Raw genomic sequence first — 144,179 nt, forward strand, 5'->3', positions numbered from 1 at the left:
TATATGACCTCCCCATTTGGACTCTTTTCTTTCATAAAGAATAATAGTTATAGTTAGAAATACATATTCTCTAAAGTCTCTTTAAGCCTCCAAATTATATGATTTGTTGTTTAAAAAGTAACTTTAAGGCCTCAGATGCTTTAATGAGCAATTGGGACAACTGGTTCGGGGGTTGCTTTATTGACTTGGCTTTAAACACAGGACATGGCCCTCATTTTCTGATGGCCTAAACATTTGCTGCTTATGTTCTGAAGTACACAGATTGGCTTGTAGTAAATCACAGTCACCTCGAAAATGACCTCTTCCTCTTATGTTTTCATAGCAATCAACATTTACTAGGGTCTTCCTATTAGAGTCATCTGTGTTACATTTGATTTCAAGAGTCAGGTAAGGGGCATACATTCCTGATGAAGAGCCTGAGAGTCCTTGGATAAATTGTCCCCCAAAATATAAGATTACATACCTTCAGATCAGGCCATGCTCATCAGCCTCTAATAGGTTGGAGGGACTCACAGTCTTAATTTCCTATGTGAATCTATAATTGTCCGCAGGGGTCAATTTCAGTGGATGCCTCATATAAATCAGAATTGAAGATAATGATGCCTATTCACTTGATCAACTAAAATGACCAGCTGGGTTTAATGGGAGGAAAACAGAAACCCCTGTGAAACTGGAATAGCTGCAAAGGTGATAGAATGTAATTATTTTTCTGCAAAGTTTCTTCTCTAAAGGTGACTGGCCGTTGTGCTATGGGCACCTGGGCTGCCATGTTATGAGGGTGGATGTGGCATTCGGAGCTACTGACCGTATCCGAAGGTGTAAGTCAAGAGTCCGCTTTCTGCCAAGGGAATGGGGGAAAGCAGGATTTCTTCTCCTTTCTTATTTTAGTCATTTCCTTTACAGTTGGAGAGGAGCTTTGGGGACTTGCCTAATTGATTCCCGAGAGACAGATTCTAATTTAGATTGCTACAAAAGTGTTTTCTCTTTATAGCCATAAAACATTTTCTAGAATTTGTTGTAATCATCCTTAGGGTAATATAATTTTAGGTCTGAAAGGACCTTGATAGTACCTGCCCAACCCCTCTCTTCTACAGATGAAGCAGCTGAGGTCCAGAGATGTGAACTGACTGGACCAAGGTCATAGGGCTAGAATGAGGGAGAGGCTGGCTACCATCCCACAATCAGAAGGTGAAACCAAAATGGATGCCCAGGCTGCGGTCTCCTGCTTAGAAGTAGCTGGAGACTCACTCCACAAAAATCCCCTTAAAAAAAAAAGAAAGAAAGAAAGAAAGAAAACGTGAGTTCTATCATGCAGGAAAGGGGCTAGCTAGCAAAAATGGCAGACAGGGAAAACTGGGAGGGACAGGGAGTCAAGGAACAAGTAGCCCACAAAGCAGATGACCCTTCCTCAGAGCCGACAGTGAGCTCTGATGATGAGCCTGTGTGTGCTGAGGAACAGTGGATCCCCCCTCGGGTGACTGTACACACTCGGGAGCCAGAATGTCAGCCTGGGCTTGATTCTTAACTCTGCTGTTCCTGAGCTCTGTGATCTTTGACCAGTTGCTTCAACTCTCTGTGCCTCAGTCCCTCGTCTGTATAAAAAGGGCGATAACATCAACACTGTCACAAGGATTAAATAAGGATTAAATACATTGATCTATGCAAAGAGCTTAGCATGTGTTAAGTGCCATATTACTGTTCGCTATTTTTGCCCCTATTCACTATGCCAGAAAATCTTAAAAGTTTCAAGATACAGTTGTATTCATTAATAGTGTTATTGAAGTGCCTTTTGATTTAAATACACAGACTCTATTAGACAGATTCAGAAAGACATTGCTAAAATCTCTATGTTTAATGGATTCATTTTTTAGTAGGTATTGTTACAATTCAAAGTGGTTTTTTTTTTTTTTTCAAAAAAATAAACTACAGGGATTTTTTTTTTTAAAGATTTTATTTATTTATTTGTCAGGGACAGAGGGAGAGAGAGCGAGCGAGCACAGGCAGACAGAGAGGCAGGCAGAGGCAGAGGGAGAAGCAGGCTGCTTGCCGAGCAAGGAGCCCGATGTGGGACTCGATCCCAGGACGCTGGGATCATGACCTGAGCCGAGAGCAGCCGCTTAACCAACTGAGCCATCCAGGCGTCCCCTACAGGGATTTTTTATTTTAAAAATGCAATAGCCATAATATCATGAAACGATGACAGAGGTTTCATTAGCAAAACAATTAATCAAAGAGTGTATCTGTTGCAAAAATCAAAAGACAGATTTTCTTGGCAGGAAATTAGTGCCAAGTCAGTGACTTCTGAAGTCATTCGAGTACGGCCAGCAGCTCAGGATGCTGCATTTTCTTTCAATAAGGCACGTTTCTTGGGCAGTTTAACATTTTTTTTCTCCTTGGAATTTAATGTTGTCAAAGCTATCATTAATATTTTACTCCAAATTTTTAAGAGAAAATCTTCACAAAATTAACAATACAGATCTTCAAGTAATTAGGACTACTTCAGTGTTGCCTGAAAAGAATATCATATACAGATTAGTTGTTGTTTTTTTCTTTCACTCTTTGAATTAAATTCAGTGAAAGTTTTAAGGGAAAAAAAGTCAGTTACCTATCCATTCCCTCACATTTTAATCAAACAATTTTCGCAATTACATAGAAAAACACATTTTAAACATTGCTATAAAGAACTCTCCTGGAACTGGTCACTGACTTAAGACATCGGAAGATCATGATAGGCCGCATATCTTCCAGTCACGTGATGGTAAATCTGTGAGGAAAATCAGAGTTTGGCTAATTAATAATTATCATGCATCATATATATCAATTAATAACTATACTATTAAATAATAATAATTGTAAATCATGTTTCATTATAAAGCCCCATATTATTTTGCATTTCAGCAGATTCTCCATTCAACCTGCTTCAGGTGGAAGTTTGCTTGGACGAAAGCAGAAGTTTGGGTGCAATGAGGTAAATCAGATGAGTTGCTTTCTCTGGTTCTCATAGCCCAACAGGGAATGTTTCATTTCTTTCTCAAAAACACACTTGTCGATCTGTCATAAGGACAATGGATTACTACACACCTGTCTCTCAATGTCCGAAAGCAGCGTACTGGCGCCTATTCGGAAGAGTTCTGGCGTCAGCCATTCATCGCCCAGCTCCTCCTTCACGAGAGAGAGCCAAGCAAGGGAATCCTTGGCATTGCGGATGCCTCCTGCTGGTTTAAAGCCTACCTACAAGGGAAGGTGGGAAAGAGAACAAGGTTTATTATCACTGGAAATCTTTAAAAAATGGTACTGCAGGGGCACCTGGGTGGCTCAGTGGGTTAAAGCCTCTGCTTTTGGTTCAGGTCACAATCTCAGGGTCCTGGGATCGAGCCCCACATCGGGCTCTCTCCTTAGCGGGGAGCCTGCTTCCTCCTCTCTCTCTGCCTGCCTCTCTGCCTACTTGTGATCTCTGTCAACTAAATAAATAAAATCTTTAAAAAAAAAAAAAAAGGTACTGCATGGGTGCACCTGGGTGGCTTAGTTGGTTGAGCTTCCAACTCTTGGTTTTGGCTCAGGTCAGGATCTCAGGGTTCCAGGATCCATACCCTCGTCAGGCTCCACACTCTGCATAGAGTCTGCAGGAGAGTCTCTCCCTCTGCTCCTCCCCCTGCTCATGCACACTCTTGCTTTCACTCCCTATCAAAACTGAATCAAATCCTTAACAACAAAAAAATGGTACTGTGTTAATATAGGATCTCAATTCCCTCTCTCTCTTTTCAAAGATTTTATTTATTTGACAAAGAGAGAGAGACACAGCAAGAGGGGGATCACAAGCAGGGGGAGTGGGAGAAGGAGAAGCAGGTTTCCCACGGAGCAGGGAGCCCGATGAGGGGCTCGATCCCAGGACCGTGGGATCATGACCTGAGCCAAAGGCAGATGCTTAAAAAGTAGTCACCCAGGCATCCCAACTCTCCCTTTTTTTTAAAGTCTATTTCACTTCACCCAGCACAAGAGCTTAGATCACTGACTCATGCCCATTCACACTACAAAATGACTTTTCCAAGATTAATGGAAAGAATGTCACTGCTTCTAAGGAGACACTAATGAGCATTAATAACCCTCATTAACATTGCACTTATTGGAAAGTCATAAACTTCAACCATCTAGACTATAGCTGTGAACTGGGGATAAACAAGAGAGGTGTCAATAAATAGGGAAAACAGAGATCACAAAAGCCCATTCGTCCTACATTTCTACAAGTAAGCCTGTCTAGTCACCTCTCAGCCCTTCATCCTGAGATGCAAAAGGCACACTCATGTACTGAAAATAAGAGAAGAGAATCAGGGAGACCACACGAACCAAACTGGCAGCAATCAGGGAGGAGAGTTGACAGTTATTTTCACCAACTTTAGTGTAAGGACTTTTTTCCAAGTTGTAAGTGGAAAGAGTTCTATGAAGCAGCCGAAAAAGCCTACCTACAAGGGAAGGTGGGAAAGAGAACAAGGTTTATTATCACTGGAAATCTTTAAAAAATGGTACTGCAGGGGCACCTGGGTGGCTCAGTGGGTTAAAGCCTCTGCTTTTGGTTCAGGTCACAATCTCAGGGTCCTGGGATCGAGCCCCACATCGGGCTCTCTCCTTAGCGGGGAGCCTGCTTCCTCCTCTCTCTCGAAAAAGCACAGCAGAAAAAGACAGCGTAGGAGTTCTTCACAGTTCAGTAGTCTTTGAAGGTGAACATAAAACAGCACGACTCAGCCAATATCTGATGTTTACAAATGATGTCCCTGAGTCCATTAGAAATGGATAAATGTGTTCTATAAACAGTAAAACCTGCTTATCTGGATTTACTTGTCTCAAGAACTTGAATCCAGTAGAGGAGAGAATCTACAGACAGGAACAATCGAGAAAACATAGCACAGCCCAAGAACTAAAACTCAGGCGTTTGAACCCTGAGAGCCATTGATTCAATAGGTAGCCCCAACATGGGGTTAATGGCTTTAAGAATGCTAAACAAGAGAGACAATAAATGAATGGTCCCATACATGCTTGAAAACTCAGGGTTAACCTGGACGCCGCCATTTTCCCCACTACACCACACACAATCAATCAACGGTCAAGTCGTCCCAATCTTCCAACCTTAACTTCTGTAGGTGGCCCCACCCCCACACGCTTCCTTCATCCTCTCACTTCTGCTGGTTTAGTTTAGACCCTCATTGGTTCTCCCTAACATCGGTCAGTCTCTTGTTTGGTCTCCCTGCCTCAGTCACTCATCGCCACACAGCTAAGCAGCAGCCGTCCATTGATCCTAACCCTACCTGCCTATTACCCAGGAGCTCAGGAGGCTCTGAAAGACTGTAGGGACATGGGGTGAGTATGGGAGATACATAGGATGAGACTAGTATGAATAGGCCCCCCAAATCAATTAGCTGGTATTAGCATACATGTTAATCATAAGCGCATTTCTGTCAATTAGGCTGTGCTGCATATAGATTTTTCCATACAGTTCAGTTGTGTCAGCAAGTCTGTTTGGCAACATTTCTAAAGAGAGGTTCTAGCATAAGTTTATCCTTTTTTTTTTTTAAGGGAGAGAATATGGAAAACATAAATCTGCAATGAAATCAGTTATGAAATATTAAACCTCTGCTGCTCAGAGTGACACTAATCATGGTCTGGAAGACGGCCCATCAGATTTTAAAACACCCCTTAAATCAATGATGTAGAAAGTTTACAGTGTGAGGGCTGCCCAGGCAACTTGTCAACAACCTGAGAGGATGCTCCTGATTTGCAGATACATACACAGGTCCTCACTGTGTGAAATCAAACGTGACTCAAATGAATGGGATTTGACTTGCATCTGTCTGTTTCCTAATAAAACTGGGATGAACTTTGTTTATTACCTGAGGAAGAGGCCCATACAATTAAAAACAAGCACTGAGAGGCAGCAAAGAGTCCCTTCTTACTACACTCTGGCCTAGAACATGGAGCACTTAAAACTTTTATTGAAATTCTTTGCTTGTTGTCATGAGCTCTCCTGGGAAGGGCCTTGCTCATTTTGCATCCTTGTTAACAGAGGGTAACATGGCACACAGTTAACTACTCGGAACATGTTTGTTGAGAACACAGCAGGACGGTGTCTCCAATGGTGAGTTTTAACCCTGACTACAGAGCTTCCGAAACATATAGATGCCTGAGGATTACTTCTCCTCTGGAAGTGCAAGGGATGAGGGGCCCAGGCATCTACAAACATAAAAAGCTTCACATTTATTTCGTTGTACTTTTGCAGAAAATAAGAACCAGCGGTCTAAACGAATGGTGGTGGTCTCAGCTGAGGGGACCCAAGATAGAGTCTCTTTTTTAACAGCTAAATATTTTTTTAACTGGGTCAGTGCAGAAAGGCAAAACTGAAAGAAGAGGTTACTCAAATGGAGTCAACTGTCATATGTAAGGTCACAGTAGCTATTTTTCCTATTTGTGCTTTTTTAAGACAGGAACTTTTTCTGAAGGAGAAAATTCTGGAAGGAGTTCACCTCCTCTCAAACCCAGTACATTCTAAAAACGGTCTCCAGTTCCAAAATGAACCGAAGATACAGTCACATATGAAGTCATCACATCTAGTTGGCAAAAGGTTAGAGAGGTCTTTTTCGGGTTTCCATTTGGCAGAAATCCAGAGATTGGTTTTAAAAGATGCCTTCTGAGGAGGGGCAGTCTCATTAAACAAAACAAAACAAAACAAAAACAAAAACAAAAGAAAACCAAACTACCTTTCTCACCAGTGATGTTTAAAAAAAAAAAAAAAATCCTTTCAGATAATTTGCAGCTAAACAAGCAACTGGAAGTGAAAAAGAAAATCCAAACTCATTTAAAAAAAAACCTCATACGCATTTTTCTTTTTAACTTCATATGTTTCAAAAAAAATATGTATTATTTTTCGAAAAGCTGACAAAAGCTAGCACATACCCTCCTCAGCTTAACAGTCTTCCAAAGAGCACATCCAACTGCCATAAAACGCAAAAATGGATATTTAATTCAAGAGCTATATAACGTCTAGCTACCTTTTCCCTGCTGTTTCACAGCATTTCATTATTTTGTTTAATAAGTTCATCTCCTCGAGAATTTTCTCTTCACCTCATATTATTAAAAGTAATAAGTTTTTCTGGACCGGGGGTTTCCCAACAGAAAAACCAATTTATGTGTGTCCTTCAATAATGACAGGAAAAGATTATTTCCCATTATATTGCATACTTTTCATATCACCACCACAGCTTATCATTCAATAAATGTTACTCTGCAATTCTTTCCATTCCTCAAGGAAGTTTAATTTCTGCATTAACCTGTTTTCGCTGGCCAACGCCTTACCAGAAAGCCTCTGTGTTGTAGCAGAATTAGTTCGTTAAAGAACCCATTTAGGAATCTCTTGTCAGTGATAAAATTGTCTTCAGTTAATAAAAGCACATAAAGTGAGTTTACATCTTGATCACACATACTTACTCCCACACTCACACTCACTTTCTGTTAATCGCACATTTTTCTCCATGAATGTGTTCTTTTGTAATGAAAGGTAAATTAAACATTTATCTTCATAAAGGTAACTCATTCACACCTTCTGCATATAAAGACAGTTTTTGTGGCTGTAACTAGTATTATAAATAACATTCTCTTTACTCTAAAGAAAGATTTGCTGGCAATAATATACCTTGTTTCCAGTTTTCCAGAAGAAATCTCTAATGGCCCGTAGCATTACTATAGCTACCGGGAAAGTGGCATTTACTGTTTCTTTTCCAGTAGAGGTCTTAATAAAATCTGATCCTAAAACAAAAGGGAAAAAGAAAAAAACCCTCCATGTTAATTAAAAACTTATTTTTACACTTTTTAGTCAGTGAAAGAAATGAGCTAGTAATTTTTTTTTTTCCTGAGGAGCACAACTTTATTTTTTGTTAGTTATTTGAAAAAGGAAAAACAAAATTTCTCTTTGAAGTAATTCTGCCCATACTTCCCGCCCTCCACCCCAATTACTAGAAAATGAATGAAATTAAGTATCAATTGGGTTCTCACAGATTCTTGGGGCCCCTGCCTCCATATTTCCACATCATCAATGAAAATCAAGGTGGTTTATTTAAGGCATAATTGAGATGAATAGAACGATGTTATGCTATGTGCTTAATATCATATATCACGACACTTTACTGTAAAACTGCAGTGCTCACGCATTTTCCCCTCATTTTCTTGTGCTTGATGGGAAGTAAGAATCCAGCTGTGACAACACCAGAAGAATGATTTGTACTGTGCTGTTCCTTAAGGAAAGCACTGTCTTCCAATGAGATTAGGAGTTTCACGAAAGATGTCATGCTATTTCATAACCTACAAACACCTTAAACAACTTTCTGCCTCTTGTTTCTCACATGTGTCCTAAACCTATTGATGTAGTTTAACAGAATAGCACAAGGAGACAAAGAAATGATGATAACCGTGTGCTATACTCTGTTCTAGGTGCTTAACAAGTAATAACTCAGCCACTTCTCACAACAACTGCATAAGGTAAGTACTAATATCCCCATTTTAAAAGATGAAATGGAGATACAGAGAGGTTAAATAACCTTCTTGGGGTAACAGTTAAGTGAGGGAGGTAGAATTCTAACCAAAGTAACACAGCTGAATCAACAGGCTATAGTGTCTCCAAGAAACTTACCTAGGGTGGCAAAGTCAGGTAGCCAAACAGTCCTAGACTGTTGTTGATACTGAGAAGAGAGCACTAAACAAAATAATAAAGCTCCCACCCTTGTAAGCTGATTTTCTAGAAGAGAAAGACAATGAGCAAATATATAATAAATGTCAGGAGAGAAGTGTTATGAAAAAAAGCAATGCAATGAGTTAGAGAGTGATGGAGTTGGGGAAAGGTAGCTATAGTTAAACAGTTACCAAAAAGGCATCTCTCAAGACTGAAATTCAAATACAGACTGAATGAAAGGCATCTATGAAAAGAACCATCTATGAAAAGCAGGGAAATGCCAAGTACAAAAGCCCTGAAGTAGGCATGCACTAAACTGATTGATGAATGAGTGAATGAATGAATGAGACCACAGAAGCAAGGCCTGTTCCCCACAGCACCAGAAATAAGACAGTCAAGGGGATGAGAGCAAAGCCTCCAAACAGATCTTAAGAGGGAGGGGAACATCCCCAAAGAATTCACAATGAGACCAAGATGTGCTTTCCTAAGGTGTGACACTGTCTTCTGAATCATTAGAACGCTTTTGGGTACAGCACCAGCTACCATCTAAATTCTTCCACGCATCTTAGAAGAGAAGATTATTACAAGACCAAGGCTACATTTGGAGGCCCAAGAAAAATGTACGGTCACTTAAAAAACCACACAATTTAAAGGTAACCAAAAGAGCCAACTCCTTTGAAAGAGTCCAGAGTTAGGGTAAGGGAGGAGACTCTCCTAACATATTTGGGAAGAGCAAAGCAGAACCCCTATCATGAGAGCAACAAGAGCCCAGGTATATTAACAACAGCCTGCACATCATGTGTTTGTCCCCCTTTCTTACTGTATTTTAAGAACATTTGAGGGCAGGTTCTTTCTAGGAACCAGTTATCTTTCTAGGAGCTCTGAATCCCCAGAGCATGACATACATTCAAGGCTCAATACATGAATTCTGGATGGATGCATGGATGGATGGATCAAGTTGGTTGATAGATGGATGGCCACAGCTACCAAGAAAAAGCAAACTACAATATTTCCCATCTTTAACTGACTAATGATAAAGGGAAGGCGGTTTTGAGTTTCATTCCAGTTCAGGTAACAAAACTGGACAGGTGGCTCAGAAGAATATATCATCTTACTCATTTTTAAATAAACTGTAAATTTTAGAACAGATGTAAAGCTACAGAAACATCAAACTAGTACAGTTTCCACATGCCCTACACCCAGTTTCCCCTATTATTAACAACATTTGTACATTTGTTATAATTAATGAGCCATGATAGATATATCACTATTAACCCAAATCCATACTTTATTTAGATTTCCTTAGTTTTACTTAGAAGCCAATCACATCCAGAATATTCTGATATGTACATTTATAATACTGCCATGGGTTCCTCTTAGTTGTCTCAGTTTCTTGGACTTGCCTTATTTTTATGACCTTGACAGTTTGAGGAATACCGGTCAAGTATTTTGTAAAAGCTCCCTCAGTTGGGACTTGTCTGACATTTCTCTCAGGATTAAACTGGGGTTTTGGGTTTCTGGGGAGGAAGACCATAGAGGGAAAGTGCCATTCTCACCATATCATATCAAGTGTACCTTCCATCAACATGATCTACCACTAGTGATGTTGACTGTACGCACGTGGGAGGTCGTGTTTGCTGGGTTTCTCTATTGCAAAGTCACTCTCTTTTCCCCACTTTCCATACTGTCTGCCTTGGGAAGAAGCCCTTATGTGTATCCCACACTTACGGAATGAGGAATTATAATTTACCACCTTTCGGGGGAATAATCATAAATTATGTGGGCTTTTTTGCATGGGAGATTTGTCTCCTCTCATTTGCTTATTTACAATTATTTATATCAGTACAGACTCAGAGATATTTATTTTATACTTGGCTTTATAATCCAATATTACTTGATTTCATTGCTCAAATGGTTCTAGCTTTGACCACTGGGGGCTCTTTCAGTTCCTTCCTATATCCCTTTGACACACCTCTATCACGTAGAATTTTTGTTTTTTAAAGCACTTCCTTTGGTATTGCCAAATGCTCCAGGTTTATCTTTTATGCTTTCTGCCCTAGTCCTAGAATAAGCCATTTCTCTAAGGAGCCCTAGTTTCTCTTCTTAGAGGATGGTATTAGAACCCAAAATCTTGGTGCTAGGTGTACTCACTGCTACAGTGGGGTCTTGTTTCCAGCTCTCTCTGCTGCCTAGCAAGGAAATCCATGTACATACACTAATCCATTTATACACACACATCTTTTAATAATTCCACATTTAGCAATCTATATTTTTATTAAACTAAACACACGTAGTACTGTTGACTCCAACTCTAACCCATTACCGCATGGATCATTCCAGCCCCCTCCTCCTTCTTTACCTGTAAACTTCCACTTCAACAGTGAGAAACCAAGCATCGACATGTGTCACCCATTTCATTGTTCACATTCAGTCTCCACTCATAGCGATCTCAGAACTGTTACCTACACCATGGGAAACAACTTTATCAACACCTCTACAGTGCTCATGTGCATTTTCCTGTATCTTTAGCTTTACAGCCCACACTCACTTACAGATTTTTTTTTTTTTTTGAGAAAGAGAGAGAGGGAGCAAGAGCAAGGTGAGGAGCAGAGGAGAGGGAGAAGCAGACTCCCCACTGAGCAGGGAGCCTGACTCGGGGATCAATCCCCAGACCCTGGGATCATGACCTCAATGGAAGGCAGACAGACGCTTAACCGACTGAGACACCCAGGCACCCAGCCGACCCTCATTTATAATGTTATTCAGGTCAGCACCTTTCTTACTACCTCCTTCAGGGAGGCCGTTTCATATATTTGTAATACAGTTAAAGATTCTTTGCTCACAGTCCACATTCTATCTTGGAATCCCCTGATCATGTAAATGATTTTTTATTTGCATACATTACAGTTCAGTCTTCATGGAGGTTCTAATAGTTCGACAAATGTATAGTGTCGCATATGCATCATTACAGGCTTGCACAGAACACTCTCCCCACGCTAAAAATCCCCCATGTGCCACATTTGTGTCTTCCCCCACCGTGCCAACAACCATTGATCACTTTACCATGGCAACCATTTTGCCTTTTCCAGAATGTCATGTGTAGGAATCATACAGCCTTTTAGGCTGCCTTTTAACTTAGCAATATGCATATAAGGTTTAATACTCATGTCTTTTCATGCCTTGACAGTTCATTTCTTTTTATTGATAAATAATATTCCATTGTATGGATGTACCATAATTTGTTTAACTATTCACCTATTATAGGATATCTTGGTTGCTTCAGTTTGGGGCAATTACGAATAAAGATGGTACAAACATTCATAGGCAGGATTTTGTGTGGACATAAATTTTCAAATCAGTTGGGCACATACTGAGTGGGGCAAATGCTAGAATATATGGTAAGACCATATTTTGCTTTGAAAGAAACTGCCAAATTATCTTCCAAAGATTCTGCATTCCCAACAGCAGGAATGAGAGTTCCTGATGCTCTATATCCTCACTAGTAATTGGTGTTAACAGTTTTCGGATTTTATCCAATCTAATTGGTAGATATATAGATTACGCACATATTTTTGTTGGCTCATACCCAAATAATCAATTTATGGATTGCTATTATGAATGATAGTAGTTCTGAATTTCAAATTCCCATGGTTTACACTGCTAGTAGATGCAAAGGCAAGAGACTTTCTATATTAATATTATATCATGCAACCTTGGTAAACTCACTCAGTAGTTTTCAAGAGCCTGTTGTTCTAGAGGGTGGATTTTTTGCTCTGTGAACAAAGACAGTTTTATATGGTTCCTCCTGTATTAATTTCTTGGGGTGGTTGTAACAAATTGTGATAAACTTGGTATCTTAAAGCAACAGCAATTTATTTTCTCACAGTTCTGTAGGGCAGAAGTCCAAAATCAAGTTGTCAGCAGGGATGCACATCTTGTGGAGGCTCGAGGGAGAAATCCGTTCCCTAAGTCGCCCAGCCTCTTAGAGCTGCCAGTGTTCCTTAGCTGCATCACTCAGACCTCTGCCTCCATCTTTACATCACCTTCTCTTCTGGGCAGAAACTGTCTCTTCCTCTGCCTCTCTCTGATAATAACGTTTGGGATGGCATTTAGGTCCCACTTGGATAATCTGGAATAATCACTTCATCTCAAAGAGCCTTCATTTAATCACAACTGCAAAGACCCTTTTTCCCAGATGAGGTAATAGTCACAGGTTTGCGGAGGAGGGGGGGTTAGGACGTGGTCATATCTCTGGGACCCATTATTGGCCTGCCCCACTTCCCAATCCGTACTTATGTAATTTCCTTCTTCTGACTTCCTGCACTAGCTAGGACTCTCCAGTACAGTGTCGAATAGGAACATTCTTGGTGTATTCTTAGGGCAACTTTTGCGGAATGGTGTCTAGTTTCTCAGAGTATGTTAGTTAAAGGTTGTTTGTAGATGTTCTTTCTAGTATTCCTAGCCTTCTGAGAGCTTTTATGATAAATGCATATTAAAATCTGTCAAATGACTCATCTGTGTAATTTGATATGACCATATGATTTTTCCCCTGAAATGTACTGATATGGTGGATTACATTACATCAAACCAGTCTTGCGTACCTGGAGTATATCCACCTTGGTCATCGGATACAATTCTTTTTATTCATTGTTGAGCTCATTTTGCTAATATGTTGTTGAGGATTTTTTTTGCATTTATGTTCATAAGTAATACTGATCTATACTTTTCCTTTCTTGCAATATCTTTATGTGGCTTTGCTATTGGGGTAATGATGGCCTCACAAAGTGAGTACTCTCTCTTCTTCAATTTTCTGGAAGAGATAGGGAATTGGTAATATTTCATGCTTAAATGTTTGGTAGAATTCATCAGTGACACCATTTTTGACCAGTGCTTTCCTTAATTTCCTTTTAATTTTTCAGTAATTTAATAAATTATTAAATACTAAAGAAAATTATTTTATAATACTCTGGAATTAAAATATAGTTTTATAAAAGGTTATAACATAGTTTATGTAAATAAATACATGCTTGTATATTTATTATTATATATAATATTTACAAACTAAATAAAATTAAAATAATTTCTTTAATAGATAAGGGCTCATGTGGACCATTTCTCCTTGCAGATATTAATCCAATTTGAAAATCAATAATCAGTTTAAATGTTAGTGGTCTAAATAAAATCATAGATTAACAAAAAACAAGGCCCTTCTATATGTTGTTTATGAGAAATCCACTTTAAAAATAAAGATTTAGAAGATTAAAAATAAAGGGAGGGTAAAAGATACATTAATCAAAGTAAAGCAGAGTACCCATATTAATTTTGGACAAAGCAGACTTCAGAAAAAGGAATATTATCAGGGATAAAAAAGGGTCTTACATTATGATAAAGGGGTCATTTCTCCAAGGAGACACAATAATCCTAAACATGTAAGCAACTAATAATAGAGAATCAAAATATGTGAGGCAAAATTTGATAGAACTGAAAAACAGACAAATCTATCACTATATCTAGAGACTTCAAAACCCCTCTCAGTAATTATCTGATAAACAGGGAGAACATGAGCAAAGATGTATTTAACTTTAAGAGAATTATCAGTTATCAAGATCAAACTGGTATTTATAGAAAGTTTTAAAAACAAAAACAACAGCAAACTACATATTTTCAAGTTCACATTCATCAAGATAGGGCTTTTTGTCTTATTTTTCTTTCTTAATATTTATACCTCTTTTTCTGCTTTCCCTGGATTTAAGGTTTTATTTTATCTCCTCTCAGCATATCAATTATACTTTCTTCTTTATATTTTCTTTACTGGTTGTCCTAGAGTTTTCAAAATACATTTTTAACAAATTTAAGTATACCTTCAAATAATAGTCTACCACAACACAGTTACTGCAGGTACCTTGAACAAAGTATTCCCAATTCTTCCCTCCTATCCCATTCATGTGGTATTAATTACCCACTACACTATTGCTATTATTTTAAACAGTTAACTTTTAGGTCAATTGAAAAAAAAAAGTAATTTATTTTTATTCTTCATGTATTCCTTCTCTGATATTCTTCCTTTTTTAATGGAGATGAGAGTTTCTGATATATGTCATTTTCCTGCTTCTTACAGAACTTTTTTTAACATTTCTTAGAGGGCAGGTCTGCTGGCAACATATTCCCTGAGTTACGTAAATCCGAGTGCTTTCACTTTTGAAGGAAAATTTCACTGGATATAGATTTTTTTGTTTGGGATTTTGTTTTTCTTTGAACATTTAAGTACTTCATTCTACTCACTCCTTGCTGATGTGGTTTCCAGTGAGAAGTCTACTGTAATTACTTCCTTTGTTTTCTATAGGTATGGTGTTTTCTTTCTCTGGCTTTTTTCAAGATTTTCTATTTGTCTTTGGTTTCCTTCAGGTTGATTTTATATATTTAGGTGTAGTTTTTTTTTGTTTGGCTTGGTTTTTTCCATATTTATCCTGTGGTGTTCTCTGAGCTTCCTGGATCCATGGTTTGGTTTTCTGTCATTAAGTTTGGAAAATTCTCAGCCATTAATTCAAACATGTTGGCTGTTCCATTTTCTTTCTTTCTTTTTTTTTTTTTTATTAAATTGATTTATTTATTTTCAGAAAAACAGTATTCATTATTTTTTCACCACACCCAGTGCTCCATGCAATCTGTGCCCTCTATAATACCCACCACCTAGTACCTAAACCTCCCACCCCCCAGCCACTTCAAACCCCTCAGATTGTTTTTCAGAGTCCATAGTTTCTCATGATTCACCTTCCCTTCCAATTTACCCCAACTCCCTTCTCCTAACACCCCTTGTCCTCCACGATATTTGTTATGCTCCACAAATAAGTGAAACCATATGATAATTGACTCTCTCTGCTTGACTTATTTCACTCAGCATAATCTCTTCCAGTCCCGTCCATGTTGCTACAAAAGTGGAGTATTCGTCCTTTCTGATGAAGGCATAATACTCCATAGTGTATATGGACCACATCTTCCTTATCCATTCGTCCGTTGAAGGGCATCTTGGTTCTTACCACAGTTTGGAGACTGTGGCCATTGCTGCTATAAACATTGGGGTACAGATGGCCCTTCTTTTCACGACATCTGTATCTTTGGGGTAAATACCCAGGAGGGCAATGGCAGGGTCATAGGGAAGTGCTATTTTTAATTTCTTGAGGAATCTCCACACTGTTCTCCAAAGAGGCTTCACCAACTTGCATTCCCACCAACAGTGTAAGAGGGTTCCCCTTTCTCCATATCCTCTCCAACACATGTTGTTTCCTGTTTTGTTAATTTTGGCCATTCTACGGGTGTAAGTTGATACCTCAATGTGGTTTTAATTTGAATCTCCCTGAGGGCTAGTGATGATGAATTAGGCAAACATATCAAAAAATGGGCAGTAGATATGAACAGATACTTCTCCAATCAAGACATACAAATGGCTGTTCCATTTTCTCTTTCTTCTGCTGCTATTTCAATTATCCATGTGTTACACCTTTTGAAATTGTCCCTCAGTTTTTGTTCCGTTTTTCTCATCCTTTTATCTCTTTATTTATGTTTCAGATTCAGAGGTTTCTTTGGATTTATCTTCATGGTCACTGATTCTATCCAGTCTTCTAAGGAGTCTGTCAAGGCAATCTTCATTCTGCTGCAGTGTTTTTGATTTCTAGCTTTTCCTTTTGTGTATTTCTTAGAATTTCTACCTCTCTACTTACCTGGCCTATCATCCCTTCATGTTGTCTATTTCTTCCATTAGAATTATTAACATATTAGTCACAATTATTTTAATTTTATCTTTCTGATAATACCAACATCTATGTCATGTCTGAATCTGGTTCTGATGCTTGTTTTGTCTCCACAGACTGTTTTTTCTTGCCTTTTAACATCTCTTGTAACTTGTTGTTGGGAGCCAGACATGACATATTAGGAACAGAGATAAACAGGCCTTTCGTGTGACATTTTATGCTAATCTGGCCAGAAGCTTGGCTGTGTTTTATATTTGCTGTAGTCACCAGTGCCAAAGTCTTCAATGCTATAGTATCCTTATTTTTTGTCTGCCCTGTTTACTCTAGGCTTCCTACGTCTTCTTTCTCAGAAAGAGTCCCTGTGTTTAAGCTCTGTTAGCTGTAATCCATTAGATTACTGGAGTCCTGTTGATGTGATATTAACAAAGAGGGGAGAACAAGCATTTCATAATTCTATGATTAAACTTCAGTCTTTCAGTGGACTTTAGGTTATAACCTTCCCAAATGTGTCTTAGCTTTTCTATTCCACTTTGATGAGGCAGGAAGAGTGAAAGGGAAATGTTCTCCCAGGTGAGATATGATTCTAGCAAGTTCTTTTGCTTTGGAGAGCAGGCCTTTGTTAAGGAGAATGCTTTGTACATATTTTGCAAAGATTATCTCCCCCCCCACCCCTGCCGCCAGAGCCAAGAGAAGATCTTTCTCGGCTCTTCACTGTGAGAACCTGGGGTTCCTGGAGGTAAGATCGGCAAAAGTGTTGGCATCACACTCAGCTTCCAACAAGTTGCTACAATTATCACTTAAGTATTTTTACCAGTTTATGGCTCTAGTAGATCTTGGTTGACTCTCAGGAGTCACCATCTCTCCAGACTTTGAAGTAGCAGCTTACCCTGAGACCTAAGTTCTTGAGGAAGCATAAGGTCTGACCACTTGATATTAGTGTTTAAGGACAGTAAATTTGGTGTGTTTTGGATGGGCTGAGGATAACTAAGAGCCAGAGACCACACAAGAGATTAAAACAGCAGTTCAGTCATACAGCTATTTCTTTATGTCCAGGAATAAGACTTAGCTTTAATTACACAAAATACTTCAGAAAGTACATTAGTATTTTACTACTGTCAAAAGAACAATGGATTTTCCAGTAGGACTAAGTGGGCACACACTTTTGTTTTACTTCTTATTTTAATATTGCTTCCCTTGCCCCTCTGCTAAAACAAAATTACCTTAGAGAAATAAATGCTAGATTTCAAATACCAATATCACAGAGCACCATAAACTCTCCTCAGGGGTCATGTAAATCCAACACTGACCAAATTCACCTCTGCTCAGCTTCAGGAAAAAAACCTTCTGAGAATATATCTCACAATTAAAACAGCTATCCATATAAATGTTCCTCCATCAGTGCCCACAATTTCAAGGAAATGACTAAACTAGGAGATAAAAGGCCTGAAAAGTCCAAAGTAACACATTAAATGGAACTGAATTCAAATGTGGTTAGTTGAAATTAACATTAATAATAAATTTATAGTATTATATTCAATTGTATGTTTTTAATTTTCTTAATCTGAAATCTCTAGCACAATACTTTTTTTGTGGTCTAAAGCAACTCAAAGCTTTTCTAAGGTCTGTAATTACAAGTCTCCATGGTACAGTTTCATTAAAAACTTTCATTAAACAACAGCTGCCCTTGTATATGGTCTTCTAATCAATTTGGTCAAACAGAATGACTTCTAATCAGCTGTTGATAAAAATAGAAGATGAAATTTTAATTCTAATAGATTAACCACAAACTCAAGACAGTCTTCAAAATCCATCTAGCTCTATTCTCCAGTGGATTTAATGACTATTCAGCAACTCATTACTAAATAGAACAAGATGAACATTTTCCAGTTCATTAAAGAAATGTACTATGTATTTTTGCATTGTCCTCATGATTCGTTACAGGGAGTCTTAATTACAAGATAATGGATAATGGTTATTAAATGCAGACTGCAGTAATGAAGCTCTATTCATTTGCGAACCTCAGAGACTGCAAAGAGAGGAAAATAAAATTACTAGCTTCAAAAGATTAACGGATCAAATTATTATTCAATTTTGAAAATCTCATTCAGACTTCATAGAAACAAGAAGAGATTAAAAACTAGTATTAAGACCACAGTAGTACATTAAAAAAAATAATATCTTAAGGCTATTACTGCATAATAAGCTTCAGATGTGATTATTAGAAAAACATATAGCTAACAATGGGAAAACATACATTTTTATTTCCCGAACAAATCTTATTTATGAGATAGGAAGTTACTAGCAGGATCTTAAAGACAGTTGTGGCGAACACGGAAGATCCATGTGCCTCTGGTACAAAAGAACAGCACAATGGAAGGTATTATTAACATTTTATACTTTGCTAATGAAAAATAGGATTTAAAATCAACTGCTGCTTAAGAAAGCTTGTCATTAAGCGGAATTCATGCCAACCCTATAATAAGAGCTTCTGGGCACATTATTCATTAGCACCATGTTTTCTATCGCTCTCTAAGAAATTACCGATTAAAGTTAGCAAGAGAGTTTTGCATGGTGATTCTGATACTAATTTGAACTTGCAATCTGCAATGGGCCACTTTTTTTTTTTAAACAAATATAACGCGCAGAAATATGAAGCCCCAGATGAAAACATTTTCTTTGAAACTATGGTCTTTCATTCAACATAGACTTGACAATAATTTGGGGTGAGATAGAAAGATCCAGTGTTACGGCTGAAGAACTGGCCAGGCTAAAGACAGAAGCAGAGGGCCCTGGGGGAGGTACTGGTATGGTGCTAATACTCAATCTGGAGACCATTAAACCACAATGACATCCTTACATGGTCCAGGGATAAAAACTAACCTTGTGAAAGGGGAAGTTTTTTAAAAGAGAGAGGAAAAGCTTAAGAAGGAAAGAAAAAACCGAAAACACCTGCTTTCTCCGTTCTTTCCTTCAATCTAGAGAGTGAGCTCTGAAAATACTCCTCAGTTGGTCTAGTCCGTCATGTGAGCCAGGCAACAGAGCATCACAATTAAGCAGCAAGGCATGTTCAAGCAGAATGGCAATCAGAAAGCAATCACAATCTTGGAGTTAGAAAATATCTCAAATACCCCAAGGGTAAGATTAGTTCATGATAACCACATTCCTCGCAGTTGCCTTCCCCTCAATAAAAATAAAAACGTAGCCATTTAAAATAATGCAGAGCAGTATGATTCAAATGGAAAACAAGGTGGGGACTCTGACTATATAATCCTTGGTAATTGACAGTAATGTCCCTGGGAGAAAATTCTAAACCATTACGCTAACCATACAAAGATATGTGTTAGAACTGCTTGACGCAAACAAGAGTCCCTGAGTTATGTCTAATGTGACAAGTTTCCTTTCACTTCTAAAACTTAGGTGATTTGAAATGAGTTTCAGAACTGTAATAATGCTAGAGATGGAGTTTCCAGTCAATGCAAACAACATCTCTTCTAGAGGAGAGGTAAATTATTCACTCTTTCAAACAACTCTAAATGTTTTGTTTTTCATTTTTTTTTAACAAATTTGGAAAAAGAAAAGGATTATTGAACTTAACTGTTTACAACGCCATACTGTCAGCAAACTGAGAAACGACAGAATGTTTCCTAAACCTCGCTCGTCTCTTCCTCTAATTTTTCTTTATTTTAAAGAGAGAGAGGAAAAGAGAGTAAGAGCACGTGTGAGAGCAGGAGAGGCTAAAGGGGAGGGAGAAGGACAAGCAGACTCCATGCTGAGCACGGAACCCCACCAAGGGCTCCATCCCATGACCCTGGGCTAATAACCTGAGACAAAAGTAAGAGTCCAAACACAAGCAGAGGAAATAGGGAAGGGAGAAGCAGGCTCCCCACTGAGCTGGGAGCCTGATGTGGGGCTCGATCCTAGGACCCTAGGATCATGACCTAAGCCAAAGGGAGACACTTAAGGACTGAGCCACCCAGGAGCCCCAAGATGGGATCAGCGCAAACTGAAGGTTGCTGGGGGATGGAGGGGGGTAGGGAGAGGTTGGTGGGGTTATGGATCCTGGGGAGAGTATGTGGTATGGTGAGTGCTGTGAAGTGTGGAAGACTGACGAGTCACAAACCTGTACCCCTGGGGCAAATAATATATTATATGTTATAATAATAATAATCATAATAAAGCAGCAAGAGTTGGAAGCCCAACCGAGTCACCCAGGTGCCCCTAATTTTTAATATTGTATTAGTGCTCCTGAGGATGTTTGTGAATATCAGTTCAGAAATGAGCTCCCAAAATTAGGCTGCACTTCTGAGTTTTTGGGTTTTTTAAAAAGACTTCATTTTTTTGAGAGAGAGAGCATGAGAGGAGTAAGGGTCAGAGGGAGAAGCAGGCTCCCTACTGAGCAGAGGGCCCAGATGTGGGACTTGATCCTTGGACTCCAGAATCACAACCTGAGCAGAAATGCAGACACTTAACCGAGTCACCCAGGTACCCTGAACTTCTGAGTTTTTACCTCCCTTCTTCTTCCTCCCTCTTTTGAGTAAGGCTTTCAGGAAGGGAAGTTGAGATAAATGAGCCCTAGAAGATTTACAATTATAACAAAGGTTCTGGGGTGCCTGAGTGGCTCAGCAAGTTAGGCCTCTGCCTTCAGCTCGGGTCATGATCTCAGGGTCCTGGGATTGAGCCCCACATTGGGCTCTCTGCTTAGCAGGGAGCCTGCTTCCCCCTCTCCTTTTCTCTGCCTCTCTGCCTACTTGTGATCTCTGTCTGTCAAATAAATAAATAAATAAACAAAATCTTAAAAACAACAACAACAACAAAAACACAAAGGTTCTGGAATTAAGATAATGGGGATGGTTGCAAAACTTTGTGAATATACTAAAACTCCCTGAACTGCACACTTTCAAAGTGAATTTTATCTTATGGGAATTACATCTCAACTTAAAATAAAAAAGCAAAAGAGAATGTATTCATGAGAAAAAGGGAGGGAAAAAAACTATCCAATAAAATTAACTCTAGAGGCACCTGGGTGGCTCAGTTGTTAAGAGTCTGCCTTCAGCTTGCACCACGATCCCAGGGATCCTGGGATAGAGCCCCACATTGGGCTCCCTGCTCAGCAGGAAGCCTGCTTCTCCCTCTTTCTCTGTCCTGGCTTGTGTTCTCTCTCTCTCGCTGTCTCTGTTGAATAAATAAATAAAATCTGTAAAAAATAAAATAAAATAATAAAACTAACTCTAAAATTATCAGTAAGTTGACAAATCAAGTATGTATAATCAACTGTACCCTCACCCCTTTCTTGAACTCGTGTATTTTGTTTGTTTGTTTTTTGTTTTTAAAGATTTTATTTATTTATTTGACAGACAAGAGATCACAAGTAGGCAGAGAGGTAGGCGGAGAGAGGGGAGGAAGCAGTCTTCCTGCTGAGCAGAGAGCATGATGTGGGGCTCGATCCCAGGACCCTGGGATCATGACCTGAGCCGAAGGCAGAGGCTTAACCCACTGAGCCACCCAGGCACACCTGAACTCATGTTTAAAGGCAACGCCTAGTGCTCTCTATAAGTGGTTCCCCCCAGCTCCCAAGTAGGACATCCACAATCCAGGCTTCCTCTCTAATTGTCATCAACTATTATAACATAACATTTAGCTGTCATTGCTTGAAATAGATATGTTACCTGTTGACAATGTTTTGCTCAGTAGATGGAAGTTAACAAATGAACAGCACTCATATTCAAAGCACTAACCAACTTGAAGCACTACTTTTGAAGAAAAAATACTTCAACACACTTAACTTTCCTTGAAAAGATTCTGGAAGAGTGGCACCAACACTGATAATTTCATGCTGGTCAGAGAGAGAATTTTAATGAAAGGACCTTTGAGGACCAGCTCAATGATGCCTCTGGGATTCAGAGAGCACCCTGTGCACAGTCTGGGTCCACACTGTCCAAGATGGCAGTCACTCACCGATACAGCTACTGAGTGTTGTTGATCCCAACTGGGATGTGCCAGAAGAGCAAAAGGCACAAAGGGATTTAAAGATTTAGTATAAAAAATGTAATGTCAAATGTTTCAGGGGCGCCTGGGTGGCTCAGTGGGTTAAAGCCTCTGCTGTCGGCTCGGGTCATGAGCCCAGGGTCCTGGAATTGGGCCCCGCGTAGGGCTCTCTGCTCAGCAGGGAGCCTGCTCCCACCTCTCTCTCTGCCTGCGTGTGATCTCTGTCAAATAAATAAATAAAATCTTTTAAAAATGTTTCATAAATAAGTTTAAATTGATTACACACTGAAATGATACATACTGGGTTAAATAACATACATTATTATAATTACTTCCACCTGTTTCTTTTTACTTTACTAATGTAGTTATTACAATTTTTAAAATTATATATCTCTATTAGACGGCACTAGTCTAGAGCTTCAATGAGACACCAAAGTCTGTAATCACTCTGTGTAGGCTACAATTTGATGTCCTTTTAAATTAACATCCTTTACATGTTTGTTTAAATTTATTTAGGAAAAAAAGGTTTAATTTTGCCTTAGAGGGAGAGTAAGAAGATCCCTGGTGATAGCACTTAACTATTCTCTTATCCAAGCAATTCAGCTCTGCCCCCAAATCTGAATCCTTCACTCAGCCAAACAAAAGTTCTGTAATTAACCAGACCCACCTTTCTTGAAAAGTGTAGACTATCCATCTGGAGAACTAAGAGCATGTCCCTGGAATGTCTCATACCCAATCCCATTCATATACTGTAGAGGAATTCTAGTAACTGCAAAATTCTAGTAACTGCAGAGAAAACCACCATTTTCAATGGTTTCAATATGTTTTATGGGTTAGCACCCTAGGAAATTGGCCAGCTGACCATCCCTTAATCCTGTCTAGAACTGGCCTTGCTTTCAGTTTTCAAACAGACAGGACTAAGCCTAAAACTGCATTGACCATATATGCCTCGTGCTTATAGCTCTGTGCTCAACCCAACCACTCTCCTTCTCAATCCATAGCCACTCAACTAATACTTACTGACCATCTACTAAGTACCAGCACCATTGTCCAGATGTAGACACAGCAGCATGTATAAGCCAAGGCTTTCCTTTACAGGACTCTGTACCAATAAAGGCAACAATGACTTAGGTATAGATGTTATATTCACTTTCTCTTAGTCTGGCTACTTAAATTAAAAAAAAAAAAAAAAATCTTTATCTGTCTCCATCACATTACCCTCAGTTTTTCAGAAAGCACTGTGGCAGTGCTGAGAAGAAAAAAATGAGATTCTTGAGATTAGGCTAGTACCCTATGATCAAACAAAAATGCCAGAAATACCCACAGGCATTGTTATTGTATAGGTGTAATGGTTTGGATAAAGTAGTAAAGTGTTTCAGATGCAATATAAAGTGAAAACATCAATCTGTAAATCAAGTTACTGATGCCAAATGCCTCAAAATCAAGATGCTTTCCTTTTTAGCCAGCCCCTGCAGCCGAACCTCCTGATGTAGGGATTTACTATGTTAAGCAAATGTCCTCTATTGATATGGTAGTTTTAAAGTCATCTTATCTTAAAATGACACAAGCATATCTAACATATTCTTTTTTTCCTCTGCATTTGATGGGAGGAAAAAGGGAGATGGAACCTCAGTACAAGGTAAAATGTGATTTGGTATCACTAAACTTTGGCAAAGAAGAGTAAAATAAAGCAGCATTTTAACAAAATAACAAGCTAGATATGCTTCAAACAACTGAATTTCATTTTGATTGTGCTTTCTATTGTCACTAGCAAGTTTGGAATGTATAGTATATATTAACATTAAAAGTCAGGTATGCTTGTGTGGAATCTATTAACTTGAGAGAAAATTACTCAAATTGAAGAAATAGCTGCTTAAAATGGATTTAGAAATACATTTTACTGAACAAAGCAAGCTAGAAAATTAGGCTACTTTATCAGGATTAGAAAGTGCTATGAATTTTAAACACAAAGCTTTTAAAAACAATGCAGAGCATATTTGAGATTATCATACCTCAATGTCATCATAAATCTTTTTTTTTCCAACAATGGATGCTAAGTGTGTAGAGTTACTTTCAACAGTGACCTGTCTTTCATAAAAGAAGTTGTGTTAGTTTTTCTGTGGGGAGTTTTATCTCTAGGTGATTGTTTCACTGTACCTGGAGACTCCTATCGTATGCTTCTCATTAGCGGATCTACAGATGGGTACACCTTGAAAAGGCTCAGAACAGAAAGTATTTGCCATGTGGAGCCTTGGAGTTGGCCCCTGGGGTCATCACAGTTAGCACTTGCCAACCCCTTCCAAAGACAATGCTGCCTCTCTCATACTGTACACCATTTTCACATTAGAATTCTGTCTCTATTTCTCAAGGAGGCATGCCTTCATTTTTAGCTTTCTTCCTCTTTTTCACTCCACCAACACCAGAGGCCTGGAGTCCTCCACCAAAAGAGGTATGTGCTGGCAAAGGAGAAAGTGCTAGAACCCCACACAGCTCCTCTATGGGGGTAGGGGGGAGCGTCTCTAATCAGAAAGTGTCACCACCACTGCTGCCACGTCATGTGCCTCACTGGGATATCAGAATCCCTCATGAATTCCTGAAACACAGGAGGCAAGGAGAAAGGAGGGAAGGGGAAGTCTGTGAACTAGGTAGGGAGAACGGTCCTGACCTAGACTCTGCAAAAGTCACGGACCAATACAACAGGCTTGCGAGCTGGATCCATTTTGCATAGTCACTCAAACTCATCTAGGATCTCCCTGGATGTCACACATTTTTTTTTTAAAGCACTGCCTTGCCAATGAATATATATGCCTGAATTTCCCTCATAGCAGAAAGGCTATGGGTTCCTTTCCCGGAACTAAATAGAAATAGAAATAACATATAACCATACGGTAATGATGTATATTTCAGACAAATAGCTTACACTACACACTTAATATGGAGGTTTTATCTGTCTCTCACAGAACTTCCTATTACAAAACTAATAGATTTGATTAAATGGCTATTCATTTTTAGGAGATTCCCCCCCACCAGAAAACAGAATATAAATAGTTTCTTAACATGTATAAGTTAGGTCTTTACCTACCTCCCTTTTAAACCTACATTTAAAATTCTCGATACATATTTAATGTTTTTAATATTACCTATATAATTGCTTTGAGTGTGGCATTTACTTCCTTCCTCGGAAGTACATGTTATATCACAGATATAATTTCTCCCAGGTATTTCAGGGAGCCATTAAATGTCAAAATCCAAAGTGAACACAGAGGTAACTCAAAATGTAAAACCTCGGTGAAGAAAAAATTTCAGCTGTTAAGTTTATTACCAAAAATAGGAAATGGGATTCACAACGATAACCTATAAGGTAAAATGGCATTTAAAAAACTGGGTTAGAGACAGTTCACAGTGTCAACTTAAGTTGGAGATCCATTTACTTGTGTTTCTGTCAGAAATACCATAAATTTACTCTTGAGAAAGAAGATTTTCTGAGTTGACCTGGCCCACTTTTTTTTTTTTTTAATATCTTACACATGGAAACTAAAGAGCACAACATTTTTTAAGTATGAGGAGCTAAAAAGTGTTGTAATATGGAAAGGACAGATAAGACAGGTTTGATCATGGCATTTTTTTTCATCTCCAACCTTCAACTGTTTAAAGAATAGCACTTTAGGATTTCCACTTGCTAGGATCTGAATCTAATCTAGTATTCCACTGTTCTCCTGCTACTCACTCACAAGCGTCTCAGACTCCAGGCAACTCTGATGCCGATGATGCCACAGCAGTAATAGTGGTAGGAGTAAAGGAGTAGGTCCCCCTTTCTGAGAACTCACCAGGTGCTTGGCTCCAGCTAAACCCTTCATACATCTACCCTCATTTAATCTTTAGGGTAACTTCAAAGACAGGTAATCTTAGGATCTCCACTGACTAATGAAAAAAACAGGGATTACAGATATTGACCTATGACCACAGTTTTTAAATGTCATGAATGGAATGTAACACAGCTTTTTCTAAGTCCAGCCTCTTAACCACTACACACCCCTGCCTCCTAACCTAGACTAGTTACTGTTTGGCAAAACATCCTCTGCCTTATCAACTTTGTACTCTCTATTCTTTCTCTCTCAGTCAAAATCTTGTCTGGCCGAGTTGAAATGTTTCCTTCAATAGGATGTGGCACCATCATTGCTTTCTTCCTGTTTTGAATGTAATGTGATGACTGGAGCTTGGCAGCCATTTTTCAACCATGAGGGAAATGCCAAGAGAATAACAGGCATCAATCCTGGTCCAATGATGAGCTAATAGCAGTGACTGGTTACACCTCCAGACCTTTTGTTATGTAAGGAAAATAATTCCATATTTATTTAAGTCACTATTGTCAAGTTCCATGTAATTTGCAGCTATATATGCAAACCTAATTGATGCAGTCTCTGATTATTCCCTTTCTGCTGATCTAGAAATCCAATGGTACATGACATCTGTTAATTTCCCAGGGCATCCCTCTCTATAACCATGACACAAAGTATCATCCTCCCCACACCCTCCCACACACATGCTGTGCTCTACCCAGCTGAGACCCCTACAATACTACCAACTACGCTTATCCAGGCCTCTAACTCCCCACTCCACCCACGTTCATTAATCAGACAGGAGTCTGAGTCCAGCTAAATAAAATGTAGATGGAAAAGTAGCAAAGGAAAGGGGATTCAAGAAAGCTGTCAGGAGTTATTAGGAAAAGCTAAAAGTGAAAAGCCACAGAATAACAGATTTCTGCTAGAGAAGCAACCATCTGAGCGACAGTCAATGAAGCATCTACATACCAGTTGTATGAACAAGTTACGGAAGAAACTGAGAGGAAGTAACTGTCTTATCAACGAACAGAGAATATGGAGAGCTCTAGCAATAGTAGAAAATGCAGGAATAAACGAGATACAAGTCTTTAAAAAAAAAAAAAAGCAAATTGGCAAAGGTATGGGGCCTGAATAAGTTGAGAAATTTCTCTGTATATCTGCCCTCACTCCTCAGCCAGTGAAGACATACTCTTTTTTTTTTTTAAGATTTTATTTATTTATTTGACAGAGAGAGATCACAAGTAGGCACAGACGCAGGCAGAGAGAGAGAGAGAGGAGGAAGCAGGCTCCCTGCTGAGCAGAGAGCCTGATGTGGGACTCGATCCCAGGACCCTGGGATCATGACCAGAGCTGAAGGCAGAGGCTTTAACCCACTGAGCCACCCAGGCACCCCCTGCTCTCCTTTTCTAAGTTACTTAATTATAACATGAACATAAAATATCTTGATTGGCAAGGCTGCTTTCAGCCTAGAGAGAAATTTTTCTCTTCTTTTGGAAGAGTTTCTGATTGGGGTTGGGCAAATGTCCTGACTTCAGCAGTGGGGAGGGAGGACAGGGTGAGGAAGGGTTTGTAACCTATCGTTTCAGCTCAATGGATTTTCTTTAATCAAATATTTTCAAGAAGTCCACACCTAATTCTTGTCACCTATCAACTAGTTTTATACAAGTAATGTCACAAAGTTACTGAAGGTACTACTTTCACAGGGATTTAAATTTTAAAAGGCTTAAACTAAAGAATGAGGATCTAACAGTGGAATTTCATATAGTATTTTTTTTAACATTTTATTTATTCATTTGACAGAGATCACAAGTAGGCAGAGAGACAAGTGGGGGTGGGGGGGAAGCAGGCTCCCCACTGAGCAGAGAGCCCCATGCGGGCTCGATCCCAGGACCCCGAATTCATGACTAAGCCGAAGGCAGAAGCCCCAACACACAGCCACCCAGATGCCCCTGGAATTTCAGATATGAGCCACAGGAACAGGAACGTGGGGGCAGTGTTAACAGAGATCACAAGGGAGGTTTTCTGCAAATGGCCTCTTATAATGAATGGCATGCTTATGCCTCTGTAGCTGCTGTGTTGACTGTAATCTTGTCTGATTGAAAAGTTACATTTCCACAGACCACAATCCTCTATGTCTACAGGACCTGACAGAAGCTAATGAGTACTCTTTTACTCTATTCTTTGGTTCAATATTAATAATGGTACCTGAGAAAAACTTGGCCTTACTTTGAAATGTTTGCTATGATGGACTTAAACAAAAATACACAATTTTCCTTTCTGTAAGCCTTCAGGGTCTTTTCTAAATACATGTGCACTAGGAGTGTCTTCCTGGAGTATATATGACATAGTATCCTCAAAGCTGTATGACCAGGAGACCCTTTTGTCAGAGAAGTTTTCACTGAAACACTGTTTCACAGAACATAATTTTGAAATCATGGTTGTAGCTGAAAATCTGTCCCCCAATACACAACCTTCCTTTATTCATTTGGTGGGAGGCAAGCCGGTCTTTAGAATAACCTTTCAGTTCTGACTCTACTTTTCCAGTATTCCAAATCATCCAAGGCCATGTGTTGTCAAGTTCATTATCTGCTTAGCTAATGAAAATGTGTTTTGAAGTAGACGGCATGAAAAGAAAGAAAATAATCTTTCAAACTTCTAAAACTCCTTTTTTTTTTAGCAAAATTTTATTTGAGCTCTATAGGACATGAAACCAATTCATCATTGCTGTTTCTTCTTTATCTAGTTATTCATAGACTAATTCTTAAAACAGGTTCCTAAATCCCCTTAAATTACCAAAAGGTTTCTAAACTGTAGCACTAAGTCACACACATACGCAGATGATCTTTATAAATCAGTGGTTCCTAACTTTGATTTGAAAACTCCCAAGGGGGGCGCCTGGGTGGCTCAGTGGGTTAAAGCCTCTGCCTTCGGCTCAGGTCATGATCTCAGGGTCCTGAGGGCTCCTCAGGGTCCTGGGATCGAGCCCCACATCGGGCTCTCTGTTCAGCAGGGAGCCTGCTTCCTCCTCTCTCTCTGCCTGCCTCTCTGCCTATTTGTGATCTCTGTCTGTCAAATAAATAAATTAAATCTTAAAAAAAAAAAAAAGAAAGAAAGAAAATTCCCAAGATACCGCCATCTTAATTTATAGTAGGATTTTCTTTAATTCCTAAAAAACATTTTTCATAAATATAATCCATGTTAATTTGGGGGGGGGGGAGGTGAAGAATGCAACAAAGAATCAAACTCCCACTAAGTGATTTGTTGCCATTGTATAAAGACTATATTTACAAACACCTTTTCTTTTTTTTTAAGAAGACAGCATACAATTTCATAAGTTACAATGATTGCTAATAAAAATTTAGGAAGGTGGCTAGTTCTCTTCTTATGTCAAAAAATTATGCTCCCCCTCTTCCTCATTAACTTCATTTTTTTTTTTCATTTCATTAACAAAACTTGAGAACTGTTGCACTTAAAAGTTATCTTTTATTATTCTAGATTGATACATTAAAGAAAAGAAACAAGATTTGGTGGGGGGGACAGCTGTCAGGGAAGGGGTAAAGCTTTTTTAGTTTAGTTTTGCCTCATGTAAGGTCTCTGGAGGAAGTATGTGTGTTTTTAATTTTTTTCTCTGTATTTGTATTGTGAAGATTTAAATGACTGGTTTTAGATTTAAATGGTTTTAGATTTAAATGGCTGGTTTCAGATTTAAATGCATATATTAAAACCTTAATTGACTACACTGATAAACCAGTTATATTTTTCTACCTTTAATTAGTAAATTGAAAAGTTTCATGCATAATTCTTCAATCTAGATATGAATTACATTCCAAAAGTTTGTAAATTCATGGCTGCCTGGAAATAAATCCATGCTTCTCCATATAAACAATGTTTCCCCTGATAGTAAGTCCCAGGTCAGCCCCCAAAAGCATGAACCTGAGTTTTACTAACCCCTCCTAAGCATTCTGCAGAGCAATTCCTCTAAGAAGGAAAGGTTTGGGTACCTCTGACTGTCCATCTCTATAATCCAACCCGTATATCATCGGCCAGCTGGGGATGAGCCACTCAAAGCTTTAAATTACCAACAGGGTTTGCATTTTCACAAGGAATCTCAAGATGACAAGGCAGTGAGGGCAGCTCTGAGGAGCAGGGGCATTCCCAAGTTCTCTGCCAATGTTCTTCCTAGTCCCTGGTCATAAAGAAGAGCCACATTTAAGTCAAGGTTTTAACATTGGGTCCTACCTGGTACTTCTTTCTGCATCTGCAATTTCTCTAGCAAACAGTTTATGGAGTTTATAATCTTGCTATTTAAAGTGCCTAGTAAGCCATCCTAATTTTATTTAATTGGACCTATTTGGGGCACTAAGGAAAGGGATGTTTGGGCTGAAAAGTCCACATTGAGATCTCCTTTGTAAGCTCCCAGAACACCTACAGTCTCTCAATAACTTTGTAGCCGAATGCCTGCCCCTCCACTGTCCCAGCCATGACCTTCTCTGGGGCCTAGAGGCAGAGCGGTCAGTCTTATGTTCTCTCATGACCCTGCCCTCTTGGGAAATTCTTCCTCTAATACCATTGCATTCCTTGCTGCATTCTCCTCTTCTTTGCATTCCCCACCCAACAGACAGAAACTCAGGCAGAGCCTCCAGTGATCGCATGTCTGTCTGGATTACTTGAACACAGCATCCCTTAGGAGCAGCAAATACAACACCACACAAGACCGTGAGTCTGTGGTTTCACAAGCGCCTGTCACTCTCTTTGTTTCTGAGCATGACTCTCGTTCCCATCCCTATGGGAGTCATTCTTTTCTCTGAGCCAATTGTCTGGAATTAAAACTTTTCCAGTCTAGCCCTGAAAGAACAAACAAAAAAAAAACAGTTAGTGGAAAGGGATGGGTTTAACTGAAAATTGTATTGTGTTATAAGGAGTACCTAAATCACTTCACGGGAGTCTGGTTAAAAAGCCAGCAGGAAGAAATCCAGCATCAGCCATGGCTGGGCGTGTGCTTATGGACAGCAGATGAAAATGAGAAACGTACTTCAAAAATACTTTCAGTAGGAGGATATACTTAATAACCACTCAATTTAGAGAATACCATCTATAATGAAAATGTCTCAGCTGTTTTAAGGATTTTTTTGGTTTATGTTTTTGAAAGGCCTTATAATACTGAATGCTCTAAAATGAGAACACCAAGAAAGGCAGAGGAAAATCTGCTTTTTAATTGCCTAAATTACCTAATCTACAATCCTGGGCAGAAACCGCAAAGTCTGCGAATGCAACTAGAGGTAACACTATAAACTCTGAGGTAATTTATATGCTTTTTCTTTTTATTAAAAAATAAACAGGAATATTTTAATTATTCACTAGAATGTTAATATCAAACCAGTGTGAAAGCAGCTAACATTCTACCAACAGCCTTTTGCAGGCTTTGTGTGACATGGATGATCTAAATTCTTTCCAATTTCATTGACTATTCAGTGCCTCTTCTGTTGTCCCTGCCCAATTTAGCAGTTTTGTAGCACAGGAAACTTCCTTTCGATGCCCCAGTTGATGATAAATTTTTTACAAAAAGCATACTAGAACACTCATTCTTGCGCCACTAGCAAAACAAAGTATCACCCCAATAATTCAAGTAAAAGCATGAATTTCCTTTTTTCTCCTCTCCGTTTCGCTTTATATGTCCTGCCTTGTTTGTGTGTTCTCAATAGAAAAATAGCCTCTGTCTTTTTTACCGCCACAACCTTAATCAGATTTCCTTAAAAACACTAAATATTTTTCTCCTTGTTACAAGAACAGAAAAGTAGAGGAAGAGGGGTAAGACTTTTGTGCATTCTGCAGTAAGCCAGCAAAGCCATGAACCGGTGGAGGTCTTAGCAAAGGGCAGCAAAGATGGGTTCCAGGGCTGGGAAGAAGCCTCATGTGTCTAGAACTCCCTGCCCTGGGGAAATGGCACACCATTATGAGCGACTACAGTGAGGGTGTGGACAAATGGAACCATTATGAGTTGGTTTGTCCTGTCCCTCCCCTGCTCAGCCCAGAATCATTCACCAAATCCTTTTCGTGCTGTCCCCTCAACGTCTCCCCCAGCTCCTCTTCATCCTTACCCCACTCCCTTAAGTCAGCCCCACATGACGTCAGCTAGCCTGTAATAACAGCTTCCCAACAGGTTCCCTGTTTTCCAGTCTAAACACATGGCCCAAAGGCCATGTTCCTAAAATGAAAACCGGGGTGCTGCTCCACTACTACGAAGTATCTAGAGTAATGGTATCTTACTGATCTTTACCCTGGGGATGGGGGGAGGGAGGCTAACCTGGAAAGACTTCAATAAACCCCAGTGATGAAGAGCTGGATGCATGAGTTTCTCAGGCTAGACACTTTCAAGGGCTGAAAAACTTTCCCTACCTGCAAACGGGAAACCCAAATTCTTGGTGGGGCGCTAAGCCACCAGCAACTTAGCAACTTCCCCTCCGCCTCTCCTGACATTTCTCCATTGACCCTCCATCCCAACCATAGCTTCCTCTACATCTATGTGCACCCAAGGACACCTCCATAAATGTCACTTGCTTTGCGAACCCTTCTGTGCCTCTCCAGAGGGTAGCCCTGCTGATGCAGCACTTGGCCAAAGTGTCCCTGTGGCTCCTAACATGTTGCCAATGAGGCAATCATAAATCTGACCTTTCACTCTCTCATCAAAGAGGTACAGTCAGTGTTTTAAAGGGAGGGGTTCTGTCTGATTTTTCTCTCCCCTTTCTCTCCTCTTATGCCTCTGCCATGTGTAGAAGAGCATCTGATAAACATTAGATGCTCACTAAATACTTGCCTATAGCATAAGCATATTCAAAAGAAAGGAATGGGGGCGCCTGGGTGGCTCAGTGGGTTAAGCCGCTGCCTTTGGCTCAGGTCATGATCTCAAGGTCCTGGGATCAAGTCCCGCATTGGGCTCTCTGCTCAGCAGGGAGCCTGCTTCCTTCTCTCTCTCTCTCTGCCTGCCTCTCCATCTACTTGTGATCTCTCTCTGTCAAATAAATAAATAAAATTAAAAAAAGAAAGAAAGAAAGAAAGAAAGGAATATCCCCTGGCATCAAGATGGCAGAACACCTTGGCCCTTCTTGACTAGCCTCCTTCCCTCTCCTCTGGCTCCTCAGTCCTCACTGCAGCCTCATCACCACCCCCCGCCCCAGACCCCTTTTTCCTTCCTGGCACAGCCTGGAACTGGGGGAGTCCCCACTCAAACCCTACACCTAATATGTTAAAGGCAGAAGAAGGAGAAACCAAGGTATTTCTATAAAGGAGATAAAAGGGTTAAACATCTTTAATCCTTAAGTTCTTGGAGACTTAATTAAAAATATAAATTCACGTCCTTCCAAAACCACTATTTCATGTGTTGGTTAGGACCTACAGGAACTACTGATGTACAGCTGACCATTTATGATCTTGTTTCTATGGGCGCGCAGGCTTAGTGTTCCAAACAAGCAATCTGGAAAGGAACCAACCACCAGGACAGTCAGATTTGTTAACTGTGAGCGAACGAACACACGAACCTTTGGAAACCCCTAGAATTTGAAATTCTCTCTCTAAATAATTTCGAAACTACCAGGGTGAGTGGGAAGAACTCTTGTCTCAACCTCAGGAAACCTGGATCCCAAACCTCCTGCCTAGACAGTAGGAATACTCAAGAAGTTTTTAAAAGTACCAACTCTCTTGGCTCCAGTTAGTACCAATTAAAATCAGGATCTCTGGTGGTGGGATCTTTTAAACAGATTATTTAAAAAGCTCTTCAGGGGCGCCTGGGTGGTTCAGTTGGTTGAGCAACTGTCTTCGGCTCAGGTCATGATCCCGGACGTCCAGGATCGAGTTCCGCATCGGGCTCCCAGCTCCTTGGGGAGTCTGCTTCTCCCTCTGACCTTCTCCTCTCTCATGTTCTCTCTCACTCATTCTCTCTCAAATAAATAAATCTTAAGAAAATAAAAAAATAAAAATAAAAAGCTCTTCAGGAAATCCTAACATGCAGCCTGGGCTGAGAACCTCTTTCTAGACTGTTTTGACTTTAGAATATTTGTCCCTAGGTAAATTCCTTGTGAATTTGACCCTTCTGGATCTTGGTTTTCTCACCTGTAAAATGAAAGCTTTGAAGTTAATGAGGATTCTTTATACCTTATAATTCTTTCTGGTTTTCAAAGCATTTGCAACTTTTACAAGTTAACTTTTAAATGTTTAGTGGCTCCTCTGACAATGTACAAATCAAGAAAAAAACAGAGATGAATTTGTAAAGACCTTTTCATGACTGAGACAAAAGGAGCTGCAAGCAAAATTCCAATTTTACAAGTGTATTTTCCACCTACTTAACTAGTTCCTGGGAGGAACCTACACAAGTTACCTACACAATCACTGAATTTTATGGATTGTTTCAAGCCATTATGTTAAAATTTTTTAAATGGAAATGAAGAGAGAAAAGTTCCATACTAGAATATTTCACTGCCTCAGATACATAGCTTCTCAACATCCTAACAATGACTTTTTTGTATATGCTTCCATTAAAGTCATGACTGCAGAATAAGCTGATGATTTCCAGAACGCCCCCTCACTCCTTAAGTCTTTTTACTGAATAGCTTGCTGAGCAATTTAACACACAGGGTCCCTAATTTCTTTTACTAGTGATGGCAATATAACCTTTGTCTTGCTTCAACCAATTTTTCTCTCAGCTAGCACATCTTCCCAAGTTTAAAAAATATATTTTTTTTCATTGATTTGGCTTATAAAGTAAACCTAGAAATCTGCAAATACTTTTTAAAGAGCAAATAAAGAAATATTCACCCATGCAGAAGAAAACAGAACACAGGAGAATCGCTTGTTCCATTTTATAATATTATGGTACATTGTGTAGTCTTGTGTCAGTATTTATTATCAGTCATTTAGTTTATGATAGAGAATAACTTTTGATTACTGATGCTTGTAGTATTACTCACTCTGTCTTGGACTGTTTGAAGATCTGTATTTTTATTACAAAGTCCAATAAAAATAAAGTGAAAAACCCATAGGTCCCAAAACTGATTCCTGGCTTGTGCTGTATGTCACTCCTTTCCAATCTAAAAAGTATTTCCTTCTACTGTTAGTCTCTGTCTCTTGCTCATAAGCAAATTTATCTCCTAATGCCTCATTCTTTATTTTAGCCATTAATCTCCCATTGAGAACCTTACCAAATGCTTTTTGCAGATAAAAATATTTAATATCTACTAGATTTCCCCTATCCACAAAACCATCCAACATTGCTTAGAGGGAAAAATCAATCTTTTGTACCTGAATTTAAGTTTGCTGGTTTGACTCAAAGTATTTTTTCTAACATCTTCAGGTCTTTACAGGAAACAACAGAAACATAGCAGCACAAGAACCCTATTTCTCTTTGTTATGGGTTGAATCTTGCCCCCTGAAAAGGTATGTTGAAATTCCAATCCCCAGTGCCTTAGAAAGTGACCTGTATGGAAATAGGGTCATTGCAGACATAATTAGTTGAATAAAGACAAGGTCTTGCTGAGTAAAGTGGGGCCATTAAGTGATTGGTGTCCTTGTAAAGAAGGAAGAGACACAGACAGAAATGCACAGGACCACGTGTTGAAACAGAGAATGGAGTGTTACATCTACAAACCAAGGATTGCCAGCAAACACAAGAAGCTAGAAAAGGCAGGCAAGGATTCTAACCTACAGATTACAGTAGGAGAGTGGCCCTGCAGGTACATGGATTTCAGGCTTCTACCCTCCAGAACCATAATACATTTCTGTTGTTTCAAGTCACCCAACTTGAGGTGGAAACTGAGGAAACCAAGACATCCCTCTTTTCTCATTATTTCCATATTTGGGGCCCTGCCTATACTGGATTATAATCTACACTGAAATATCTCACGTACATGTAATAGGGGTGTGTGTGTGTGAGAGAGAGAGACAGAGAGCAAGAGAGAGAGACGGTTTTTCTCTCCTGTAGAGGATCCCACCGCACAGTGAAAGGATGAGCCTCTCTAGCACACGCTGAGTGTCACGTAGAACAATAGCTCCATCGGGCAAATCCAGCCTGTGCTTCCAACGCCTCCCACCTCCTGTGGCGGACCATCCAGTTTCTGGAAAATCTGGACCCTCACTGAACTCTGCCTTATACCAGGCCAAAATCCATCCTCCCGTAACTTCTAAGAGCTGGGTCCCAGTCCTCCTACCACGGGTTCATCAGGAACAATCATGCTTTTTCATCCTTTTTGGATGTGTGAATACAAGTATTTGAATACAACACCACAACCCCAGCGACTGCCATCTTCCCAACTAAGGTGTCCACTTTCTTCCCAATCGCTCTTCACAGGAAGTTTGCCATGTCCCTCATCCTATGCTGGGACATTCCTCCACATGGGCTCCAATGCCATTACCATGGTCCCAAACCTTTTTATGTCACCCTCTGTGCTCCTTCTTTCTCAGACTGCCCCCATCAGGTGGATAAGAGAAAAGTCCACTTTCCGGATCACTTCCCAGCTATCCTCTCAGCACTCAGGAAGGGAATCTGGAAATAACCAAGAACTTCAGTGCAGAAATCAAGCAGCGACCGTGAAGTCATGACTCCATAGAAGTTCCCAGAGTGTTGTCATGGGATCGTCAGCAGAGCAGGTAAACACACACACAGACACACACACACACACACACATATATGTTGAATATATTGTTGAATATATTCAACATATTCAACATATATTCAACATATATATATATATATATATATATTCAACAATATATTCAACATATATATTCAACATATAAATCTCATTCAGGGACTCTAGAAACACATATGTGCCCCCAAAGATTACACATAGCTTATATGTAATATTTTAAATGCAAAGCAATTACAGAGTGGAGAACAGGACTGTGTATAGAATCTAGAGTCAAGGGGCGCCTGGGTGGCTCAGTGGGTTAAGAGTCTGCCTTCAGCCCAGGTCATGATCCCAGGGTCTTGGGATTGAACCCCGCATTGGGCTCCCTGCTCGGCGGGGAGCCTGCTTCTCCCTCTCTCTCCCCACTGTTCCCCCTGCTTGTGCTCTCTCGCTCTCTCTGTCGAATACATAAATAAAATCTTAAAAAAAAAAAAAAAAGAATTTAGAGTCAAGAAGTGCTTCACAATGTTGCCACTTCCTCAGTGCATGGCCTTGGTCTCACCTGGTCACTTAACTTCCGAGCGTCAGGTTTTCATCCCTTTGAAGGTGATAGGGTACCTCCCCTAGTTCCCTATTAAGACATTAGCAAAAAGAATCTGTGAACTGGTAACCTCATGTGATTTATTAATCTTATTCATTTGCTCATTCAACAAAATGTGCATCAAGTATCCACCCTGTGCGATATGCTGAGAGACCCATTCAAGGATTCTGCTTTCCCAGCATTTAAGAGTTTGCTAATAGACCCATAACTATCCAGCACGGACATTAAAGAATAAATAATGAACATGTTAGAAATCAAAGACAAATGAGTCACAGAATCTCAGAAACATGACCCAATAGCTAATAGGTCTGGCCTCTATGTCATGTATCAGAATTTCACCGAGACATGAAAATAAAAAGTCCCTTAATGTTGCTTTTAAAGCAAAATAAAGATTCATTTAAAAAACTAAATTTTACATATGTTGTTTATGACTATATCTGTTGATGCCCCATACCTGACAACTGAGCACTTCAACAAGCACTTCCTAGGTCCTTACATGTGAGCAATCTAGGTCTGGAGAAGGTGTTGCAAGATTTTAGAATAAGGTGGGTTATATTTCAAAAATCTCACAAAGTAAAATTTTATGCATACTAGTACACACCACATACAAAACTATGTTCACAAGCTGCTTCTTTTTTTCTCTGGAAGTCCAGCCATTAAGAGGCAAAGAAAACACTCTGTGTTTAAATGTATAGTGATTTTTTAAAAAAGATTTTATTTATTTATTTGACAGAGAGAGAGAGATCACAAGTAGGCAGAGAGGAAGGGAGAGAGAGAGGGGGAAGCAGGCTCCCCGCTGAGCAGAGAGCCCGATGCGGGGCTCGATCCCAGGACCCTGAGATCATGACCTGAGCCGAAGGCAGAGGCTTTAACCCACTGAGCCACCCAGGCCCCCTAAAGTGATTTTCTTAAGAACAATATACCATATACCAAAATGGACCATCAGAGGTTCCTGTAGGGCTAGGAGGCCAGAAAACATGGCAGATTCTCTCTCCCACTAAGCTCTCTATTTTGCACAAAACAAAGGATAGGCAAGAGGGTAGATGAGGACTGCAGGCTGGGTGGGTGTGACGTGGTAAATCTTCTGAAAGTTTTGCTCCCATGGTGGTGGGCGGGGGCTAAATTTAAATTTGCTCCCTGAATGAAATGGCAAGTTAATTAGTTTTTACCCTAGAAATGGTTTAATTCTCAGGGCTAGTTTAAGGAATTGTAGATCAATTTATGCTTTAGATCCATTAACTCTTACCCCAATACACATCTATATTCTTAATGCTTTCCCCAGTGGTGAACTTCCAACTATAGCATACCTTTTCATAAATTAAATGTTCTTCCTATGAAAGGCAAGATCTTATTTTCAACCCCCCCAATGAGAAAAACCAGGCTGGATCACCACAGGGGTCTAGAAGTGCCATCTGGATCATAACTTCTTCAGTATACAAAGATTTGAGCCCAAGATGAAGGATTCAGTGTGACTGGTGACAATCTTTTGAAAAATAAATCTACACTGTCATTTGACTCCTATTTAAATTTTTAAAAATGGTTTTTTAAAAGTCTTAGATGTTAATTTGCTACTAATCACAGCATTTCTTTTAGACCTTTGGTTTCCTTCAGTCTTAAAAAGTTTCCTACTGCTTATTTTCTGCCCTTTGTTTTATTATTTTTAATGGCTTCCCTTCTATTTTCTTTTATTTCTCTGCTTCATCTTATTGTTTCTGAATTACTCGGATCTTATTGGGTTGAATTTCAAATATCCCCTCCTCTGGTTCCTACTTTTTTCATTTTGATTTCCTATACATTACAAAATTCCAGCCAAGTTCAAAACTCATTTTGCATTCCTTCAAGGTCTGCTTTTCTCAAGCCCCATATTTTTGTGTTCGTACTCTACCCACAGATCTTCATCAGCAATTCAAACCTGATGACATTATGATTGCATCTTTAGTGCTTTTCTACTCCAACCTTATTTATCATGCCTGCATTATTTCCAAAGATAAGGTCTAGAATAACTTCAGAGCGGAGCTTGTTAGCTGTTGCGTGTGTGTGAACAGTCCACCGCTACCGAAAGATAAAGCCACTTTTCTACATTCTGGCATTATTCTTAATGTGTGCGTTTGCAGGGCTAAACTCCCTTAGCAGGAGATGGACCTGCCTTAGACTTCTCTTTTCTCTAAGCATGTTTTCCTTTCTATCTTACTTCCTATCACCTTGTTCTTGGATTGTGTGATGAAAAAATATGGCTCTCGTTTCTCTCTCCTGATTATATTCCCTTCAAATTGCTTACTTCTACTCTGTTTCTCCTTTATTTGCATTGCTCTCACCACACTGACAGGAACATGAAAGTCAGATCCATTTTTTTTGACCAAAAAGCCAAGACAGAAAGTTGTCTATAGTTCTTTCTTAGCCCTAGAGCCCCTTCAGAATTCTCACAAACCTTTTATATGTCATACCACTGCTTAGGTCATCCAAACAATGCCTCAATACATAATCTCCTTGGCAACAGTTTAAACTATCTATCTTTTTGTTCAACTGAAGTAAAATTTTGCTCTCAACATAACATGTCCGAACTCTACAAGGTCGTGGCTCATGTGGAAAGATGAGTCTAAGTCTTCAGCGTTTACTTTGCCTGTTTTTACTTTTCCTTATCTCTTTCTTTCTCATTTACCCATCCATTCTTCCATCCACTCATTCATTCACTCGAGTATTTCAAGATATTTTCTTAGGCTCTCTTAGATAGCAAGCACAGTAGTAATTACAGAGAAATATAAATAAGTTAGATACAGTCCTTGGCTCAGAGAGGTTCACAGTTTTGCAAAAGACTCAACAGGTAAAACAGTGAATGATGACACTGTATGACAAATGCTACTGGTATTTACAACTGTCCTAGGAGCACAACAGTATGAACGATTAAGTCTGGCTTTAGAAGATCATGAAGAGATTTGACGATGGATGAAAATTATATTTAAATCTTTAAGAACAGCTAAAAGGAGAAAAGAAAGCTATAACAGACAGGGGCAATGATGTAACAAAGACAAATGTATCTAGAATGTTTCCAAATATCAATAATGACCATGGAGAATTGCAGCAAAATATCCTTTTTAACTGATGTTCCCACTTTGTTGTAGGAAAGTACCTACCTCAGAGAGTCACTATGAAGGTTAAATGTAAATATATATGAAGCCCTAAAAATAGCATCTGTCACATAGTAAACGCTCAAGAAATGTTATTGTCTATCACTACTGTTGTACTATAGATTATATTATGTATACTTCATCTCTTTGAAATGTTTTCTTACTTTTTTTCCTCCTGGCTCCTGGCTTGGTTCTGGATCATTATGGTTACTGAGTAAGTGATCTCTAGTTAAATATTTTATTCTGATACCCATTTAAAGAGCTAAGGTGGCTGCGATACTTTCCAGAGTAAAAGAACTAGGAGATATGACAAATAACCATAGCTGAGAAGTGTGGCATAAAAAAATTAAACTGGGCCACATCAAAAGTGATTCTCAACTAATCAGATTCTTTTGAAACTTTTGTTTTTTAAGACGGAGCCAAAAGTTGGCAAAAACAGTTCCTAAGATTCACGAAACAATCCTAACATATTAATAAGCTTTGAGATCAGTACAGAAAGGAATCCAGCTCAATATAGTCTATCTCCTGCAGCTACACCAGATGGTTCTAAAAAGTGATAGTCTGAATAATGTCTTGTAATAGTCTAGGAAAAAAAAAGATTCAATTATGATTCCTTCCTGACTGAGGTAGGATGGCATAGGAAGGTAAGGCTGATATTTTTTAATGACTTGCAGAGTACTTATTTTATACTTTATAAATCAGCCATACACATTGCTTCTTTGAACTGATAACCAGGTTAACTGATCCACTTGAAGTCATAAACTGTGCAAGAACGAATAGGAATCCTGGTCTTCTAATGCCCACGACCTATGGCTCCTTCCCCTAAAACATTCTGAAAGATTCCTAAAGAAAATTAAACTAAAAGTAAGCTAGCTAGTAAACATTTAGTTGACCAAAAAATGCAAATACTTAGGTTAACTTTTTATGTACAGTGATATGTGATAACAGACTAATACTAGCTTACTCTCTAGAGAATTGTCTTGCAATAACCTAAATGCCTATCAATATTACAAGACAGCTATTATGAATGTAAATGATAAAACACCTTTCCTTTTCAGATTTTCATGCTAAATTAATAAGAAAACAAAAGCCACAAAGACACAACAGAATAAATGCACCAGATTTACCCTCCTACTACAAACAATCATACAGCTGAACAAAATATAAAAGGCAACTGTGTTCAGGCACTTGAAAACTGGCAGCTCAAGAGACAGACCCTGAGGTAATCCAGATATATAAATGAGCAGATAAAGACTTTTAATCAACTACAATAAACATGTTGAAAGACTTATAAGAAAATATGAGCTCAATGAGTGAAAAATGTTGAACATCAGCAGAGAAATAAAAGAACCGTAAAAAAGAATCAAATGAAAATTCTAAAACTAAAAATGTATAATGGCATAAATTTCAATAGATGGACTTAAGAGCAAATTTGAGATGGAAAATAAGGGTCAAAGAACTTGAAGATCCATGTAAATTAACCAAACAGAAAAACAGAGAGAGGAAAAGAGATTAAAATTAAAATGAACAGGGGATGCCTGGGTAGTGCAGTCGGTTGAGCATCAGACCCTTGGTTTCAACTCAGGTCGTGAGATCAAGCCTGGTGTCAGAGTCAGCACTCAGGGAGAAGTCTGCTTGACATTCTCTCTCCCTCTCCCTCTGCTCCTTGCACTCACGCTCTCTCTCTCTCTCTCAAATCAACAAATCTTTTAAAAAAATAAAAATAAAAAAATAAACAGGACCTCAGTAACCTGTGGGACAATATCTAACACTCATGTACTTGGAATTCTAGAAAGAACAGATAAAAAGGGGGTAGAAAATATATCTGAAAAAATAGTTATAAAATGTCCCAAACTGGAAAACATCAACCTACAAATCCAAGAAGCTTAGCAAACTAAAAGCAGAATAAATACAAAGAAAACCATGGTTCGGCATATCATGGTCAAATTAGTGAAAAACAAAGATAAAGAGAAATATTGATTTACCACAGCCAGAGTAAGATGAAACATTACTTATAGGAAAACAAGAACAAGCAGAATTCCAAGAAATGGAATAACATGTTTAAAGTACTGAAAGAAGAATAAAAGTATAATCTAGAACACCATATGCAGCAAACAATACTTGAAACGTACGTGAGTGTAAAATGAAGATATTTTCAGATGAACAAAATCTAAGAAAATTAGTCACCAGCAGACTTACAAGAAGGAATAAAGAAGGAAATGATGTACATGTGAGAAAATACAGAAGACTAGTTTTGCTTAGTTTTCTTTCAATTTCTTTAAAAGACAAATGACTGTTAAAACAAAAATCACTTCATATTAAGGAGTTTATAAATAGGTGGAAGAAAAACAGTAAAATAATTCAAAGGACTAAGAAAGGCGTAAACGCCAACTGTTACGGTTTTTACTTTCATGACACATGAATAATATGAAATCTATGTAAATCGTGGTAAGCTAAAGATGCATATTATAATTGAGAAACTTCTTGAAGATAAAAAGTCAATGGACAAAAAAACAAAATAAAGTGCTCTCAAATATTTAATGAACCCAAAGGGTATCAGGAAAAAAACTGAGCAAAAAATGGATCAGAACAAATAGGGAACTAACTGCAAGATGACAGACTTAACTTCTATCATATCAAAAATTGTGTGAAATGAAAATGAACAAAACATTCTAATTAAAAAGTACAGATTCTCACAATTTGATTTAAAAAAAAAGCCTATAAGAGATAGCTTTAAATATATAAACAGAGATGGGTTATAGACTGCATATATATATGTGTGTGTGTGTGTGTGTGTGTATATATATATGTATATATATATATATATATATTCATAAAAAGGATGGAAAAAAGATATGCCAAGTATACATACTTAAATATCAAAGCTCCAAAATACATTTAGAAAAAACTGACAAAACTAAAGGGATAAGGAGACAAATCATATTTGGAGACTTTAACAAATAAATAAATAGATAATAATATTTGGTAATAAATAGAACAAGTAGACCAAAACAAAACAAAACCGGATCTAAAAAATATGATCAACCAACTTGACCTACTTGATATTCGCAGAATACTACCACTAATATCTTACATGACAGACTAAGATGTCAAATACTAACATGACGTTCTTTTTTTTTCTTTTTAAGATTTTATTTACTTATTTGAGAGAGAGAGAGTATGAGAAGGGGGAGGGTCAGAGTGAGAAGCAGACTCTCTGCCAAGCAGGGGGCCTGATGCGGGACTCAATCCCGGGACTCCAGGATCATGACCCAAGCCGAAGGCAGTCACTTAACCACCTGAGCCACCCAGGCGCCCTAACATGACATTCTTTTCAAGTGCCCCTGAAGTATATACTTAAAGACAGCATAAAAATGGGCTATAAATCTCTTTAATTTCAAAAGACAAAAAATTCTTACAGTGGATATTCCCTGAGCTTAAAAGAATTTTAAATTACAAGTCAATAGCAATAAGATATCCAAGAAGCACAGAATACTTGGAAATTAAACATTCTGTTGATTTCTCTTTATGTCCATTAATATTTGCTTTATGTGTTTAGGTGCTCCAGTGTAAAGGCTTATTCTAAATAATACTCTAATAACATTCTAAACATCAAGAGATATTACAAGGGAAATTGAAAGTATTTTTTAACTCAATGACAATGAAAAACCAACCAAGCAAAAAATTGGCTCTTTGAAAAGATTAATAAAATTGGCAGACTTCTAACAAAACTCTTTTCCACAGAAAGAAAGAAAGAAAGAAAGAAAGAAAGAAAGAAAGAAGATAAATAACAACAGGAAAGAAAACAAAAATGACAACATCAGAAGTAAAAAAAAAAAAAAGGAGGTATAACTACAGACCCTATAGACATCAGAATATTATAAACTTTTTATAAGGAAGTTTGGCAACTCAGTATATTTGTACAATAGAATACCCCTAAGCAACTCCTTATACATAGAACAACATGGATAGATCTCACAGCTATTATATTGTAGGTAGAGAGAAAACAAACACAAAAGAGTACCAACTGTATAACTTAAAAACTGGCAAAGCCAATCTATGGTGATAAAATCAGAGCACTGATTGCAGCTGGGGCAGAAGTAAAAGGAGTAGAACTGAAAGCAAAGGGGCACAAAGGATATTTCATGGGATGATGGAAAATACACATTGTAAAAAGTCATCACATTGGACACTTAACACCTCAATGTGTATAAATTTACCTCAATGAAGTTGATTTTTAAGGAATAAAATCAATAAAAATGCCAAAGTAGAGCTGTAACTTATATAAGTATAAATTTAGTTCAAAATTTTAAAACAATTCTTCAAAACATATCTCATTCCTACTATATACATTCTTAAGAGAATAGGAACCAGAAACTATGGGTCAGGAAGTATGCTGGATACTTTCACTTATTATACCTTGCACAGACTGTGTATGCCTTTAACTCATTATAAGGTCAAGCACAGTGCCCTGGGAGACAGTGGTGTTACAGCTGAGAAAGCAATAAATAACTCTGGAGCCAGAAGGCCTGGGTTCAAATAATGACTCTATGTGATCCATTAGCTTTGAGGCCTTACAAAAGTCACCTTTTAAGTTTCTTCGTCAACCACATGGTTGATGTGAAGATTAAGGAATATTATTTTAAAGAATCTGGGAAAGCACACCACAAATACAAGTTTTATTACCCAGAGCAAGTACTCAACAGACACTGCTTAAGTGAAGAAATGCAAGAGATAAGCATGGACAAGGATATAAGCAGATAGAAGAGATGGGGAGAGCATGTTCCTACTCACATTTTTCTTCTGCGGATGGATGGGGTGGAGGACAGAACAGGGGCTTCTTGGCATGATGACTTAATACCACGTACCTATGATGAGCAGTAGGTGCAGAGAAGACGATAGGGTTGGCTGACCTCTCAGAATGAATATACTTTCACTGTGACCTGGATCACAGCACTCTAGGCTAACAATCCCTTGTCCTGGAGAGGAGCATGAGAAGGGAATTACCTGGGTACTTAGGACACCAAGGGGCTTCGCCCAGGCTCATAAGAGCTACAGCAAGGCTTCTGTTATTGCGGGACTTTGAAATGCCAACATAACAGATGACCTGCTGTTTAACATGTTCCATTCCTCCTTATCCTTAGATTTTCAGAGATTATGCTTGAAACGAGACAACCAGAGCAGAGATCATCTGGATGCAGGAGCAATGAGCAGAGCAATAGCTCCGTGAGTGCCTAGCAGGCTGATTTTCAGCAAAGCTCCAGGGACTGACGCTCGGTCTGACAATACTCAAAAAGTATACGAGTCTAAAAATCTAGAGGGGGGCGTGCTCGCTTCAGCAGCATGTACACTAAAAGTCTAGAGGCGGGACTACACTAGAAGCCCAGACTGAAGACCTGAGAAGTCCTCTATCTTCACCCATGTATGGAGCCACTAGTAAGGCACCTCAAAATTCAATACTTGATCACATAATGGTGTGCTACGTCACCTGGAAGAAGTTGCAACAGAATGCTGTGGGGGCACACAGAAGAGATACGGAACCAAGTGGTGAGGGGGGAAGCAGTATTGGGGAAATGGTCTTGAAAGAAGGGACACCTGTGCTGGAGTCAAAGAGGTGAAGGGATTACTCAGGCAAAAGGTATGCCAGGCAGGGGGCGCAGCGTGTAGCAAGCCATGAAAGGTCCAGATGGTACCTTCTGAAGAGAACTACAGGGAATTCCATAGAGCTGGAGCATAAGGAGTGAAAGGAAAATGGGGAGACACAGGCAGGGTGTTAAGAAGGACCTTTTCTGGGACGCCTAGGTGGCTCAGTTGGTTGAGCAGCTGCCTTCGGCTCAGGTCATGATCCCTTGCTCAGCAGGGAGCCTGCTTCTGCCTCTGCCTGCCATTCTGTCTGCCTGTGCTCGCTCTCTCCCCCTCTCTCTCTGATAAATAAATAAAATCTTAAAAAAAAAAAAAAAAAAGAAGGACCTTTTCTTAAAATCAGGCTGAAGGAATTTACATTTTACCTTGACAATGAAGGGAAGCCACTGAGGGATATATATATATATATTTTGAGTGGGCAGGGTGACCACTCTCTGACAGTGGGGTGACCCTGACTCTCTGACAGTGATGGGAGTATGGGGGGTCTAGGGGGTGGAGAGCGCAGCTTCTGGTGAAGACTTTGTGTGTATGTTTTGTTTCTTGTTCATGGAAATAATTATATTTCCCTCACATCTTGCTGAAGAGAAGGCCGCTCCTCCCATCACCTCTCTCTTCATAGGCCCTATACCTTCACATTTTCTTATGTTTTAAAAGAATCATTTGGTGGCAAGATTACATAAAGCCCTCCAGCTTCTGAAGTGCCCTGCTGGCAGATATCAGCTCAAGTGGACAGATGCACAGGTATGTTCCCTTGTTTCCGACTGGGTCTGGAGGCTGTGTAAGCCACCAAAGGATTTTAAACAAGCAGGACCAAAACCCAATTCGTATTTTTAAGGGACCATTCTGGCAAAAGTGTGGGAAGCAGACGGGAAGGGGACAAAAGTGGAGACAGGGGGAGTAGCGAGGAGACAGTGGTCCGTGTGGGGCATGGCAGTGGCCGGAGACGGCTGCACGCAGGACGGAGAGATGCGTTGGAGACAGTACGAGGCAGAATTCTCCAGACTCGTTCACTGGTTTACAGGAAAGTGAGGAAAAGAAGGAATCCAGCCTGACCCCCAGGTTTCAGGCTTGGATGTCTGAACGGACAGGTCTGCTGTTCAAGGAGATGAAGAGGAAGTCGACCTGCTTTTGAAAGTATAAAAAACAACGATACGGCGCTACCTTTAAAAAGAAAAATTAACACAAACAAAAGCACAGGCTGCCTGAGCCAGTACAGATGCACATCTCTGAGGAAAATCAAACACTTAAATTCACAGAGAGGAATAAGTCAGAGTTAAAGAAATTCCTGTCTAACATATGTTGATGAATGAATAATCAAAGAAGAAGAAGGAGGCAATTCGCTAACAAGAGAGCCATCTACTGCCTTACAAGAATAGTGCAGCGAGGAAATGCCACCAAAAAACGTGCGAGGAAGCCAAGTTTGTGACCAATGCACACTGCAGTGTATTCACAAAATAGCTGAGTCCTCCCAACCAAATTTCCAAGTGGTTAGCCCGTTTTCACTAATAGCCAAATCTTTTAACTTACTTTATTTCTCTGAAAAAATATCAATTCCATAGCTATCGTCATGTGAATATAAACACTTACCTGCCATCATTGCTATCATACTGGCTTTATAGACGTTAGTAAGAGATCCAAGTTCTCCTGTTGCTAAGATGGTTTTCAGATGAGCCTCCCCACAGGCCTTGCGAAACTGACGGATCTCATCATACAGGGCTGGGGGAGGAAATAATTGAAGCAGTTACAAAGCAGGCAAGTGATAACATAACTTGGCAGCCATGTGCAGCTAGTAGAACCCATCTCGGATTTAGGAAACATAAAACATTTGTCACTTTCTAAAAATCACCCCAATTTAATATCGCCTAAAGCATTCTGCTGCCATTCGCATCCTGTTACAAAAAGTGCTTGGTTAGCTACCGTGGAACTTTCCACGCCCCTGCCCAAGGTCCAGAGCCACGCAGCTTTTTAAATATCATTATAATGACATGCAAATGACAAATAATTTCTACCTCTCCCATATGTTGGTTAATTACAAGAAAAAAGATATTTATCTACCATATATGGGGGTATACCATTTTGCAAACTAAAGAAAAAAAAATCCTCAGGTCCTTATTAGTTCTTCCATTCACACATAGTAAGTTCTCTTGTGAGATGATAAAGCAGGCCCATCCTGAGAGCTCTGCTAATGACAATAAAGATATAACCACCTTCCCCACGATCTGTCAGGGCATGTCTCTAAATATCTGATGAGAAAGCATTGAGCCCAGCCTGGTATGCTGGATATACGTGCACAAAGCCAGTTGGAAAGAGACTCACAGGTGCAGTCTTGACTCTATTAACCCCTGAACCCAGTGGCAAATCTGGTTTTTGAGGGCTCCACACAGCACCCTGAAAGCAGCTTGGTTAAAAATACACATAAACAGGGTCACCTGGGTGGCTCAGTGGGTCAAACCTCTGCCTTCGGCTCAGGTCTGGGATGGAGCCCCACATCGGGCTCTCTGCTCAGCAGGGAGCCTGCTTCCCCCCTCTCTCTCTGCCTGCCTCTCTGCCTACTTATGATTTCTGTGTCAAATAAATAAATACAATCTTTAAAAAAAAAAAAAAACTTTGGTCATTTAAAAAAAATACACATATACAAAAAAAAACAAAAAACAACAAACCTACATTGAACAACAACAAAAGAATCAAGGGGGAAAACATTTCATATTCAAACAAAGTTGATAGACTTTTAGTAAACAAAATTCCTATGAGTATGAGATTTTTGAAAAATTACATAACACAGTCTTCTGTCATGATACCAGTGATTTTGGCTTTGACCCTGAATCAGGCCAGCTGCTCTTACTCCTTGAACTTGGGCTATTAACAGGACTATGGGGCTTTTTTGCTCCTCCGCATACACGTATATTTTGTAGGATATAAGCATATGAACAAAACCAAGCAGGAAAGAAACATTCTTAATAAGGATCAGGGTTAGGGTAAGCAGTTTTCAATGCAGACATGAGATGTCCTAAATTCACAGGCTTCCTAAAGTACATGTAAAAGACTAAAAATTAGATACAAGTCAGCAAATGCAGTCAAAACCATGAAAACTGTAACAAGGTGAAGAAAACCCGGCTTCCCAATCCTGGAAAACCTGAACGTAACTTGCAGCTCCAAGTGAAAATACAAATAAAAGCGAATATTCTCTTACAGAATGCTTGGTAAATTTTAGTGTTTGTCACTGACATGAGCTAGCACCCACAGCAAGTTTTTCAAGAAAGGACCGAGTAGTTTCACAAATCCCTAATAATCAGTGGTTTGGAACATTAGAGATGATCTGAGATCCTACACTACCTACCTCACCCTGCCCGTCCTCCAAAAATCGTGAGAAGTCATCTCATCCATATATCCAGGACGACAACATGTGTGGGAAAGCAAAGACTAAGTGGCAATAGCAATTTATATTCTTTTAACTCAGGGAACGAATCTTGGATGGAATGACATTTCTCAAGTTACTGAATCTAAAAACAGAAAGTTGTTTGCTAAGAACCAGTGACAAGGAAATCTCTTGATCTGAAAATTCGAGAATGCTAACTCAGAGTTAACTCGCAACTTAATTAATGATTTTTCTTGCACAGAACAGCGTTGCCATCAAAAGCAGGCTCGAGCGTCAGACAAATGCGGATTTAAAACACAGCTCCGACCCTTCCCGCACAACCTTGGGCAAGTTAGTCTCTCAGCCTCAGTCCCCTCCCTGAAGTGTCATTAATAATACTTACTTTGTATGGTTATTATGATAATTAAAAGAGAAGATACATACAAAATACTACACATTGTCTGGCTGATTGTAAGAGCTCAGAAAGTTAACCATGATACTTAAGCTCAGAATTCTAGTAAAGTGAGTTTCAAGTAAGTGTAATAAAAGCCAAATCTTATTCATGGCCTGACCCAACTTCTTCTTCTTCTTCTTCTTCTTCCTTTTTTTTTTTTTTTGGAAATTTCGGGTAGACTTTTATTTATTTTATAATTTTTTTTTAACATATAATGTATTATTAGCCCCAGGGGCACAGGTCTGTGAATTGCCAGGTTTACACACTTCACAGCACTCACCATAGCACATACCTTCCCCAATGTCCATAACCTCACCACTCTCTCCCTACACAGCCCCCCGACCCAACTTCTTATATGGTACCAAAACCTTCTTCTATGGATTAGCACTTACAACCAGTGTGTCATCATACAAGGCTTGACAATATTTTATTACAACATTTGTTGAGATGAAGCCTGATCTGTATAAAATTCTTAAAACAGTGATCCCGACCACATTTATGAATGGAATTACCAGCTTTTTTCTAAAGAGTATTACCTTTGATATCCAGCCAATTTTTTCCCCTACCATGAAAATAACCGCCCCCCCCACAAAAGAAAAAAAGAAAGAAGAAAAGAAAGAGAGATGTATTTTATGACTCAATCATCAGCCCCCTGGAAGTGATGCTCTATAATCCATGATCCAAACTGGCCACTCAGCATAACTGGATTTAAATGAATACGTAACCCAGTGCCTTCTCATTCTCTAACTGCCAACTCCTTAAATCATTTTTCTGACCTATTTTACCACATAACAGGCTCCAGCTTTTCTGAGCAAGTACTTTAATCTTTTGGGTTCCACACTGGAAAGTTGGTCATTTTTTTTTTTTCTGTTACTATTCTGCCTAGAATATGCTAGAGCAATTCAATCAAAGAGCATACCAAACCTGTCCTTCATATATTGTGGCCTGGGCTCCATCAAGCAAATGCTTCTACTTGGGTCTCTGGATCTTCCCAAGCAATGCAAAGGTGACAATGTAGGCAGGATGTTCCTTAGTGTTACTACTTAAGCATCACCAATGGCAGCACATCCAAGAGCCCCATGACCCAGGGCCACCCGCCAGCAGTGGCAGCACCAGAAGTGGCCCCAAAACCCTCTCCCCATGGCACATCTGGCTGTATTCTCCGCTTCCCAGTTTTTCATGGTCCTGCTGGTTTGCCAAGCTTGGTTCTCCAGACTTCTTTTTTTTTTTTTTTTTCAGTGTTCCAAGATTCATTGTTTATGAACCACACCCAGTGCTCCATGCAATACATACCCTTCTTAATACCCAGCACCAGGCTCACCCATCCCCCCAACGCCTCCCCTCTAAAACCCTCAGTCTGATTCCTGGAGTCCGTAGTCTCTCACGGGTTATCTCACCCTCCGACTTCCCTCCCTTCACTTTTCCTTTTCTTCTCCTAATGTCCTCCATGTTAATCCTTATACTCCACAACTAAGTGAAACTGTATGATAATTGACTTTCTCTGCTTGACTTTTTTCACTCAGCATAATCCCCTCCAGTCCTATGCCAAAGTTGGGTAGTCATCCTTTCTGATGGCTGCATAATATTCCACCGTATATATGTCCAGGCTTCTTACTGACTCAGTGAGCTATATTCTATGTCCTCCAAACAGATGCCTTTTCCATTTAACTTAATCTGAATTGGTTTCATTAGTTACCAACTCAGAATTTTATATAAAAAATATTTACTGAGAAGTCTGCTACAGTGTGGGACAATAGTATGGGTGCCCCACTACCTGGATTCATACCGCAGTGCCAAAACTCATTAGTTGTTTGATCTGGACAATTAACTCTTAAACTTTGTCTCTGTCACCTTTTCAGTAAAATGGGGATGATAGAGGTATACACACCTCAAGGAGTTATTTGAAGCATTAAGTAGGACTATATGTATAAAGTGCTAAGGACAGTTTCTGGTACATAGGTTAATGCTCAAGGAATGTCAACTACTAGTTTTCCTGCTGCTGGCCTTGGTGGTCATTACTGCTGAGTGCTTATTAGGTTCCAACAGAGAGGGACTTACAAAAACAAGGGATACTGTGACTTACATTTCTTGAAGAACATAAACACAACCTCTTTGGGGCCTAGAAAGCAGGCTGGGGGAAAATGTTTACTACATCAAAAACTTTTTTTTTTTTTTAAAGATTTCATTCATTTATTTGACAGAGATCACAAGTAGGCAGAGAGGCAGGCAGAGAGAGGGGGAAGCAGGCTCACCGCCGTGCAGAGAGCCCGATGCGGGGCTCGATCCCAGGACCCTGAGACCACGACCCGAGCCGAAGGCAGAGGCCTAACCCACTGAGCCACCCAGGCACCCCTCAAAAACATTCTTTTTTTTTAAATTTTTTATTTTTTTTAAAGATTTTACTTATTTATTTGTCACAGAGAGAGAGAGCGAGAGCGAACACAGGCAGAGAGTGGAAAGCAGAGTCAGAGGGAGAAGCAGGCTCCCCGCGCGGAGCAAGGAACCCGATGTGGGACTCGATCCCATGTCGCTGGGATCATGACCTGAGCCGAAGGCAGCTGCTTAACCAACTGAGCCACCCAGGCATCCCCCTCAAAAACATTCTTAACTTGGAGGCCATGCTCCCAGATTTCTGGGATAAGAGCTTTGCTATTTGCTAGTTAAGCAAATTTATAGGAATCATTCAATTTTCCTAAGCCTGATCACTTAGAAAGCCTCAGTTTACTCACATATTTTTGTGATAATTAGATACAATAATATATATGGCTAGAATAGAACAAGGCTGTCAGTAGGGATTAATCCTTCAATACTAGATTTCCAAACTTTTCCTTATATACTTCCAGAAATGCAAAAGTAACTTTGAAAAACAAAACAGAACAAGCACTGTCTTAATACTCGTGCAAGCATTAGAATTTACAAATTTAACATGTAAGGAAAATAGACCACTTCACTCCAGCACAAATCATGAAAGCCACAAATAAGCATTATTAGTGTCCAGGTAGTTTTAAGCACCTTGACATCACAGTAATAGATGACATATGCAAATCCAAGTGACCTGATGGCTGAAACGTAACCTAGACAATCTCAGATCATAATGTCCTCTAACGTACTCAACTGTCACTTTCCTTCCGATACAGATGAGCAAAACAATAGAAAAACAAATGGATGGATTTTCCTCCACATCTGCAGGAAAGGACAGCAGCAGGATGTGGATTTATATAATTGCTACCGGAATACACATGTGAAGGAAATTACAGTGGAATTAACAGGTTCAACAGATCCTCTTTCCAAAAAACTCTTCATAAGGAGCAGCTATTGAAAAGAATGAGAAACCCCCTAAGTCTTCAAAGCATCTTCCTTCAAAAATGCTCAGTGTTTTCTATGCCTCAGTTAAATATCCCTGTGGGGTGGCTGGCACTTACCTCCATATTTTATATGCAAAAAGTGAAATGTAGAGAGATGAATGACTTGCCTAAAATTTCCTCACACTTTTCTCTCTCTATCCCACCACAAACATACATGCAGGCAGGAACACACATGTATTTTGTTAAAATACATTCTCAAGAAAATAAACTGAAGAACTTAGTATAATAGTATAATAGTATAATCGAAACCTGGAACCTAAAGGGATGTCAACTCCCATTGAGTTCAAATTACTAACATCACAGACGAGCATCACAACCCTAGCACCTGATTTTCATTCTTTCAGGGAAAACAAAGCAGAGGAAATTGAAATGTTCCAGAATAATTCAGAAATATAAAATAACTTAATTTTGTATGATTCAATAAACTAAAAAAGAAAATCTATGAATTGTTCTATGAGCCTTCTGGATGGGATGAGAAGAGCACATTTGTTTTAGTGAAGTACACTTGTCTGAATCAGGACTTTCTGCACTTGTTTGACCAATAATTAGTTGTGTGTCACTTGAGAAAGTTACTGAACTTTCTACTCAAGCATCATTTTTCTACTCAAGATTGGATAGGAGACCTTTAGTTTTGGATCTCAAAGACATCTCAAATCCAGGGGATAAATGTAAAAGTAATTACTTAAATGAAAATGAAGGTAATCAATTCACTTTTTCTCTTGGATCCACCTTTAATAAGAAGCAGTTATAAAGGGGCGCCTGGGTGGCTCAGTGGGTTAAGCCGCTGCCTTCGGCTCAGGTCATGATCTCAGGGTCCTGGGATCGAGTCCCGCATCGGGCTCTCTGCTCAGCAGAGAGCCTGCTTCCCTCTCTCTCTCTCTGCCTGCCTCTCCGACTACTTGTGATTTCTCTCTGTCAAATAAATAAATAAAATCTTTAAAAAAAAAAAAAAAAAAAAGAAGCAGTTATAAAAATGAAGGTAAACTTTAATTGGTTACAAAACATTACACTGGTACAATTAAGTCCAAACAGCTTCTTGTTATTGGTTTAGAAAGACAATTTGGAGCTCTACTTTGTGGGAGCTCTTAGCCAGAGAGAGGTGGGGAAGCTGAAATACTCCCAGGTGCACACTGCCATGAAGGGGGAGGTAAACTTGGAAATGGCATGTCACGGGGACCATGGGAAACTCTGGATGCACGTGCTGCCAGATTAGGGTTAGGGGGTGATATCCTCATCAGTTCTGGGAGTTCTGGAGGACTTGTAAGCTCAACCAGCTTGAGTGCACAGTACTAGACCAGGGAGACAGGCTGTCTGGTCAAGAGACTGTTACATACAAGACAACTGATCAAATAAATAAGTATATTGAGGATAATGGGAAAAAGATTTCTTGTGGGAAAAAAAAATTCCACATACAAGTGAAACAAACAAAAAAAAAGATTTCTTGTGACAAGAAAGAGGGAAATACAGAAAGAGAAAGGGCAAGAATAACCAGATGATATCAGCTTAAATTCATAGTTTCTGATATAGATAGATGACAGGAAGACAGACAAATAGATATAAATGCATGTGTGTTTATATTGTGTTCATCGTGTATATGTAAACATTCATCTGTTTCCTAGATCTATCCACTGAGAAGGTCGAGAAACCGCAGCCTTGCAGCAATGAGCACACTGAGTGCCCAGATCTTGGTTTCTAAATACCAGTCTTCAATAAAAGGAAGCAGAGCCCCATGGAAAAATGGCTGATTCCAGAGCTTGGGCAGAAAAAGTTAAAGGTAAGCCTGAAGTATCTTTGATAAGAATTCAAGGAAGTTCTCAATGAATGAAATACTACAAATAAGTCAGAAGGGCAGAACAGCCATCTGAAGCAGCTCCCACTAGCCAAATCCGGAATAATCTGAGTATCAAAATAATAATGATAGCAATAGATTATAACCAGCTGAGTAAAAAAGAACTCCAGGAGTTCTTACAGAGAGGAAGAAAGTGGGGGAGGAGAAGGTAATGCTAACTAAAAAGTATAGAAGAAATGACAGAATTAGAAAAATCACTATTTGACAACTATCAGAGTAATAACAGAAGAATTACAAATGAATGCTAAAACTACTGAATAAAAGCTAGATGAGGAACAGGATATTAACATAGTCTTTGAGATACCTTCATTCATATACTGTATTAATTACTTCTTAAAACACAAAATACTGATTTTACAATGAAGAAACTTCCCAGACAGCACTTTAGCTATTTAAAAATTAACATCATCCATAATGGGAAAAGTCAACATCTTCTAACTCCTAAAATAATGCACTGGGGAAAACTGAGAAATATTTCTGTGGTATTTCTCCCCAAAATATATAACTTAAATCTAATAATGAGAAAAACACCAAACAAACCCAAATGGAGCATATTTTACAAAATAATAGGCACCTACTCTTCAAAATAAAGGAAAGATTGAGGACTGTTTCAGATTGAAGAAGACTACAGAGACATGTAACAACTGATCCTAAAACTAATAAAGAACATTACTGAGACAATCTGGAAAATGAACAAAGTCTGTGGATTTAATGGTAGTATGGTATCAATGTTAATTTCCTGATTTTGATGGTGTACTGTGGCTTGGTACAACTGTTCTTGTTTTTAGAAAATACACACTGAAATGTTTATGAGTAATGGACTGACAGGCCAGCAACTTAATCTCAAACAATTAAAACAATTACATGTTCATAATTTTATATATATGCACATGCACACACACACACACACATATATACATACACACAAAGAGACAATGAAAAGGCAAACAGTAAATGGGGCAGAATTTGTAACTATGGAATCTCAGTGAAGAGTAAACTGTTGTATACATGATTTTTGCAACTTTTCTATAAGTTTAAAATTATTCAAAATGTTAAAAAGACACATTTCACATATGCTGCTGTAATTTATTTAGCATCTAGATATTTTTCTTACAAAAGGGCTTTTGAGATTATCAATCATTCCGTTTTTTATTTTTATTTTTTTATTTTTTATTTTTTTAAAAGATTTTATTTATTTATTTGACACAGAGAAAGAGATCACAAGTAGGCAGAGAGGCAGGCAGAAAGAGGGGGGGGAAGCAGGCTCCCTGCTGAGCAGAGAGCCCAATGCGGGGCTCGATCCCAGGACCCTGAGATCATGACCTGAGCCGGAGGCAGAGGTTTAACCCACTGAGCCACCCAGACACCCCTCATTCCGTTTTATAAACAAACAAACAAACAATTATATATATATATATGATTGTATATGGTATGTACTATTTGGTAACCTGCTTTTTCCCTTCGAAATATCACAGATATCTTTCCATATTAATAAATAGAGGATTGTAGCACAATTTTTAATGGCTGCACAATCTCCCACTACATGGTTATAAATAATTTATTCAATCATGTGCATCCAATAATACTTAAGGTTTCAAATTTTTTGCTATTACAAACAATACTTGAGTAAACGTCCTACCGTTACAGCTTTTCATACATCATGACCTTATTCCCTAGAGCCTTTATTAATTTTTCTGCTCCCATACTCACATGTTATCCATGTTCCCTGTTAAAAATTCAAACATTACAGAAACTAAAAATTCCCCCATTTAAAAAAAAGAAAGACTAATTCTTGCACATAACAGAAAAATAATAATCTGGAAGGCCATTATAAAAATGACTGACAAACGAAAATGGAATTCAAACACCATGACTGCAAATTAGTCAGAATAATGCAAAATATAACAAAACACATACACCAGAGAAGTGGCTGGCATCGTGATGTCACATTAAAAACCTGATAATAAATGTTTTGACTTCTAATAAGGTTTTCAGGAGTAGCAAAAGTGGGTGTACTAGAAACCCAGGATGCATGACATTGTAGATACGTAATCAATAGGGTAGCAGCCAGCAGAGGAGCTGTCTCCTGTCTGTCCCCCCAGCATCCCTCCTACTAGTACAACACTGAGCAGGAGAAATGGAGGACATAGCCTGACCTTCTGCTCATCATTCCCAGCTGAAAAACAAGGAGAAGGCTGTATTTATGGAGTGTGTTCACTGACATGAATCAGAGAACCTAGCCACAGTGGGAAAGACCTGTGTGATGAGTTTGTAGATGCAAGGAGCAGAGGGGGCCACACTGTCCCTGTTCTGGACAGCATCCCAAACAGTTGACAACCCGTGCTACCTTCTGCCTCCCTGTGTCAGCAGACGCTTGCTTCTATAGCGTCTCACTTTTCTCTATTCAAAATGATCTTATTTCTCTCCAGCTTCCACCTCTAAAGAAAGTATATTCTTAATCGTGAGGCTCCTGGCAATCAGTTAGGTTTTTCTGGAAAAGCCCTGCTGTAGACAAAGAAAACTATGTGATTAGTAAAGCTTTCATGAATACAAATTATGATGTTAGTAAAAATTCCACTGTTTAAAGACAATGTTTCCTATCTAAAAGTCATAAAGTAGATTTCCTTTTTATATTTCATGCTATTCAAAGACACTTAAAAAATAACTGTTAATGAATATATCTAAGCAATTATTTTTTGAGTACCAGAAAGATGTTCAACACTGCACAAGAATGGCCTGAAAAGATAATTATATGTACAGTAAAACACTTAATATAAATTGTACAGCAACCTTTGAAACTTAAAAAGTCACAAAATGTTCAAGAACAGTTTTCATCCACCAAGGTAACTAATTAATCTTGTAAGACTAAAACAGAGAAGAGCTAAAACACCAGGTAGTAAAATAACCTACAAGAGATAAAACACACACATTTTGGTCAATAGTATTTGAAGTTTTAAAGAATCATAGCCTAAAAACAAAAACTATAAAAGCCTACAGCTGCCATAAGTATCTCCAGAATTTTTCTGTTATAAACAACCCCCCAAAAAGAGAAAGCACAGATTATAGATTATGTGATTCCTCCCCAAACAGTGTCTATAGATTTAGAGACTGCTTTTCTCGTATTATGAATAGCAGCTCTACAAAACAAAGAAAAATTCTAATTTCTTTTAAGAGATGTTCCTTCTACCATCCTTCCTATGCAAAAATAAGCAAACAAGAGAATCTTGCCCAGATGCAAGATTTTCAGGATCCACTTCCTAAGACACAATAACAGACACAATTGCATTGGCCCAAATATTTCATTCTCTCACCCTGAAACTCTTAATAGTGTGAGGCACGTACGCCACAAATAAAGTTTAGGAGAGCAAGTCGGGGCTGAGGAACTGAAGAGGGTAAACTAGGGCTCTGGATACAGGACGCAAACAATATTCCTGAGTGTGACACCGAACACACTATGCTGGAAAATGTTCCGGTATTATGGAATGGGTTTCCAAAGACTAGTAAAGTCAGCTCTAGGTCCTGAGCTCAAAGAACTGGGAGAATCTTGAACGAGGCAGAATCTGATACCATTTCCATGTCGCTGGTAATATATTAAGGTAAATGTATGCAGCAGAGAGAGGTCATAAAAAAGTAAGAAATGAATACCTCTGTATTTACAGAGCATGGGATGTATTTAATTTTCAAAACCTGTTCAATAAGATTTATGAGATGATGAACCCCTTCTGGTGAATGCTTTCTTCAAAGAGCTGTTTAAGAAATGCAACTTAGATGTCGACTTTAATATCATCATGAAAAAATACTGTATTACAGGTCCTTATCAAGGGAATAATACTCCCACACAATGAAAACACCAAATATAAAATCACAGGCCATTATAGCTCTAAAGGACTATAGAAATCATTAAGTTTTATCCCCTCACTGGTAGCTTATTTAAATGGAGGCAGAGAGAAGTGAAGTGTTTGCCCAAGGACTAGGTATAAATTATCAAAATTACAAAGACTAAAATCCAAGCCTTTTAGAGTTCTACTTCATTTACTCAATACATGTACTATTATGGTTACTTCCCTTGACAACAGACTATCACACCAGAAGAAGAGGGAAAGAGAAGAAACCGCAGCTGGCATGGAGGGATTCATCTGGGCCAAGCAACAGGATGATCGATTTACATACATCATCTAACTGAATCCCCATTATAACCCTGGGAAGTGGATGCCATTATTCTTATTTTGAGGAGAAGGAACAGAAGACACAGAGATGTAACTTGCCTAAGAGAAAACAGCTACTAATGGTAGACCTGGATTCCAACCAAGGTCTGTCTGATGCAAAGATGTGCTATCAGCCTTCTAGTCTCCCAGAGTTCTGCTCCCTTCTAGTAATGGGGTACATTTCTGTGGCCAAATAGAAAAGGCGGTGGGAAGTACAGGCGGGGAAAGACAGTGTTCCATAATGAGCAAATCAGGATCTGGTGGTAAAAAGCTTAATAGCAAAAGGCCAGGCAAAAAACACTAACAAAAATTTAAATCAAAAGGCATGTGAGGGGCGCCTGGGTGGGTTAAGCCGCTGCCTTCGGCTCAGGTCATGATCCCAGGGTCCTGGGATCGAGTCCCAAGTCGGGCTCTCTGCTCAGCGGGGAGCCTGCTTCCCTCTCTCTCTGCCTGCCTCTCCATCTACTTGTGATTTCTCTCTGTCAAATAAATAAATAAAATCTTAAAAAAAAAAAAAATAAGGCATGTGAAGTCAAAGGGCAGAGCGGCCTGAACTGTTAGCTGGGGGCGGGTCATCTCAGTGATTTCCACAGCCTGGGGAGCGTTACTGTGCTCTAGGATAATGCTGTTGCTGATACCACAATTCTGAAATTAAACTGTGTTTAAGAGAAAGTGTTCAAGTCAAATTTTTTTTAATTTTTTTTTAATTTTTATTTGTTTATTTGACAGAGAGAGAGATCACAAGTAGGCAGAGAGGTAGGCAAAGAGAGAGAGAGGAGGAAGCAGGCTCCCTGAGAGCCCTATGTGGGGCTCAATCCCAGGACCCTGAGATCATGACCTCAGCCGAAAGCAAAGGCTTTAACCCACGGAGCCACCCAGGTGCCCCAGTCAAATATTTTTTTAATAGATTTCCTTCTAAAATGGCTAGATTCTCTGATTTGATCAAGAGTTACTGGTCTATGTATGTAAAAATGATGCATGAGGGGCACATGGGTGGCTCAGTCGGTTAAGCAACTGCTTTCCAGCTCAGGTCATAAGCTTGGGGTCCTGGGACCCAGTCCTGCATTGGCTCGGGTTCCAGGCTCAGTGGGGAGCCTGCTTCTCCCTCTCCCTCTCCTCCTCCCCACTGCTTGTGCTCGCTCTCTCAAACAAATAAATAAAATCTTTTAAAAAAATTATAAAATGATGCATGAAAAAGCAATATGGTTTAGCAGGGAAACAGAGCATGCATTCCAGAGTCTGGCGGATGTTGGTTCCCGTGCTCAGGAGGTTTTGTAGTCGTTAGCACATGGTGTGGCTGAAATTGGTGAAGACAGAACATTTCCAAGGGAGAATATGCAGAGTCTGAGGAGAAGTTTGAGAGTTTGCTGGGACAGGACCTAAGGACAACCAACACCTCCGGGATGTTGGGGGAGGCAGAGTAGCTTGCAAACAAGACACAGGGACACAGGAGTAATGAGAAACATGGAGGAAAACCTGAAAATTTAGGGTCACCAACGCCACGACAGGAGAATATCTCTAGAAGGAAGACAGTGCACTGTGCCAAATGCTGAATGGTAAAGCTAAACAAACAAATGAAGAATATTCCCCGGGCACAGAAAAATAGAGGTCATTAGCATCCTGGTTTGTGCAGATTCAGGAAAAACAAGTACATATGACTCTTTTAAGAACTTTAGCCATGAAGGAAAGAACAGAAAGGGAGACTTAGCTGGGGATGAGGGGGAATGTTGGCATGTGAGTTTGTGTGTGTGTGTGTGTGTGTATGTGTTTAATGGATAAGAAGAGCTTACATATGTTTAGATGCTGATGGGAATGAGCTAGTAGAGACAGAAACTAAAGACACAGCAGGAAAAAAATGGCCGACAAATGGAGTAAGGTCTCCGGAAATGTGGGAGGAGATGGGAGCTGCCGCAAAGGGACCAGACTTAGGAGGAAGGAGAAAAGAAGAAACAGGAAAACAGAGCCTGCTGTAAGGACCCTGAGGGAGTTCCGGTCTAGTGGTATCTATTTTCTTTGAGAAGTAGCAGCTCCATCTTCCACTAAGAGGAAAGGAGCCTCAAGGTGGGTGGGCAGAAGACTTAGAAGTTCGAGGAGTAGAGATTTCAAATTGTCACCAGGAAGAATTCAAGAAGAGGAGTACAAGCCCCTCTTCCAGTCTTCCCTTTGCATTCACCCCGAAACTGTGGACCCTGCGACCACAAGACATGGGTAGGATACACTCTGAATGGTCAGCTTTAAAACTGGGATCCTTCCTTTCATGCTTCAGCCACTGTCCTACATTCCTCAGTGCACAGATGAGAGGGACCTGCATTTGAACATGTATTAGCCTGAGACATTTCTGTCTGCACATTCCAAGAAATCAATTTTAGGCTCATATTTTAGTAAACAGTGAATATGAAAGCGTGACACTGAAAAATATAATACATAATCAAATTGAGGCAAATTAAGAAAAATACTACAGTGAAAAAAAAAAGGCTTCAGTCATTGCAGGTTTCTATTTAGAATTAAATTTCTAGTATTAAATGTTCCTTTTCAATTTGTTTTGGGTCAAGAGGTTATTAACACCATAAAAAAGTTAATAGAAAAGTATGGTTGAGGACAAAGATGTGTTATTATATTTTGCATGAATGCCTGTTATTAGGAAATTATCAGTTCCTAAAAACAACCATTTCTAGTTCATTAAGGGACAATTACATCAAAACCCACCTCCTATTATATTTTATTTCCCAATTAGTATTCTAGAGACAAGAGCACAAGTTATAATAGAAACTATACTTCTATGTCTACAAGTGTTTAATAAAAGACATACGGGGATATAGCTTTTTTTTAATCTAACTAAATCACATAGTCTATTTCCAAATTTGTTTGCAATATTATGCATATTCATTTTTTCCCTCTAATTCTGGCCTGAAATCTATGACTAGAAGAAAAAAGAATCAATATATAGGGATAAAGGGTACCCACTTAAAATATGCCTTTAAGAATGATTGCAATCAGCCAAAGCTCACATGAACCATAAAAAAGGGAACAAAAATCAAAAGCACAAAAAGATATCTGTAGACTATCAAGAATTTAAACTGGGTAAGGATTAAAAATGCTACTGAGTACAGTTGGGAGTGGGGCAACACGAACGGCTTCAACATTTCCTTCTAGATCATTCAGAACTGTGGTATCGGTGATCATGATGCTTGCTCTTGGAGCTACTGAAATCTCTGGTGTGACCTGCCCCACAGCTAACAGCTGTGCCTTCCGACTTCTTAGCTCTTCTCATTTAAATATTTCTGTTATTGTGGTTTCACAAGGCCCTTTGCTATTAAGCTTTTTACTGTCAGACCCCACTTGGCTCTTTATGGCACACTGTCCTTCCGTGCTAGAACTCCCCTCAGTCCTTTCCGTCTGGGCACAGATATGTACACCATCTAACTTACTAAGAATGTACAGGAACGTAGTCAATATTCTAAGCTAAAAAACTACATTTTCTGGCCTTACTTGCAGCCACGGTGGCCACATAACTCAGTCTGAGCCAAAGAGGTGGAAGCAAAAATACTGTGGGAGGTTTTTAGGAGAGGAGAGCCCTTCTTTCCTGCTATTTGGGAGATGGCTGGAAAGGCTGGAGCATCAGAAACGACCTCAGTCAATGGAGTGCCCTTAAGTACAGGGATAGAAGCCACACACTTTGGGAGTGGAAGATCCAAGTAGTGTAAGTGACCAAGGACTTTGTGGGGCTGCCAAAGTACCTCTGAAATATCTCCCTCCAGACTTTGTAGAAGAACATAAATCCTTGAGGTTTAAACTACTGACTAAACAAACAAATAAATAAATAAATAAACTATTGACCAAATCATTACTATTCTGTAACCAAAAGCAATTCTTAATGGATAAACAATGGAATTAGGATTCACATTTGACAATCTAGATGGATTGATGAGAGTCACAGAAAGATACCCATGAAATATTGGCAAGTGCAATAAATAGATTAAGAAAAAAATACATTAAGCATAATCTTACTTTTTATTTAAACTTTTTAAAAAGGGCATCAGTTGCATGTGTGTATATGAAGAGAAAAAAGTCTGAAAAGTTGTGCATTATACTGTTATTGAGGTTATTTCTAGCAGATGAGTTTATGTGAGGCATCTACTTCCTTTATTACAGATTAGAATTTTTGTTTTTAACAGCAAGCAGGTACAACATCTGTAATTAGAATAAAATATACCATGTATTTGATATTCACATATCTAAAGAGATAACATATTATTCTGGCTTTATCTTATGATTTGATTAAAAAAAATTTTAGTTGAACTACTTTTATACTGATTTTATAAAGTAGAAAATTGTACTTATTTTAGCTATCAACAATCTCTAATATACAAAGTATATTTAAGGCACCAGTCAAATCTATTTTTTAGTATCTAATTAAAAAAACAATAGCTAGTTATTGAAATGGGTAATGTTTTATCATAATCGGTGTGATAGTAAATCATGAATCTCAAAGGTAAATATAAAATAGTATCCATAGGAATTATGTGTAAGAACAGCAGGAGTAAAAATAGACTTAGCAGACTTATTACTAATCCCACATTCTCAAAATCCACAAAGATTAACATTAAAAAGGGGAAGTTTCCTCCACCTATTAAAATAAACTTTGCATAAATGACTTGCCTAGAGTGATTTATGCATTGAGTCATAAAATAGTAGAGAATAGAAAAATTAATAATCTAGTGCATAGAAATAGCCACTCACCTAAGCACTCGAAGGGATCTAAAAAGTTCACGCGTGTGGGCAACTGCCAAGGATTGATGAGGGGAACAAGCCATGATCGATCCCAGCCACGTTTTCTCTGAAATTTACCCTCTGATCTAGTGATGTGTAACCTAGAACAGTGACTTCCAAAGCATGCTGCCTCTTTTCCAGTCCTCACCGTTGATTCCCCCGGTTAGCACCATGTCCCCCTTTTAGGTAAGGACTTGCACATACCTTCCCACTGGCCTGTCAGCACCAACGTCCTGTTAATCACCACATCGATTTCCGTAGCTCCATCCTCCACAGCCAATCTGATCTCTTCTAATCGTGTTTTTAAACGAGTCTGTCCAGCTGGAAAGCCAGTGGCCACTAGTAGAGAGAAAAGAAAGGAGGGAAGGAAAGAGGAAAAGGAGGGAGAGAGGGAAGGAGGAAGACCATTTCAGTCGTTGAGTAGCTCAATAAGGAACCTCATACACACACAAAAAAAAACCAAAAATGAAAACAAAAACAAAACAATATTTTGACCAAAGCATTAATGACACTAAAGAGCTTCACGCCTGTCTTACAAAGTGAAGTGTGAAGAAACGGAATGTCACCTCATATGGTATCGGTGTTAGGACAAATATTAGTATTTTATAGTTTGAAAACCTGAAATTAAGTTTCTGCAGAGATGCTCCTAAGAGGGCTTTAAGTAAACAAAAACTAAGAAAATATGTATCATCATAGTGACAGTCATAAAACACAGTAGCTAGAGCCCTGTCTTGATGGACTGGTTAATTACGAATTCTGCTCTTAATCAAACTGGTTACCACTGTAGTCTTGATTTACTCACTCACATTTATGGCTGTAGCAACCAAATTGCAAAATAGGTTCTTCCCATTGCCTATCTTAAAGAGCCAAGCAGATGAGAATAAAGGGAGGAGACTGCAGGAGGGAAAAGGACCTAATATTGTCCAGGGGCAGGGGCAAGTTGGGAAGAGCAAGGCCAGGTGTAAATTAAATAAAAAAAAAAAAAAAAGAAAAGAAAATACAGTTATACTTCTGAAAAATCATTAACATTTTTCCCACGTGCATCATTAATTCCATTTCCATTACTAAAGATAACCTTTTGTATTTCCTTGATGTTATTAAATTCCTTGGGTCTGCTATCTTAGAGGAAAGATGTTTCTCTGTTGTGCAAAAGAAAAGTTGAACTGAATGAGGCTGATGAAAAATTTAAGGTAGCTGCCGAACACTTTCAGAATCTTCACAAATAGCTTGTATATCAAAACTATGTGTTTCTTTGATGTCTCCCTAATAAAATAATCATCTTTTTAGACTCCTCTTCTAAAGCACCAAGATATTCCTCTTAACATCTTCTAAAAGTACAATCTAGTTTTATATCTATCCCTCCACATACACACACACATACACACACACACACTCATACTCACACACACTCTACACCCTCACTTATACAGAAGCTTTAAATACTCTTCTTTCTTTCATGCCTAATCCAGTCCTCCTGAGTCTATCTCAAGTGAATCACTCCTGAACATACCCTCTTGTCTTTACTAAACTCCCAGGTTTTAGGGTGCACCCCTCACCTCTCACATAAGTCTCCCTAACTCCCCGTCACCCCACCATACTAGACCCACAACCACCCCCCACCTCACAATATCATGCAGCTGATCATGACATGTCTCTGCTGAAAACCTTGCAGTATGTTCCCCAACACCAGCATAGACCCTGAATGCCCTCACTGGGCCATTTTCCCCTATGTGATCTGGCCCAGATCTACCATCTCTAGCTTCAACTCCCAGGGCACCCCCCGCCCCAACTTCATCCCGATTTAGATCTGACAATGACAAACCACTTGTGGTTCGGTTCCCTGAACATGCTTCTGTGCCTTCCCATAGGTTAGTTCCTCTGTTTAAAAGGTTATTCCCTGTCTCAGCAATACAGCCAACTCCCTTCCCCCTCTAAGATCTCCCCTGTGAATACCGTTACTCTCTGAGCATCACCAACTTCCGCAAAATAAATCACTCTCCACTCCGAGTTACAACTGTACCTTCTGTGTGTCTTTATTATCATCTTTTACATATATATACTACTACATATCCTGCATTATGACATTTTAAACTTACTTATTCCTCCTAAACAACCAAGTTTCCATAAGGGCAAGGACACGGTTCTGTATTCTGGGGAATGAATGTGGTCTGCTATTTAGGAGGCAAGTAGATATGGAGAGAATGAGTAAATAGAAATCATTAAATATATAAAGCTAATTAAAATCCTCATATAAAACGGTATACAAAACCCTCAGGTGTCTGAGTTGAAAACTGGAAACAGGCTGCAAAAGCCACAATAATCTTACCTGAAGCCACCGGGATGGTACAGCCTGCGGCCTTCAGCGCTTTAACCGCATCACACACCCTCGCGGGATAAACACAAACGGCCGCGGTTGTGAGGCCTGGGAAAAAAGAGATCATAACAGCCTGCTTCATGGGAAGTTCAACTTGCACAAGAGGCTCTTCATGATTTACACCACACCCTGGCAGAACTCAAAATGAGAGGAGAAATAACTCCCCTTAGACACTGCACCGAATGAAAAAGTTTTGACTCCCCACACTCCTTTCCAGTCCTTGACAACAGGGATCATTTGCTCCTTGTTCAAGTCACGCAATAAAATAATTGTGATGCACCAGTCTTTGAGGTCAACATAATGCCACTTTTTAAAGACTCCTAAGCAGTCAACATAATGGGCTTGACTCAATGAGAATATTTTATTTCATGTAGGTCACATAATCCAGATTTGTACAGCTAACAGACAGGGGATGAAGAAAGTGGATGAGAACCTGACAGGGTAGTATAGCAAAATGATATTTAACTAATCCTCTTCCCTCTCTTGCAGGAAATAATACAAATCTGGATCTGGAGCCCTCATTCAGAGGAATAAGCTCTTAAATTTAAAGAAATCAAATAAAAATCGAACAGCCACTATAAAACAAAGCAAGAACATAGACTCCTACACAGTTGCCCCATTCTTCCCCAGCCTCTCCTCCAAAGTTGTTACTTCAATTTTGTATAACAATGCCTATACGTAGGTGGTGTTTTTATTGTCAACCCCAAAGACACATATTTTCCAAAAGCTGTGGAGTTGTTTAGGTCTATAAATTATCTTCAAATTATTTGGGATAAAATACCTGCATTGGGCCGATGCCACATTTCCAGTTGCAAATTCATTACCAATAAGCACTTTGGAATCACGAAGCATCTCTCCACCAAAAGACATGGCTCCTAAAATCAGCCCAGTGAGTACTATGGCACATGGTCTTGGAAATACCCTTTAGCCTTCCAGACCTTGGTTTCCTCATTTAGAAAAAGGGGATAAACTCTCAAAGGTTGATCCATTCAACCTCCATTCCTAAGATGTTAAGATTCTAAACTTATGGCAACTTTAGAAAGTCCTTTCTTTCATGTATACTAAGAGAGTGAATATAACTTTTTTTTCAAAAGATCTAACCTAATATACGAGCATGCAATATTCCCCATTTGCATTTTATTCTCAAAAGTATTTCATTTACTCACAGAAAATACTTTATGTATGAGATGTGATTATTAAGTAATGAGACTGGCTTTTGCACGTGTGGCTAGGGAATGAGAATCAGTATTTTAGAGTCACTAGACAGAAAATTTCCCACACTGAAGAACTGGAAAGAAAAATAAAGAAACTCTCTACCAGCAACTTTAATCCAGGATGGAAAGAACTGACCTAAAAATGAGACTCAGATTCTCTCCCTGCTGTTTTTCCGAGAAGAATCTCAATTATTTGCCTATGTATACAATTCTCCTGTGGATTTTATTGCTGTTATCATTTTAGCAGCTGAATCTTGTCTTAAATCCTCTTAGATTTAGTAATTAGTACTGTAAAGAGGTAAACAGAGACAGATTATACACAACAATGTTACCTTTATCATGCATGTTTAAAGTTTTTAAGAGATCTTCCCGGATTGGATACTTGGCTTTATAACAGAGCCTTTGAACGTTGGAAGATGTGTCATCGCCTGCAAGTGTAGTAAGATCTATAAAGGTAACAGCTTTCAGGAGCCAAGCAGCCTGGTTTAAGAAAAGTAAAAACAAGATTAAAAAAAAAAATCATCTCCAACCCAGTTACTTAGTAGGAAATCATTAGACAAACATGGGTGCTAAAATCTGACATCTATACTGTTCTAAGGCATTTCCTTCTCATATGTGATATAAACATTACTCAAGAGTGACCAACAAGAGGAACACTGCATAGAATAAAATAAAAGAGGATTACAGAGGCCTTAAAAATTATTTTTCCCAGGTGCCTGGGTGGCTCAGTCAATTAAGCATCCCACTCTTGATTTCAGCTCAGGTTATGATCTCAGGGTTGTGAGACTGAGCCCTGAACTGGGCTCTGGCTCAGGAGGGATTCTGCTCAAGATTCTCTCTTGCCCTCTGCCCCTCCCCCATGCACATGCATACTCTCTCTCTCTCTCTCAAATAAATAAAATCTTTAAAAAATTATTTTGCCTTCCATGGGTATTCCAAAGTGAAATCCTAATAGATTAAGCCTCCCCACACCAGACCTCTCCATCTTCTCCACTAGGAGCCCCTGAAAGCTACCATATGACAGAACTTGGGAAGAAAAGGGTTTTTGTCTAATATTTTACCTCCAGCCTTGGGATCTGGGATAAGACATTTAAAAAGGAGTCTCTAATTTCTTTGATGTTGTTGTTTTTCACTCTAATTCAATTCCATTTCTAAAATAATACTCATACTTCCTAACTCATTCTAATGAATTTCCTTTTATCTTTCCATTGGAATATTCCCAAGGATGAGCAAAATGTAAAATGTCTTCCTAAAGGATTCAATCACACTATTTTGCTTCACTTGTGACATGAACTCTGAATTCCTTAGTCCTATGACGCACATCTCATCATTGGTCAGTATACACTGAAGGGTATGCTGACCACTAGTCCCTATGAAACATCACTTTTTGAGTTTTGGAAAATGCTTTATGAAAATTAATAGTAAGGTAAACACAATGGTCAAAGAAGGTCAACGCTTATGCCTAAGGGCCTCAACAGCAGACACATCAGGTTTCAATGTTACGGCTTAAAAATTAAAATAGAAGACAACCAAAGAAGGTATGTCTAAGGAGCTGAATAAATGTGTTGAGGAAATGTGCCATTTAATTCACTCATGAATAAAGATGCCTCAAATTCATTTGCGGCTTTGCCACTCAAGAGTGATAAGATTTTTAACCTGTTTGGATAAATGTGTTATCTTTCTCCAACCCATCATCATCATATATGAATTATTAAAATAAGTCATGGACAGCTGCAATCTTTTAAGTTTAGATGCATCTTGAGTGAAATTCAATATTGTGGCCTTGAGGGAAGAGACCAGGCATTGTACACTACAGGAGCAGAATGCTCAAGAAGCAACCTTACCTGCCACTCCTTCTTCACGGTTCTGCGAGCCTGGATTTGTTCTGCACGCCTCAGAACCGCGGGTTGATTCACCTGTACTTTGGAGATCCAGCTAAGGTCTAAAGGGGAAAGAAAAACACTTCTTAATAAATATATTCACCTATACATGGTCCTTGAAAAGTTACATCATTTTGCATCAAGGCTCTTTTTAAAGCTTATACTTCTTTTTTGCACAATTACAAATAAAGAACCTTGTTGTAAGAAACCCAGTCACAGAAAGGCACTCTACATGTAAAACCGAGTAGTACACTGGGAACCAGAAGCAGACATAGCTATGTCTAACGGGAGGAAAATGTTATGTTATGTTAGGAGAATGTTATGTGCTGCGTGCCTCACTTCTGACAGCAAAGACTTATTTGTAAGTGTCCGGTCCAGGAGAACAAATGATTAATAAATACTTAAGTGAATTAATGCTGGGGCTTAAAGAAATCCTTGATCACTATCCCCCTTACTGACAAGATTTATATCTACTAGAAGCGAGTATGATGTAGCCCATTCTTTCCTCAAAAGGGACATTTTCAGAATGTATTAGAAGTTACAACATTTCAACTTGAGTTGTAATATATTTTGGGGAATCAGTTCACTACAAATTGTGACTGTAAACAATGTACTATAAATGTTCTGTAGTTTTCCCCCAATAAAATTTTTGGGAAAAAGAAAAAAAAAAAAAAAGAAGTTACAACATTGACAGAAGTCAGAAAAAAGGGAAAGGAAAAAAAACAAGGTGTTCAAAATTCTGGGAGATATCTCTATTGCTTCTGTTTTGAAATGCTCTTCCCTACCCTGATCCTACCCTCCATCTCTCCGAGTTAACTGTAGTTTCTATTTTAAACCCAACCCTTAGCTTTTGTGAAAAACACTGCCAGCTCCCCAGATAGAGCTAACATCTGGATACAGCTGTACTACACAACTTGGATTTAGTTCATCAAGGAGTCATGGTAGAATGGTCTCCTGTCCTCACTATACTGTGAGTCATGATCTTACTGTGAGTGACTAACACCAAACACAGGGTATATCTCCATCGTAATTCAGTTTTATTCCCCAACGCTCTACCACAAGGTGACTTCACAGTAAACTGAGCACCTAGCCATTTACCTCCTATAACTAAATTCATTTTTATATCCCTCTAGCACCTTCCTTTTAGAAAAGCCTTAAAGAACTATTGTGGAAGAGGAATAGGCCCTAGTTATCCACGACGTTGCTTTCCATGGTTTCGGTTACCTGGGGTCAGGTGCAGTCCAACAAGGGATGCTCCTCCTTCTGAGGTATCAGAAGGTCAATAGCAGCCTTATGCTGCATACAATGCCTACGTCATTCACCTCATTTCCTCTCCTCAGACAGGCATTTTATCATCACGCCTCATCACAAGAAGGGTTACGGAAATACAATCAAGTATTCAGAGAGAGATCACATTCATGTAACTTTTATTATACCATATTGTTATAACTGTTCCAGTTTATTATTAGTTACTGTTGTTAATCTCTTATGTGCCCCATTTATGAATTAAAATTTATCATCAGTGTGCATGAATAGGAAAAAACATAGTTTGGATATAGGGTCCAACACTGTCCAAAGACTCGGACATCCCCTGGGGGTGGTCTTGGAACACATTCCCCACAGATAACAGGGGACCACCGTATACATTTCTCTCTAATATGGGCGGGAAACTGCTGACTGCCTACTGCACTATGGAACAACACAAATAATAACAACAACAACAACCACAATAATAATACAGTATTTGCATCCACCACAAAAATAAGACCATGTTTCTACAAAGACATTCTCTCTCATTTCCAAATGATTCTTCTTATCAATATTAATACTGTAGAAATTCCAAGTCAGAGTCTGGAGTGATTAATAATGATACACTTATTTAAGTATCATTGAATAAGGAGCAAAGTCTGGGAGTTTTTTTTTTCTAATTAAATTATTTTGTTAGCCGAAATCATTTAACAAAACAGATTATTTTTAAAGATTTTATTTTTATTTATTTGACAGAGATCACTAGTAGGCAGAGAGGCAGGCAGAGAGAGAGAGGAGGAAGCAGGCTCCCCGCTGAGCAGAAAGCCCGATACAGGGCTCAATCCCAGGACCCTGGGATCATGACCTGAGCCGAAGGCAGCGGCTTAACCCACTGGGCTACCCAGGCATGCCAATAAAACAGATTTTTAACATTTCAATACATCTGCTCCTCCAAGACACTGTATGGTTTCCTGCTCATCTGCTGAGCGAACATCACAGTCCAAGGTCAAGCAAACGATATCTGCCTCTTCTTCCCCATCCAAAGATGGGTTCTAGGTAAAGCCCAAAGAAATAAGACCAGACTCAGCCTAATTTATAAGACCTATAAGAACCCCTCTCTTAAAGAAAGGGAAGATTTTGTTGTTTCTCTTTTATAAAAAAACTATTAATATGAGTGATTAGGTTTATTGTAAAGATTATTTCAGACAGACAGTAAAAATCAGTGAGGCAGAGTCGTGTGAAATATAAGACTCACCACCAAGCAACTGTTGACAGTGGCCAAGAGAGGGAAGCCTATGCTGCGGGGCCATCCTTGATCCATCACATGACCCCTTCTGGACGCCCCTCTCCCACCTCCTCTCTACTCCCCACCCACACGCCCACCACAGGAAGCGCAGCTACTGGAGAGACATCTCTGGCAATCGCAAGACCTCACCACCTTGCTCCCTTTGACCTGATAGGACCCCTCTTCTCCCTCTCTATCTCTCCAAGCTGGTGCTGCAGGCTTTCTAATCTACCAGGAGTTCATGGGCAATTATGTCACATTCTGTCTCTGGATCTATGCATGCTGGTTGTTCCTTTTGCCCTTCGTTATCCTGCCAATAGAGTGAACTCCCACCACCCTTTAAGACTTAATTCAAATGCCACCTTCTCTGTAAACTTTTCTGAATCATACTGGTTGAGCTATTCCTTTGCTTTGTTGTACTTATTTCAACTTTATAGTCGACTTTAGTGTAGTCCCCTTATTCCGAATGCACTGATTGGTCAAAATGTTTAGAGTCCCAACAGATTTTTAAAACTCTAAGCAAAGTGCCCACTTGTGGGTGCCATTCAATAAATAAAATAAATGGGTCCTCAAGACCAGAAATTATCAAATTCTGGGTAATATCTTCCCAACTGCTTTTTCTAAAAAAAAAATTTTTGTTGTGTTTATTTCCGTTACCCTAGTATTACTTGGGGTATAACGGACAAACTGTGTATGTTCAAGATATACATCTTGAGGGGAGGTCTGGGTGGCTCAGTTGGTTAAGCATCTGTCTGTCCTGACCTACTCAGGTCAGGATCCCAGGGTCTGGGACTAAGCCCTGCATAAGGCTCCTTGCTCAGTGGGAAGTCTGCTTCTCCCTCTCCCTCTGCTTCCCCCTGCTTGTGCTCTCTCTCTCAAAAAAAAGGTATACATCTGTATGGATGAAATAATCACCACAATCAAGCTAATTAGCATATCTACCACTTTACCCATTATCCACTTTTTTTTCTCCTTTTTTGAGTGGGTGGAGAACATTTAAAGTCTACTCTCTCAGCAGATTTCAACCATACAATACTGTTAACAACAGTCACACTGGGGAGGCCTGGATGGCTCAGTCGGTTGAGTGTCCAACTCTTGATTTCAGCTCAGGTCATGATCTCAAGGTCATGAGTTAGGCTCCACGCTCAGCTCGGAGTCTGCTTGTCCCTCTCCCTCTGCTCCTCCCCAGGCTCACTTTCACTCACTCTCTAATAAGATCTTTAAAAAAAACATAAAACAATATTCAAGGTGCTGTATATTAGATCTCTGGAACTTATTCACCTTGAATTATGGAACTTCACACCCCAATGCTTCTGATTAAAGAACTTATGGATCTCCACAGGAGAAGCTGGAACTCAAGCATGAGGAAAACCTGAGGGCATCCATCCACCTTAAAAACTAATTTTTAGTACAATTCCCCACCAAAGGTTAGAACCCACGATGTTGGCTCTCACACTTCTCAGACACCACTTGCCAGAGGTCCCCGTGAACCACCTCCTGGAGGATGTAATAGGATTACTTCTCTTGCAGTATCAGCCTCCACTGTTAAAAATATCATTAGCGGTCATAAAATTATCCGGCCCCATATTTAATCGAGCCACAGAATTTGCCTCTGTGACCTCCCATGGTAATGAATTATATAAGTGACTATCTCATTTTATTAGCACTTAATTTGCTACTCTTTAATTTCATCAAATATCCCTTGTTCTCATATTATGGGATCTGGGGAAAAGAAAGGACTGATTGGCCTTTGTTATGTCCTTCATAATTTTTAATATTTTATTCGAGTACCCTTTAGTGTCTCCTTTCCAGGAGAAGTGATTCTAATACACACAATCTCGTCAGTACCATAGAATCTTCTCTTACAGGGGCCAGGAAGGGTTTCAAGTACACGTTCCTTTGGGGAAAAGAGACATGAAGCCATAATTGGAAGGCAATAATACTCTTTTCTCAAAACTGTCCAATGAAAAAATATCCTATTGTGTCTCTTAGTATGTCGTTTAGATGGCTTTTGGGCTCTTCTGTCAGTTATAAATTTGTTCTCAAATACTCTTCTCACAATTTTTTATTATTATTATTGTTCCTATGTCTCAGTAGAGACAAAGCACTTTCCCTACAAATCTATCACATGGTCCTTCCATCACATCCACTGATGTTTCCATGGATGTTCTCGTGCTTCCTCACAATATTCCTAAAACATGTAACACCAAACGATAACTCCATGAAAGGTTTATTTTGTATTTTGATTTTACCTTTGTTCTTAACAGAGAAAGATAAATTGTGATACATTATCAGAGAATTTTTTCTCCCAAATTTGGGGAAAGAAAGATTAAATTTCCCATGTTTTCTCTTTTCATTCTTTCTGCTTATTTTCAATTCTAATTTTCAATGTCCAGCCACAACTTCCCATAGTTGCAAGTGCCCAGCATAGAAACAGTTGTTCAATAAGCCCCCTGCATCAGAGTACATTTATTTTTTACCTCAGACACTGAAACCAGTGAAATATCAACCCGATCGTGTCTGGCCTTTCAGTCTTAGCCTGGGAAAAGGTTAGCTTGGCAAGAGAAAAGAGCACTGGATGCTTCTGCATGCCTGATCCCTCCAGGCTCAAAAGATATTCAACTTCTATAAATGAGGAGACTCAGCCTTGTCCAGTTCCCACCAAAGATATAACCAGACAGAGACCATGCCTGAAGCTTCATCTTTACTAACTGGTAGAAACAAGACTTCGGGGGTACCTGGGTGGCTCAGTGGGTTAAAGCCTTCGGCTTGGGTCATGATCCCGGGGTCCTGGGATCGAGCCCCAGCATCGGGCTCTCTGCTCGGCGGGGAGCCTGCTTCTCCCTTTCTCTCTGCCTGCCTCTCTGCCTCCTTGTGATCTCTGTCAAATAAATAAATAAAATCTTTTAAAAAAAAGGAAAGAAAATAAACAAGACTTCGTTTTCTTCGCCAAGTCTAGTCTACCACCCAGTAAGTCCTGGGTGAGCTCTCAAGGGCATCCATGCCCCCAGTGGACATGAGCAAACTCTTCTGACATGCTATTGTGAAAGCCTAATCCTTACAACCCAGACAGATGGTCTAGAAACCAAGATACCAACAACTAGACAGCATCAATTGCCACTGCTCAAAGAGCCTTCCTACTCCGACATGTCCCCACAGCTACTCTGACCCTGATCTCCAGTTCCCATCCCACATATCTTCGCCATCCTTAACCAGTATTTAGAATACCAAACCGACGGAACTAGACTTTATGCTTAGCGAAATTAGTCAATCAGAGAAAGACAATTATCATGTGATCTCCCTGATATGAGAAAGTTGAGAGGCAATGTGGCGGGGGGGGGGGGAGTTGGGAGGCAGGAAAAGAATAAATGAAACAAGATGGGATCGGGAAGGAGACAAAGCATGAAAGACTCTTATTTTAGTATATATGCTGCTGAAGCAAGCACGTATAAGAGACTCTTAATCTCACAAAACAAACTGAGGGTTGCCGGAGGGAGGGGGTAGGGAAAAGGTGGTGGGGTTATGGACATTGGGGAAGGTATGTGCTATGAAGTGGGTAAACCTGGCGACTTACAGACCTGTACCCCTGGAGCTAATAATACACTATATGTTAACAAGAAATTTTAAAAATTAAAAAAAAAAAAAAGAATACCAATCCAAGTTCCAGTGAGCAATGAGTTTACGACGCCCTCTAAAATACTTCAACGCAGATAATCTGGCACAGCGCTGAAAGCCAGCGGGGTCTGCTCACTTGTTCCTTTGGTGCCAACCTTGAATACTCTCTGCCTACACTCCTCTTCCCTCTGGTGGCGTTTCCAGTACGTCTTGTACCCACAGCTACGCGGAGTACAACATTCTCTCAGAACACATCATCATAGCGGAAGAGAGTCTGGGTTCACGTTACAAGACACGTGTGCTCTTGGACCTGGCTTCCCCCAGCAGCATCACATGGGGATTTTAAGGCCTCCCTCCTTTCTCTTACCCTTCATCCCTCCTTGAGCCATGAGCCCTTTCCCAGCTATCACTGCTCGCTGCTCTTTACCATTCAATTTCTGTCAATTATTCTCCTTCTCGATCATCTGCTAATGTCTGTGGATTGATCGAGGCCCTAGAAGGAGAACCTCGTCACTTATTCTGGCTTCCGCATACTGTCCGTTGCGGTGCCCAGGTTGCCTGTTTCTGTCCCAGCCTCCAAGGTTCAGCAGCAGGTGGTGGCTGCGGTCATGCAGCTAGAGAGCCACAAGCCATCTGGCGGAGGGAGGGGCGCATGTGCAGTCCTACCACCTCTGCATTTAGCCTTTCTGGCGGGCAGGCTCTGTGTGGCACAATGGGAGACACAGTGCCTGACATAGGTTGCTGCTGTCCTGACAAATCTTGGAAATAATGCCCCAGACTGGGGAGAGCTGAATAATAGAAAATATAAGCCAACACAAGGGGACACAAAGCAATGCATCTAACCAACATTTCCAACCGGTTCCACGGGTCACATCAGTCAGGAATCATTCAGTTAAAAATGAGGAAAACCGACTTTGGTGATTGGACCAAAACGGGAAGGATGTTTGTAAAAGCTCAGAGAACTGAGAAGAGATTGGAAGAACAAGCTCACGCAACAGACAGGAAGTGAAGGGACAGAGCTAGAAGAACAAGGCCAGCAAGGAACAGAAACAGCCTGGCCAAGATTTCACGGCCCCGCTGCAGACACCACCACTGCCGCCCACCCCAGCTCATTCAGAACCTCCTGTTCCAGAGGAAAGCATCGGACGCCTGACCCATGCATGCCTAAGCGGGGCAGGGAATAGGGAAGGCCCACTCCTTCCTCTGCAGCGCCTCCAACCTGTTCTATGTAGGACAGATAGAATGACCCAACACTACGAGGACGTGTGTTCGTTGCTGGCCAGCCAGAAAAATGAAAGGTTTCTACTACAAAGAGCAGTGAGCTTGGGACATGCTAGATGGGTGAGCTTCTCTCGGAGATGCATAGAGCATTGAGTACATGAGACTATCACAAATTCCCACAGGAAAGAAATCTCTTGAATAGTCTTTAATTCAGCATTTCTCAAACACTTGACTACAAATGGCTTTTTCCCTGGAACATACGCTTACCACACTGGCTGGACAGTAAGTCAAGTTCAGAGAAAGGGAAGGTCAGAGGAGGCTCATCCAGTTGGCTAAAGAAAAACTCTTAGTAGATAAAGTGGGGATGAGAGACTGACGCTCCGGCGGAGGTTCTCGGTCTAGAGACGTCTTTGGCTGACGCAGCTGGCGGTGGGAGAGGGCCACCCGCACCTGGTGGGCAGAGGCCACGGACGCAGCTAAACACCGTGCAATGTACAGGTCAGTCTCTCAACAGTCTAAGTGCCTGACATTAAGCTTTGGATTGCTGACGCATCCATTTCAAAGCACATCCATCCTGAATAAGCACATGGCCAGCGGTATGACACAGCTACTAACAAACCAACCAACAAGGAACTAGAAGCCCCCACACATGAAGGTTCCTCTTTCAGAAAGCCCTGGGTAACTGAAAGAACTGCCTGCTTGAGCAACCCTGCTTCCCCTTCACATGCCCCAACCCCTGCTCTTTTGCTTTAAATTAGCCAATAAAGAGTTAACCCCTCAAACCTTAGACATCCCACTCTCAGACCCTAAGAAATACTCAGGTCTTTGCATGTGTGGGCCCGCTGGCTCTTTCTACCTGAAACCTCACAGCACAGCCCTCGGGCATGTCAAGCACTCTCCAGGACTTGTGAGGAGGACATCCTGATCCTCAGGGTTCGCTGATGGTTTTTGCTGAACTGTGTGTCCTAGAGTCACACTAAGAACTGCAAGAGACAGCCTACCCGTAAGTTAGGAGCCTCAGTAGGGGAACTATCTATTGAATTTGCCACAAACAACGGCCCAAGTGAGCACCACAGGCATTCCTAATCAAGGGCGCTGCCTTCACCTGGTCCCCAATGTCAACAGTGCCATGGCTGAGAAACCTTCCCAGAGGATGGGCAGGATTCAGGAAAAGTAAAGAGGAAGCTCTGAAGGTTTATGGGGAGCAGGAGTATCAGAGGCAGAGGCAAGTTGGCTCTATTTGATTCACTGTGGCTTATTTGTTAAAATTCTGAAGTATTAGGCAAAAGAGTCTAGATCTGTGCTATCCATCAATATCCGCTGGACACACGTTACCATCTGAGCATCTGAAATGTGGAAGAGTCCAATATGAGACGTGCTTTAAATGTAAAGTACTCCGCAGATTTCAAAGATTTAGTACAAAAAACAAAAAACAAAATATCTGTGTAATTATGTTTTTTCCATTTTGGGGTTTCTAAAGCCCAGCAGGGTACCCAATGCAAAGCTTGAATTCACAACCCTGAGATCAAGGCCGGAGTTGAGATCAAGAGTCAAATGTTCAACTGACTGGGCCTCCCAGGCACCCCTCTCTAATTTGTTTTGATAGTGATTATACACTGAAAATATAATATCCGGGATATAGTTGGTTAAATAAAATGCTAATAAAATTATTTTCACCTGTTTCTTTTTATCTTTTATAACGTGCACTCTAGGAGATCTTAAATTACTTTGTGTTGCACATTATATTTCTATTAGACAACACTGGTCTAAACTTTATCCCGTAAGTGATCAGAGCCACTGAAGATTTCCAAACTGGGCTGTAACAGAATTAAAGAAGTATTTTCTAAAAATAATCAGCATACAGAATATGTCCCACAGAAATGCTTACACAAATATGCAAGTGCAAATATGAAAAGGTATTTATGGTGGCATTGTTGTAAGTGACACCAAGATCCATGATTGCTTCAAATAGAGCAGATCCATAATACAGAACATGACCCAGCTATTTAAAAGAATGAGGTACATCAGTAAGTACCGTCATGGAAAACTGATTATGATACTTTACTCAGTGCAAACAAGTAGACTGCACAGCGGTGAATTTCTAAAATAAAACTGTTTATAAAAACAAAAATACAAGTATAAAACATATATCTGTTGGTACCAGTGCAAAATATAATAGAATATATACCAAATTGATAGAAGAGTTTCTCTTCAGAGCTAGAATTACATAAGATTTCTACTTTCTTTCTTTCTTTATATAGTTCCATAACACTGAAAATTTTTACCAAGAGCATGCATTACCTTATTGAGCAGTAAAAACAAAATATACTTAACTCTTTTGAATTGAGAGGCATTGCCAAGCAGCAATGTGCAGTACAGGTAGAAAGAGACTACAGTAGGTAGACCAGCAAGATGGCTGTCGCTGTGGTCCAAGCATCAGCATCGTACAACACTTCCCTGGGGCATTTCACACCCTAAACCTGTCATGACCAAACTCTGCCATGGAGTCCTTTCATGAGTCCAGCCTGACTTAGCTGCATGATGCCAGGCAGAAATGACAACCTCAGAACGCCACCATCATTGCTCCCATAGAAAAGATCACTAAAACATTAGCACCCCAGGCCACCAGACAGAAACTATTATATAATTCCTAGCTGAAACAAAGATCACACGTGGGAGAGATAAGCCCAGACTGGCCTACCCACAGCAATGCCCTTCCCCATCGTTAGGGAGTCTATGGAGCCAAAGGTCCAGACTTTCCCTAAGCTCACACCCTCCTTCCAGTCCAAAGTGCAAGGTGCACAGGATCTATGGGGGTCTTCGACCCAAAGTCAGTATCTTACACTTAAGATATAAGAAAGGTTAGGGACTTTGCTCCTAGAAAGTTTGGTCAATACACATCTTTCTCCCCCCTCATGTGCTCTCTCTCTCTCTCAAATAAACAAATAAAATATTTAAAACAAAACATAAGGAGGGGTGCCTGGGTAGCTCAGATGGTTGAGTGTCTGCCTTCAGCTCAGGTCATGATTGTGGAGTCCTGGGATCATGTCCCACATCGGGCTCCCTGCTCAGCAGGAAGCCTGCTTCTCCCTCTCACTCTGCCATTCACTCCGCTTGTGCTCTCTGGCTCTACCTCTCTGTCAAGTAAGTAAAAGAAAATCTTCTAAAAAATAAGAAAGCAAGCAATAAGACCATCAACCTTTGTTCTAGGCAGAGAATAGAGCAAATGCAAAAGCCCTAAACTAAGAGTGAACATGTCATATTTGCGGCCAAGCAAGGACACAGGTGGAACTGGAAGACAGTAAGCAAGCAGGACTGGGCGTGGTAGAGTCAAGTCAGAGATGCAGGGCAAGGACCAATCAGGAAAATGCTCTCCAAACTCTGTTTCATGACCCATAGACATGTCACGGAATCAAGTTTGTCAGCTGCAACTAGTACTCTTCAAAAAGAAGAAGAAACAATAAAATGGAATATATTAGGACATCTTATATGCAATACAAGTAAGGGTCACTTACAAAAATTTTGTTTCAATTATACATACGTAGGCCTGTATGGTGCTGCAATATAAAATACACGGAGGGCACCTGGGTTGCTCAGTGGGTTAAGCCTCTGCCTTCGGCTCAGGTCATGATCTCAGGGTCCTGGGATGGAGCCCCATATCGGGGCTCCCTGCCCAGCGGGGAGCCTGCTTTCCCCCTCTCTCTGTCTGCTTCTCTGTCTAATTGTAATCCCTCACTCTGTCAAATTAAAAAAATATATTTTTAAAAAATAAAATAAAATACACGGCCTGTTGTGAGGCAGGGCCCTTAAGGTTTGAAAGCCCCTCAAGAAGGACTTTTTTTTAGCATGGAAAGGACATCAGATGTGAGACAAGAAGTCTTCAGAGAACCCTGTGCAGAGGAATGAAATGCTCTGATTTAGATTTACATTTTAAAAAGTCCCCCTGGCTGCTAAGGGGAAGCCAATTAGGCGGCTCAAGCAACAGCAAGCGGTAGCTTGAACCAGAACAATAGTCGTGGGGAGGGGAGGACGGTCAGAACCTCATCAGGACGCTGACTGCAGCATTTGTACTCTGCCTTCAAACACATAGGAGCTGCTCATTCTCCGGTCTGGAGAGTAAGCAGTCTGGGAAAAGCTGATATTCCAGAAGCAGTTTCAAGGTTCACAGAGCACAAAATTCAAGCAAGAGCCCCTTCTGCTCTGGACCCACAAATATGCTCAGGGAAGTCTCTGTGCGGAAGAGTCCACAGACTGGGACAAAGCATCAGGGCCATCCCTCTGCCTCCAGGCCCTGACCACTGCCGTAAAATTGACCACTCTTCCCAGTCTGGTCCCACCTGCTGGGGCTTCTGGTCCTCACTACGATGACCCCCATCACCCTGGTTTGCCCAGGTTGTGCCCCACTTGCCCTCTCCTGTCCCATCCAGCTTAGCATTTGCTTCTATATTTCATTTTTTAATAAAAACTTAAGTCAGGCTGGGTTTCACAGACATTTCTACCACATTTTCCGGTCATAGTATAAGAGGAAAGTGCAGTGAACAGAGACTTCATTGGAACATGTGGTTCACTCAGTAAGAGAAAACACAATTCTTCCCCATCTCCCAGACATAGCAAAGCTAACTCTTCGCATGGATGGCCACTCACTGACCCTTGAGGGTACTTGCAATATTTGTGGCTAGCGACGGCTGACTCCTCCCAGTCTTGGTGGTGGTACCAGTATGCAGTGTGTATCTTAAGTCATTTGAATATCCCAGCCAGTCGTGCCCTGGCCTGGGCCCAAGCCCCCAAGAGACACAGACACACCACGCCACCAGGTAGGGCATGAGAAGTGGGAGAACCTGTAGGTAAGGTCACTAAGCAGTACATGTGGGGAATATCTAGATTCCTAGAGGGGAACCAACTGAAAGCAATGCTTTTGTCGTTTTTATATCTTATAAATCTAAACCTATATAGGGTTACCCTTTCATTTTAAGGGGAAAAAAAAATCCATTAGCAACAATGAGCTCCAAAAAAGGGAGCTTAATGAAATATTAAATTCTGAATTTCCATTTCTCAGAAAAGTTGATGATCTGTAATTTGCACAAAATGCTTTTCAACATTTATCACGTGCCAAAATAGCTCTACAGAGATATCACTGACTCCAAGACCCAAAGCTGCTAACAAGCATCTTTATACACTGCAAAAATTAGCAGTTAAGAAGCCTGCGCTTAAAGATGGCAATTTAACACAGCCTCAGAAGATGTGGTTACAGAAGGCTCTGAAGCATGACTTTCCAGTTAGATAAAATGAGCATGGATGGTCCCCAACTTATGATGATTCATTTGACAACTTTTCAATTTTACAATGGTATAAAAGCAATACACATTCAGTAGAAACCAGAATTCCAGTTTGGAATTTTGACCTTTTCCCAGGCTAGTAACATGTAGTGGGATCCTCCCTCATAATGTTGGGCAGCAGCAGTCACAGCTCCCAGCCGGCCATGAGGTCACTGTGGGGAACCACCGATCCAGTGACAACCATCCTGTACCCACAACTACCATTGTGTTTCTCACCGTCAGTACAGTATTTAATATATTTTATATATACATATATGTATATTTAATATATGAGCTACTCAACACTTTACTATAAACTAGGCTTTGTGCTAGATAATCCTGCCCACTTGCTAAGGTAAGTGTTCTCAGCATTTTTAAGGTAGACTCGCCGAAGCTATGATGTTTGGTGGGTTACTGTACTAATTACATTTTCGACTTACAATATGTTCAACTTATGACGGGTTTATTAGGACGTGACCCCACCATTAAGTCGAGGAAGATCTGTCCTCTAAATACAGTTCATTTTTACATCCAAATTTCCTAGTATATGTATACTAAAGATTACCACTTTTCTATCAGAGGCACAGGTCCTTCAAAGAGAAAATCTGTTAAATTAACTCAAATACTGGCTCATTTTAAAACTCTAATTTATCAAATAAAAAAAAATTTTTAGAAGTCTATTTTGTTGGAGGTGAACATCTGACATCATTTTGACTGCCCCTGTAAATTCAAAGAAGTTGGTGTTAAACATATAATTACTTGATTTTGAAGTGATAACATGGATATGAATTTTGTTGGAAGATAGTATCATGATAAAAAAAATGTTCTTATTAAGAAAGTTATGAAGCAGAAATATACTTGGATATGGTTGTGACAGACACATAATTTATCATTTCATCCAAATAAACTTCCATATTGTAATGAAGTACAAGCTGTAGCTGTCAAATTTTAAGTATTTTATATATACACACAGAATAAGTGAACTACCTGATCTTGGTGAGAAAGCTGATGTCTAATTAAAATTAAATACTTCTTCTTGGCAGTAGGTACTATCTCTTTACTGATCATGATCAGCTGAGTATTAGAAAGACTCAACTCTTGGAAGAACCATTTTGTCAGTCAATCTAAGCAGATGTACAACTAGTCCTGAACTATTTGGTAAATCAGACCTTTAAAGTTGGCTTTATTGTTTTTGAAAATCAGTTGAAGATCTTTTTTTTTTTAAACCTGTTATGTAAATAAAATACCAAAGGCTTCCAGCTTTTGAAACTTCATGAACCACAATTACTGATGACAACTGTTTGTAAACACTGCAAACAGGAAGACACTAAAATGTATCCCCACAGAAGTAAAGACAAGATTTCAACAAATTAAATGAGGGCACTTCAACCAGTAAACAAGGCTTAGTTTCAAAATTCTAAAATTGCACTTTGGAACACCACAACTTCTCTGTTTTGATGATCCACTGCTGTACAACCAATCACCACAGAATGTCCTGGCTAAAATCAGCAACCCCTTTATCGTTTGTCCTGATTCTGTGGGTTGCGGGAGGCTGGAACATGCAATATGGCTTCACTCTCATACCCAATGCCTTGGAGAAAGCAGCTAAATGACTGGGCTCTGCTGGGACGCTAGGTGTCCTTCTCCTTTTCCTTCTCCGTGGAGGACCAGAACCTCTTGAGTTCCAGGTACCTTCTTCAACAAGGTAGCTGAACCTCTTACAAGGCAGCTCAGGGCTCCCAAAATTATACAAACAGCTGTTAGAGCCTCACCTCTGCTGTACCCTATTGGTCAAAGTGAGTCAAGGGCAGCCTGATGTTGTCAGGGACGACAGTCCTAGAGACCTGGTCCATCTCTGGAGGCTAGGTACCACCAACTTCTATTTTAAATGGGATACATTTATATTCTGTACTAGGAAGAAATTAAATTCAGAGGGCTTGAGATTTTACAGTATTTGGATTTCGTAAAACATTCAAAAGAACCTTAAATGGAGACATTTTATTTGACAAGTTTCATCTTATAAAAATACATATTATTTTGCCTTGGCATAGAGGAGAAATACATTAGCTGTGAAACAAGTTGTGCCAAAATATTTATACATTTCAATTTTTTAAAAAACGAGAACGAAGAACAACCTCTATTTAGAGAATTAGGTCAAAGCTTACAGGATACCACAGCATCCATAGAGAAAATATTTTCTCAATTAGAAATATTATGTTCTATAGAGAAGAATTAATTGAAAGTGTCAAGAATTTCAAATTCAGGGGTGCCTGGGTGGCTCAGTGGGTTAAAGCCTCTGCCCTCAGCTCAGGTCATGATCCCAGGGTCTTGGGATCAAGCCCCGCATCGGGCTCTCTGCTCAGCAGGGAGCCTGCTTCCTCCCCTCTCTCTCTGCCTGCCTCTCTGCCTACTTGTGATCTCTGTCTAATAAATAAATAAAATCTTTTTTAAAAAAAAGAATTTCAAATTTAAAAAACATAAAATGCAACTTTAAAAAAATTGACAAACATTTTAATTATTTAAAGAATTTTTTCAATGTTCTTCAAAAAGATACCAATGACATAACAGATTGATAACAGCTCAGAAACTGGTTAAAGGAGAGCAATGACTCAACTTATGTTGTTTTATGTGTTGAGATAAATTAAGACAAATACATTATTTTGGCTTTGATGCACATGACTGTATTTTTAGAATGAAGTAGGTTTTTTAAGTTTTTGAATAAAACTATTTTCTCTTGAATAGGTCACTACAAATATAAAAACAATTTGTCAGTCAATAAATAAATATTTTTGATATCATTTTAAGTATTTTAACTCTTCTTTTCATGTCCAAAGTATTCTAGTTTGCCCGCGAGGTCACCCCTATCAAAACTCCTACTCTATGTCACCCTGAGCAACTTACCCAAGCCTTTCAAACATACAACCTTCCTCTGGGCTCCACTGGAAGCTTAATAGATAATACACAGTTTCAATTCTTACCCAAATCAGTTGCCAAATATTTAGGTGTTTACTATGTATTACGCACCAGCCCATAATCTAGTGGTTACCTTGCACTGTTTGTTGAACTATTCTGATGTTGCCAACACGAGGAGCTTCCTCAAAGCTAAGAGACTCAGACCATTTCATTAGTATACAAATTTCTACCTCCCCAAGTCCGGCTCTCCCTCATTGCACATAAATGACATGCAAAAAATCATCTATAAACATTTGAGGAACCAATGATAAAAACATATAGATTATAGGGGCACCTGGGTGGCAAGCCAGATGAGCAACCAACTCTGGATTTCAGCTCAGGTCGTGGTCTCAGGATTGTGAGATCGAGCCCTGTGCTGAGCTCTGCACTCAGCGTAGTGTCTGTATACAATTCTCTCTCCCTCTTCCTCCTGCCCTCCCTGCTGTATTCTATCTTTCTCTCTCAAATAAATAAATCTTTTTTAAAAACCCACATAGATTATAGAGAAAGGGGACTGACAGTTTGAGGAAGCCTTGATACAACAGAACAAAAGAACTACAACCATTCACTTAACCAAGATTCATCACACAGCTACTATCTGTTGAGAAAACCTCAGAAGGAAGAGACCTCTGGGGACAGGGAAGAAGGATTCAAAAACAGCAAAGACTGTGGAACAGTACTGGCATCTGAGAGGAAGGGAGAAGAAAAATGTGGGACTTAACACAAAGAATCAAATTAAAATAAACTACATTCTTTTGCCACACTTAATGAAATAATTGATACAGGCAGCATCTGCTGGGACAGTAAATCTCTACGTAGGACCAGGACTTTTCCTTTTCCAAGTGCCCTCCCCAACAGGGTAGCTGAACCTCTTACAAGGCAGCTCAGGGCTCCTGAAATCATACAAACAGCTACTGAAGCCTCATTTCTGCTGCATTCTATTGGTTAAAACGAGCCAAGGGCAGCCCAAATCAATGCTGCAGGGGAAATTAATCCCAGAGACCCAGATGCAAAAGATCCTGAGTGAAACGTTTGTGGGGACCCAGATATTCACATGGTATGGAAGTATGACCACATACATTACTTGCAGGTCAAAAGGGGTAAAGTGAAGGGGTGCCTGGGTAGTTCAGTCATTTAAGTGTCTGCCTTTGGCTCAAGTCATGATCTCAGGGTCCTGGGACTAAGCCCAGCATCCAGCTTCCTGCTCAGTGAGCAGCCTGCTTCTCCCTTTCCCTCTGCTGCTCCCCCTGCTGGTGCATTCTCGCTTGCTCTCTCTCTCTCTCTCTCTCAAATAAATAAATAAAATCTTTAAAATAGGGGGTGTAAACTGGAATTACACGATTGGCAGATGCAGCTATAATCTCCTTAAACAAATTATCAAACTTAATATTACAAATAGGGGGATAACCAGACACTCAATATGACCCTTATGATATAAAATACACAGCATCACTTATGAAGTATGCTTACCAAAACTGTTTAATCTGAATCTAATCAGGTTTTAAGAACGTGATAGCTAATTTTATATGTCAACTTTGGGCCACAGGATGCCCAGGCATTTGTTTAAACATAATTTCCATGTGTCTCTTACAAGAGTGTTTCTGGACGGGATCGACACTTGAATCGGTAGATTGAGTAAAGGAGGTTGTCTTCCCCAAAGTGGCTGGGCATCATCCAAACTGCTGAAGGCCTGAATAGAATAAAAGGCTGAGTAAGAAAGCATTCTTTCTGCCTCACTGTCTTTGAGCTGGGACACTGGTCTTCTCTTGCCTTCAGACTTGGACTTGGACCAGAACTTAAACCACTGGCTCTTCTGGTTCCCAGGCTCTCAGACTCAGACTGGACCTTACACCATCTGCTCACCTGTATCTTAGACCTTTGCACTAGAACTAGAACTGATACCATCCCCTGGCTCTCTGTCCTTCATTACTTGGACTAGAACTGCAGCATTGGCTCTCCCAAGCCTCTAGTTCACCAACAGCAGAGCTTGGACTTCTCAGACTCCATCATCATGTAAGCTAATTCCTTATATTAACTCTCTTCATCTGTATTTGTCTCTCTATTCATATATGTACTGATTCTAGAGAACCCAAACTAAGATACGACTTCCAAATTAAAGGAAATACAGAAGAAGAGAAAAAAAATGAGTTAAATGACTCATGAGGCAATAATCAGATAAATCCTAAAGTTGGGGCTCCTAACTCCTAATTAGGTTAGATAACTCTTAATCATCAAATGATGGCAGTGAAAGAAATGAGTGTTATTCCCAATGAAGGGAGACAAATACAACAATTGAATATAATGTATAGTCTTTACTTAGATTCTGGCTTGAACAAACCAGGTACAAAATACACTTTGGGGACAAGTGAAGAAATGTAAATAAAGACTTGGTATTAGATAATATCAGGGAATTATTTCAGATTTGGTTATTGTGACAATGATAGTGTAAGAAAATATCTTTACTCCCTAAAGACACAAACAAGTATTTATAAATGAAATGTCACAACGTCTATAATTTTAATTTAAAATATCTCAGAAAAGAATCGCCAAAGCAAACTGAAAACCACTAACTATGTCTAGGTGACTGGTTTCTATTGGTGATTTTCCATGAGTTTTTCTGCTTTTCAGAATGCTTGAAATTTTTAGTAACTAAAGGAAATGGTAAACAAAGACAAGCTAAAATGAATAACATAATGACTAAGGGAAACTGTGAGAGTCTCCAAAACTGCCTGCAGTGACCCTTCTCTCCTGTATTCATGCTCCTTCCACAATGAAGAGGACTGACCTAGGTGACCATTAAGATACTCGGGAAATACCGGGGCACCTGGGTGGCTCAGTGGGTTAAGCCACTGCCTTCGGCTCAGGTCATGATCTTAGGGTCCTGGGATCGAGTCTCGCATCGGGCTCTCTGCTCAGCAGGGAACCTGCTTCTCTCTCTCTCTCTCTCTCTCTCTCTCTGCCTGCCTCTCCGTCTACTTGTGATTTCTCTCTGTCTGTCAAATAAATAAATAAAATCTTTAAAAAAAATTGTTAAGATACTTGGGAAATACCAATGTGTGACTTCCAACATTTGTTAATAAAAGACATGGTGTGGCTCTTGCCTTCTGTTCTGTATCACTCTCTTTGGGAGAAGCCAGGTGCCACGTCACAAGGACACTCTGGTACCTCTAGCCTGAGGGCCACATAATGAAGAGTAGAAGGCTCTAACCAGTCACCAGCACTAACCTACCAACCACAGGAGGGAGCCACTTTGAAAGCGGAGCTCCAGCTCCAGGCAACCTTCAGATAACTATGGCCTTGGGCTGGTCACTTGGTCACTTGACTACACCCTTGTGAGAGACCCCACCAGAACCACACAGCTAAACCACGCCCAAGTTCGATCCCTCAAACTGTGAGGTAATACGTGGTTATTGTTTTAGGTTACATGGTTATGTTTTAGGTAATACATGGTTATTGCTTCAGGTTGCAAAGTTTGGGGGCCACTCTTTTCACAGTAATACATAACATACAAAAACCAATATGAAAAGTTGCCAGTAACAAACAGTGTCACAAGTATAAAATGGCAAACTAAGAGTTATTTTTCCCCCAAACTTTTTTTTTTTTTAAAGATTTTATTTATTCATTCGACAGAGAGAGATCACAAGTAGGCAGAGAGAAAGGCAGAGATAGAGGAGGAAGCAGGCTCCCCGCTGAGCAGAGAGCCCGATGCGGGACTCGATCCCAGGACCCTGAGATCATGACCCGAGCCGAAGGCAGTGGCTTAACCCACTGAGCCACCCAGGCGCCCAAACTTTTTTTTTTTTTTTAAGGATTTTATTTATTTATTTGAGAGAGAGCAAGAACGAGAGAGAGAGACCATGAGCAGGTGAGAGGCAGAGGGAGAAGCAGGCTCCCCGCTGAGCCGGGAGCCTGATACAAGGCTCCATCCCGGGACTCCAGGATTACAACCTGAGCCGAAGGGAGACGCTTAATCGACAGAGCCACCCAGGCACCCCTTTTTGCCCAAACTTTAAAATGTAAATATTTAACCCTCCATTAACAGAAATGTATACATCAAATTACACTGAAACTGTTTGTACAGGAATCTATACATTTAGATTAGTACACCTCACTATATATATATATATATATATATACACACACACAGTATGAATGCATGTTTATGCATTTCCCCTGACACACACACACACACACACACACACACACACCCCTACAAAAAAATTCATATGTTGAAACCTAATCCCCAGTATAACAGTATTTGAAGGTAGGACTCTTGGGAATTGATTAGTCATGAGAATGAAGCCCTTAGAATGGGATTAGTGCTCCTATTAAAGAGGCCCCAGAGAGATCCCTTGGCTCTTTGCCATGTGGGGTTTTAGAGAAAAGGCAGCCATAGACAAGGAAGTCAGTCCTCATCAGAAGACAGATCTGCTGGCACCTTGATCTTGGACTCGCCAGCCTCCAGAACTGTGAGAAGTAAATTTCTGTTGCTTATAAGCCACTCAGTCTATGGTATTTCTCTTACAGCAGCCTAGACAGGCTAAGACATACTTCAATTAAATTTCAAACACTAATGAAACTCTAGATGTGGTGGACACACATGTTTTTAAATTCAGCCTAATTTATTTACAAGGTTTGTGTATTTTTTTAGCTTTTCAAAACTTGATATCCATCCACTGTTTTTCTAAACTATCTTCCAAAGAGTTCTATTAGCACTGAAAATATCAGGCACTGTAATAAAACTGGCGTCAACCAATGACGGACCTCTCCAGGGAATGAACAGCTTTTCACGGGCATTTTTTTTTTAAACTATTGTTTAAATATGTTCAAATCTATGAAAAAAAGCTACTTTTTACTCTGTTGGCATTTTTCTTAAACTCTTAAGGGAAGCATTATCAAAAGGTTTTTCAGAAACTAAGTATTTCTACTAGGTTCCCAGTATGAAGCATTTCATTAACTATTTCAAAGAACTCTTAACCTGCCAGGTTGGAACACTATATAGTTTTCCTCAGCAATTCACATATCAAAGCTGTTTCAGAAATGTACTCCTGGCTTGAATCAAGAAGTGAAAGAAAGAGACAGTTAAACTGTCCAATAGTTTCCCACCTGTTTCTTTTTTAATTTACTATAGTTCCAAGTGAGTTACAGTAAAACTTCAACAGTACAGTGGTAATAACCCAAACCCATCAGCTATCTGCTGGGGCCTAATGCTGGACTAGCAACCAATCGGAGATTCACAGGCTCCTGGGGGTGTCAGCTCTGGGTACACAGCACTACCCTGGAAAAAAGGAAGTCCACATTCTGGCTCTGGGATTGCATCATGATTGAACTTGGAATTGGAAAACTATGGACAACTGTTAATGATGCACCAATCCCATGCCAGGCACTCAATAGGTGTCCTTCAAGGTCTTCTCCCAGTTTAGCTAATTTAACAATGTAGTTCTTCTCTGATTGCTTTAACCACAGGCATCATGCAATCAATTGAACAGCAAGCATGACATTATAGAGGGCATGGCAGTGCCGAACAAGGCAAGAGACTGGGTGCTAGCTCCAACTCTGTCATTACAAGAACTCTAGGCTGGCCAGAGGTTTCAACAAGCCAACCTGCCCTGAGAGATTAGTAGAAATTAACCACAGGTCAAGGAGAAGGAAGACATTTCAACTACTGAGTATAGTTTGAAGGAAGACCAATACAGGAATGGTTATAGCCTGTTCCCAGAACACTAATAATGGCAAAAGAGTGTCAGAGTAAATATATGGTCACCCAGGTAAGGTGGTACCAGGTCACGGAGAACACTGAAATTCAGACACAAGACACTCCAGACTTGAAATACCATACCAGTATTAATTTATTTGAGCAGTTGGTATATATGGTAGAATGGAAAAAGGGAAAAACCGTAGCCAAAATTCTCCCAGTTCTGTATAATGAACACTTAACTTCTTTAAAAACGTGGAAGGGATGGGGCGCCTGGGTGGCTCAGTGGGTTAAAGCCTCTGCCTTTGGCTCAGGTCGTAATCCCAGGGTCCTGGGATCAAGCCCCGTGTCGGGCTCTCCACTCCACGGGGAGCCTGCTTCCTCCCCTCTCTCTCTCTGCCTACTTGTGATCTCTCTCTCTCTCTGGCAAATAGATAAAATCTTTAAAAATAAAAAAATAAAAAATAAATAAAAATGTGGAAGGGAAAAATTAAAGCTTAATTTAAAATGGTTAAAAGAGGGGTGCCTGGGTGGCTCAGTGGGTTAAGCCTCTGCCTTCAGCTCAGGTCACGATCTCAGGGTCCTGGGATCAAGCCCCGCATTGGGCTCTCTGTTCAGCAGGGAGCCTGCTTCTCCCTCTCTCTCTGCCTGCCTCTCTGCCTACTTGTGATCTCTCTCTCTGTCAAATAAATAAATAAAATCTTTTTTTAAAAAAATAATCAAATCAAATCAAATCAAATGGTTAAAAGAAGGGCACCCGGCTGTCTTGGTCAGAAGAACATGAAACTCTTGATCTCTGGGTTGTGAGTTCGAGCCCCACGTTAGCTGTAGAGATTACTTAAATAAATAAAACTTTAAAATAAATAAATTAATTAAATGGTTAAGGTAAAAAGGTAAACCAAATGGGTAGGCTCTTTTGCCTTTGATATCAAATTATAATGTCAAATGAAGACATAAATAAAATGGGGATATCCTGAAGGGATATTCCGAACAAGTGTAACTTAGAAACCTTACATGCATTCTCTAAGGTAGAGATGGTGTCTGAGAAGGCAAGAGCAGCATTCTAAGCAAAACATTGAGGGGAAATAACTCAAATTTAGTTCAGGAATAATAAAAAAAAATTTTTTTTAACATAGAGACAGAACAAAGGCTGAATGCCAGGCTAGAAACATATCATGAAAGGTGAAGACTGGAAGATTAACATTAGATTGAATTTAACACAATAGACAAATGGAAGACATTGAAAGTTTTAAACCTGGAAAGTATAATACTAGTGCCTTAGTATTCTAAAGGTAAATTTAAAAGTTCTTCAAGCCATCTAAATACTTAGGTAGAAGCAATAGCTAATCTAAATTTCACTATCTACTTAAAACTACTCTAGTTGGCCAGATTACCATTATGAAACCAAAAACTTGTGATATCTGGAAGGCAAAGTCAACAAAGAACTCAATACAGATTAACAAGAAAATATATGACTTATCTAAATATTCAAGTGTTCATGAGAAGTCGAACTTCACATGCCCAGTGTGGTAAGTTTAAATCCTGATTTCTAAACAAAAATTTACTCTAGGTCTTCAATGCCTTTATTACATATCTGAAAAAGATATGGTATTGGCTAGTTAACATAATTAACCACCAACAGAGGTATTTCCTTCAATCTACAAACTGTCTATGGTATTATATCCCTGGTACTACTTTTCTGATTATATGGACCATTTTAACAAAATGATTCCTTGCTTGCTCCTCCTTCCCAAGTAAAACTGACACATCTGTTCAAATTAATTTACAAGTCCTCTGCCTAGAATACCATTCCGTCCATTCTCACCTACCTAGCTTCCTCTGCCCACCTATAGGTATCCATTTAAACATTCTCTATGAACCCTCCCTTGATGCTCCACACACATTAGGTATCCCTATTAATGTGCTCACTCAACACCCTGTATTGCTTCTGCCGTCAAGACTATTATAGAGAAAAATAAAAGGAATAAATGAAAGTTGGTATTCAGTGCTACTACCCTGCCCCGACTCAACTCTGAACACACCAGCAGTTAGGTTGATGCTCGCCTAAGCAAAAGACCAGAGGATTCAGTTCTGCAAAAACTGCCCATGCCGAGAAAAAAGATTCACAGACACTGAACTTGGAGTCTTTCAATGAAATGGCCCAGCAAGATCACTCTATGGTTTATAAGCCCCATCAATGTATAGAAAGGTTCAAATGAGCTTCTTACTGCTACAGAGCTTGGAGGAAATGTACAAGACAAGGCTCACTCTTGATAACAATTGCAAGCTTGTGGGGGACGGATCCTCAAGACCACCTCAGATTTAATCATTTACAAGAAGGCTTACAGAACTCACCAAAAGCTAGAAAACTGTTATCCTCATGGTGATAGTTTATCTCAACAAAAGGATATGGATTAGATTCAGCTAAGGGAAGAGACATATGAGGCAGAGTTCAGGAGAGCTCCAATGCAGAGCTTCCAGCTGTCCTCTCTTGGTGGAGCAACGGACAGCATTAACGCCTCCTGGTAGCAACGTTTGAGAATATGAAGAGGACTGCCAACCAAGGAAGCCCACCTGAGCCTTGGTGTCCCAAGTTTTTGTTGGGGAGTGGCCACAAAAATGCTGTCTCCAGCCCTTAGGGGTAAGAACAGATACCACTTGACCCAAAGCATTCAACATGAACCACACTTGTTAGACTATCTGTCATGGTCCAAAGCCCCCAAGTAAACAAAGACACTTCCACATGGCAGGACATTTCAGAAGCTTAAGATGACCACCCATGGGCCAAGGGCAAAAGAGACACCTCTTTGGACAAGATTAAATTCTTTACCACACAAATGCCTCATTATTAAATATAAATGGACAAAAAGGATTACCTGTTACAGGAGGAAAGCTTCTAATGAGAAAGATGCAGAATTAAAACAAGTGGAAGGAAGTAGAGATGAGGGAGTGGAGGGTACTTAAAGGAAATAAAACGTTGTAGGAAGCAGAAGAAAACTTGAAAATGACTATAAGTAACATCCTCAGCCACAAAAGGAGAAAAGGGAGCTATTAAGAAAAAGAAACATTTCCAGTGCCTGAGTGACTTAGTCAGTTAAGCGTCTGCCTTCGGCTCAGGTCATGATCCCAAGCTCCTGGGATCAGTCTCTCTGCTCTCCCTCTCCCTCTGCTCCTCTCCCCTGATGGTGTTCTCTCCATTCCCTCATAAATAAATAAAATCTTAAAAAAAAAAAATTTCTCCAGAGAACATACACAGATGGCCAACAAACACAGGAAAAGATATTCAACATTACTCATCATAGGGGAAAATGTAAATCAAAACCAGAATGACATACCTACCACCTCACACCTGTCAGAATGACTAAAATCAAAAACAGAAGAAACAACATGTGCTGGCCAGGATGTGGAGAAACAGGAACCTTGTACACTGTGGTGGGAATGCAAACTGGTGAGGCCACTTGGAAAATAGTATGGAGGTCCCTCAAAAAAGTAAAAATAGAATTACTACATGATCCAGTAATTCCTCTCCTAGGTACTTACCCAAAGAATGCAGAAACTATATGCACCTCTACGTTTACTGCAACATTATTTACAATAGCCAAATTATGGAAGCAGCCCAAGTGTCCATCAACAGATTAATGGATAAAGATGATGTGGTATATATATATATATATAATGGAATATTATTCAACCATAAAAAAGGAATGAAACCTTTCCATTTTTGACAACATGGATGGAGTTCGTATAATCTATGGTCAATAAATACATACATATGTGTATATATATATATATACTTATATATACATATATACACATACTCACACATATATATGATCAATAAAAATAAAATAATATTTTAGAAGGGAGGAGAGGGGAAGCAATTTATAATTAATCAAGACAATTCCAACAGACTTTATGTTGTACAACAGAAGGGTGTGGAGAATACTGTTTACATTTCTCTTGTTCTCTGAAAGGGATCTTTTTGAGATCTTGAGAGTTTGAGCCCAAGATTAAAACCAAAGAGCCAATGTCTCCTTGGTGTTTATAAACTACTGGATATTTACAAATTCCTTTATGACTCTAATAATTCCCCCAAGAGATTTGCTGCCAGGGCCACATCCAACATTAAGGGTCACTGATTGTCTCCCAATAATTCTCTACGTTCTGTTCTGCTACTTAATTTTCCCTCTATTTCAGCAATGTCATTAGAAACCATTATATGCCTAAATGAGGCAGCTTTTCCTTTCTTACCGACCATGAGGACTTACATTTAAGACTTAACATATGGACTTACACCATGACTAAAATATCATTACATTTCAGATGATTTGCTTTATAAGGGTAAAAGAAAGTATCTCAGAAGCAAGAAGACAAAAAGTTCTTTACAGTTTCTTTTTTTTTTTTTTCAAGATTTTATTTATTTGAGAGAGAGAGAGAGAGAGAGACCAACCATGGCGGGAGGGGCAGAAGCAGAGGGAGAAGCAGACTACCTGCTGAGCAGGGAACCTGATTCAGGGCTCTATACCAGGACCCAGGATCATCACGACCTGAGCCAAAGGCAGATGCTTAACTGACTGAGCCACCTACTTGCCTCTCAACAGATTCTTTTACTGTCTAACTGGCCTATCCTTTACCTTTAAGAAATGAACTCACTCTGTCCACCTAAATCAAGTAGTGGTTATTCAGCTTCTATCTATGCCTGTGACTCTGCCAGGCAAAACAAGTTGGGATCTACATGGATTTCATACATGCTTGTCAAATTTGAAACACACACACTCACACACACACATTTATATACCAAACACTGCTAAGAGCTAATCTTTAAACTGACAATACCTTTCGAAACTGTCACTTAAAAATCACTTATTCCATGCTTTTGGTCAAATTAACATCTTAAATAAAATTGCTAATAGACAAAATTTCCCACATTACAAGGCATTTTATTGCTTAGATCTTGGTTTTACTCCTTTACACTTTCATGAAGATACACCATGTCTGGATTTCCAAATACACAGTCTTTCAATTTAACGTACTCCAGGAAAACTTCTGATGAGAATTCCCCCAAGCCCCTAAATGTGCCTAGTGTTCAGAAAGAATCATTAGACCTCAGAGAAATTCACTAAGAAGCTAGACAACTGTGGCCCCCTGTTGGGTAAAGATCTAACTCTCAGTCCTTTGAGAAGATTTGATCAATTATTCTAGGAGCTAAGAGCTGCCAAGAAAATCTATTTAACTCTTTCCTCTCAATGAGAGAGTTGATGACAGACCTTCTTAAATTAAAATTTGAAAATGTCCAAAAATGTGGATACTAAATAGATTCATACCATAAGGCAATTGAAAAGATTATTCATAAAGCTACTACCTATGCCTGATGCTGTGCAATCATACAAGTTAGTGTCTGCAAGGATACTGACATGCTACAATGAACCTGCACACAGTTCACCCATGGAAATATCAGAAACATTATTTAAATGCTACAGAATAGAACTAAAAATAATAAAATCTATTTCATTTAAATTTAACTAAGTACATTAAGCTCAAGAAAATAAAGAATAACCAGTTAATTAATAACCAGTTAATATAAATTTAGAATTTATATAAAACCTATTCTTATTTTTACAGCATGGTACTGGCACAAAAACAGATACATAGATCAATGGAACAGAGCAGAGAGCCCAGATATGGACCCACAACTCTATGGTCAAATAATCTTCGAAAAGGCAGGAAAAAATATCCAGTGGAAAAAAGACAGTCTCTTCAATAAATGGTGCTGGGAAAGTTGGACAGCTCTATGTAGAAGAATGAAATTCAACCATTCTCTTACACCATACAGAAGATAAACTCAAAATGGATAAAAGACCTCAGCATGAGGCAAGAATCTATCAAAATCCTAGAGGAGATATAGACAGTAACCTCTTCAACATCGGCCACAGCAACTTCTTTCAAGACATGTCTCCGAAGGCAAAGGAAACAAAAGCAAAAATGAACTATTGGGACTTTATCAAGATCAAAAGTGTCTGCACAACAAAGGAAACAGTCAACAAACAAAGAGGCAACCCAGGGAATGGAAGAAGATATTCGCAAATGACACTACAGACAAAGGGCTGATACCCAAGATCTATAAAGAACTCCTCAAACTCAACACACACAAAACAGATACTCATGTCAAAAATGGGCAGAAGACATGAACAGACACTTCTCCAAAGAAGACATACAAATGGCTATCAGACACATGAAAAAATGTTCATCATCATTAGCCATCAGGGAGATTCAAATCAAAACCACACTGAGTTACCACCTTACACCAGTTAGAATGGCCAAAATCAACAAGACAGTAAACAAGTGCCAGAGAGGATGTGGAGAAAGGGGAATCCTCTCACTCTGTTGGTGGGAATGCAAGTTGGTGCAGTCACTTTGGAAAACAGTGTAGAGATTCTTTAAGAAATTAAAAATAGAGCTACCCTATGACTCTGCAATTGCACTACAGGGTATTTACCCCAAAGATACAGATGTAGTGAAAAGAAGGGCCATATATACCCCAATATTCACAGCAGCAATAGCCACAATCACCAAACTGTGGAAAAAGCCAAGATGCCCTTCAACAGATGAACAGATAAAGATGATATGATCCATATATATATAATGGAATATTACATAGCCATCAGAAAGGATGAATACCCAACTTTTGTATCAACATGGACAGGACTGGAGGCGACTATGCTGAGTGAAATAAGTCAAGCACAGAAGGTCAATTATCATATGGTTTCACTTACTTATGGAGCATAAGGCATAACATGGAGGACATTAGGAGAAGGAAAGGAAAAGTGAATTGGGGAAAATCAGAGAGGGCAATGAAGCATGACAGACTGTAGACTCTGAGAAACAAACTGAGGGTTTTGGAGGGGAGGAGAGAGAGGGTTGGGTGAGCCTGGTGGTGGGTATTGTGGAGGGCATGTATTGCATGGAGTACTGGGTATGGTGTGTAAACAATGAATCTTGGAACACTGAAAAAATAAAATGAAATAAAATAAATAAAACAAAAACAAAACAAAGCAAAACAAAACAAAACAAAAAAGCCCTAGTCTTTTTTTTCCTGAAACCTATTGCCCCATTTCCACTACTCCGTACCTCAATATCCTTCTCACCATACACTCTCCTACCTAAATCTCATATTATTGGTCATTTGCACTTTATTCATGATTTTAAGGTAACAGATGATCTTTCCCAGGAACATTTACTTTTAAGTTTTACCTCCACGGTAAGATATACTAAACTATGCATGACAAGTTGTATAAAGGATGTTAAATTACTTCCAACAGTTTGTGAATTTATAGTACTTCTGATATTTAACCTTTTAGGCAAATATTTTTTAAATGACCTACTGAGAATCACTACAATTCTGCTACTAAAACTTGTATATTTGGGGCACTTGGGTGGGGTGGCTTAGTCATTTGAGCGACTGCCTTCTGTTCAGGTCATGATCCTGGAGTCCCAGGATTGGTCCTGCATTGGGCTCCCTGCCCAGCAGGAGTCTGCTTCTCCCTCTGACCCTCCCCCATCTCATGTCTCTCTCTCTCTCACTCTCTCTCTCAAATAAATAAAATCTTAAAAAATGAAAATAAAAATAAAATTTGTATATCTGAATTTTGAAACCCATGCCTACTTTTACCAAAAAAATTTGCTATTCTAGTTGAATGGCATAGAAGTACTTGTCTATGATTATTTACCTAACATGGTCATAGAGTGGCATCAAGGAGTCTGACCTGAATGAACATCTACTCCATAGTCTGGGTATTGATCAGTTTCCACAGATGCTGATGGCAGAAAAAAACAAATTAGAAAAATAAAAGAATATGGGATGAATAAATTACCATCTGGCCAAAAACAAACAAAAAACAAACACCCCAGTGATACCTATCTTCTATCATATTTCGATATGAAGGAAAGCGAATCACTGTAAAGGTATTGGGTACATCTCTAGTTTCAACCCCATTACATTCCAGCAAACACTGGGGCTCCAGCTGCCCCAGGCCCTTTGAATCTCTTCCTCATAACCCCACGTTACAGTCTAGTCAACAAAATCCTTGTTCACCATCAGTTATTCGTTGGCTTTAAGGTCAGAACTTTCCACCATCCCTACTGAATCTGTGTAAAGGGAAGAGTAAATAATTCTCTCTTACTACGTTCCAGGCACCAGGCCAGCTGCTCAACTTGTAAATACCTCATTTAATCTTCGCAATCATTCTACGACCTAGCCTTTATCCACCACCTTATTTTAAGTGTACAAATTCAAAAATCACAGATGGACGAATCAGGATCTGAATCCCAGGCAGTCTGACTTCAAAGTCCAACTTCCTTTTGTCCCAAAAATCTCTATGTAATTAAATGGGTAACTATCTCAAGCACAGATCTGTTTGCAGAAAATTTTAATCCAGGTCACCTAGAACTAGAGAACCAAATTCTCAAACTTGAACAAAGAGTTCACCCTTTAAACTATGTGAATTGAGCAAACAGCCAAAGTGAAATAAGTTTGGAAAGAAAAAGAAAAATTTAAGAAAGAGAAACATTTCTGGCAGAGCTACCGTATGTATTACATAAGCCTTAAATCACCTCCTCCGTACCCTTTGATTTGCAGAAAATATCAAATGCTTTCCAGAACCCTACTTACCACCGCCTCATGCTCTCTGGTAATGCCTTTATCTGTGTTCAAAAATATATTTAAACACACGCAGAAGGAGCTTGGCATGTAGGTGTACCCCTTAAGCAGCAGGCATCTAACATGTGCTAAACACCCTGCCTGTAAGCAGACAGGGCTCGAGTTGATATTGTCTTCCAAAACAAACAAACAAACCCCCGCTACATTATGGAGCACAGTGATTGCCAACACTGCCTGGGAATATTTGTTCCAAACTGAATCTGAGTGGTATTCACCACCTGCTGGGTGCTGATTCAAAACACGGCTTCCCCCAGCACCTCAGCTCCTTCTGCAGTGTCTCCTCAGCAAGTTCTTTCATGGCACAGGTTTTGACAAGGTGGCTGATTTTCCCGGTGCTTTCAGATGCTCTGTGACAAGTCATCAGAAACTTTAAGCCCCACCACCCTTCCTTACACAAAGTCATTAGATGGGCCAACTCAGAAGTTGTTCTGAGTGAGCTCCAGGATGACAACATGGCGGCCACGTTCATCTGGAAGCACTTCCCCCTGGAGGTGCACCCCAGGTACCCTGGGCTTCCCGCAGCCAGCTCCTAGGGGCCGGGGCGGGGCGGGGGGACCCAAAGCGGCTGTGGAAGTCATGCAACTGTGTCAGCTCTCTAGGGAAGCTGGGTCTTGTCCTGTTTTCACAGAGAAGGCTACTCTTGTCTGTAGGCAGAATTTAACAGCTGGAGAAGGCTGAGAGACTTGACTTAAGGTCGACTCGACAAAACACAGAGTGGCCAGAAGAGAAAATGGTGGGATTTCAGATATAGCAAGAAGGCTCCCCCCCCCCACATCACCCAATATTCCCTAAGGGTAAATATTTCAAATTAAAAAATTAAAGTATCACTCCTTAGTACTTATTAAAGCTAGCTTTCTCAGGTACACGTAGTTCTTGATGCCATCAGTCTCTCAAACATGAGTGGGAAGTGTACTTTCTGTTCTCCCAGGGTATATTTATTTATTTATTTATTTATTTATTTTAAAAGATTTTATTTGACAGAAACACGGTCAAAGAGGGAGCACAGGCAGTTGGAGTGAGAGGGGAGAAGCAGGCTTCCCGCTGAGCAGGGAACCCGATGCGGGGCTCAATCCCAGGACCCTGAGATCATGACCTGAAACCCTGAGATCATGACCTGAGCTGAAGGCAGACACTTAAGGACTGAGCCGCCCAGGTGCCCCTCTCCCAGTGTTTAAACAAGGAGAAGGGTACCCTGAAAGTAGACCCCTCAGAGGTGTTTACGATGTGCAACAAGAGGCTTGTGTACCCAGAGGCCAAACGTCCCCTACTTCGTAAGGAGTATCCCGGACACCAGCTGACTCTCAGTTACTCCGGGATTAATGATCCAAAAGGTGGATCTACGCCCGCGGGCTTTTCCTGTTCTCATTGCTTGCCCATGGCATGTCCAGCATACGGTCCAAAATGTAGTTCTGTAACAACAGAAAGTTTTTCTAGAGATACACATCAAAGCTGTAGGGGCAAAATGGCAAAATGGATGTCATTTCGAGTTTAAGTTACCACAGCAAAAAAGGAGGGCGAGTAGAGCAAGTGTGGCAACATTGATTTCTGTTGTAACTGGGGGACAGGTATACGAGTTCATTACACTAATCTCTCCACTTCTGTGAATGTTTGAAAACCTTCATAATGAAAAGGTTAAAAAGAATCAATTGGTCCATCAATATATATTTATTAAGAATCCTCCAGGAGCCCAATATAGAACTGGTGACATGAGATAACAGTAAACCACTGCTTAGAAAGAAAAGCAGGCAGGCTTCAAATTTACCTTTCTGGCATGTTGCCAGGAATCAAAGAGCAAGGAAAGGAAAGGGCTCTGATCCGTGAATAGGGATTTCACAGCATCCGCAGATGGTGTTCATGCACACGACTCGTTAGGAGAGCCCAGCAGTATTTCCCACACAGGGCTCCTCATCTGGACCAGAGAATTAAAAAATGATCTGAATGACTATTTTCTCATTCTGCCCCATGGAGAATACCCTTCTGGATGCACTAGAGAGAACTTAATTCGTGATAATATAATGGATGCCTTACGGCAGTACGGCTCAATTCTCATGCAGATCCCCAACTGCAGAAGGCTACTAGAACCTCCTCCAGAACCCTCCTGCTCTTCGTTTATTTATTCACATTTCTAGTAACCCTGAGGCTCTTGTCTCAAGCACATTAGAAACAGCAAACAAGTCAGAAGGTAGGAACCTCTACAGAAGAGTGATCACAGGAGAGAAATTTAAAAGTTTATTAAAAATGCACTCGGTGAACCAAAAAAGCAAAGCAGCCTCGCCACCTAATTAGAGGAAAGTAGCTCTAAAAGCCTCATGAGTCCATTTATGCCTTTTATACTAGAAGTTAGTATTTACTGAGTACTTACAATGTGAGAACTCACAAGGAGTTACATGCTTGCAACGATGATACTCCAAACTCCCCAAAACTCTTAAATTCTACTCAGTGTACTATCCGTCAGACAGTAATGAAACCTTCAGAGTTCTAGTGCTCCATGGGATAAATCTGGGGAATATTTATTTCCTTCTTTATATTTAAGAATTTTCAAAAACTTGTATAACGACTGTGTATTGCCTTTGTAAATAGACCAAAACATCTTTTTTTTTTTTTTTAAAGATTTTATTTATTTGACAGACAGAGATCACAAGTAGGCAGAGAGGCAGGCAGAGAGAGAGAGGGAAGCAGGCTCCCCACCAAGAAGAGAGCCCGATGCGGGACTCGATCCCAGGACCCTGAGATCATGACCTGAGCCAAAGGCAGCGGCTTAATCCACTGAGCCACCCAGGCGCCCCCAAAACATCTTTTAGAGATACTTAATTTTACAAAAATTTCACCCCAGGTGACATAAGTTTTAAACATGTTAAATACTCCACAGTGATCCATTCTCCAAAGTTCACAGATAGGTATGCATCTTATATAGTAGTTATTTTCCTTGGTGTTAAGGAAAATGTGATAAAAATGGTGAGAAGAAAACTTATAGAGAAAAAAAATCAAAATAAGTAAGGGTTAAAAGATAGCTATCAAACAGGAGGAGTAAGTTTCCATAGAAGGGGGCAGAGGATCTGGCTTGACCTGGGCATGGGTGGGTAGAGGCAAAAGGAACAGGCCAAATGACCCAGGATCCTCAAAGAAAGAAGTGTTGGAATTTGCACACCAGGCAATAAAAAACCACAGTAAGTTTCTAGAAAAGGCAACAGTGCTTCTTCATTCATTCCATGAACACTGATTAGGGGCGCCTGGGTGGCTCAGTGGATTAAAGGCTCGGGTCATGATCCCAGGGTCCTGGGATCGAGCCCCGCATCGGGCTCCCTGCTCAGCAGGGAGCCTGCTTCTTCCTCTCTCTATGCCTGCCTCTCTGCCTACTTGTGATCTCTATCTGTCAAATAAAATAAATAAAATCTTTTAAAATAAATAAATAAACGCTGATTAAAAACAAATTACTTACATCATGAAAAGTACTGTTCTAAGTGCAAGGAAGAATACAGAGACCTAACAAACACAGATCCTACCCGCAAGCGGCTTATTAATAAAGTATCATGACAACATATAAACACAAGATGGAAATCAGTAGGTACCGGAAGAGAAGGCAAAGGACCTCAGCAGACGGTGATGAAGAGTCCAACAGAGGAAACAAAGACTCTTCGGAGAAAAGATAAAATAATGAAAACAGTATTTTAGGGCTGCCTGGGTGGCTCAGTTATTGAGCGTCTGCCTTTGGCCCAGGGTCCCGGGACAGAATCCTGTGTTGGGTTCCCTGCTCAGTGGTAAGCCTGTTTCTCCCTCTCCCTCTCTCACTGCTTGTGTTCCCTCTCTCACTGTCTCTCTGTCAAATAAATGAATAAAATCTTATAAAACAAACAAACATACAGTATTTTCGGAAGATTACTGGAATAATGGCTATCATCTATCAGTCACTTATCAAGTTAAGGGTGATCCAATAGTATTTCTCATTGAATACTGACACTAACTCTGCCACGCAGGCATTAGTTCCATTTGACAGATGAGGAAACTGACACTCAGAGATGAAATCACTTGTCCAAGGTCACTCAGGACACGTCAGGGCTAAGACTCAAACACAGGTCTCTATGATTTTATACCCAACTTACTTCTAAAATGCTATACATACAATCAGTAGAGTCAGGAACACATTTACTTAATTTCAACTATTCGACATATATCTTTAACGGAATTTAATAGACATTTCTATTTCCAGTCTTGTGAGACGTCCTCTCTAGCTAAACCCATTCACTACTTCCTGAGAGCACTATTTTGCTGTCCCCACTAACTAGAGTATTTCCTTTGACTAAAGACAGTGGTTATGTTAATTTGATTAAGCAGGGGTATATACTTCTCATGAAATGGAAGTACATCTCAAAGAAGCCAAATAATCAAAATAGAAAATCTAAGAAGATAAATGTAATTTGTTCTGTGTGAACAAACAAGAAAAAGTTGAGTCAAATATAGATTTTTCCTGGGGCCGTTAAGACAGACCAGACGTGGAGAAATCAGCTAGGATGCCACCATTGTGATTTAGATATGTCGCAGAACAAGCCTAGCATAGGAATAAAAGAGAGGAAAAAGGGGTGAATCCACAAGATATTTTTTATGGAAGATACAGTAAGACTATAATCAATATTCTGCCATGCAGAGGAATAAATACAAAATAAAAGGATCTGCCTACATAAAAATTTATGAAGTCAAGATTTACACTCATGAAACATCTAGAGAGAAAGAAAATATGTATTCAATCATGTTCAATCATCGGAGAAGGGGGAAAGGGGAATGTAAAACAATCACTGGAACTTAGAGCCTCAAAAGCCAGAGAGGACTGTGATGGCCAGGGGAAGAATAAAAACGTATGAATTCCAAGCACAGGGAACATCATAAACCTATGATTCCACAGAATAGTAATTCTAAGTAATGACCAGAAGATTCAAAAGTTCAGAACTGGAAGGATTCTCAGAGATGTGTCTGATTTTTTGTTTAATTTTTTAAACAGACTTCATTTTTTTTTTAAAGATTTTATTTATTTACTTGAGAGAGAGAGACAGTGAGAGAGAGCATGAACGAAGAGAAGGTCAGAGAGAGAAGCAGACTCCCCATGGAGCTGGGAGTCCGATGCGGGACTCGATCCCGGGACTCCAAGGATCATGACCTGAGCCGAAGGCAGTCGTCCAACCAACTGAGCCACTCAGGTGTCCCTTCATTTTTTTTTTTTAATTTAAACTTTATTTTTTCAGTGTTCCAAGATTCACTGTTTGTGCATCACACCCAGTGCTCCATTTGTTAGGGAAGTTTACGTTCACAGCAAAATTGAGCAAAAGGTACAGAGACTACCCATCTCCCTCTGCCTCATACACGCACAGCCTACCCCCATTATCAACATCCCCCACCAGAGGGGAAAGAGGTACAACCGAAGAGCCTCCATCATGTAAGCCAGTACACTGACATCCCCTGCCGAGATCACAGGACCAGATGCAGAGGTAGGAAAAAATGCTGAAGTCCTGATCCTACATTCTTCTCAAATGAACCAAAATGCATTCAGTGAGGCATACAGGGCCAAATAGATTCCCACCATTCATCCCACAGGATACCAAATTTCAACTTGGTCTGTAAAAGTAACCACAGTCATATGCAAAAACAACTTTGTTTCAGGAGCACTGTTAGCATTGATGGATGTTGCCTAGATACTTCATGCTAATCACTATGCCCACCCCCCACCGTTTCTCTATATTATGTAATTACCAAGGGAATACCACAACCAATCAAACACAGTATCCATCTATAGATTGAAACAGACTTTTTTTCTTCCTGAAGCCAGATCTATGGAGGTGTTTGCACTCACAGAAATCTGGATCAGATCTTTGTCTACGTGAATAGATTTCCCACAGTATTTTAAAATGATAATCTAAAGGTTAATAAGCCAATGTTGACTGGTTCATCATTTGAAACAGGGCAGCTGCATACGGTGATGACAAGCAAACTCTCTATGGGTATAGCAGTGAGCTTCCCCAGTGACTGTAGTTTGATTAAGGGAAGTTTCTCAAGGGCAGGGACTCCTAATTTCTACTGCTCTTGTGCCTTTCACAAAGACATGGAAAGTACAGAGTATACAGTAGGTACTCTCTCTCTCTCTCTCTCTCTTTCTCTCTCTATATATACACATATATATGTACATATATGTGTACATATGTGTGTGTGTGTATACACCTGCTGAATAAAAGAATTTGAATTGTAATAATGATTGTATCCTGAAGAGCCAAAAGTTGGGAAATAAAGAAAAAGGAAAATAGGGGAGCCTGGATGGCATAGTCGGTTAAGCATCCAACTCTTGATCTCAGCTCAGGTCTTGATCTCAGGGTCCTGAGTTCAAGCATAGCATGGGGTGCATGCTGGGCATGGAACTTACTTTAAAAAAAAAAAAAGGAAAATAAACTCTGCTTATTAAGACAGAAGACTAAGATATGTTTCTTGTTTCTTCTTTGGAAAACTATCAGAAGCACTGAAGTTTCTCCCTATACACTAAAGAGAAAAAAAAATCTCCCTCAACACAAAATGTACAGAGCTTGAGCTACTTGGCCAAATACAAATATAACAAGAATTGTCACAACCTACCTTCCCACCGAATTCACAATACAAACTTAATTAATAATCTCCAAGGAAACATCAATATTTTCTTTTTTTTCCCACCAAGAAATTAACTAAATCACTCCTCCTGGTAGATCATCTTGCATCTCCAGGTAATGAGAAATGTTTAGGTCTGTCTGCTCCAGTGCCTGAGAACATGGAGAAGATACACTCAGGTCAATTTCCAAAATCACCATGAAAAGCACTTATATTTCCCATTAGTCATTGGCATTATTTGTATAAAATGTGCTCCTTTTCAAATATAATGCACTTTCAGTTAGGTGCAACCATGTACCTGCCTAACCCCCTTGATTTTTCCAAAATGCCTTCATGCTGATTTCTTCACTTCCTGCAATCAAAAAATAAAAGGCTAATTTCTGCTCAAACTTGCTTACAGAAATGTTGCTAGCCAAATATTAAAAAATATGATAAAGTAATTAAATGTAAAAAAGTGACCGACAGAGGATTTGTCAAAAATGATTTAGAGTAATCGAAGATTCTTTGACTCTGTAATTAATCTGGATTACTCTACAATTTCCTTAAGGGTTCTGAATCTGAAGTATTCACAGGAACCCACTGGGGAGCTTGGGAAAATGCAGATTCCTGGGCTTCTCCCCCTGCTGTGGATTCTTAAAGCTACTGAGGGGCTCAGAAATGTTCATTCAAGGATCTCAACATCTGAGATGAGGGGTCTGCAAATCTTGAGTACTCTGGACACCTGGTTTAGTGTCAAGTATAAAATCTGAATAAAACTTCACACACACACACACACACACACTCCTACCCTGTGGCCATGGGGACAGGAGTGTGTCCAATAGGTGTTCAGTTGAAAAGTTTATCCAAATCTGGATTACAAGAGTAGTTAATTCCGATATTCTTACCAGACTCCAAAGACGGCAGTCTTGACATCATTAACCACATTCCAAAAGAACCAAAGCACCAGTTAAGTGGCAGTCTTTCAGGAAGTAATTACCAGAAGCTACTCTTATCCCAGACTTTGCTTTAGGGGAGGAAGATCTGACTATACAAAGAAAGTCAGAAGTTGCAGTCAGTGTCTCAACATTTTAAAAATTCTGTAGAGTTTGCTGGAGCTCAGATGAAACATTTATCCTTCTCTTGCAACCACTTTGGTTTCCAGGGGACTGACTTACAGCTGAGGCAAGCTGACGAGAGGTACAGCCGTTAGACACACACACAACACACACCAAAGTTAACTGAAAAATTTCAAAGTGCCTTTTTATGCCTTTAACTCAAAGACGAACACATTTCAAGGTGACCCAATCCTCAAGTGACAGACAGTGTTTTAAAAGGGCAGAGCTCTCCACTTAAACAATTTCGAGTGACATGTTTAAATCACATCCTCAAGGGCTCTATCTGCTGTCCTATTTACTAGTCTTTCTTTCCTGGCAGAGGCATCCCATTTTAAGTGAGCGCCTGAAGTTCATCTTCCTTCCTAACAATTAAAATCCACAGGGCTTAGATGCTTAAAAAAATTTTTTTTAACTTAAGAGGCACCATGGAGGACTTCCAATTATTTAATTATACGACCAACCCCGAATATTACTGTATAGTTTTTTTCCCATTTATCAGAACAGTATCAGAATAATAAAAGACAGCCTCATCAACACTCACAAACAGTAGAAGACTTATAAGATAAAAAAGCATTCATAAAAGGATGCCCAGTTTAAAATCTAAAAATGTACATAATTGTTATATTGACTGTGTATGTATTTCATACACAGAAGAGGAAGGATTGTTTTCTTTCTTCACTAAAATATTACTCCTAGCCCTTATAAGAGAATGAGAAGATTACACTAGAAATCTAAAAATTGGGCTCCTACAGTTAACAAAATACACCATACTGGTTTTACTTAATCCCTCTGCAGAAACTACTCCCTGTCAAAAATATCCCCTCCCCTACACGGTCTGTGAATTCCTCTGTATCTCTGCAAACTGACTACTTCTCCGTAATGATTTACAGGACTGTCTCCCTTAGTTGACTGGGAGCTCCAGGGAGAGCAGAGAAGAGGTAATGCTTACTTTGAAATTCCAGCTATTACTAGAGGCATCCAGAAACAAGTGCCATGAACAGCAGGAACTCCACGTATTTTGTTTTTTTTTTTTAAACTAGAAATTTATAATATATAAGAAAAATTTTAAATAAATAAATAAATAAATTTTAAAGATATATTCTTGTCCCCCCTTCCCTTTCTGACCATTGTTTGGAGAGGGCGGGGTGAGGGGAGGATAAGCAAGGTTTTTATTACAGAGAGAGATATAGATAGATGATAATTAGATAAATATAGAGTCAGTGTGTGGTGTGTGTGTGTGTGTGTAGTACATACATTCTCTAGCTCTGCCAAGTGGGAGGCTTGGGAACAGAGACACTCCATTTACCATGAGCAGACCAACTGCCCAGATCTTGGCTTCTAAATACCATTATCCATCAGAAGAAACACTCCTTGGAGAAATGGCTGGCTCTGGTGCTACGGCAGGGAAAGCATAAAATAAGCCTGGATGTGAAGCTGGAAAATGAGAAAGTACTTAAAAGTAACAGTCATGGGGTGACTGGGTGGCTCAGTGGGTTAAACCTCTGCCTTTGGCTCAGGTCATGATCCCAGGGTCCTGGGATCAAGTCCCACATCGGGCTCTCTGCTCAGCAGGGAGCCTGCTTCCCCCTCTCTCTTTGCCTGCCTCTCTGCCTACTTGTGATCTCTCTCTCTCTGTCAAATAAATAAATAAAATCTTAAAAAAAAAAAAAAAAGTAATGGTCATGTCAAAAAGAAGAGAGACGCCAGGCTGACGGGGCTCCCATTACCAAAATCGGAAACAATCTGAATATTAAATAATAACAGTAACAATTATGACCCATTGGGAAGATCCAAAACCTCAAATACATACTAATATAAACAAGCAAACATAAACAAATTAGAAGTTTGCAGAGATAGGATATTTAAATAGTTGCAAAGCATCACCCCACAGGGGAGCCTCAGTGGCTCAGCAAGTTAACTCTTGATCTCAGCTAAGGTCTTGATCTCAGGGTTATAAGTTGAAGCCCTCCATCGGATAAAAAAGAACAACAAGAAAAATTACACCCCCACAAAATACATATTAATCACAAAGGTTAAAAACGAACTTGACTGTGGGAAGGCTAGCAGATACCACCTTAACCGAGTGATCAAAATGAGCATCACCCACAATGAGACAAATCAAAATCGTGTGCTTACCTAAGAGAATGCAACAAGAAGAACACAGATCTGTTCTGTGATATTCCTACCAAAAATGCATAACCTACATCTAACCACGAAAAAACAATGCAGACAGAAACTGAGGAACATCCTACAAAGTAATTGGCCTATAGATTGCAAAAGTATGAAGACCCTTCAAGTCAATCGAAGACGAATGATTCCTTACTGAAGACGACTAAAGACAAAAGACAAAGGCAACATGTGATTCTGAGCTGGATTTTTTTTTTTTAATAAAGTACATTATTTGAACAACTGGCTACACTTGAATGAAATTCACGGACTGGATGGTAATAATGCAGCAATGTTAATGTTCTCATTTTAATGGCTGCGATGCCGTTGTAGCCATTTAGAAACAGATCCTTGATGAAATACTCAAACATTCAGAAGTAGTGACACATCATGTGAGTCGGCCATTTTTCTCAAATGGTTCAGAGGAAAAAGATCTTTCTACTATCCTTACAACTTTCCTAAAAGTTTGCGGCTGTTTTAAAGTTAAAAGAAGAAAGTATAGCAAAAAAAAATATTTTTTCTGTTATTCTGGTTTATATTCCATATTTAATGGGATAGTACATTCATCATTACCAATATCATAATTACATAAAAATAATTACTTTCATGTTATCTTTCTTTCCTAGCACCTAGAATACTGTGAACACGTGCATACGCATACATGCACATGTGTGCGTACAGGTGCCCCCCCCACACACACACACGTAGCTATGGTACAAAGAACTTTCAACCAGAAGTTCTGGATTTGAATCATGACCTCAACTCTTACTATGAAACATTAAACAACTTACTTAAGCTCTCAGTGCTTTAGTTTTCTCATCAATGAGATAATTAATACTTTTCCACAAAGGATTACCGGAATTAAAAGAGAAAATGTTTGGAAAATTACCCTATTAAACCTAAAAAATATATACATATATTAAGTATTAAGGAGAAAAAGTAACTGAATTCAGATATAAAATTCACACCAACTTAAAATATTGCACAAATCAATTTTAATGTTAAAAAAATCACAGGTTAATTCCACTTGGGCCACTCTCTGCAGAAAGCTATAAATTTTTAAAGTCCGTTCTTACTTAACCTGAGCTACAGCTAAATTTTCACATGCCATCTAATAAAGAATATACTACCCTACTGTTTTTAAGCAGGGATTAGCTTCTGTAACTCAAAGACAGATTTTAACACCCTTCCGTCTCACTAACTAGCTAAATGGAATTCTTCAAGGGTGATTTATGCCATTTCTCCCCTAAAATCTATAGATGCCTTAAACTGTTTGCCTTGTTTACAACTGAAGAGACTTCAGTTCTCAGGAAACTACAGAGGTCTCAGAAATCCAAAAAACAAAATGAACAAAATTCATCTCAAATCAACAAAATAAAATAATTACAAATTTTCGGTATTTTTTTTTTAAGATTGTATTAATTTGACAGAGAGAGAGAGAGAAAGAGCAAGCAAGCATAAGCAAGGGGAGCAGCAGAGGGAGAGGGAGAAGTGGACTCCTCGCTGAGCAGAAGCCAGAAGTGGGACTGGGTCCCAGGACCTTGGGATCATGACTGGAGCTGAGGGCAGATGCTTAACCGACTGAGCTATCCAAATGCCCCAAATTCTCAGTATTTATTTTCTTTCCTTCTTATTTTTTTTTAATCTCAAGATGACATCAAGAGACAGTACTGGTTCTTAAACCCAGCAAGCCAAGGTACACCTAAAGAGAGCTGGAGTTTTATAAAAATACAGAGACAAGGAAAAGAAACTAAAAAACCTAAAACCCCTGGGGCGCCTGGGGGGCTCAGTGGGTTAAGCCTCTGCCTTTGGCTCGGGTCATGGTCTCAGGGTCCTGGGATTGAGCCCCTGCATCGGGCTCTCTGCTCAGCAGGGAGCCTGCTTCTCCCTCTCTCTCTGCTTGCCTCTCTGCTTCCTTGTGGTCTCTCTCTCTGTCAAATAAAGGAATAAAATTAAAAAAAAAAAAAAAAAACTAAAACCCCTTTACTCTGATCACTTGGTAATTACTCCCAGGTCCTCACCCCATGATGCCCTGAAGCTCATCAGCATATCTACATAAAGAATTCCCAGGAGCACCTGGGTGCAACAGTTGGTTGAGCATCCAACTCTTGGTTTCAACTCATGTCTTTGTATCATGGGTCGTGGGATCAAGCCCCACCTTGGGCTCCATGGTCAGCGGGGAATCTGAGATTCTTTCCCTCTGCCCCTTCCCCAGCTCTCTCTCTCTTGCTCTCTCTCTCAAATGAATAAATAAATCTTAAAAAAAAAAAAAGAAAAAAAAGTTCCCAGAGAAAGGCTGGTTTTAACATGTCATCCCAGAAAATTTCTTACTCAGTAACATGTAAACCTACTCTCCTAACATGCCAAAGACTGGATATTTCCATTCTCTCTGAAGATAAACTTCATCTTCTCTGAAACAAATCGCAGTGGTTAAGATGTGGATTACTGGGGTGGGGTGGGTGGGCAACTGGTGGGCTCAGTTGTACAGCACTTGAGTCTTCATCTTGGCATCATGAGTTCAAGCCCCACAATGGGCACAGAGTTTACTTTTTAAAAAAAGGACAAAAAGAAGAAAGAAAGAAAAAGGTTAAGGGAAAAAAAAAAAAAGATGTGACTTATTTTAAGAAAAGACACAGGCAAAACCTAAGAGAGTCACCAGCTGTTGACTTGCCTTCTCTTATATTACAGATTGAGTGCCCCCAGCTAGCACCCAGAGACCACATGCGGTGGTGAAGCAGGCAGCATCAGCACCAAACCACCTGGGTTTGAATTCTGGCTCTGGGGCATCAGCACTGCCTAAGCTCTGCCTAACTGGTTTTTGGCAAGTTACTTAAAACCCTCTGTGCCTCAGTTTGCCCATCTGTAAAAAGGGCATCATAATAGAATCTTCACAGGGCTGTTGTGATGAGTAATTGAGATAACAAAAAAATGTATTAACACAAGGCCCGGGCACATAGCTGGAACTCTATATTAACTACTATCTTTGTACCTAGCATCTAGGCACAATGTCTGGCATATGGCCGATGTTAAAGAATTATTCTCAAGCATCCAGTGCTTGGCCTAACTTTAAGATTTAAAATTTCATTCCAAATATTTTTTTAAAAATTGTTCAAAGATAACTTTGCAGTGGAAAAAAATCACTATTACCAAAATCTACATTCTACATCAAAGTTATACTTTAGCAGGAGGGGCAAAAATGAGCTCCCTATATTCTTGGTTCTTATCTAAGTTTCTCAAGGGAAAGTAAAAGTTAAAATGTAAGAAGACAGAACACTCGGTTATCACACCCATTTAAGGTACAGTTTAGGCATATCTATCTGATTTCTTAGACAAAAATAAATGAAAAATAACTGCTTATCACATTTGCAATCATTTTAATTGTAGCTCTGGCATGATGCCCAGCCCCTGAATCAGAGCCAGGTCTGTGAAAGCAGGAACTATCCTTGTCCATTTTGTATCCAAGGTAATACTACCCAGGCCACAACGGGTACTCTATATCTACTTTTTGAATGAATAAATATGCTTCATAAAATACAAAATCCATCGTGGTTCTTGGTTTGGTAACTAGCCAAGGCTAATCTCCTTTATTTGTGTTTTAAACAAATAAGCTACCCTTTCTGTTTGTTCTGACCTGCACTACAGAGGGTACCTCCACAGAGTAAAAGAATCTTCATATTCCTCAGGCATCATGGTCCCTGGTCATTCCAATGGAGGACATATGTCTAAACCCATCTCTTGTTAATGCTATACAGGAAAGCCAGAGAATTGTCTCTATGCCTCCAAACTAAAATTCAGCTTGAAATTACTTTTTTTGTAATTGTTTTTCAGAGAACTTTGAAATTCTTCTTTCTGTAACAAGAGCTTACAGATATACAGATACCGAGTAGGGAGATCCTTAGAAGTCACCTAATACAATAGCCCCATTCTCCAGATGCCTCCAAAGAAAATCACATTTGAAAGGAAGCCACATAGTCAACATCCTTCATAAGCCTCTTGACACAAAAGTAACAAATTTAAATTTCAATAATATTCAGAAAAGAGGAAGGTGTCCATCCACCAGCACCTGCCTACCCAGAAGGTCTAGGTGGATGCCGCAGTTCTCCTAAGCAAGGAGTAGTTCTAAATTCATTTGTTCATTCAACAGACATTTTGAGGGCCTCTGGTGTGGTGGACACTATTCTAGGTGCCTGAGACATGTCAGTGAGCAAAAAGAAAGATCACTGCCTATGCTGTAGCTACACTTTAGGCAAAACTCTGGAGGTGCCTAGGAAAATAAAGAACATAGGTCCATTTTAATAGAATACATAGGGCAGGAAGCGTTCCATAGCACCATGAGATCATTAAGCAAGTGGTTCTCAAACTTGGGTGTGCTTCAGAACCCCTCAGAGGACTGATCAATACTCAGAAGGCCCAACCCCACCCCAGAACTTCCGATTCATTAAGATCTCAACAGGGCCTGAGAATTTACATTTCTAATATGCTCTCATACACTGTCAATGCTGCTAGTCCAGGAAGCAAGCTTTGACAACCACTGACCTACTTGGAAACAAATCAAGTAGCTTGGCCAGAGCCATAGGCTACTCAATACCAGGCCCAGATTTAGGGGGTTTTTCCCCCTTCTGACTCCAAACTGATTAAGCTTTTATGAGGATACAGCTGTCACTTATCCACTTAAGGCAAACACTGCCCAAAGAAAAAGGCTTTTTAGCTTATGCTTGAGTTGGAGAAAATCAGAAAAGAATGTTTTAAGTATAAAACACCTTAAGCAGACAGCACGGATCACTAAACACGGACATAAAAATTAACATTAAAGTTAGAGGATTTGTTTTCTTTCACATATCAACATGCCATGATAAAAGAACGTTTTCCCTAAAGGGTCTTAACATGAGGATGAGGTTCAGTCTCAAATGAGCCTATTTATTTTTTAAAAGTCTATTTACTATTAACTATTAACTAGAACTATATACACTAAAATATAAATAACTGATTGGATTAGTAATAATATTAGTCTTTTTGTGCTAACTGTATTTTCTAACATTTTTACAATAAACATGAATTCCTTTTGTAACAAGGGAATACAAGTTAATTTCTTTAAAAAAGCAGTGACCGTGTTTATTCAAAAAGACTTTTAATTAGAAAATTATAAAAGGCATCAGTTAATATACTGCATAAATTAATACTGAATGATTTTTTTCACCAGTACATAAATAATTCAAATAACTTATTTTACATTTTAGGCTAAACCTCTGTCTGGATTAATGATTAATACCAGAGAAGGAAAAAAATCTTTGAAATTTATGATTTTATTTAAACAAAAAGAATAAAACAAAACTATGATCCTTTAAATAGTTACATAAAAATCAAATTTACTATTATTCTATATAGCAATTGTTTTTTATCTTTACTGCTACTTTAACAAATGTAGGGATATGATGCTAATTCTAATAAAGAAAGCAAAATGTCATGTGTCGATTATGCCAATTAAAAAAAAGAAAGTAAAAATGGAGGCGCCTGAGTGGCTCAGTGGGTTAAGCCTCTGCCTTCGGCTCAGGTCATGATCTCAGGGTCCTGGAATCGAGCCCTGCATCGGGCTCTCTGCTCAGTGGGGAGCCTGCTTCCTCCTCTCTCTCTGCCTGCCTCTCTGCTTAACTGATCTCTGTCTGTCAAATAAATAAATCCTTTTAAAAAATAAATAAATAATAAAAAATTTAAAAAGAAAGTAAAAATGGCTTCAATTGTATTTCTTGAAAAACAATAAACAAATGTCTAAATTTTGGAAAAAGTGGAGTGTCCTCAATCTGTACAAAGTTAGAGAGCCATCTCCCTGAAAATACCAAGGTAAGACCTACACTCAATTCCTGTACCCCATTCACTATCTTTCTGGACCTCCTAATCTAGGGAATACTCATTTATTACCAAAGTTCACATTTCAGGGATACAACTAGAATTTAAAACATAATCTGCTAAAGGGCAATGACTAAAGGAGAATCAATTTGGTGAAGAAATCAAGTGTATTTATAAAGACACATGGTCACAATTTAACGAAAGTACTGGACTACCTCTTGAAGTGTAGAGGATTTCATCAGGATAGTCACTTTCAAAGGGAAAAAAAGTGCCTTGTATGTATTATATAGAATCATAACTAATTTTCTGAAAATCAGGCCTAAAACCAGAATTCTATACCATACTATTATTAACTCTTCCTAGTTACCCACAAAGTACCAAACACTTTAAATCCTCTCATTTGATCTCCAAATCGCCCTTAGAAGTACAACCATTTTACAGATTAAGAACTTTAAGCACAGGGGCGCCTGGGTGGCTCAGTGGGTTAAGCCGCTGCCTTCGGCTCAGGTCATGACCTCAGAGTCCTGAGATCGAGTCCCACATCAGGCTCTCTGCTCAGCAGGGAGCCTGCTTCCTCCTCTCTCTCTGCCTGCCTCTCTGCCTACTTGTGATCTCTGTCAAATAAATAAATAAAATCTTAAAAAAAAAAAAAAAAAGAACTTTAAGCACAGAGTGATCAAGTAATTTGCCCAAAGTCACACAGCTAAAATGATCCAGGATACAGATATCCTAGCTGTAATACTTAAACTGAGAGCCTTAACCTTTGGCTCTGATTGTGGGTCTGTTTGAATTACAAAGTTTTTACATTTTGGGAAATCAGAACTAAATTTTTCTTGCCAGTCATACTTGATAATATCAGTAAAATGAAAAATAATGAAATAATTCAGGCGTCTTCACAAATCTCTGTACTTCTAAAATCATACACAGTTTACAGTGAGTTATACCGCACAGCGATCTGACAACTTTTCCACCAGCACGGACATTTTAGGGGTACGGCTGCGGTAAAATTACGGAAATCCAGCATTAAATCGCACAGGGGTTCCACTGAGCGGGTGAAGAAGGTTTTTATCTTGTTTTATTTGGGTTGGGGTTTTTTGTTTGTTTTGGGGTTCGAGGGTTTTGGGGGTTTGTTTTTGGAGTTTGTTCTTTGCAACCAGGGAGCTAGAAGGTGAACGACTTAAGCTGGAAACCAAGAAGTCGAATCCTTTCCTAGGTCTTCCGCGCACCACACCAGGCCTGGGTGCCAATGTGCGCCAGAGTTCCTAAGTCTCGGCGGACCGGCCTTTGCTCGGGGTGGGGGCGGACCGACCCGGCGCCGCCGCTTCCCGCCAGGGCGAGCACCCCCCGGCAGCGGACCCCAGGGCACCGGGCGGCGGCGAGCCCCGCGAGCGGCGGACGGCGGCGGCGGCGGGAGGCGAGGGAGACGGGCGGGGACGACCCGCGGGGCCCTTACCCAGCTCCGTGCCCCGGTTGCGCGCGGACATGGTGCGGGCCGCTGCAGCAGTCGCCGGCTCCTCTCCGCCCAGCCCTTCCTGCTTCCCGCCCGCCTCTCGGCGTCGCTGCGCTCGCCCCGCCCCGCTCCCTCTGGGGGCAGGGCTGTGGACCTCGGTCTCCACGTCCGACCTCGGTTCCCACGTTCGACCTCCGGTGCGACCTCGGTCCGCGGCCCTGCGGGGTGGTCCTGCCGCCCCTCTCCTGTCCTCTGCCCCCAGCTGCGGGGCTCGAGCACTGGCTCCCGAAATAATGCTACCAAAACCCGTTTTGTTTTTGTTTTTTTCAAGATTTTATTTACTTGACAGAGATCACAAGTAGGCAGAGGCAGGCAGAGGTGGGGGGGTTGTGAAGCATGTTCACTACTGAGCAGAGAGCCCAATGCGGGGCAAGATTCCAGGACCCTGGGATCTTGAGCTGAGCCGAAGGCAGAGGCTTTAACTCAGACACCCCCAGGTGCCCCTCAAAACCCGTTTTAAAATGTTTGAGGTGCCAAATGCACTGAATAAATACGTTTAGAAGCTTTATAGTGTGAGATTAAATAACAAGAGGGGAGAGGATCCCTCCCAATTACTGTCCAAGTGCAGAGCTCTGCAGCCCCATACCTGAAGGGCAGCAGAGTAAGGGCAGCCAGTGAGCAAAGGCCCAGAGCACACCTGACTTCCAACCTAGACTGGAGCAGCAGTTCTGTTGCTTGGCAGCGGTAGCCAGGGGCGGGGGCGAACACCCAGGCGCGAGATGTCAGGTTTCTCAGCATAGTACTGATAGTAATTAAGTGGGACACTGGGCACATCCATTACCTTTCTAAGCTTCACTTTCCTAATCTCTATGAAATGACCTTGGAGCTCTAACTTCTGGAGCTCTAACTTCTGAATCTGTGATACTAACATTTTTTTCAGCCTAACTTTTCTGCAACCAGAAGGTTAAAATTGTCTTGAGTCACTCAACACAGACTACTAGTCGACTCATCTCTACTCACAATCTGGTGGAGTCATTGCCCCACAGTAGTCACAGGTGTGTATTTGTTAGATGAACGATTGCATATTTCTAGCTGGGCTATTTTTCTTACAGTGGTTAAGTTTTATCTAGTCCAATTCCATTTGCCTATGATTTCTTAAAGCATGCACAGATTCCTTAGGTAAATACTAACTTGGACTATGGATTATAACCAGTTTTTCTAAGTCAAAAGAGGGAAGGTGTAGAACTAGGCAAAAGTATGAATGTCAGAACTGACATACTTCAGAACTGGAAGGACACTTACAGAGTATCTCACTCCTACCTCACAGTGAAATAAGGTAGTAATAATTATATTGAATCTGGGGTGCCTGGGTGGCTCAGTGGGTTAAGCCGCTGCCTTCAGCTCAGGTCATGATCTCAGGGTCCTGAGATGGAGTCCCACATCGGGCTCTCTGCTCGGCAGGGAGCCTGCTTCCTCCTCTCTCTCTGCCTGCCTCTCTTCCTGCCTCTCTGCCTACTTGTGATCTCTGTCAAATAAATAAATAAATAAATCTTTAAAAAAAAAAAAGAATTATATTGAATCTTTTATAGAAGCTAAATTTATTCAATTTAAGTAACAGTTCTTTATTTCTGAAACTAGCTCTTTCACTACCAACTTGGATTTTTAAAAATCTTTTCTCTTATGAAGACTGTGGTAGTAGGAAAAAAATGTTAACCACCTCACTTGCCAAGATTAGAAGCAAACCATTCTTACACTGATCTATTCCTTTTTTTCTTTGATTGGTCCCAAAATCCCAAAGTTAGACAATCATTGATACAATAAATATATAATACTAAGTGCTTCCTACGAGTTAAGTTCTTACACTAATTATCAGTGTTTCAAAAACTGTTAGGTATTTCAAAAGAAAATCTATGTGTGAGACCTACCATCTCCTTTTACAGAAAGAAACTAAAGCTCAGAGAAATTAGTCTAAGTTCTAGAGAGTGGTTTAAAATCCAGGCAATATAACCCTACAGACCATACAGTGCTGTTCCCACTATCTTGTGGAAGCCAAACTCATTAGACCAGCCATTTAACCTCTGAAAGTCAGGTTCTCTGTATATAAAATGGGTAATATCTTACCTTCATTGGGTTATTAGAGATATTTTGATGTTCTATTCTCTTATTATACAAAGTGACTTAAGCTGTAAAATATTATTACTGTTCATTAGCTATCATTTAGAGGCTCTGGCCTTGTTTCCACAGGTGAATTTGCTAGATGCCTCCTTTGTGCCTTCAGGAACTCTGCTGATTCTCAACTGGTCTAGGTGGCACTCTACCCACTGGCAATTGTGCATGCATTCTTGTAAAGAAAGAAGAGCTAAACCACCTGAGAATGGTTTTGCTCCAGCAATTTTTTTTTCCTTAGCAATCCCCCTAGTATAAGAGTCAACAGGTACACTAACTTATATGGCAACCCAACAGGAATCACTTTTGTTTCAAAATATTAATCCTGATGTAAAACATAGGAAGCTACTAAAGAAATGTTCTCCCCTAGTCTGGATTTTCAATTCCCATTTTGTTGTTGCTCCTCCTAGAAAATTACATCTATGTGCCCCACCCCTCTGCCCTTAGTCTTGAAGAAGAAAAGGCTGCTCAATTAGTAATTCCACTGAAGTTGAACTACTAAAAATGTAACATCTTAAATTATAAATCATGGCACATATTTACCATACTATTTTATAGCCATTAAAATGAATGCATTGAACTTTATTTACTGATTGGAAAAATTCTCAAGACAATTTACTGATCACACTCAATCCTGGTGTTTCTTAGGCGAAACCTCTGGATGATACAACTGAGAAGTAATGCCTGTGCTCTCGCTCTCTCTCTCTCAAATAAATAAAATCTTTAAAAACAAGTCAGCAGACGACTATTAAATGCTGCTGAAGGTTTAGTAAAACAAGAACAGAAAAGTGATTAGGTTAGAAACAAAGAACAGTGGAGAATTTGACAAGTGCAACTTAAGTAGTTATGTGCTTGACCTTTTTGCTGATGTTAATTCTACTAGAAAATTCTACCATTACATAGTGTGATAGGCAGACTAATGGCTTCCAAAAGATGTCCATTTCCCACATGCACACACAAAAAGACTTTCCATGTCCTAATTCCTACAAATATGATCTTATATGGCAAAAAAAGTTTGCAGATGTCATTAAGAATCTTGAACTGGGAAAATTATCCAGGTAAGTCCAATGTAGTCACACATGTCCTTTTAAGTGAAAGAGGGTATCACGAGAGTCCAAGATCTGAAGATACTAAGCTGCTGGCTTTGAAGACAGAGGAAACTTATTGTTTCCTTGGTTATTTCTTTTAAGGAAAGTTATCAAGGGTCATTCAGAGATGAATGAGGAGACAAAAAGCAATTTGACAGAGATGTTATTCATTGGTCTAAAGTATTTCCATTACTAATTTAATATACTCCCCATGTGTTAAAAAACAAGTACAAGTCTAAACCCAGTTGACCCACTTTATTAGAAGGTTGGTAAAAAGGTTTTTTGAACACTATCTGCACTTGAAAGATAAAAAATAAAAAAGATAAAGTAAAATAAACATTGCAGGTCTACAACTATCCCAGTTTTATAAAATATTTTCTAACTGCATACAGACATACAGATACATAAAAGTGCCATTAATGCTCACTGAATTTTAAAAGATTTGGGGGATGGTGTGATCTTAAGTGATTTTCCTGTTTTCGGCCAATTCTGACTCACCTTATTTTTTTTCTTATAACTAGGCACGTGTCACTTAAGTCTTTACGCTGAAAAATTTTTTAAGAAGCAGGTCAAGCATTTCTGTCCAATGTTGGAGGAAGGTTAAGTGCAAACACAGCGAAAAACATGGAAATTTTAAAAATCCAGTACAAGTAACTGAATTTTAAAATTAGGAAACAGTATGTTTACGAAAGATCATTTAACCATATTGTCTTTTGATATAGTTATGATGAAAAAAACTTTTCTGACAATTTCCATTTATAAATTCAAATCTATATTTTTCCCAGGAAACAAACATTGTTTTGTTTTAGAGGCATTTTATTTAGACAACTAAAACAATTAGATGTTCAGAAGCAGTGTACAATGAAAGAGAAATCAAACCAATTACTTTATCACATATTCCCTCTTCTTTACAACTAAAGCAAAAAAAAAAAAAAAAGGCTTTCTGTTTTAAGGGAAAAGTCAGAAAAATAGGCCAATATATTTTTCTTCTCCATAATAACATAAACAGCTACAAGAACTCTAACTGTAATAAGAGAAATTGATGTTGGCTCGCACATATTCATTAAAAAAAGACAATAGGCCATCATCATACCACAAGAGCCTAATTCCACCTGCCTTCATCTGATACTCTTGCCTTTTCACGTACAGGTAACACCAAGTTAGTTCCAGCACTGGAGCTAATTCATATTCCCCATTATTTACTGCTCATGTTTGCCGTAAGCAGAGAGTAACTCTGGGAGGCTGATGCTTTTCTCTGCTTGTTTGTTTTAGTCCATAACTTGTACATTAACTGTGGTATATGCCCAATGCTCAGGCCTTCACTTCAGGAGTTGAACTATAGATGGAATCTGAATTCTCTGAAGCAATTTCTTCTGTAATGAAAAAATAACAACGACGACCAAATTAGTCAACTTAATAAAGAAAATTTCTGTGTAATGAAAAAATAAAAAAGATTTTTTCAGCGTGCTGGTGAGGGGAGGTAAGAGAGAACAAGGACACATACCCTTCATGACTAGACTCATGCCATTCAAAGTGCAATGAAAAAACAGTTCATCTATTTCACCCATCCAACTCCTTTACACCATAACTTCCCAGGGCCCCCTCTTCTGGGCTAAGCTATCAGTGATTCCAACTATCTAATAAGCACTGATTTGAAGTCATATCTTGAAAGATTTGGCCCCCTCCTTTATTTATTCAAGTTTCAAACAATATTGTATGATTGATGTATCTTACAATCTGTAATTCTAGATCTGGGAAACAATACTTGGCACACAGTAAGTGCTTAATAAATGTTAAATAACAAATATAACTGTAACAATTCACTTTTTTATTTTAGCAACTGTCTCCTTACGTTAGACTCCAAGTACTATAACGGTAACCACCTCAGATCCACACTACATCTTGACCGCTACTATGCAGTGGATACTTATTTATTTTATAAACATGTATATAAAAATATAAATATATAAACTTACCATTGTTTAAATATGTTCATGTTTAATACATTTCCTTTGTCAACAAAACTCACCTAACACTTCAATTTTAAACCCCCCAGGACTCTACAAAAGTTAATTCATTGGTATTTACCTAACTCTTCTTCTGTTGTCTCTGGAAAACTGATCTTTGGCTTTGCCAGCTCACCACTATCTTCTTCTATGAAATGAAAAGCAACCATGATTACATCAATTACGATATTATCAATAACTTCCAGTATTTAATTAGTAAGAAGAGTACACCAACACTATTCTAAGCAATGAGCTACCAAACCTAATAGGAACCTCCTCTTTTTTAGTAACTGCGATTCTAAAAGAGTATGTCTTTCCTCAAAGTTCACATTTAAGTTCATACCAAACTACTTTGGGATCAATAAGTATTTTTATTAAAAACATGTCCACCTTATTAGTAAGGGTCCGTGAGTAATACCACAGATTAAATACATTTACTCAGAAATTCTTTATATTGTCCTCCAGCAAATTTTGAAATAGGTCCACATCATTCATAAAATGATCTAGTATAAAAAATTCAGGAACAGAAAATACACATACACACAAAGTACAGAAAACGCAACAAAAAAATTTAACCAAACAAAGTAACACAGTAGTCAATTTATAATTATGGGCTTCTCTGTTTAAACTGTTATTAAGTAATCTAAATTAAAACCTATACAGGACAGAAACATAGAAATAAAATTAATGATGAAAAATGACATAAAATTATGAAGCTTGATTTGATACTTTGTCATCTTTTTTTTTAAAGTAAACTCTGCCAACATTAGGCTTGAACTCATGACCCTGAGTTCAAAAGTCACATGTTCCATCAACTGAACCAGCCAGGGTACCCCCTTAACTCAATAACTTTGAATACAAATTCTTACCAGGAAGTACACATTTCCAAAGGCCGTATGTTTTTCCTACCACAGTTTGCCATAGTCTCAATGTTCCATCTTCAGAACCACTGGCATAGAGTTCTCCATCAGGACTAAATCTCACACAGTGAATAGGACCAAAGTGTCCTTTGTAGGATTCTGAAAAAGAGAAGGGCTATTATATAATTTAATACTTAAATGTCGGTTAAGTATTGACTGATACACTAAAGAAAATACTGTCTGTACTATTTGGAAAATGTGAAATTCTTAAGTGCAAACTCAAAGAACTAAATTTCATTAAAAATAAAGTGATTCTTATCACAAAGTGGTACATAACATTTCTCTGTAAAATTACCCTCTTCCAATTCCAGCACATATTACGATGTCATACTATCCCTCTTTAAAAAAAAAAAAAAAAAAAAAAAGAGGCTTCACATCCCAAAAAGGATGAAGGAAGGGAGTAAATTCTAGAGAGAGCAGATCTAAAGTCTGTCAGCTTGATCCCAATTTCCACATCCTAAAATCAAGGCCTATTTAACCAGGGAACCAATTCTTATTATGACCACAGAGAGCCACCAGATGGAGCTCTTTTACACAGTCTGCCTCTTAATTTCCTACCAGACTATCTCGAGTCTACTAGTCATTCTGTCACATAGAACATGAAGATACAATATCAATGCCTTAAATATTTTAGTCTGGGGAATCAAATGAGAAAATGTACAGATCAGTCATAGTGTTTTTCTGTTTAAGTCATACCTTTATTTATAAACTTTCCTCTTCTACTTTCTAATGCCTCATCACCTTGTAGTTTCCCAAGTCTTTACTATTTACTAGACCAAAGGTTGCTTCTATTCTGTTTTCAGGTCCATTCAACTCAAGGACCCTCATCTTTCCGCACCTCTGTCCAACCAGTGCATATCAAGAGGGTATTATCACAAGAGTACAAATTTTCATGAGAGTACAAAGAATGAGAGGTTTGGTATAGTGTTCACTGTGACCATAGAGCTCAGGCAAATAATTTACTTCTTTTTCAAAAAGGATAAAAAGATATGAACAAAATATTCTGAAACTTTGAAAACTGACATTAAATAAAGATAATAAAACAGATCTCTCATTTAAAAGTCACATATTCAAACAACAAAGGATGAACCATATGCATTTATAATAGATTCTATATGATCCATTCACCAAACTTCCACTTCTCCAACCCAAATCCATTAGTTTCTCAAAGAAACAAAACATAAGGCTGCCTTTTTTTTTTTTTTGTATATAATTCTAACAAACTAAATTTCATTGGGTGGTAAAGCAGGACAGCTAGACTTAAGCAGCAGCTTACAGAAAAAGAAATTATAAAAACTAAATAGTTCAAAAAACAAATTTTGTGAAGGGTGAAAGTAGATACCAAGAACCATGATTATGACATACCTAGTCAATCAGATAAATATAAAATTAGAATGTACATTCAAATTCATCTTACATGCACTTCCCCTCCCTTTATGAAGGACTATTATAAAAGTTAAACAAAAGTCAGATTCCAAAAAAATCCAAACAAAAATCCCCTCCAATTCAGATTCCTAAGGTGTCCCTGTAATATACCATAGCTGTTATATACGTATCACTGTTACATACATGTTCACATTATTCTCTACAGAGCTTGGAGATTCTTTATTGGCAAAAGGGGGAGCCAGTACTTGGGCTACATACCAGCACTACATTTCAGAAGGAACAAATACCCTAGTAGCTGTTTAACAAGATTTTGATGTAAGAATGCTTCCTCCTACCGCCAATAAATATATTGCACCATTGTACAGACTATCAGAATACAATGAACTTACATTAAAAGGACAAAGGTCTGGCATTGAGGGTCTGGCATACTTTGTTTATAGCTCTATAAATACTTCTACCGAAAGTGGAAAAAAATCCTCTCCTTTTTTCACTTAGAAATAGCAAGCATTAGTTAGCTGAAAAATTTGCTAGGTGTTAATTACTGAAACCCAGCATTTGATAAATGTAACCTATGAAGGAAAAAGAGAACTCACCTAATTCTTCTCCACTATTATAATCATACTTATAAAGTTTAAAGTCTTCACCACCTGCAACAAGAAATTCTTTCTCAGGGTGAAGAGATGCAGAATTGATGGTTGCAGGAGCTTCAAAGGACTTAATTGGGTCCAAACTGGAAAATAATTTAAATAATATTTATAAATTTTGAATACTACATAAATAATACCGGGAAATAATCTGTTACTTTTAAACTCTTCCTAATTTCTGAAACCCAAGAAATAATTGTATCTTCATCTAGTCAAACATAAATAGTGATGTTTAAAAAACAAAAACAGAGACAAAAACAAAACAAAACCTCTAAATAATATTAGCAAATAAAGACCAGAAAGATACCACGCCCAAGTGGAGTTCATTTCAGGAATACAAAGACACTTTGTACAGTGAGTGCTTTCCTGGAAATGACTGTGCTGGCTAATTAACAACAGTTTGGCTAATATATTCAGATTTTTGCATTTTAAGAAATTTAATTCTGTATTGTTTGGTTTTCTATGACAACCACACATTATCTTTAAGAAAATGTTTTATAGTAAGTAACATAATGCATTATTTATACATTATTCTCAATTGCTAAGAATTTATAAGCTTCTACGACAAAACCATCAATACCACAAAAATATAAAACTGCTAAAGATGATTCTGTTTTTACAACTGAACTTTTGAAAGAATAACCAAATCTGAAACTATAGCTATATAATAAAAATCAATGCATACAAACAGCTTCACATGAACATCAATGAGTTTGGACATCAGCTCTTTTCAGAGAATTTTATACATAATTTAGTAAAACCGATAATGCAATATTCCAAGCAAAAATATTTTCAAACAACTTTTAATAGCTAATGATAGTTTAAAAAAAAAAATCAAAATTACAAAGTCCCTAGTAACTGAAAAAAAAAAATACCCGTACAAATACACACATATGTTATACATGTGCAACAAAGAAAAAAAGACTAAAGGAAAATACAACTACCATTAACATTCTGGCATCTATGGTTAAAGAACAGTGGGTAAATTTTTTTGAATTATCTTTTCCAAGTTTTCAACAAAGGCATTTAACTATATTTATAGTCACAAAACAAATTAAACCTGCTTTTAAAAAACATCAGGTCTACACAAACTTCGGAATAGAAGAAAAAAGTCACTATTTCTCTGAAAATGTAAACGGAAAATTAAGAAGAGAATCAAGATCACTGTGGCTTTATACACTGATGAAAATTAATTACAACACCAGTCTAGGGATGCTTTTAAGAAAAATATAATTTAAAAAGAGAAAATTTTAAAGTTACTAAATTTACCAATAACATCCCCTAAATAATGGAAATTAACTGGATTAATTTCTCACTATATCAAATACTTAAAATACACATTATTAAATGATATGGAAACATTTTCCCCATATTATATAGTATAGGCCAAGATTTGCCTTGTTAAAGACTTAAATACCTTTCACATGTGCCTTTCTATTTTTAAGTCACAAAAAAACAAACAAAAAAAGGTATTTCTTAGACATACCTTACTGCACTATGAAAAGCAATAGATCGTCCATAAGTTATTACCAAGATCTCTCCCTCAGGAATATATTCCATACTGCTAACAGACATATTAAAATTTAGAGATTTCACTTCTGTCATGGTAGCATGATCCCAAAGGCTGCAAAAAAGGAAGACGAAAATATGGTGGTATTTAATCATTCAAGAAAAAAAGCTTAATTCTTAATTATATCTATAGAGTAAGCAATGAAGAATCACAGTTGTAATAAAATCTCCTCTATTCCAACTCATATGTTATAGATGACACAGAGAAATTTGTGGTTCCTACACAATATTAAATGTATGAATCTGATGATGGCTATATATATGCCCACAGGAAAAAAGAGCAGGTGTCAGCATACAGAATTGTGTATACAATTTCAAGAATTTCATGGACCGCTCTGTAGCCAGCTTGTTCACTGAATCAGGTTAAGAGCACAGGCTTATAAAGATGTAATTTTAATTGTCTTGTGGATTCTGCTCCAGGTTTTCAACAGTAAATGGTCAGCATCTGAAAAATGCAACCTATGTGCAGCTTAAGTTTCAATGTTTAGAGATAATTCTTCCTACATAGTTATATGAGAAATATTTAAAGTATAAGCACTTAAGGTCAAATATTTTTCAACTTTAAATTACTAAAGAAAAATTACTTACCGGACAGTTTTATCATCAGCTGAAAGAATCTGTTTATCCTCACTGCACCACAAAGCTTTTTTAATACCAGAGGTGTGTCCGCTGATTTCCTTAGGTTCTTAAAATGAAACAATTTAAAATACGTTTGTTATTATTTGTTTTTTTTTTTAAACTGAGCAATACTGGAACAACTAAATATGTAAAAAGAAAAGCATACTTTAAACTGTAACTTTTGAAAGCTCAACACAATAAAAACCTACTGTTTCCAAAGAATACAGTAAGTTTTTCTACACTGGAACAAAAATTTATCTGCATGACAAAGAACCCAAGAACAATGCTGCTATATGTATCTGAGAGTAAATACATCACTCCCTCCGGGCTCTGTTTCTGCTTTCAAAAGCATTATGATAGCACAGTGAAATAAAAGAAGCTAATCCGACATTATCACTAACACTGGGACCCTTGTCCAAGCCACTATTGGTAGAAACAGGAAAAAAGAGGGAAGTAGAGGCTGAGAGGAGAAAACAAGAATAAAATGCAATGCAGTAATTCCCTAGAATATTCTACATTGACAGTAAAGAATTAAAACAAACAAACAAAAAAGGAACTTGTCTCTGTTGGAGACTTTCCCTTCAAAGGATTTAAAAAAAAAAAAAAAAAAGAACCACCATTCAGTGTTCTCTTTGGGCAAAAGCAGATGCTGGAGGCAAAGCCATTCAACAACTACCTTGATTTTGGGCAAGTTACTTAATCTGCTGAAGCAAAGGTTACTTAACCCTTTCATTTCTTCATCTGTAAAATGGGATGACAACAGTTACAACACTTCATAGTTTGAGTATGAGGATCAAATGAGAATACACATCGAAGGGTTCTAACCTGGAGTCTGACATACAGTAAAAGCAGTTAATTGCTATTATTTCCATCGCCAGCACAGTGGAAGAGCCACTTTCAGAAAGTAGCTGAGAAAGGCAAAAAATGAAAAATGTCTGCCCAAGGCCTGAACTGCCTTGCTGAGTCAGAAAAACACACTGATTGATGTCCGAGGACTTTGTTATGTTTTGGCATAAAGTTATCAAAGAGAATGAAGAGAAATAGCTCCAGGTGCCAATGAAGAATCATCTATAAATGTAGTCTGTTTGCTCATCGCAGATATGCTTTTAGGAAGAGCCTATCTTGAGAATAACTGCTTAATATCCAATATAGCTTTGACTTTCCTACAAACTTCTGAAGTTCAGATTCATGAATAAATAATACCCACAATACAAAATATAAGAACACAAAATAAAAAAGACAAAATCCTGCTTATCATAATCTGGTAGCTTTTGAAATATGTATTATATGTTATGTGGCTAGAAAAGCATTAAGATACCACAGAAGAGATGAATATCTGGACCAGGAAAGAAAAGGCATCTTTTCCAACTTCTGTGCAATAAAAGAATTCATAAAGGAAATAAATTTCACCACCAAAAACTTACTAACAAAATTTAAAAGCAAACAACAAATTAGAATATAATAAAGAATCTTAAAACCAGAAGATGATGATAAACATCACAACAGATAAATTGGCAAAGGGCATAAACAGACTATTACTCACAAACACACTAAAACAGTAGTCAACAGTATTTTAATTTTTTTTCAAGTTCACATTAACATCACAGAATCATTTTTCTCCTATTAAACTGGAAAAGACAAAGTTAGTTACCAGTGTTTGCCAGAACAGGTTAGGTACAGATATTTATTTTTATACTTTGGTATTACACTTTGGTAACACCTACCAATGTCTTCCAAGTACACCTCCTTTTTGTCCCAACAATTCTATTTCTATGTAGTCATTCTATAGAAATAATCATGGAAATATCTGCAACTATAAGGCAGTTAAGCATAGCACCGCTTATATTTAAAATCTGTAATCCACTTGACAGAATATTTAAAGACATGAAAAAACTGTAATTTTTTAAAATTTTAAAAATTCTTCTGATTAGCTAATATATTCATATGGTTCAAAAATCTGAACAAAATATGCACACACTAAAATTCTCACCCTTCTCACCTTCTACAGACAACCATTTCTTCCTGCCAAAAAGTAGCAACAATGTCATGCACCTTTTTGAACTTAAATGATAAAAACTTAGCAAGATAAATTTTGCATTTTTAAGAAAATGATACAAGCACAATGTAGTAACATTAGAAAAAGGTAACTGCACAGAAAAAAAGACTGGAAGACTATGATCCAAAAATTAAAAGATATTAACAGTGATTAATAATGGATGATAAATTGTCTTCATTTTTCTTTGTGACTATCTTTAATTTCAAATTTGAGTACTGAACATGATTCCTTTAATCAAGAAAACTTATTTAAATTAAAAGAAAATATAACACATATAAATTACACTTACCTGCTTCAGGCTTGTTCAAATCATATATGCGTAACAGTTTATCCTGTCCCCCGGTTAACAAGTAATTACTATCCTGAAAACACACACAAGCCAATTGTTAACAGAGTAAGCCATTTTAATAGCTATTATCTCTTTGAAACTTCAACACCAACTAAAATCCAAATAAAGTTTGCAGACATCACAAAGAAATGCAATAAATGCCAATTACTTCTGAGAGAATACTAGAGAACATTTATCTTTCTTATAACTGCCAAACCTTTTAAGCTCTATGGTTCAAATATATTACCCACCTACCACAAGAATTTTCTCCATCTGCCCTGCTCCTGCCCTGATCCCCTACCTTCTAAGTAACACATCTTTGATGATCTCAAGTACATCCTCTCTCTTCTGAAAGTAGTAAGGAAACATTATCTGCACATTTTAGATGCTTGTTGCTACTTGTGGAAAAGTGATCCAAGAGTTCCATGGTATTTTAGGAGTAACCAAATAATTTGTACAGCTTAATCTGCAATTAAATCATATATAAGCCACCATACACCTTCTATCCCCCACCAAATATACAAACCAATCAAATATACAACCATTATTATGTCCTATAGTAACAGCAATTTAACTCCCTAAAATAAATTCTATTTTCTGATACCTGCGTAAAATCCACAGTCTTGACAATGTGTTTATGAGCCAGGGTCATCAATTCATCTCCTGAGACAGCATCCCACACTTTGCTGAAAGCAAAATGTAAAATTAAAAGATAAATATAATGGCAATTTTGATAACCAAATAAAGTGAGGTATGCGAAATGTTATACAAATGACTAAGTCTCCCATTATCTCTAACATCCCTCATTGTTAAGATACATTTGATTAAATATTTCAATGACTCTAAAGGAAATTTACCTGTAGAAGCCATATAACAAATCTTATTTTGACAATGGAAAAGACCTACAAATTTAAGTAAATGACAACCATGAACCAGCCCATCCTTACTTTTAGGCTACAGCCATAATATCCTTTTAGCAAGACTGTAGAGCATTTTTTTTTTAAAGATTCTTATTTATTTGGCAGAGAGAGATAACAAGTAGACACAGGGGCAGGCAGAGAGACAGGGGGAAGCAGGCTCTCTGCTGAGCAGAGAGCCCCATGAGGGGCTGATCCCAGAGGCTTAACTGACTGAGCCCCCCAAGACTAAAACATTTTAATCAATTTTAAATTTCGTCTTTCCAATTTGTTTCTCTATTCTCTATTCTCATGTACATGCAAAACAAAAGAAAAAAGAATGAAAAACAAAAAATCCTAAAAAGAATTTATAGGAGAATGAAAGGCCCTAATACAGGTTACATAAAATTTTAAGTCAAAGCAGTGAAGAAAAAAATATTCTCCCCATCTCTTCCTCAAAGTTGACTCTTAAAATTCTCAAATTCTAATCCAATTAATTTACCCCCAAAATATCAGCTTTTGATTATACAATGCTAACACAGGATTTTTAACCTTTCAACTGTTTTTCTGACACCCTCAACCCAAAATCTATGTGTGTCTATACACATACATATGTATGCATTACATCAAGGGATAATGATTAAATAATACATTAGAAAAATACTGTAAGGGGTTCTCCCAATAAAAAAAGACTAAAGAAGAAAAAAAATGTTCATTTTGTAACAGAAGAGGTCACTGAAAAATAAACAAGAAAACTTCACTTACTGGGAAAAGAATTGTTAAGAGTGAACAAGCTATAGTCCATGACGATTTTCGTTTTATTAGAAATGGCATTTATTTTTTAAAATAAAGGGAATAATAAACAGGGGTGGGGGAGCACATGATCCAAGTAGTATCATCCAGGAGGGCCCAACAGATCTATAGCCTTTTCCCTCCTATTTAGAAGCACTACTAAAACTGAAGATAACACTCTCTGACACAGCATGCTCCAATCACTTGTACTAACTCTGACATTCATTATTCACACTTAAACACTTAAGAAACCTAAAAAGGGCTTACAGCCCAAAAAAATATTCTGGAATAACCTAAATGTTTTCAATCTCCAGGCATGAAACTGACATTTACCTAACTGGCTGCAGGGCTCAAACCAGGACAGTGAGGCATCATTAACAGTATCCTTTCCTCAGGTAACCCCGCAGCATTTATCTTCTGCACAACTCATGAAGTACTTGTCACCTCCCTAAACTACTGACCCATCTTATATCCAGTTTCATGCATGCAATGATTAATGCTATCTGTTCAATACTTTTCATATCCTGAGAACAGACTTATCTCAAGTCTCAAAAGAGGGGCTGCTTAACTTTTTTAAAGGATTAACAAAAAATTAAGCTTTTCTGGGGGAAAAACATTGCCTAGCTATTGTAACATGTTGACTAAGTCATCAAAAACACCACCTTCAATTTATCGACAACCTTATTCAGAGAAAAATGGATCTCTCTATTGTCTTTTAAAAGAAAGAAAAGTGATCATACACTTTGGTTACCTATAGACTTCAGAGCCCAACTCCAGATCTATTTTAATTATCCTCTGGAACAGAGCAAAATAATCTCTACTTTTGGCACTCCCTCTAGATGATCTTAATGAGATGAAAGTAGAGATGCTAAGGAGAGGATCATGGGAAATAAAGCTTGTATTAGCTTCATGAATTTAAAGATAGTAAGAGCGGGGAGTTTCATACACTAGTGTACTACTCATCACCTGACTCAACTGCCCGAATTTACCTCAAGATAGCATTCCCAACTGACCCACAGACCAGCTCTGAATGTATTTACTCCATAAGAGCAAAATTCACTTCTACATAAACATAACATTCATGAATTTTCTGGGAAACATAAGAATGGGGAGGGGGAAGAACTTCCTAAAAATTATTTATACCAACTACAATTAATCAGGTTAAGTTCAGGAAGCTATTCTTTAGCTGGTTCAAGGTCAGTAACAGCAAGCTCTATACGAATCATTATAAGAGAATATACATAACACTCCGACTCCTAAAAGAGAGACACTGAACAAGTGAGAAGTAAGACTCCACTACTATTTACTGAGCAGCTACTATGCAAAGATGCTATGCTAGACTCCAAGGATGTAAGTGGAAAAAGATCTCTCAAATCCTCTCAATAACCATGTGGTCTTATACCCATTTTAAGATACCAAAGCTAAGTTTTAAGAAGCAACCCATGACCAAACTAGAAACACAAAGCATAGCTAGCACATCAACTCAGGCCTAACCAAAGTGAAGCTTACATCTTTTCACCATGATAAAGCAGGAAATGGGGGGGGTGTGAGGGTGTGGGGAGGGGGGACCAAAAGCATTTCCTCTTCATATTTAAATCTACTCAACCTTCCTTGCACAAAACCAGAACGTTTCATGGCCTTAGCCACAGAAGTTCCAAAATAACAAATATGAATTTGGTCTAGTGGGAATGATAGCTATCATCCTTACCTTACATACATAACATTTATATACTCATTAGATTTTAGGTAATGTTCTAAATATCAGAAATATTTTAATTCCTTTAATATTCACAACTGATATTAAAGTAACTATTCCTTTTTTTTTGATAAGTACTATTTATATTCTTATTTTTACAGATGATGACACTAAGAGGTTAAATGAATTCCCAAGGTCATAGGATTCGAGTACAGAGTCAGGATACAGGGCTCACGCTCACACAGGGCTACTTATAAACATAGACACTGAGACTAGAAATGTTAAAACAACACTGAATATCTACCCAGAGTCATGTCCTAGAATGTGGGACTTGGGTTATTAATGTTCTGTAAGTGACCTAAATAAAGATAACTGTTCCTCTGGCAGTAAGATACAATGCTGACTACTCTTTCCAAGACTCACTATATTAAGTATTTAAAGTGCCATATTTTTCCACGCCTTTTTCACTCTCCATTTCAGAGGCCATTATCATATGCAATAATTTCTGTCTACTTCTTTATCTTCCCAAGGACTGTATTATCACTTGCTCAAACGTACAAACCAAAAAAGTCTTTGCAGATTTTACAGACACAAGCATCTTTCTCAACAAGTTTTTGCACAAGTCTCTTAAAAATCAGGGCAAGACCATGAGGCAGGAGGTGACAGAGCATTCTGCTCAAGTAATTAACACTGATAGGGCGCAGAAATAGGTTAACAAAAATGTATCCTTTCAGAATTGCAATTCAAAAGCTTGTCTTTTTTTTAATGCTGTTTATAGTGTCTAACATCTTGTTACATTTAAAACCTAATTATATTTAATTTTAAATACCACATTATTAATTACTAACTTATCACAGCAGACTGGGACCTAGATTCAATAATGATCAATGCATTTTTAAAACCTACCTACCTACCAAACAAACAAATTAATTAATTAAATAGACCTACCCTCTGAAATCTAGAGTTGAAAATCCCAATTTCTATCTTTGTTATAGAATCAATGACATTCATTCCCAATGACAATGTTCCTGCTAGAATGAGCAAAAAATAAACTTTGGAGGAGATGAAGGGGGGAAAAAGCTAAACTTATGCGTATCATATCCAAGTGTTCCAGAAGCAAAATTAAGATCTATCATTCACCCATTCTTTGCCCTGTAGTTTAGAAAACTTCCTCTAGTTATTTACTCAACAAACATAAGGTATTAAATAAGCCAGAGAATATAAAAAATAGAACCTGACCTCAAAAAGCAAGAACACATAAATTAAGTATTATAAAAGTGCTAGAAGTCTGAACACAAGTAAAGTGTGAGCACAAGGAATGAACCCTTTCACCATATGCCTTCCACCTGAGAATCACTTTTGCCAAATTAACAAAGGAGAATGCCACATTACAAGTAGCATGCTGACATCTGAAGGAATATTTGACCTGAAGCTACTGACATTAAAGGATTTATATAAATTCAAGCAGCTCCTTATTTCATCAGTATAACATACAATCACAACAAGGCCCAGGACAAAGCCTTAGTATGCATAAAAACATACTAAGAAATCTATTCACTGAAGACACAGAAAAAAGTTCAGACTGCTCACACTTAAAACTTTTCTTACAGATCTCTTATCATCTCAAATTTAATCCCAGGTAAGCACTACATCTCCCTCTCCTTATTTAAAAAATTGTAATTTAGGGCGCCTGGGTGGCTCAGAGGGTTAAGCCTCTGCCTTCGGCTCAGGTCATGATCTCAGGGTCCTGGGATCGAGCCCCACGTCGGGCTCTCTGCTCAGCAGGGAGCCTGCTTCCTCCTCTCTCTCTCTCTGCCTGCCTCTCTACCTGCTTGTGATCTCTGTCTGTCAAATAAATAAATAAAATCTTAAAAAAAAAATTGTAATTTATTTTTTAATTTTATATACAGTAAAATTCATTTTGTGCTACCGAAATCTACATGTTTCAACAAATGCATAGAGCCACATATCCATCACCACAATCAATCTGCCCTCATTTTTTTTAAATAAACTTCATATATTTGATTTGCTTAAAACAAAGAAGCAACACAGTTACAATTGCTCCTAGTCTGGAATTCTGTGAAAGAAAGAAAAGAAAGAAAAAGAAGAAAGAAAAACAAGACTACATTTACTTTCCAGACTTGAGTCTAACAAGGTTTACTATCATATACAACAGCTCTTGACATTGCCTTCATCAGTTTAAACATTTAAGGGTCTACTAAGTCATAAACAGAATTAGGAACTAGAATACGCAAGATTATGTAAATTATGAAAGTGCCCTGAAGGGGAAAGTGGGTCACTACAAGTCACTCTATCATGCAAAAGCCAAAAACCAAAATAGTTAAGGTGTATTCTGGCCAACAGTAAGTTTAGTATAACTAGACTGTAGAGCATTTGGTGTGCAGATTCAGATGATAATGATAAACTAGGATGAGGCCAAATTTTAAACTGGCCAACAACTGAAATTTAACCTTTAGCCTAGTGATTCTCCTTTTTTAATTTTTTTAAGGTTTTATTTATTTGACAGAGAGAGAGGGAGAGCAAGCACGCGCGCACAAGCAGAGTGGCAGGGAGAGGAAGAAGCAGGCTCCCCACTGAGCAGGGAGCCTAATATGGGGCTTGATCCCAGGACGCTGGGATCATGATCCAAGCCAAAGGAAGCTACTTAACCAACTGGGCCAACCAGGCACCCTATAGGCCAGTGATTCTAAGGCTTAACATCAGAACTTTAGGAAAGAAAAAATGATGTTGGGGATTCCATCCCCAGGCCAATTAAATCAGAATTTGTCAGACACATGCATCTGAGTATTTTAAAGCTTCTCAGGTCATATTTGGGTTCACTTGAGGTCATGAACCACTGAAACTGCAGAGGGAGGCCAGGAAGATCATTAGAGAAGTGACATGAAATTTGTTTTTAGGAAGACTATTGAAGATGAAAAGACAGGAAAGGTACTAGTGGTAGAGACATAAAAAACATCATCGGAGACACTCTGCTGGTAGAATCAACGTAGATATAAGGGGGAAAAATCAAGAATATTTAAATTTCAATCTTAAAAAACTTAGAAAATGAAGAGTAATTGAGTTTGGGAAATATGGGTAAAGCCAGTTAACAAAACCGGAGTGAGAGAGGGCTAAAATCTAGGCCATCAGCACTAGGGCATCACAGAAGAGTGTGATACCACTCAGGAAGCACATGTTGAGCCTTTCTAAGCATGACCTCCAAGATTCATTATGTAGACTGCTTGTCAATAAGGCAGATTCCTCGGTCCCAATCCAGACATACAGATTAAGTCATTTAAAGTCTCTGAAAATTGATGAGAACCACGGAAGAGGAACAAAAGCAAGAAGGACCAGAGTAGAATTTTAGCGAGGTCAAACATCATGTACTCTATATGGTAAGCATTGGGGCAGAATTTTATGAATCACTGAAGCTGAAGATCTGAGGACTTCACAACATAATCCGTGACATCTTCCAAACTGGCCGATTTGGCTATACTTACGCAGTGAAATCTGCAGCTGCTGTAGCTGCTTTAGTGGCATCCTTATTCAATGTTGCGCCCCAAACAGCACCCTTATGACCCAAAAATGTTCCAATCCAGTCTCCTGTATCTCCCTGGCGGAGCATAGGTTTCCCGTCTAAAACACATTTAAAAAGAGGTATGATTTAGAAGTTCGAATCACTTAAAATCTAAGACTCAAACATAAAGTGATCGTGTTAAGTAACAAAGTGTTAAAATGCTTTTGTTGTGTAACTGTTCTCATCCACTGGGGTCACTAAAAACGTCCAGAAATAAACAAACTGAAGAGCTGAGCCAGACATTCTCATTGAAGCATTTGTAATTCGGTGAGAAGAATACTGATCTGCATCAAAATAACCTTGATTTCAGTCTTATTTTGGACAAACTTCTTAACCTGAACCTCGGTTTCCAATTGAAAAAGTGGGGTTAATACCACAAAGGAATGTCCAGTAAAATAAAGGCAATAACAAGTCTGTAAAATAACGTAAGATACCACTTCGCCTGGCCTATCTTCTCCATTCCCCACATCCTTGAAAGATTATTTACAGTATATGATGGCTGGGGCGTCTAGGCAAGGGTACAGCCCCGCTTCTCCAGACACAGCAACAAAAGTAAAATGAGAGGCTTAAGTTGGGGGCAGTACTTAGCCTCGTCAGACAATCAGAAAAGCCTCCTTTGGCTCCAACTGCAGAATTCCCTAATACACCGTTTTCCCCCATCAGACTCCTGTTGGCCCGGATCTCAAAGACCGAGGTCCCGCTTCCGCACGGGGAGTACCCGCCACTCTACTTCCGGCCCAGTCCTAGCCTTCAGGGACCCGGATCCAGGGGCCCAACTCACCTTTGCAAGCGCTGATTAAGAAATAGCCATAGGGCGTGATGCCACTGAAGGCCAAATCAACCACAGGCCGCGTGTGGCCCGAGCAGGTGAGCGGCGTCTGCCTCATTGCCATGGCGGCGGCGAACCGAGCGATCCCGCTGCGGAGCCGGGGGTCGTCTTGTCTTTTTTTCCCTCCGCCGCAGCCTCTGGCTCAAGGCCCCCGCCCTGACACTGGCGGCAGGGACTGGGCCAAAAAAAAAAAAAAAAAAAAACCCAGGAAAAAAGAGGCCAATCGGGTAGGACCGAGGTCAGGAAAGGGTTGGGGATGGGTCAGGGAGTCTGCGACGGGCGACCGACAGCCGCCAAGGGAGGGAGAGGGAAGGAGGGAGGAAAGTAGGGGAGGGGGGAGAACCGGAGAACCGGCGGCCACGACCCGCACCGTCCACACCGGTACTGGCAGGAAATGACGATCCCAATGTCGCCAAGCGTCCGTCGGAAGTGACGAACTAGCGAGGAGGCAAGTTTGCCCGGTCGCAGAGCGCATGAGGACAGCAGCGCGCAGGCGCGAAATCCGCACTCGTTGGGCACGTGACGCCAGCCGCACGCCGGTTACGTCTGCCTGGAGGAATTCTAGACTCTCGGCTGGACGCCCCCGTGCCCAGCTCTGACCAGCCACAAACGGTCTTTCTGTCTCCGGGCGGAGTTTGGTGAGTGCGAGAGCTGTGACTGACTGTGCGTCTCGGGACGCTGGACCTCGCGGCCCGTGTGGATGAGGCGCCCAGCTATCCCCCCAGCCGGACTGTGCGTGTTATCCGAACGTCTAGACAGAACAAGCCCAGCTGTGCCCAGGGCGGCCCAAACCGCCACACATCGTTTGAGAATTTTTTTTTTTTTCCCACTTCTTATTAACAACTACAAAGGCAACCCCTCGGGTTGTCTACAAGTTAAGGCCCGTAAGAAAACAATTTCTCCAGGCGCTCTGTATAAAAATTCCTGTACTGCTCGCGTTTTAGATGTGTTCTGTGACTTTAAAACAGTTCAATTTAAATCACTTTCCCTTTTAAGGATTTGGAAGGACTCTACAACAGTGGTCCCCAAACGTTTTTGATAAAATACTCGCATCAATGAAATGGAGTCTGCACTCTCTTATGGAGGTCATAATGTGTATGGTAAACACACGTACTTTATAATTAGGCAAAAACACAGTAGCAGAATCCAAAAACTAAGTATAAATAGAAACTTTGATATTACCTTCCTGCAGCCACCCCACATAGAGTATGGGTATTGCTGCTCTGTGTAACCACGGGACCTCTCGGTTGTCTCTTCATACAAAACCTTTGTAAAAAAAAAAAAAAAAAAAAAAAAACCCTTTGTAAGCAGGAAACGTCCTTTCGGGGGCAAGTTGTTTCTTTCCTTTGATGTTAGAATGTAAACCAGAGACAGATTTTTGTGATTCCTTCACTATTTTAGCCGCAAGACTGTAATATTTTATTTAGCACATCTAATAAATCAGCACAAATGACTGAATGTTTCCTTCTCCCTCCTCTTTTTTGTAATAAATGTATCATATTTCAAAATTCAAGTCTTGAGTGGGGACTTGAAGTACTTCCACATTCTTTTTTCTTAGCATTTTGTTCATCTGTATAGACTTGCCCTATGCGTTTAACAATATCTTTGGTTCTACTTCCTCTTGGCCGACGTCACCCTGTGATCCTAAAACACACGGAGACTCCATTCACTCACAAAATTATGAGCTTCTTAATGGCAATGGTTATGGCTTTGGCATCTTTGTACTCTAGTACTGAAGAGTGTATGGCATTTAGTGGAAGCTCAACAAATATTTGTTTACTGATTGGATAACTGCATTGCTGAATAAAATAAGACAAAAAACAGCTAATCAGTAAAATACTCATATATATCCATTTGCTGTTCATTGTGTGTAAGCATTTAACTGATAAACTACCTTATCTCTAAAGAATGTATATGACTTTATATAGTGACAGATGGTAACTATCCTTATGGTGGTGAGCATTGCATAATTTACAGAATTGTCATATCACTATGATGTACACCTGAAGCTAATATAACATCGTATGTCAATGATACTTCAATTTAAAACAAAAGAAAATACAGGGAAAAACTGGTTTTGAAAAAGTGTACTTCCTTCTCGTTTGGATTCTGATTTTTGAGAGTGTTTTCTATCCTGATCAATGGTGTGGACTTCAAGAGGAGTTTAATATTAGAAGACAGATTAATGCAATTAGTGTAATATCATTCCAACACAGTATTCTTTTTATTAGATGTTTAGAAAACCCAAGAAGGCATAAGTGTTGCAAAGGAAGTTATGAATCTATAATGATTTAAAGATTATTTATAGAAATTATATTTAAAGAAAAATGTTTTAAAGACCTAACATATATTATTGGAAGTAATGAAAGTTTAGCAAGGTTGCTGGATTTTTAAAAAAAAAAAGTATTGCAAAACTGCATTTCTATAACTAGCAACAAACAAAATGTAATTTTAAAATGTGCCATATAAAATAGCATCAGGACATAAAAAGTACTTGAAATTAAATCTGACCAAGTATGTTTCCCAGCAAAAAAAAAAAAAAAAAAAAAAAAAAAAAAAAAATCTGGCACACTGAAATGTAGAAATTGAGGAGAGGTTAATGAATGGATCAGTTTACTATGATATAGTCAGGATCAAAAGTAACCAATAAGGGAACACCTAGTGGCTGAGTTGCTTAAGCCTCTGACTCTTGATTTCAGCCCAAGTCATGACTTCAGTGTCTTGAGAACAAGCCCAGTGTGGAGCTCCACACTGATTTTGGAGCTTACTTAGGTTCCCTCCCTCCCCTACTTTATCCCTTATGTGTTCATTCTCTCTCACTCTCAAAAAAAGAAGGGAAAAAAAGTAACCAACAAGGAATGGTGAAACCCAGGGAGAAGATGGGGTTCTAACCATAAATTTGAGTGGGCAATTAATTGATAGGGAGCTGTTATCTGAACCTGAATTCCCAGAGCTATGGCTGCAAGAGAAGGCTAGAACTGCAAGACTCAGGAGAGGAACACAGGTGCATCCAACCATGGTGAGTTCAGTAGTAGACAAGCAGTAAGGGCATAAATACTCAGATCTCCTGTCCATGCTTCTCACTAGCTAAACCTATTCAGAAGTCAGGAGACAAGGAAACCTTTTGATGGAGTCCATAAATGGCAACACTCTAAGACACGAAACAGTGCAAAATGAAGGAGTGAGGATCTGTTGAAGTAAATTGAGAATATTCAACAAAATTTTTAAGACCTCTGGAGAAAGATAAATTTTACTGAAAAGCATTAAAGAATATAAAAATAAATAGATGGATACATTGTGTTTATGAATTGGAAGATTCAATATTGGAAAAATGTCAGTGCTCCCCTATTACAAGCTAAATTATGCCTCTCTCTCAAATCCATACCTTCAAGTCTAACAACAGAACGTGACTATATTTGGAGATTGGAGGTAAGGCCTTGAAAGGGGTAATGAAGATAAAATGAGATATGGGTGAGCTCTATTCCAATGTAACAGGCGACTTTATTAGATGAGTACACAGACAACACAGACCAATGGATGACCACATAGGAGCAGGCAGTCATCTGCAAGCCAAGGAGAGAGGCCCAGAAGAAACCAAACCTGTAACACCTTGATCTTGGACTTATATCCTCCAGAACAATGAAAAAGATCAATTTCTGTTGTTTTAGCCACCCAGTCTGTGGTATTTTGTTATGGCAACCCTTGAAAACTAATACATTTCCAAATTGATAGACAGATTCAATAGAATTCCAAATAATAGTCCCAATTGTTTAAAATGAACCTCTACATACTAATGCTAATAGAATAGCAAAAGACCAAAACTAGCTGACACACTCTAAAAGAAAAAAACTGGCACCAGGATGGCTTAGTCCATTAATCATCCAACCCTTGGTTTCAGTTCAGGTTATGATCTCAGGGTCATGAGATCAAGCCCTGGGACAGGCTTTGTGCAAGGCATGGCAGAGTCGGCTTGAGATTCTCTCCTCCTTCCTCTGCTCCTCCCTTCTCCCTTGCACACTTTTTTTCTCTCTCTCTAAAAATAAATACAATCTCTTTTTTTTTGAAGATGTTTATCAAAGGTTTATTTTTCCTTTTTTATTAAAGTATAGCTGTTATACATTGTTACAGTAGTTTAGGTGAACACCATAGTGATTGTAAAACTCTATGCTATGCTCACCACAGACCATACAATGCTATTACAATACTATTGACTATATACTTTTTTTTAATTTTTTATTTTTTATAGACATATATTTTTATCCCCAGGGATACAGGTCTGTGAATCCAGGTTTACACACTTCACAGCACTCACCATAGCACATACCCTCCCCAATGTCCATAACCCCACCCCCCTTCGCTCAACCCCCCTTCCCTCAGCAACCCTCAGTTTATTTTGTGAGATTAAGAATCACTTATGGTTTGTCTCCCTCCCAATCCCATCTTGTTTCATTTATTCTTCTCCTACCCCTTTAACCCCCCATGTTGCATCTCCACTTCCTCATATCAGGGAGATCATATGATAGTTGTCTTTCTCTGCTTGACTTATTTCGCTAAGCATGATACCCTCTAGTTCCATCCATGTCATCACAAATGGCAAGATTTCATTTCTTTTGATGACTGCATAGTATTCCATTGTGTATATATACCACCTCTTCTTTATCCATTCATCTGTTGATGGACTAAATACAGTCTTAAAAAACAAGGGAGAAGACTTCTCTAGATATCATGAATATTTTTTTCAATTTGAAGTGTAGTAAACATTGTGGCAGGACACCTGGTGGTTAAGTGTCTGCCTTCCGCTCAGGTCAAGATCCCAGGGTCCTGGGATCTTGCTGCATTGGGTTCCTTGCTCAGTGAAGAGCCTGCTTCTCCCTCTGCCTGCTGCTCTCCCTGCATGTGCTCTCTCTCTCTCTCTGACAAAGAAATAAATAAAATCTTTAAAAAAAAAAAAAAAACCCGCAATGGCACCGGATAAAAATAGAAAAAAAGGAACAAAATAATAGGCCATATTGAGAAAAATCTAATTAATGACAGAGCGACACTGTGGATTGGGGGGGGGGGATAATAAAGTTCTTGAGGGAGACTTGATGCAGTCTCTAGTTCAGCTTCCAGATGAGTAAACAGTGGGCCCACAACCTGATTTCAGCCTTTAAAATAGTGACCAGAAGTCCCAGTTAAAACATGCTGGACTCCTAACACATAGAAACTGTGGGATAACAAATTTGTGATATTTCAAGCTGTTAATTTGTAAAAAGATTTTATTTATTTGATATGGAGAGTGAGAGTGAGAGCCAGAACACAAGCAGACAGAGGAAGAGGAAGAAGCAGACTCCTTGCTAAGCAGGGAGCCCCATGTGGGGCTCGATCCCAGCACCCTAGGATCATGACCTGAGCCAAAGGCAGATGCTTAATAACTAAGCCACCCAGGCACCCCTCAAGCTGCTAATTTTTAAAAATTGAGGTATAACTGACATATAATAGTTTCAGATATACAACATAATGCTTCGATACTTGTGTGTATTGCAAAATGATCACTTTTGAATATGTAGTACAGTATTATTAACTATAGTTTCCATACTGTACATCACATCCCCATGCCTTATTTATTTTAGAAGTGGAATTTTGTACCTTTTGACCCCATTTTGCTCTCTCCCCCTTTCCTCACTCTCCCCCTCACCATCTTTGGACAACACCAATCTGTTCTCAGTATCTATCAGCTTGTTTTGCTTTGTTAAATTTAGATTCCACATATAAGTGAAATCATGGGGTATCTTTCTCTGCCTGACTTAGTTAGCATAATGCGCTCGAATTCCATCCATGTTGTTATAAAATGCAAGATTTCATTTTTTATGGCTGAGTAATATTCCATTATACATATCTACCGCATTACATATATATCACATTTTGTTTATCCATTGATCCATGGATGGACACTTTGGTTGGTTCCATATCTTGGCCATTGAAATAATGCTACAATGAATATGGGAGTACAGATATCTCTTCAAAATACTTATTTCATTTTCCTTGAATATATACTCAGATATGGGCTTACTGGATCATAGATGAGCTCAATTTTTTTTTTCTTTTGGAAAACTCCATACTGTTTTCCATAGTGGCTATACCAATTTACATTTCCATCAACAAGGCACAAATGTTCCATTTCTTCCACATCAACACAAACACTTTTTTTTTCTCTTTTTGATGATAGCCATTCTAACATCTTTTTTTTCCCAAGATTTTATTTATTTGACAGAGAGAGAGAGCAAGTGTATGCACAAGCAGGGAGAGTAGCAGAAGGAAAGGGAGAAGCAGGCTTTCTGCTGAGCAGGGAACCCATTGTGGGACTTAACCCCAGGACCCTTGGATCATGACCTGACCTGAAAGCAGGCACTTAACAGACTGAGCCACTCAGGCATCCCAAATTCTAACAGATTTGGGAAATAATATCTTATGGTCTTGATTTGCATTTTCTTGGTGATTAGTAATGTCCAGTACCTTTTCATGTACCTGTTGGCCATTGTATTCCTTCTTTGAAAAAATGTTTATTCAGTTCCTCTACTGATTTTTAAATTGGGTTGTTTTTTTGCTTTTGAATTTATAAGTTCTTTATATATTTGGTGTATTAACTCCTTATCTGATATATGGTTTGCAAA

At 39.1% G+C, this 144,179-nt stretch overlaps 2 protein-coding genes across 3 annotated transcripts; both read right to left on the bottom strand.

Moving 5' to 3' along the window:
- Positions 1-2,117: 2,117 nt before the first annotated feature.
- On the bottom strand, positions 2,118-117,275 carry DERA (deoxyribose-phosphate aldolase). 2 transcript variants are annotated; one of them, XM_045072894.1, is made up of 9 exons: positions 116,959-117,275; positions 69,701-69,798; positions 68,189-68,336; positions 66,595-66,690; positions 64,473-64,607; positions 47,858-47,986; positions 7,679-7,791; positions 3,082-3,231; positions 2,118-2,764 (listed from the first exon to the last, which is right to left on the bottom strand). In XM_045072894.1, exons 1-9 carry the CDS (start codon positions 116,987-116,989, stop codon positions 2,708-2,710), a joined length of 957 nt encoding a protein of 318 aa, XP_044928829.1. In that variant the 5' UTR covers positions 116,990-117,275; the 3' UTR covers positions 2,118-2,707. The 2 variants fall into 2 exon arrangements, with proteins under 2 accessions (XP_044928829.1, XP_044928828.1); XM_045072893.1 differs by lacking the exon at positions 2,118-2,764 and adding an exon at positions 4,345-4,460 and having other exon boundaries at positions 3,132-3,231; positions 116,959-117,061.
- Positions 117,276-121,007: 3,732 nt separating this feature from the next.
- On the bottom strand, positions 121,008-137,937 carry LOC101674419 (serine/threonine kinase receptor associated protein). Its single transcript, XM_004755762.3, has 10 exons — positions 137,479-137,937; positions 136,621-136,756; positions 130,341-130,422; positions 129,698-129,770; positions 127,323-127,419; positions 126,652-126,789; positions 125,115-125,251; positions 123,085-123,234; positions 122,298-122,363; positions 121,008-121,582 (listed from the first exon to the last, which is right to left on the bottom strand). Exons 1-10 carry the CDS (start codon positions 137,588-137,590, stop codon positions 121,521-121,523), a joined length of 1,053 nt encoding a protein of 350 aa, XP_004755819.1. The 5' UTR covers positions 137,591-137,937; the 3' UTR covers positions 121,008-121,520.
- Between the last annotated feature and the right edge of the window lie 6,242 nt (positions 137,938-144,179).

The sequence above is a fragment of the Mustela putorius genome, unplaced genomic scaffold, assembly GCF_011764305.1.
Source record: "Mustela putorius furo isolate JIRA1106 unplaced genomic scaffold, ASM1176430v1.1 tig00537227_pilon_pilon_pilon, whole genome shotgun sequence".
Lineage (NCBI taxonomy): Eukaryota > Metazoa > Chordata > Mammalia > Carnivora > Mustelidae > Mustela > Mustela putorius.

What these genes read in the sequence shown, in the direction of transcription:
- DERA (XM_045072894.1), bottom strand. Translation starts at nt 116,989, where the DNA reads ATGTCCGCGCGCAACCGGGGCACGGAGCTGG. An exon ending in TTTAAACATGCATGATAAAG is followed by an intron (nt 66,691 to 68,188) that starts GTAACATTGTTG and finishes CTTTTTTCCCAG; the next exon opens with GCCTCACAACCGCGGCCGTT. An exon ending in TCTGGAAAACTGGAAACAAG is followed by an intron (nt 3,232 to 7,678) that starts GTATATTATTGC and finishes CTTCCCTTGTAG; the next exon opens with GTAGGCTTTAAACCAGCAGG.
- LOC101674419 (XM_004755762.3), bottom strand. Translation starts at nt 137,590, where the DNA reads ATGGCAATGAGGCAGACGCCGCTCACCTGCTCGGGCCACACGCGGCCT. An exon ending in TTTGAACAAGCCTGAAGCAG is followed by an intron (nt 127,420 to 129,697) that starts GTAAGTGTAATT and finishes TTTCATTTTAAG; the next exon opens with AACCTAAGGAAATCAGCGGA. An exon ending in GACAACAGAAGAAGAGTTAG is followed by an intron (nt 121,583 to 122,297) that starts GTAAATACCAAT and finishes TTTTCATTACAG; the next exon opens with AAGAAATTGCTTCAGAGAAT.